General features: G+C 54.3%; 2 protein-coding genes and 1 long non-coding RNA gene across 5 annotated transcripts in view; 2 read left to right on the top strand and 1 right to left on the bottom strand.

The window, feature by feature from the left end:
• The window catches only part of TRPV4 (transient receptor potential cation channel subfamily V member 4), a 37,827-nt gene extending 2,837 nt beyond the window's left edge, over positions 1-34,990 (top strand). For both annotated transcript variants that reach the window (XM_087424085.1, XM_004429881.3), the window contains exons 2-16: positions 11,341-11,757; positions 16,135-16,307; positions 20,366-20,518; positions 21,295-21,435; positions 22,085-22,383; positions 23,806-23,985; positions 25,387-25,545; positions 25,780-25,872; positions 26,168-26,241; positions 26,964-27,129; positions 27,368-27,434; positions 29,746-30,062; positions 31,349-31,476; positions 33,451-33,572; positions 34,034-34,990. In XM_087424085.1, coding sequence (XP_087280211.1) covers positions 11,372-11,757; positions 16,135-16,307; positions 20,366-20,518; positions 21,295-21,435; positions 22,085-22,383; positions 23,806-23,985; positions 25,387-25,545; positions 25,780-25,872; positions 26,168-26,241; positions 26,964-27,129; positions 27,368-27,434; positions 29,746-30,062; positions 31,349-31,476; positions 33,451-33,572; positions 34,034-34,191 — 2,616 coding nt within the window. In that variant the 5' untranslated portion in view covers positions 11,341-11,371 and the 3' untranslated portion in view covers positions 34,192-34,990. The remainder of the gene's footprint in view (positions 1-11,340; positions 11,758-16,134; positions 16,308-20,365; positions 20,519-21,294; positions 21,436-22,084; positions 22,384-23,805; positions 23,986-25,386; positions 25,546-25,779; positions 25,873-26,167; positions 26,242-26,963; positions 27,130-27,367; positions 27,435-29,745; positions 30,063-31,348; positions 31,477-33,450; positions 33,573-34,033) is intronic.
• An 8,321-nt stretch (positions 34,991-43,311) lies between these two features.
• Positions 43,312-98,178, bottom strand: FAM222A (family with sequence similarity 222 member A). Of its 2 annotated transcripts, none has more exons than XM_004429880.3 (3): positions 97,847-98,178; positions 69,377-69,504; positions 43,312-45,777 (listed from the first exon to the last, which is right to left on the bottom strand). In XM_004429880.3, the coding sequence occupies exons 2-3, from the start codon at positions 69,456-69,458 to the stop codon at positions 44,537-44,539; spliced, it is 1,323 nt and encodes a 440-aa protein (XP_004429937.1). In that variant the 5' UTR covers positions 69,459-69,504; positions 97,847-98,178; the 3' UTR covers positions 43,312-44,536. The 2 variants fall into 2 exon arrangements, with proteins under 2 accessions (XP_004429937.1, XP_087280210.1); XM_087424084.1 differs by having other exon boundaries at positions 97,581-97,920.
• Positions 98,179-131,496: 33,318 nt separating this feature from the next.
• Positions 131,497-140,602, top strand: part of LOC147912455 (uncharacterized) — a 9,392-nt gene continuing 286 nt past the window's right edge. The window contains exons 1-4 of the long non-coding RNA XR_015549866.1: positions 131,497-131,690; positions 133,933-134,074; positions 135,578-135,834; positions 139,477-140,602. The exon at positions 139,477-140,602 is cut by the window's right edge and continues 286 nt beyond it. This is a non-coding gene — a long non-coding RNA (uncharacterized LOC147912455). The remainder of the gene's footprint in view (positions 131,691-133,932; positions 134,075-135,577; positions 135,835-139,476) is intronic.

Here is a 140,602-nt window from a genome sequence, read left to right as displayed (position 1 = left end):
CCAGCAGCGGAGAGCACGCACTTAACCGCTAAGCCACGGGGCCGGCCCTGAACGCATCATTTGAGAGGGCCTAGCCCTTTGAGCTCCTCTTCTGTTCCTGGGAGGGGGGATCCACATGGAGTGGGAGTCCCTACCCCCCACATGCCCCCAACCTGCTCTCTGCCTCAGTTTACCCCATTTGACTATGGGAAAGACGCTCCAGGCCCCTTTCCAAATCATGGGGACCCAGGGAACAGCTCCTCTTCTTGTGACACTCAGGATCCAGGGAGCCAAGAGAACGCTTTATGCCAGCAGGCCCTCTGGAATGCTCCACATCGCCGGTTTGGAGTGGAATTTACCTGTTAAAGATTAATTCAGATCTCTTGAGATACTTGTGGTCCTGGGCCCCGCAGCTGCTGCTCTGAATGCCGGGTGCAAGATTCTGTCTGGCTTTAGCCAAGCCTGGCTGCATTAGTAGTCATTATGATGGTAGTGAGCATTTACGGAGCACTTACTGTGTGCCGGGCCCTGAGCCAAACGCTCTTAGTACATTTGGATGCAAAACTACGATTCCACCCATTTTTGAGAGGGAGGAACTGAGGTCTGGGTAGTGAAGTCGCCTGCCCAGGGTCTCTTAGCTGGGAAAGGGCAGAGCTGGGATCTGGACTCCGTTTGTCTGATTCCCAGATCCGTGCCTGTAACTTCCAAGGTGGCCTGTCCCCATTGTCTGGACCCCGAGTCATGGGGAAGACACTCTGCAGTGTAAAGATAAGCTGAATTGCTCAGACAGACCTGGGCTTAACCTAGGCCTGTTGCTCCCTCACCAGGGAGCTCAGGCAAGTCACCTGGCCTCTCTGAGCCTCAGTTTCCTCATCTGTCAAATGGGGCTCTCAGTTCCCACTGCAGGGACCATCCAGGGCACACAGGTGGGGCTCTGAAGCACCATCTTCTTCCTCACTCTGTTCCCCGGCCTGTTCCAGGGCATGTTTTCCTCCCGCACATCCCTGGGGTGTGCTCTGAGAGCCCCTCTGTGCCAGGCAGGCAGGCAGAAGGGGGCAGGGGCAGATCCAGACTTGCCTTTGGACCGAGGACGGTGCCTTTTCAGCCATGAAATGTTTACAGGCATCAACTGAGCGCCAGGAGCCGTCAGTGTTTCCTACTTTGCTGATTTAATGCTTAAAAACTAGAGCCGGAGCCTGGCTACCTGGTTCCTCACTCTTTGGGCCTCAGTTTCCTCATCTGTAAAATGGGATATGATAGCTCCTGCTTCGTGGAGTGGGTGTAGACTGTCTCCAGCGCAACATGGACTGTTTAGCTTATAACCAACGTCTGCCACCCGATGTTCACTTCGATGGTGTCACAGCTTCCCTCCCACTGGAGGTGGGCGGGGGCAGGAGTCCCATTTGGCAGCTGAGGAAAGCGAGGCTCAGAGAGAGAAGCGGTTTACCCAGGGCCCGTGGCAGAGCTGGACCTGGAAGCCAGATCCAAGTGATTCTGGTCCCCTAGGGTCCCTGAAATCCCAGTGGCCAGCTCAGCTTCCTTCCTGGAAAGCCACCTTGGACTCACCTCTGTTGGAGTCTGACCCACCTCTGTTCACATCCCAGCTCTGCTGCTCCCTGCTGTGTGACCTCAGGAAGTGGCTTAACCTCTCTGTTCCTGGGGCTGCCACCCGGGGTTTGCTGGAAGTCAGAGCTCTGCCATCTCCAGGGGGATTCAGGTTATTCTGGCTGCCACTCCTGCCCCGGCCTGGATGCCCCCTGCCTTAGGTGTCCTTGTGTCCCGTGAGCTGGCACCCTGGAATGAGGAAGGGAGGCCAGGCCCTCACTTTCACTGTGACTCTGACTTCCTTCTTGCCTCTGAGCCCCTTCCTGGTCATTATCCTCCCCTTTCTGCGCTGAGTTCTGGCTGCTGCTGGCTGTGTGACCCCAGGGAGGTTACTCCACCTCTGTGAGCAGATTTCCTCATCGGTGAGGGAGGGTCACAGAGACCATTCCAGGGGCCTAGGGAGCCCTCCATCAACGCTCGTGGGTCTGCTCCAGATGAGGTCAGAGGGTGGGAAAGACCACAGAAGGAGGTGGGGGCTCGGGCACAGACAGGCGGGCCATTGACGAAATGGGAATACTCTTATTTATCCTGGGGTGGTGAGTAACGGCCACCCCTCCCGCCCACACGCCCTGCCAGCCCCCTGTACAAAGAGCTTCACAGTCTCACCGGGCGTCTGTTTTTCCCCAAGGGTGGAGTGGCCTGGCTTCTACCCGGCTGACCAGAAGGGCTGACCACCCTCTGGGACAGCTCCTTGTGTGTGTGTGTGTGTGTGTGTGTGTGTGTGTGTAAGGGGGCCCCGCTTCTTACACATGCCCTGGGCGGGCCCCACGGGCTCAGGGGAGACCCCAGCGGGCAAGGGGCTGACTGACCTCAGCTGGGGACCTGTTGGCCTGGTTCACGCCTGTGTCCCCTTAGCACAGAGGAGGGGCTCAGGAATACCTGCGGAGAGTGGATGAATGAAGGAAGGAAGGAAGGAATGATTGAACAGACCGATCAACAAGGCAGGGGCGTCGGAAGAGACCTGCTCAGATTCAGGCTGTGGCTCTGAGACCGAGTGGGCTTGGGCAAGTGTCCTGTCCTCGCTGAGCCTCAGTGTCCTCACCTGCACAATGGACTCACGGTAGCTGTTGCCTCACTGCGGGGTGTTGGGTCTCAGGTCAGAGAGTCCGGCACGTGTGAGGTGCTCTGTAATGATCTGTTCAAGGATGGGAGGGAGGGCGTTAGTGAGCCAGCTCGTGAGTTGGGTAGAGTTTCAGCTTTGGCGATCCGTCTGCCGTGTGGACAATGGATGACTGGGCTTGTCGTTTAGTCCTCGCATCTGTGTCCATGAGTTTGTGCATTGCTTCGTCGAGTCCATTCGTTCAGCAAGCGTATCTGGAGCTTGTGTCTGAGTGCCCATCACTCCACACGCAGTCCTTTGGGGCTGCACTTTATGAGGTTCAGACACCCACAATGACCAAGCACCCAGTGGCGGGGGCTGCGATCTGCTCCTTTTTAGAAACAAGGAAACTGAAGCTCAGAGAAGTGAACGGATCCTCCTGGGGTCACATAGCTACCAAGTGGCAACGCCAAGTTCAAACTCTCTGCCTGTGGCATCCCAGCTCCTCACCCCTGTGCCCGCCTGCCCTGGTGAGTTCCCTGGACATTTAGAAAGGCGGCCCCAGGGAGAGGGCATCTCAGACCCCAAAGGCATGGACTCAGGTGGGTTTAAAAGCCAATGGTTGGAATCCTAGCCACATTCCCTTCCTGCTGAGTTGTGACCTTGGCTGGGTCTCTCCGAGCCTCAGTTTGCTCATCTGTGAAATGGGGATAGCAACAGTGCCTATGTCAGATGGGAGATAGATGTGAAAGTACTCAGCGCACGGTAGGTGGTGGGTGAATGTCAGCCCCCCTCCATTCTCCCGGGACTTAATTTATTCATCTGGGAGTGGAGACAATAATAATAACTTCTAGAGTTATTAGTTAGATTACACAGAAGATGCTGTATGGAATGTACCAGTGAAGGCAGGCACTGCTGATGGTGGAATCTCAGGCAGTAGCCTCAGCTGTGATGCTAAGCAGTTAACCAGAGACAGCAGCCCACTGTTGACACAGGCTGGGGGGATGGGCTGGGGCAGAGAGAGGATCTCAAACTGGTTTACTGCCTTGGGCTCCCTTCCCCGGCTCCTGCCCAATTCATTCATTCCTCGGGTCTCTGTTCTCCTCTGACTTGGTAACCTCAGGACATTTGCACGTGGGAATGTGGTGGAGGGATGTATGTATGGGCGGGTTGGTGTCCTGTCCTCTCTGGGCCTCAGCCTCTCTGCTGGGAAACAGGGCAGTGTCTGACAGCCTCCCAGAGACGGAATCGAGGAGGAGGTGAGAAAACCCTTTAGGAAGGCAAGGTCTCCGAGCAGAGTCACGAGCCCTGGTCTTGGAGCCGGGAAGTCTGGATCCCAGCACCCGCTCGCCCTGCCCTCCTGGGGCCTCGTCTTTGCTGAGCACTTACTGTGTACCAGGTGCTGTGCTAAACTCTTGGATTGCCCCATTCAATCCTCACCCCAGCCCTTTGATATAGGGCTCTCATTTAATTTTTTAATGGAAAGCATGAATGTACAGTACAACTAGTAATTATACAGCGAATATGGGTTCACCCCTCCCAAGTGGCTGTAATGATTTCCCCCATTTTATAGAAGAGGAAACTGAGGCCCAGAGAGAAGAAGTGACTTGCTCACTGCCACCTAGCCAGTGAGTGGCAGGTGGGGAACAGAATATAGGCTGGGCGGTTCCTGAGGCTACAGAATCTTCTCTGGGGGTCTCTGTGCTGTGACCGTCCTCCAGGAGAGGGGCTGGGCCAGGGAGAAGGGGATCCTAAGGTTCTGAGGCCTCCCTCCTCCTGGACTGGAGCATCGTGATCCAAGCAGGGCTGAGTCTGAGGGGGTGGAATCCTGGGGCTGCGCTCTGCCAGGATGGGGTGAGGAGAGGGAAGAGGGCCCGGAGCCTCCTGGGACAGGGACATCATGTCCTTGAGCCGCTCGCTGCTCTGCGCCAGACCCTTTCCGCACGTTTAATCCTCATGACGTTCCTACATTGCACCGGGGAAACTGAGGATCAAGGCGGGAGAGCTGCTTGCCCAAGGTCGTTGAACCAGGAAGGGTGATTGAGATGTCATTCACATACCATACAACTACCCTTTCAAAGTGTAAAATTGAGTGGTTTTTTAGTGTATTCAGAGCTGTACAGACTTTACCACTATCTAGTTCCAGGACATTTTCATCACCCTAAAAAGGAACCCCATACCCGTTAACAATCATGGCCCCTCCAACCCCCCCAGCCCCTGGCAACCACTAATCTGCTTTCTGTCTCTATGGATTTGCCTATCCTGGACATTGCATGTAAATGGAATCACACAATACGTGGCCTTTTGTGCTGCACGGCGCATGCCCTTAAACTGTTCAACCACACTGCCTCCCGGTGGCCCCTGCCAGGGCTGAGGACCCTTGGATGGGAATGGGTGCCCGTGAGAGCTCGGACGGGTAGCTGTGTGCACTGTCAGGACCCCTCCAGCCAAGGGCTTGCGGAATGACCGAGTGACTGCTGTGGCCACGCTGGCCTTGCCCTCTGTGGGTCCCGGTGAGTCACCCTAGGCCTGCCCCGCCTGGGTGGTGCACACTTGAGGGGGGTGCCCTCCCCGGTAGGGGGGACCTGATGGGACACTGGGGCTCTGTCTGCCCTGGACAGGCGGCCACTGTGCAGCAAACAGGAAGCGGGCTGGGCTGAGACCTGCTAGGTAAACACAGGCTTGCTGGCGAAGGTGCCCGCCATGGCATGATGCCCCCCCACTGCTGCCGCCCACCAGGGGCCACGGAGCCTCAGGCAGCCTGGCAGGCAGCCGGTTTCACCAGGCCAAGCGGCTGCTCCGAGGTGGCTGCCAGGGTCCCAGGCTCTGGGCCCAGCCACTCCGCCCCCCTGGTAGTTATACCTTCCTTGGCCCTCCGTCTGTTTGTTCATCCATCTCTAATAATAATAATAGAATGATGCCGATGATGCTCACACCGGCCGTCCTTTACTGAGTGTCTGCTCTCTGCCAGGCACTGGGTCAGTGTTTTACACACTATCTCACTTAACCCCCACACCAGTCTCCTGGGGTAGGTGCTGTGATCACCACCATTTACAGGTGAGGAAACCGAGGCACAGGAAGGCCAGGTGACTTGCCCAGGGTCACACAGCTGCTGAGTCAGCTGCTGAGTTGGCCACCCTGCCCCCTCCTTCCAACTCAGCCTTCTCAAGTCCCCTGGTCCTTGTAAAGTACCCATTGAAGGCACAGGTCCTGGGGCCACACAGTTTCTAATCCTGCTTCCCCGTCTCAGGAGCTGAGCAACACTGGACGAGAGACTCCACCGCTCTGAGCCTCGGTTTCCTCACCTGGAAGGTGGAGGGTTGGATGGAGCTAGTCTTTCCTCTCCAGCACCAGCAAACCTCGGGCTCTCTGTCCTCCTAGTCCCTTTCTCAACCACACCACCTCTCCAAGACTGATCTGGACTGACAGGCGCTCGGAGTTGTGTTTATTCCAGGGCACCACAGGAATTGGGGACCCCACAGATTGGGCAAGGAGCCCCAAGATGGGGGGAGAAGAAAGTGCACTGGGTCTGTCTCAGAGCCCAAAACTTTCCCCCTGGTCTGCCCACCTTCTACCCACCCACGCATCCACCCATCCAATCACCCATCTCTTCTTCCCTCCCACCTTTCTTCTCCCAGCGCCTCAGGCCTCGCCATTCCTCAATGCCCCCTTAGAGGCATGCATTGCTCTAAGAGTGATGAACAAGGGAGCTGGTTTAGACTGCGGAGCTAGGATGGCTTTTCAGAAGTGGTGGTTAAGACGAGACCTGAAGACTGGGAGCCAGCCGGTGAAGGAGGAGTTCCAGGCAGAGGAGACAGCCCGGGCAAAGGCCTGGAGGAGGGAAACGCCATCTGTCTTCCCTCCTAGACTGTGAGCTCCCTGAGGTTCCACTCTTTCATGCTTCCCCGGGTGCCCTGCAAACATGTGGCACTCAACAGATGCCTGTTGGAGTGAATCAAGGGAGGGAGGGAGGGAACTGCTAGGAACCAGCTTCCTGGAATCCTTCTCCGTGGCGTGGAGCACCCTGCACGCCCAAACTTGCCCCCAGATTAAGCGGCTTTCCTGGGTCACTTAATCAGGAGGATGGGATTTGGCAAATATGTGCCAGGGTTTCCACGAGCTCAGGCAAAGCCCGGGGTTAACGGGATTGCGGTGAGGCTGGGCCCCTTCCTCCTCCCCCTGCGTGGGGGCAGGGCGAGGGAGCAGGAGACCTCCGCCCTTGTTGGATCTGGGGTTCTCGGAGAGAAGGCACCTGTCCTTCACTTAGTCATGCAATTTGCCGTTCATTGAGGGCTTCCTCTCTGCCAGGTGCCTGACGCAACTCCTTTCTCACAATGACCCAGTTAAGATCCCCACGGGGACAGGTGAGGGAAGGAGGCCCAGAGAGGCTAAGTACCTTGCTCAAGGTCACCCAGCCAATGAGTGGTGGGTCTGGGAGCCGACCCCCTGATCTGTCTAATGTCACAGTGATGACCTTCAGGCAGAGAGGAAGGCTCGGGGACCCTGGCTCAGCCCTGTATCTCCTCACCCTGCTCGGGACGCCCGCACCCCTTAACTCAGCCACTCCCGAGTCCTTCTGGTCTACACAGCTCTTCACACCACCAGACACGACTCTGCTTCTTGCTTTGTCTAGCAGTTTACTCTGTTTCAGGGATTTTTCTGTCTTGCTCACCTCCGTATCCCCAGTGCCTGGCACACAGTAGGTGCTCAATAAATACTTGTTGAATAAATGAATAGGTGAATGGTTTCTAATCCTGCCCCTTGGGCCCTGAGATTCAGATCCCCTCTCCGTCCATCCTGTCACAACTACCCTCTGTGCGCAGACTATAATCTGATATAGATACTCCAAAAAAGGGTTTGGATGCTTAAAACAAAACGTTTGAGAACCGCTGCTTTCAATGAACTCCATGGGGACACAGAGTGTGGGGATGTTCACAGGCACGCACAGACGTCCTGGGTGGGGCCCCTAAGGCGAGCCTGGTGCCTGCTGGGTGCTGCCTGCTGCAAAGGCATTCGCAGTGTGAGGTGAAGGGCCCGGGATGGCCTGCTCGCAGCGGGCACACACACGTGCATGCACACGGGGAAGGACGCAAATGAGCACACATGACATTCACACGCAGAGGAGACGCACGGGGCCTCAGCCTCTCTCTGCCTGCACTCCTCCTTCCCTCCCACGCCTGGCAGGGGTTTGGAATGTGTAATAACAGCCTACAGGGCAAATTAGAACTGGGAGGGAACTCTGGCCCCGACCACAGAGAACAGGGCAGCGTTTGGGGAGAGAATTGCCACAGAGCAGCAGAGCAGGCTGTGAGTGTGAGTGTGTGTGTGTATACGTGTGTGTGTGTACACGCCCACTGGTGTGCACGCATGCTTGGGTGGCGTGGTGTGAAGGAGTCCAGGGTTAGGATCCAGAGGCCTTCTTCATGGCCATTCGCTCCCTGAGTGGCCTGTCGCAGCCTCAGTTTCCTCAGCTGTAGAATGGGAGCAGGAGCCCAGCTTTGCTCGCCTGGCTCTGGGGGGTTAACCGAGGGAGAGGCTGGGAGGGGTGGGGGAATCTGAACCCGGGCCGTGACTGCCAGGCTGGAGGACTGCGACACGGGTGTGCATGGGAGGGGTGAGGAGGGCAGGGAAGGAGTCTGTACCATGATGGTGATGAGGACGATGACAGCATTTATCCAGTGCTGATTAGGTGCCCGAGAGACACTTGACCTGCCTTGTGTCATGCGGCCCTACAGGAACAGCCCTGCTGTTATTGCAACCCTCCTTATCCAGGAGGGAAACTGAGCCTTAGAATGATGAGCATGGGCTGGTAGTTTAGTAATAATCCTCACCTCCCAGGGCCATCATGCTGCTTGAACAAGATATTGTCAGGGCTCTGTGTGGCACTCAGGCCAGGCCCAGTCAACCGAGGGGTTAGGGTGATCCAGGCTCTACAGCCAACTGCCTGAATTTGAATCCTGGCTCTGTCGCTAACCTGCTGTGTGGCCTCAGGCAACTCACTTAACCTCTCGGGGCCTCAGTTTCCTCATCTGTAAAGTGGGAATGATCACAGTACCTACCTCCAGGGCAGAGTCTCTCAACCTCAGCACTATGGACGTTTGGGCTGGTTCCTTGTGGTGGGGACTGCCCTGCGCACTGTAGGATGTTTAGCAGCCTCCCTGGCCTTGACCCACTAGAGGCCAGTAGCCCTCTTTCTTCTGCACAGTGTGACAACCAAACATGTCCCCAGACATGGCCAAGTGTCCCTGGGGAGCAGAATGGCCGCCAGCTGGGAACCTCCGGCCTGGGGCTGCAGTGAGGACCTGGGGAGGGTACATGTGCGAGGCTCTGAGGCTGGTGCCTGGCAGAGTGAGGCGACAGGATGACGATGGTGATGGGGTTATTTCGTAATTATCATTTCATCATGATTAAATTGCTAATCGTGATCGCTGTGTGCCTCGCCCGAGGCTAACAGCAGTGAGTGAGTGGCTGAGAGGAGACCTGAAGCTGGGGTGATGACTTTAGAGCCCCTGTTGTGGAGCCCCTGAAACCCAGGATGCCGTCGGGTTGAGGTTCCTTGGAGGGGTGCAGGCATGGCAGAGGGTTGGAGGGGCCCTCGTGGCTGCTTCCTCTGGCCTTGGGAGCTCCCTGAGGGGGGTGTCCACTAGGCCCCACTCCAGCGGGGTGAGGGGTGCCTTGGGAAGGGGCACATTAATTAGGAGGGTGCTGATAGCAGAGGCATCTGCCCAACACCTCGTCTCCGTCTGACGCTGGGGTCCCCAGTGTGCCCGGGAAAGCCTGATCTTCCCCCTCAATGCCTGCACCCTAGTGGACGCCCCTCCTGCCTCAACATGCCCCCTGTCCCTGCAGAACAAGGCCCACACTCACGTGGCCACCTCCAGGGGCTGAGGGTCCAGGTCTCCCTCTCCCACCTGGCAGCTGGATGGGAACTAATGTCTCCTGAGGTCCTACTGGGTGCTGGCACTGAGTGGGCACTTCAAATTCCCGAGGCCACTGACATCTCCCAGGAACTCAAGGAGGGGGCGTGGGGAAACTGCGGCCCAGAGAGAGGAAGTGACTGGCCCAAGATTACACAGCTGCTAACTAACCAGGGCCAAGCTAGAACCATGCTCCTAGCCTGTTCTTCCCCCTTTGACTATAATCATCAACAGCCCCCCATTAAATCCCGGGGTCGGCACTGGACATGCCTGGTCTTGTTTCATTCTTCCTGCAAACCTGTGAAAAAGCTACTACAATTGTGCCCATTTTACAGACGAGGAAACTGAGGCTCAGGTGGCTAAAGTGACTTTCCCAAGGTCACATTGCATGTAAATAGCAGGGCTGGGGTTAGAAGCCACGCCTGAGTGACTCTAAAGTCCAGGCTCGCCCTCCCCACGGTATACAGAAGGGGCCAGTCCCCGGTGGGAACTCTGACATCTGTGTGCCCCGCTGTGCCCGCCAAGAGAGGCCTCTTGCCGTGCGCTCAACCTCTCTGGTCCAAGCCTTCCCTCCTGGCAGCCCCAGAACAAACAAGGTGGGACCGGTCTTTATTTGTTCCTCTGCTAATGTGTCGGGCAGGGACGGGGAGACACAGAAAAGAGAGCTTTTCAGACATCTCCCTGCAGCCAGGGCGGGATGGCGGGAGATCCAGGAAACTGGCCCTCGGTGCCCAGCTCCGCCCGGCCAGCACTGCGCTGCAGAGGGCAGAGGGTGACAGCCGGCCAGCGCGGCCTCGCCCCTCCGCACCCTTGCTCCAGCTACAGAGAGTCAGAGTCTGGGCCCAGAGCCTGAGAGACCTGGGCTCCAGTTCAGCTCTTCTCCCTGCAAGCTGTGTGACTGCCCCTCTCATAGCCCCTGTTTCCTCATCTGAGAGATGGGAACAGAGAACACCTTTGTCACGAGGTCGTTTGTCCGTGTGGCGCCCTTCTAGGTGCTGGGGACGCAGGAGTGAACAAGACAGCTGCGTTCCCTGCCTCCCGGTGCTCACAGCCCGGGGATTAACTAATCCGTGGACACATGGTTAGGGGGGCTTCCCAGAGGAAGGGACGATTGAGCCGGGAACACAGGGGTGGGAGTTAACCGAGCAAAGAGGGGAGGGAAGGGATCAGCCTTCGGCACTGGGGGGAGGTCAGCTGCAGTCTTGGAACCTTGGTTTCCTGTTCTGTAAAATGGGGATCGTGACGGTGCGGGCTACTGGCTGACGCGTACTTTCTGAGCACCTCCTGTGCCTGCAGCATGCATCCATTGGTTATGTTTTAGCGGGTGCTTCCTGTATGTCAGGCACTGCGCTGACCTCTGGAGTGCACGCTCTCCGCCTCGACATCCCCATTTCACAGGTGAGAAAACTGAGGCTGTGAGGCGTTGACTCGCCCAGCGTCACGCAGTTGCTACGTGTGGAGCCTGGATTTGAACGCTGCTCTGTGGGGCTCTGAAGCTGGTTGGGTTGGTCGGGCGTAAGCCCCAGTGTGCCTCTGAGGCCCGTCCTCCTCCAGCTGACGCCCCGGGTAGCTGGACCCGAGGCCGACTTGCCTGTCCAGGTCCCTGAAAGAGGCTCCTGTTGTAGCTCCTGCCTGGGGCTGGCAGCCAACCACATCTGGGAGTGGCCCCCCCACCCCTGTCATTACAACGGTGGCTTTGAAGCGGCTGGCAGCGGTGCTGTTTGTCTACGTGGGAGGGGGCTTCCTGGAGCCCCCACCACCAGCTGGACTCCGCCTGACTCCCCTCCCGTTCCCTCGTAGGCCCAGCAGTGCAGACGGGTCCGGGGTCAGCATGGCGGAACCCAGCGATGGCCCCTGCACAGGGCCCGGGGAGGTGGCGGAGCCTCCCAGCGATGAGAGTGGCCTCCCTGGTGGAGAGGCCTTCCCCCTCTCTTCGCTGGCCAACCTGTTTGAGGGGGAAGACGGCTCCCCCTCGCCCACACCGAATGATGCGGGTCGCCCTGCTGGCCCAGGCGATGGGCGACCGAACCTGCGCATGAAGTTCCAGGGCGCCTTCCGCAAGGGGGTGCCCAACCCCATTGACCTGCTAGAGTCCACCCTGTATGAGTCCTCGGTGGTGCCCGGGCCCAAGAAGGCACCCATGGACTCGCTCTTTGACTATGGCACCTATCGTCACCACCCCAGTGACAACAAGCGGTGGAGGAAGAAGGTCATAGAGTGAGTATTGCTGGCTGCCTGGCCAATGGTCTCCTCCTCTGTATTGAATCCATCCACCTGTCCATCTGTCCGTCCATCCATCCATCCATCCCTGCCTCCATCCATCCATCCATCTACTCATTCATCCATCCTTCTTTCCATCCATCCACCCGTCCATCCATCCATCCATCCACCCGTCCACCCGTCCATCCGTCCATCCATCCATCCATTCATCCACCGTCTACCCATCCACCCATTCACCCATCCACCCATCCAGCCATCCACCCATCCACCCTTCCACCCATCCACCCATCCACCCGTCCACCCGTCCATCCGTCCATCCATTCATCCATCCATCCATCCATCCATCCATCCATCCATTCATCCACCATCTACCCATCCACCCATTCACCCATCCACCCATCCAGCCATCCACCCATCCATCCATCCACCTACCCATCCACCCGTCCACCCGTCCGGCCCACCCGTCCATCCATCCGTCCATCCATCCATCCACCCGTCCAACCATCCACCCATCCATCCATCCATCCATCCATCCATCCATCCATCCATCCACCTGTCCACCCATCCACCCATCCATCCATCCATCCACCCATCCATCCATCCATCCACACATTCATCCATCCATTCACTCGTTCACCCATCCATCCACCCACTCGCTCACCCATCCATCCACCCATCCACCCATCCATCCATCCATCCACACATTCATCCATCCATTCACTCATTCATCCATTCACTCATTCATCCATCCATCCATTCACTCGTTCACCCATCTACCCATCCATCCAGGCATCCATCCATCCATCATCTACTCATTATTCATCCAGCTACCTATCTTTCCACCTGTCCATTCACTTGTCCAATCCATCCATCCACCATCCACTCATTCAAATAGCTATCTATCTGCCTATCCATCTGTCATCTATCTGTCCATCCATCCACCATACAACCAACCTTCTATTTATCCACCGTGACTCATCCAAACATCCGTCCATCCTCCCATCTACCCAGTGTTTCTATTCATCCAGCCAGTCAGCTGTCTGTCAAACTATTTATACTTTATTCATTCCTTTCATTTCTAATGTCTTCTCTCTTTTTTCCTTCCTTTCTTTCTCTCTCTCTGTCTCTCTCTCCGCCCCCGCTCCTTCCTTCCTTCCTTCTTATCACCAGTTCATTCACCCGGCTGTCTTTCCATCCATTTGTTCATTCACTCATTCATTTGCTCAGTCCCTCATCTTTATCCGTTTGCCTGTCCACTCATCCATCTATCCATCTACCTTCTTCTGCTGGCATCCCCCAGCTGCCCCTCCTGGGTCTTCTCCAAGCATCACCTTCATTTCTGAGCCTCCAGTGGCTTTCCAGGGACCTGGGAAGAGTTAAAGCTCCAGCTGAGGCATTCACCCTTTCTTTCCCACGAGCGAGGCCTGGCTGAAAGAGAGGAGAGTGGAGAGAGGCCCCTGGGGGGGTGGCCGTCTCAGTGATGCGTGCTATGCCCGGCTTAGCTGGGGACAGGGCGCCTCCAGCCCCCAGATCACCTTGTCTGGACCCCATCCTCCTGCCAGTGGGCATTTGTCTGGCATCTTCCTGTGGTTTGTGAGGCATTCTGCAAACCCAGGCCCCTAGAGTTCTGTGTCCAGCTTGACCCTGGTGGCTGTCACCTGTGGACTCCCTGCCTTATAAGGTCGAGTTCTCCCTCCCGGTCCTTCAGGGAGTCTGGGGACTTCCCGAAGCTTTTGGTAGTTTAGGGGAGGGCATGGTGCTTACAGTCTCACAGTCACCTCCGCTCCCAGCCTCTGCTCCCGTGGAACTAGTGCAGTTTATGATCCTTTCTCGGTCTGGGCCCTGCCGTTCCTAATGTGCCCTGAGTTGACCCAGACTTGGAAACCAGCCCCTTTCCTTGACTCTTTCCTTCATCAGCTACTCATCCGTTCATCCAGCTACCCACCTTACACCCATCCATCCACTTGTCCAGCCCATCCGTCCATCTTCACTCATTCAAATATCTATCCACCCATCTGTCCATCTGTCATCTGTCTGTCCAGGTATCCGCCCATGGAAACCCCTAAGAACCCCTCTCAGGCCTCTGTGTGTATCTGGAGGACAGTCTTGAAGTCTGGAGATGTCCTCTGGTCACCTGGTCCTCCTCTGTCCCCCTTGCTGATCACGGACTCATTTAGGCCCTTGAATGAAGCCCATTCACCATCTCTGCCCTTGCCTGGTCGGGAGCTGTCCCCTTTATTTATTCACTGAGTCACTGATTCGTTCAGTGAATGTTTCTCGAGCACCCACCACGTGCCAGGCAGTGGGGTTGGCTGTGGGGCTCCGGGGGTGAGCCAGACCAGATTCTGCCCCTGGTCAGTTTAGGCACTGAGAGGCCCTCACTGGCACCTTCAGTTTGGAGGCTGAGAGAGGTAATAAGCAAGTAAATAAGGACGTGAATCTACAATTCCAGTTGGGGGAGGTGCTGAGGTGGGAGAGAGGAGCTCATACAGGAAAGGTAGTCCAGGAGGGCTTCTTGGAGGAGCTGACATTTAAGCCTGAAGCTAAGGGATGAGAAGGAGCAGCCACACAGGATGAAGGTGGGGTGGAGGGTTGGAGGGGGGGTGTTCCCGGTGAAGGGAAGTGCACGTACAAGGGCCCGAGGCTGGAGAGGCTCGACGTGTCCAAGGAACGGGGCCTCGCAGTCGTCCACCCATGTCGTCCACCTGCTACTGGACAATCCACATATCCTCTGCTCAGAGATGGAAGCAGGCCCAGGGCAGTAAAGTGGCCCAGTGTCCCCATCCCTTCGAGGTCCTATCGGAAGCTGGTCACTCCGTGTCTCCCTTTCCCCTCCTTCAGACCCCTCCTTCAAGCCCTCATCCCCAGCCCTTCCCCAGACAGTCAGGGCTAATGGCTTTGGAGGGGCCGTGGAGGAACTGGGGTGTGGCTGAGTGCCTGAGGTCTTCAGAGACCCTGAAGGCTGCGTCGGTGAGGTCTGGGGGCGAGGGTGTTCTTCTCATTTTGTTTTTTGACTCCAAGGTCAGAGTTCAGGAGCAGGTATAATGGGGGCTGCCCAGGTGCCCTCCTCAGGGGCTGCACCAGTCTGTGCACCATCAGCAGAAGGGCACCTCTTTCGCCTTCCTGGCCCCCCCCCAGGAGGCCCTGCCCCACGGTGGAAAGTCTGAGGCCCGGGCAGAAGAAGGAGGGAGAGCGACTGTCCACTTCCCCTGGCGAGCCACCGGCTTTCTCTGCCCCTGTAGCCCCCGCCCACTGCCACAGCCTGCCCTGGCCTCAGTCCCCTGTCCCTGTGGCCCCGACTCCTCTCTGTCGTGGTTGCTCTTCCTCCCCTCCTCTCTCTCCTCCCTCCCAGTCTCTGCCTCTGTCTTTCTCCTCTCTATCCTCTTGTTCACGTAACAGATTCTTACTGCACCCCTATATGTGCCAGGGTCTGGGTGGGTGAGGACATGACAGAGAGGATTCCTGCCCTCATGGTGCCCCTGGGCTAGCGCTGCTCCCAGCTCTTTGTCTCTCAAAACCTAGCACACGGTAGGTGCCCAATTAATGTTTGTTGAATGACCGAATGAATGTCTGTTTTTTCCCTTACTTTCTCTCTCCATCGCTTCCCCTCCCCCAGAACTCTCTGTGTCGTGTCCTTTCTCCACCTGCCTCTGTAGCTCAGCATTTCTTCCACACACGTAAGGCTCTGGACACACAGTCAGCACTAAATAATACGAGCAATATTAGCTGACATTTATTGAGTGTTTACTATGTGGCAGGCCTTAAACTAAGCACCTATGTGCATGGGCTCATTTATCTCAAATGTTTATTGAAAGAATAAATCAATGAGTGAATGACTGAATAAATGAATGAGTTGCTTTATCTTTTAGTCTGGTGTTCCTCCTTTATTTTCTCACTATCTTTGTCTCTTTCAGTCTCTGGCTTAGTAAGTACTGGATAAGTGATAAATTGAAGGGTGGGTAGATGGATGGAGGGGTGGATGGATGGATAGATAGATGGATGGATGGATGAATGGATGGAGGGGTGGGTGGATGGATAGATGGGTGGGTGGGTGGGGGGATGTATGGATGAGTGGGTGGCTGGCTGGGTGGATGGATGGGCGGGTAGGTGGATGGTTGGGTGGGTGGGTGGGTGGGTAGGTGGATGGATGGTTAGGCGGGCTTGTGTGTTTCTTTCTGTCCATCTGTCTCTACCCAACACATAATAGGTACTAGGTAGAGTTTGTTGGATAAAACATTCCTTTGTGTCTCCAGCTGTCCCCTCCCTCTCAGTTTGGTCCGTCCCTAGGGCTCCTAGGGAGTCTTAGGGGCCCAGGGATGGTGAGGTGGCCAGGGGACAAGCCCTCCCATCACACTGCCTCCCGATTCCCTTCAGGAAGCAGCCTCAGAGCCCCAAAGCTCCCGCGCCCCAGCCGCCCCCCATCCTCAAAGTCTTCAACCGGCCCATCCTCTTTGACATCGTGTCCCGGGGCTCCACTGCCGACCTGGACGGGCTGCTCCCCTTCTTGCTGACCCACAAGAAGCGCCTGACTGACGAGGAGTTCCGGGGTGAGCCACCCAGGCAGGGGTAGCGGGCGGGCCAGTCAAGGGTGGGGGGAGGGCTGGCATTGGGGGCCCCCTTCCCCCTCAGCATCTTCCCTTGGGTCAGTGGGCTGCACTGGCCGGCAGGAGCACTGCACAAGGAGTCTGATCCTGTGTGTCCTTCACCACATTACTTAACTTCTCTGAGCCTTCACTACCTTCATTCATTCAGCCTTTATTTATGAAAAGGTTAGCATCATAGGTAAGCAAAGTCTACCCACATGGGTTCAAATCCCACCTCCACCACGTAAGGGATGTGTGGCCTCTCTGAGCTTCAATTTCCTCATCTATAAACTGGGGAGTGATAATAGCATAGTCCTGGCCTCTGCGGAGAGACAATTCCACTGTGCCGAGCACCAGGCAGATGGGGTCCTGGGTGCAGGGAGCAGGGCATTCCTGCTTCTGCATCCCGGGCTCTGCCCCACCCCCACTCAGCTTTCCAGCTTCCTTCCCTAGGCTGAAGTCCCAGTCACCACTGTCCCCGGGACTGCCCTCAGCCCAGAGAGCTCACTCTCCAGCCTTGTCCAGGCTCAAAACGCTCCCCTCTGTGCTGCCCCAGGCTTCCCTGTAAATCGGGCAAGTTGGCTTGTGAGCTCCTTGATGCAAGTCAGCCACCTGCTGGGTGCCAGGGTCCAGCTGAGCCATAATTAACTGGCCAAATGGCCCCACGAATGAGTATAAAATGTGAAGAATTGTGGCACCTGCTACAGAGGAGGGCCTGTCTCGGGAAGCCCGACTGCGTCTACAGCTCAGGGCTGATGAAGCTTCTCGGAGGCAGGGGCGCCTTTTTTTGACTTCAGGTACTTCGAGTAAATTAAATGCCACAGTAGGGTGGCCGAGCCTGCGGTATATTTTTCACGTAGACCTTATACCTTTATCAGCCAGATTCTTTGAACACTAGAACGATACAATGCAGTACCATTGTGTGTGTCAGAAGAGAATTACTGGATTTAGAAAAAATATCCACTCACGGTGCATGGCCAGACGATGTGGCCTCGTTTGGGGTACAGGTTTAGAGTTGTGGGAGGGTGGGGCTCCTCTCTGCCCTCGGAGGGGCTCCGTGATGGTGAGAATAATCTTGCTTGGAGGTAACCCACATTTAAGCCTGGCCCCTGTTCATAAGTGGGGAGCCTTGGAGTGGAGCGAACTCCTGTGAAGTGGGGGACTGGTGCCTGTGTCTTTAGCGGAGCAGAGCGGCGCCAGGCTGGACTTGCCAAGGATTCCATCTTCTCCTGAGGTCAGGACCGAAAAATGGGGGGCTCTTAGCCTAGGCTGAGAACCCCCAGGAGAGTAGGTCTCTGTGCATGAGCGCGGGTGAGGGAGGCTAAGATAGGCTTGGGGGCTCCCTGAAGTTGTAGAGAACAGCGCATGTGTAGAGAGAGATTTACTGGAAGACCCATTCTTTAAGCTTCCGGGCCTCTCGCTTGCTCTGGCCCCTCTAAGGCCCTGGTCCTAATTTTGAACTCATAATTGTTGTTTCATAAACAGGACCCCCAAATTGTGTAAGTCTCGGGTCCCACAAAACCTGGATCCACCCCTGCATGTTTTTCTAGCCAGAGGCTCATGAGCTCACCTGATTCTCAGGGGAGTCTGTGACCATCGCCCCCCCCCCCCCCCCCGGATCCCCACCCCACCTTTGACATTAGCTTAGGGCCCCCAGCTCCAGCAGCCCCCATGGGTAGAGCCACTTCGCCACCTGGTGGTCGAGTCCTGGAACTGCGTGTCCCTCCCCACTTCTGGGAGGACTGTGTTCTTGGCATCTCATCCCAGGACCCAGGCTGGCAGCAGCCCCACCCTGCTATAGCCTGGGTCTAGGGGTGCCGAACCCCAAATTCAGGGTCTAGTACCACGGCCCACACAAACCACCTGTGGTTTGGAATTTCCTGTGGTGCCCAGCTCACCCCTTTACGGAATGTTTATTAACCCAACAAATGGTTATTGGGTACCTACCAAGTGTCAGGAGCTGCGCTCAGCGTGGGGCAAACAATGGTGAGCGAAGCAGCAGTGACCCTGTCCTCAGGTTTCTCACAGTCTCCTGGTGAGACCGACATTGATCAAGCAATCACAGAAATAAATACACAGTTGCAAACTGTAATGTGTGTCAACAAGAGACTGTATCGGAAGAGTTGACCTCGTCAGGAAAGTCTGGGAGAGCTTCCTGGAGGAGTTGACACTTGAGCTGGGTCTGAATGGATTGCAGTTAACCAGGTGAAAAGAGGAGGAAGGACCAGGGAAGGGGTGTAGGGACAGCATGTGCAAAGGCCCTGTGGCTCACCATGATCAGGGTTGTGCTCTGAGGTGACCACTCCAGCTGCGAGTTGGAAAGTGGATTGAAGGAAATCAGAGAGGCTGAGAAAACCAGGCAGGTGTCTCGGGCATGCAAGAGAGATGGTGGCTAGGCCAGGGTGGTGATAGCAGAGATGGAGAGTGGTGGAGAGATTGGAGAAATAGGTAAAATCCATAGGACCTGCTGGAGGGTGGATGTAGGGGAGAAAGGAAGACAAGCACAAAGGTGACACAAAGGTTTTTAGCTGGCTGGGGACACCATCCTCTGAGAAGAGGACATATGCAGGCTGGGAGAGCTGAGAGTGGACAGAATCCCCAGGGGCCTTGGCCGGCATTGGGGCAGCTCCCCTCCCCCTTATGCAGATGGGGAACTGGAGTCCGTTATTCGTTCAAGAAATAGTTACCTGGTGTCTACTCTGAGCTGGGCGACAGGGGTGCAGCGGGAGGCAGCCTAGGACGAGGCTTGTCCAAGTCACCTCACTCCCGGGGGCGCTGGGGCTGGAATTCCGGTCTCCCCGAATCTTTCAAGTTCTCCCCACTGATTCCTGGCATCCAGAGAGAGGATCCTAAAGCAGCTCCCTTGGAATTGTAACTGTGACGGTGTTATCTCTTGCGGGCTCCTGTCCGCCTGGCGCGGGGCTCATCACTAACATCTATGGGCTCATCGATTTCCCTTTGTGGGCTCAATTTAGCTAGAAAGGAAACTGAAGCAGAGAAAAGATTGCACAGAAATTGGGGGCAAAGACAGGATTAGAGCCCCAAGGTGCCTGGTTCCAGAGCTGGCACCTCAGCCCACAGCTGCATCTCCTGCCCCGACTCAACTCCTGCATCCCTCACTCCCCACCCCACTCCTGCATCTCCCACCCCTGACCCCACTCCTGCACCTCCCGCCCCCAATTCTACCCTGCATCTCTCACTCTCAGTCCCACACCTGCATCGGGCCATTCCCGGTGCCACAGCACGATTTTGCCCTGTCCCTAATTCACAGGGGAGTTCTCCTTTCACTGACTTTCTCTTTTAAGATATAAATCAACTCATGGAACCATAAACATTAATACAAGGGAAAGAAAATTGCAAAGGAACATTAGCAAGTGTTAGCGGGCAGCGTCAGGGACCCATTAGTACCAAACGGAGATGGACTTCATGAGAGAGATTTGATGACGGGATGAACCCTTGCTCACGGCAGGCCTTCAGTGTTATTATTGCTGCATCCACGGAACCCCCAAGTCCTCTCCCTCCCCTCCTAAGGTAATTCACGTCCACCGTGGCAGGGAGTCCATGCTTTGGGGAACACTGTACCCCCTCTGCTCCCCTCTAGGGGCACTAGTTTAATTGCTTCATGGGAAAAGGATCTATGTTCAAACAGGTGGGCAAAGGCTGTCTGCTGTGTCTGGCTTTTAGAAGTTCATAGTCTCTGTTAGCCTATTAAAGGCTCTGAGAAATCCTGCCGTAAACATGGTTGGCTTTGTTAACCCATATTTGATTTTTTAAATTCTCTCCAAATATGCTTTGGTAGATAACAATCTCTCTGTAGACTGCAGCTTCCCACATTTTAAAGAACTGCCCGTCTGAATTCATGGGACCCTCTCAGTACCATGGAGGCAGACAGAGAATGGGCTCAGAGAGGAGGCGGGACACAGCCAGGCCCTCTGGCTCCCTGCCCAGTGCCCTGTCGCCCGCCGCCCAGCAGCTTGGGCCATGGGCCGAGCGCCCCTTATCCTGCACATCTGTGCCCGCAGAGCCGTCCACGGGGAAGACCTGCCTGCCCAAGGCTCTGCTGAACCTGAGCAACGGCCGCAACGACACGATCCCCGTCCTGCTGGACATCGCCGAGCGCACTGGCAACATGCGCGAGTTCATCAACTCGCCCTTCCGGGACATCTACTACCGAGGTGGGCCTGGGCCGGCGGCGGTGGGGGGGGGGGATGCGGGGGCGGGGGGCACCATCCTCTATCTCGCCCTCGAGGGCTTCAGTCTGGGCCCCAAGTGCCAGCTGTCCCCAGGAACCAACTGATGAATGAACGAATGAACCAATGAGGGAGGATAACTACCCCTTCCAACTTGGATATTCTGAGTTGCAGAATCAGAGGTTCCAAGATCCCCGGAGGCAGTGAGCCTAATGATCCGTGAACTTGGAATTCTGGACCTCAGATGGTGTGGTCCTGGATGCTCTAAGGCTTGATGATAATAGTGCTGTGAGCCAACAGCTCTGAGAGGCAGAGGTGTCCCGAGTCCCAGCTCGCGGGTCTAAATTCTGAGATCTGCGAACCAGACTTGACGGATCAGATTCCTGGCTATGCAGATTCAGTCTGTGGATCTTATATCCCGAGTCCAAAGTTCTGTGAGACCGTGATGCTGATGTTTCCTCCACGACTGAAGCCTCTTGTGAGTCTGAAAAGTTCCCAGATTGGGGATGCTACAAGTTGGATATCCTTTGAGCTTAAAATTCTGCTTCCATGATGCAGCAGACCCAGAACTTCAGGCTTCCGAGATTCTCCGTCTGGGGACTGTCTGCAGGTCCACCTGCTGCCCGTGGGTGGACGCGGCCACGGCTCTGGCCTCCGCTGCAGCCTCCACTCGGTTTCCACATTCTGCACCCGCCCCCTCCAGCCTGGTTGGGTCTCTGCCCTGCCGGAGCCCCGGGTGACTGTCCCCACCCCCTCCGCAGGTCAGACCGCCCTGCACATCGCCATCGAGCGCCGCTGCAAACACTACGTGGAGCTCCTCGTGGCCCAAGGAGCTGACGTCCACGCCCAGGCCCGGGGGCGCTTCTTCCAGCCCAAGGACGAGGGAGGGTACTTCTACTTTGGTGAGGAGGCGCCTGGTGGGGCTGGGGACACACAGAGGAGGAGCTGGGGGCTGGGGGCTGCATGGTGATGTCCACAGCCCTGACCCCTCCCCAAACGCCCAGGGCCATGCTGGCCACGGGCCCAGACGGCGCCCTGTACCCAGGCCACGCGTTGATCTTAGTCACTGAGGTCTTGCCCTTGAGGGACGGAGCATGACCCCACTTCCCTGAGCCTCGGCTTCCCAATCTGTACAATGGGGATCGTGAGCACCCTAGGGCTGTGAGGGGGTGTCAGCCCCACACCTGGTCGAGTGCATCCTTTAATCTGACTTAAACTGGGACGAGCGGTCAGATTGCCGGGACCAATGGTGCACTGCCGTGTCCCAGTCGGACCAGGGAAAGATTTTGAGTTTCACCCCTGCTTAAAGGCGCCTGTGATTTGGGGTTCAGGGACACAGTCCTTACAGGATCCCTCATAGCCTCCAGATCGATGGCTGTGCCCCGAGAGCCACACCCATCTCCCTGGCACCACCACAGAAATGTGTGATCGCCATGGGACACGTTCACGTGACCGCTGGCACTGCGTCCAACGGCGCGCTGTCTGTCCCCCGGGCGTCCGCAGGCAGAGCCCCCCGGGCCCTGCGCTGAGCCCCCTTCCCCCGGCCTGCAGGTGAGCTGCCCCTGTCACTGGCCGCCTGCACCAACCAGCCGCACATCGTCAACTACCTGACGGAGAACCCCCACAAGAAGGCAGACATGCGGCGGCAGGACTCGCGGGGCAACACCGTGCTGCACGCGCTGGTAGCCATCGCCGACAACACCCGCGAGAACACCAAGTTCGTCACCAAGATGTACGACCTGCTGCTGCTCAAGTGTGCCCGCCTCTTCCCCGACAGCAACCTGGAGGCCGTGCTCAACAACGACGGCCTCTCGCCCCTCATGATGGCCGCCAAGACGGGCAAGATTGGGGTGAGCACGGGGCCGGGGGCACAGCTGGCCCGCCCTCTGCACACACACACACACACACACACACACACAGAGGTGCCGCTGCTGGCGTTCGTTATTATTAATATGCACACCCACCTCCCATCATACCAACCCCAGGGTGCAGATGTCCCAGCTCAAGAACCTGCTATGGCTCCCTAGTGTTCAGCCAACCTACTCAACTTCATCCCAGAGCCTCTCTCCTCATCCCACCCCACTGGATGCTCACCTCCCTCCACTCCCACCAGCCAGGACAAGCCACTGATATAAAACTGAGTCCCAAGTTTCCAGCCCTGCCCTACTGCCATATACTCCACTATATGGGGTCCTGACTCAGCCCCTAACCTGCTGAGTGGCCCTGCAGCAGTTCCTTCCCCTGTCTGGGCCTCACAGCACAGGGCCTAGAACAGGGTCTCTCAGCCTGGCCACTATTGATGTTTGGGGCTGGGTGGTTCTGGGGTGGGGGCTGTCCTGTGCGTTGTAGGATGTTTAGCGGCATCCTGGCCTCCACCCACTAGATGCCAGTGGGACCCCCCAGCACGTGGGACACCAAAAATGTCTCCAGACATTGCCCAGTCGTCCCCTAGGGGGCACATCGCCCTGGCTGAGAACCAAAACTGGAGTGCTCTAGAGTCGGGAGCACGTGAGTCCAAGGCCTTGTCTGCCATCTCCCAGCCTGTCACCTCAGGCCTCTCCCCTCTCCTGTCTGTGCCTCAGTTTCCCCATCTGTAAAATGGGGATAATAATAGCGCCCCATGGTATCGTGTGGTTCTGACAACTAAATGAGATGATCCACTTCAAGCAAAGAACCCGGGATGGGTAGTAAGTCCTCAAGAAACAGTGGGGATTATTATTGCTCTATTGAAAATATAGCAAAAATTACTAAAATTGCAGTTTATACCAGAGTCCTGAGGCAGTGGAAAAGGCCTGGCTTTCAATGCTGGCTTTGCCCTGCTAACCTGTGTGGCCTCAGGCAATTCCCACCCCCTCTCTGTTCCTCAGTGTCTAAGCAAAGACAGTAGGAGTGGTATGGGCAGGACCGAGTATGATAATTATTACTAGAATTAACATATTAATAAGATTGACTAATTGCTGGTTTAATTACATAAAGAAGAGACTCATTACAGTTGAAATTTTCAAGGCTGGCCTGGTTCAGTCTGGCTCAGCTGTGTGGCCCCAGGGAACAGCCTTCTTGAGCTTCCATTGCTCATCTGTAAACCAAGACGGTAAGAGTAACAGTTAAACAGGAAAGGGTCCGGCACGCAGTCAATATTTCCCTCCTCTCCATCCCGCTCTCCCGGGAGGCACCATTTGCGGGGTTGCACCCTGCTCCGGGCCCCTCCGATGAGAGGGGCCGAGCAGTGGGCCTCCCCCCGGGAGCCCCTGACGGCCCCTCCTCCCGTGCAGATCTTCCAGCACATCATCCGTCGGGAGGTGACAGATGAGGACACGAGGCACCTGTCCCGCAAGTTCAAGGACTGGGCCTACGGGCCGGTGTACTCCTCGCTGTACGACCTCTCCTCCCTGGACACGTGCGGGGAAGAGGCCTCCGTGCTGGAGATCCTGGTGTACAACAGCAAGATCGAGGTGGGTGCCAGGGCAGGGAGGGGACCCAGGGAAGCGGGGGTGCAGCTGAGAGCAGGGAGGGGCCCTGGGTCTAGGAGGGGGAGCCCAGGCCTCTGGGGCCCAAAGCGGTGGATCTGTGGGCTAAGTGCAAAAGAGAGTGTGTATTAAGCGCCCAGAACGGCGTCTGGCACTGGGGGAAATTGGGGGACTGTAAGGGTCGGGCTTCAGGGGCAGGCAGGACTGGGTCGGGATCCTGGCTCTGTAACTTACCTGCTGTGTGACTCAGGACAAGTCACCCAACGTCTCTGAGTCTCCCCTCCATCTTTTGTGACATGGGGGTAAGGATAGAGCATGTTCCATAGGGTTGTTGGGAAGAGCAAATGAGTTCATTTTAGAACAGCCTGGCACAGAGTAAACATTACGTGTCAGCTATTATCGTTAGTAGTTGTTATATGAAGTTTTGAAAGCTCTTTTCTTCACTTAGCAGTTTTTGCGAACATGGTTCTACACCATTGAATATTCTCCTGCAATATCATTGCTGCATGTAAATGTGCCACATTCTAATTAACTGTTCCTCTATTCTTGGTCATTTGGGTTTGTGTCTGCATTTAACTGTCAGGAATAACACTGCAATAGCATCTTTCTGGCTACATTATTGCACAAATCCACGATTATAAAGAAACTCAAGTCATTAAAGGGACAGGATGCTATACAAATGGGGCAGAAAATGCTGGGGCCTGGCTGCAGACGGTCTCCCTTCCAGCCCAGCTCTGTGAGCCTGGACAGATGCCTTCCCTTGCTGGAGCTCACTTCCCTAATCTTTGAAATTAGTGACTGCTTTGATTTAGATTAGGGGTGGCTGGAGGTTTCACATTTCTGGTGCAGACTCTGATTGATTGGTAGTGTCTGCCTAGGGAATTGTGTAGAGAACTATTGTGCAGGGCTCCATTACTGATGTCTGCCCTGGGTTCAGAATTGGTAAATTGTGCTGAGTCAAGTGTTTTTGATCCTTGGGCTAAATTTCCCAATCCTACTTCCTGAGTCAGAATTTCTGAGGCTGGAGCGCAGGGATTTATATTTTTAGCAAGCTGCATGGGTGATTTTGCTGCCAGCAGCTCGGTACCATCCACAGATTGGAGTTTGGGGACCATGAGAATAGATGTTCTTTAAGGAGTCTCCCACTCTAGAATAGGCTGGAAAGGTAAGTTGGGGCAGAATCGGGCAGACTCAAATGCTGACCCAGAGTTTGGGGCTGATTCTGAATCCCCGTCCAGTTCCCTGTGAATCCTTGTGTGTCACTGAGGACTGGGTTAGGAGGAGAAAGCTCTCTAGGGGCAGAGGGAGAGGGAAGGCATACTGGAGTCAGCCTGCCCGGATGCCGCACATTGGGAAGGTGGCCCCCGACCACCCTGCCTCCCACAGAACCGCCACGAGATGCTAGCCGTGGAACCCATCAATGAACTCCTGCGAGACAAGTGGCGCAAGTTCGGGGCCGTCTCCTTCTACATCAATGTGGTCTCCTACCTGTGCGCCATGGTCATCTTTACGCTCACTGCCTACTACCAGCCGCTGGAGGGCACTGTGAGTGGCCGGAGCCGGGCAGGAACTGGGGCACAGCCGGGTCCTCCTGGGCCTCCTGTGCGAGGGACTGGAGAAGCTTAGGAACAGGACCGGGAGGTGCCCCCCAACACCCAGGGGGACGAGCGTGGGGGAGGAGGCTCCACAGGGTCTAGATGTTTGGGGTGTGGGGAACATCTGGATCTGGGGCCAGATGTCGGAGGGGCTGGGTGAGGACCTGTGTGCCCCCTGCCCCAGCCGCCATACCCTTACCGCACCACGGTGGACTACCTGAGGCTGGCCGGCGAGATCATCACGCTCTTCACCGGGGTCCTGTTCTTTTTCACCAACGTGAGTGCTCGGTCCCCAACCCCACCACCCTGCCCGGCCTCCTCCTCCTCTCCCTCCACCTCCTTTAGCTCCCCTCTCCTCCTCTCTTCCTTCTCCTCTCCTTCCTCCTTTTACGTCCCCCCTTCCACGTCCTTCCTCCGCCTCCTTCAGCTCCGTCTCTGTTTTTCCTCCTCTCCCAACAAAAGAGTCCATCCTCTTTTCTCTGTACCGCTCTGCCTCCCTCTCTTCTCTCCCTTCCTCTTTCCCCCTCTGCGCCCCTGGTGCACCCCCTCACGTGCCTCCTCCCCGCTTCCAGATCAAAGACTTGTTCATGAAGAAATGCCCTGGAGTGAATTCTCTCTTCATCGATGGCTCCTTCCAGCTACTCTAGTGAGTACAGGTCCCTGGGCTGGCAGCGTCTGGGTGAGGAAGGTGGGGTTGCATTGGGACATCCTCCAGATTAGGGGGCGGGGGGATGACTCTATGAGGAGTGAACTCACCCAGCCCCGGACAGCTATAGCCCGAAGTCAGGACAAGGCCAATGTCAAACAATAGAGTCTTCTGGCTAAAGCAAGATTCTGGTTGCTAGAAAGTTACCATACACACCATAGATAGAAATAATTTAACTGCTTCTGCTGGTGATTGATTGCTAATGTCTGCCTGGAGTGCCCTGGTGAGAAGAATCTTGAGGCTGTGGCTGTGTTTAGTGGGGAAGAGTGCTGTGCTTGATTAATGATGTCTGCCTAGGGCACAGGATGAGTTACTGCACGGGTGCTACATCTTTTTCCTTTCCCTTAGAGTTGGAGAACAATGAAATTCACTTAGCCACAAAATCTCCACCGAACACCACTGAATCTTTCTCCAGCAATTCCAAAGGGCATCACTTTGGGATCTTGTAGGGCCTCAGGGCCATGACACACACAGTAATTGCCAATTAATTGAGAGTTTTGGTTAACGGAATGCTGGGGACCCAGTGAATCCACTTTGTTTCCCTTCTGGGGGTCTAGAAGGCACTGGGATGTCCTGGAACCCTGGAGGGCTTGGGGGCATGTCTCCCCCTCCAGGGCCTCATCGTCCCCTCTGCCCCCTCTCCTGTCTCTGCTGCCCTGTAGCTTCATCTACTCTGTGCTGGTGATCGTCTCGGCAGCCCTCTACCTGGCAGGGATTGAGGCCTACCTGGCCGTCATGGTCTTTGCCTTGGTCCTGGGCTGGATGAACGCCCTTTACTTTACCCGCGGGCTGAAGCTGACGGGGACCTATAGCATCATGATCCAGAAGGTATGGGGCAGGGGACCCTCTGGACTGTGTCCTTGCGGGGAGCCACACACCCCACACGCACATCTTACGTGTGCAGACGGTGCCCTCGGACCTGAGGACGGGGGCCACTGTGGGGGTCGCAGCAGGGCCTGGACATCAGGGAGGGACAGGGTGGAGCTGGAAAGATTGGGGATGGAGGAGTTGGGAAAGCAAAAACCCTGTGTCAACTTTGCCTCCATAATCCCGCTGGGGTCTTTAGATCCTCTTCAAAGATCTTTTCCGCTTCCTGCTGGTCTACTTGCTCTTCATGATCGGCTATGCTTCAGGTGAGTTCGGGGTGCCCGGGAGAGGGGGGCAGGTGGGGTGCTGGCGGGGGCGGTGCAAGGACTGGACCAGCAGCCCTGGTGTGTGGAGGAAAATGACCAGCGTTTGTTGAGTTGTCACTGTGAGCCAGGCTCGGGGCTGAGTCCTTTCCCATCCCCGTCTCATTTAATCCTCCCAACAATCTGTACGGTAAGTGCCTTTATGATCCCTTTTACAGATAAGGAAACCGAGATTTAGAAAGGTTAAATAACGTACCCAAGTTCAAAAGCTAGGAAATGGTACAACTGGCATATTAGCTATTGGTGCAGAAGTAGCCACCCAAACTTAGTGGCTTAAAACCACCACCATTTGTTATTGCTCAAGGCCTACGGGTCAGCCGGGTAGTTGTGCTGACCCGGCCAGATTGGCTAATCTTGCTGGGCTCCTGTGTCTGGGGGCAGCTGCCGGCTGGCTAGTCTAGCTAGGATGGCCTCGGTGGGGTGATTTTGCCCTCTTACCCCTCGTCACTCACCCTCCAGTCGGCACACGTGGGCTTGTTCACATGGAGGCCTGAGGGTTCCCAGGATGCGAGCGGAAGTGTTCAAGGTTGCGGCCTGACACAGCATCACTCCTGCCTCACTCTATTGGCCAGAGCCAGTTTCCAGGCCAGCCTAATTCAAAGGGTGGGGAAATAGACGCTGCCCTTTGATGGAGGGCGCCGCAAGGCCACGTTGGGGGGCATGGATACAGGGAAGGGTGAATTTTAGTAATGACTCTACCAGCCCAGCTCTTTTTTAAAGCTCAGGACTGGCTCCCTCCAGTAGGCTTTCTCCATGGTGTCGTGAGGCCATGGATGTCAGTGGCACAGGTCATGGGGGAAGGACCAGGGATGAGGACACTGACCAAGCCACTGGGCTGGTCCCCAAGGGATGGGTGATCTGCCATCCAGTGCCCAGCGTCCAAAAGGGAGTGGCTAACTCGGGCTTCCCCAGGCCACATCCAAGTCTGTGGAGGTCTGTCTGGGGACCAGCATGGACACAGACGTCTGATGGTGGTGCTGTTTTAACCCAGATGGTGCTGAGTCTCTGCATGGGTTATTTTGGGGAAGTGAAACCATAGACATGGCTGGGGAGAGAGGGACAGGGTACAGGGAGAGGACTGGGAAGAACTGGACAGTGTCAAGGGCTCCACAGTGGTTTGGGATTCAGGTCAGGGGTCCAGCCCTACTGCAGTCCTAATTATAGAAACTGAGGCAGAAGCTTAGGGGTTAAAGTAGCAACTCAGTGGTCAGCTTGGTCCCAGGGCTTCTCTTGCTGGGGGCCACAAGGTCCCCCGTCTGGGGCTGACATAACACAAACATGACACACATGCTGCTGTTCCCCACTTTTGTGCCCATAGCAGACATTGCTAATGGATTGCAGAACAATTTTTCTGATGATTCCAGACAAGGTCTCAGAATCCTTCTCAGCACATGTTCCAGCAGCCAGTACACGACTGAATAGCATTGGCATATGAGTTGAAACCTGCTCACTGTAATCTCGGGTTGAAGGCACTATGACATTTCTATGCCCCACTATTGAAGGGGCTCAGCCTCCTCATGCTCCCCGCCCTGGCTGGTTCAGAGGCAGGTTGTTGCTGCTAAACTGTGTTGAGAAGGACTCTGAAGCTTCATCTGGGCTTAGCGGGAAGGGATGAGCGCCATGATCAGTTTGAGATATCTGGAGGGGGCGAGGGCGTAGCGAGCACAGCTTCTAGGACAGTCAGGACTGGTACCTGGTTCCAGCTTCCACCCTTCCTCTCTGAGCTGCTGTGGGCAGGGAAACAGGAGCATGAGAGAGAGTCTGCCCCGGGAACGCTGGGTCCCAGGTTCCCACGACCTCTAAGAATGATGGGCTGGGTTAGGGTTTCCCAGCTTTGGCGCAATTGATATTTGGGGCCAAAGAATTCTTTGTGGTGGGGGCTGTCCTGTACGTGGCGGGATGTTAAGCAGCATCCCTGGCCTCCACCCCCGAGGTGTCAGCAGCAACCCCCTCCAGTTGTGACAACCAAAGATGTCTAGACGTTGGCAAATGTCCCATGGGGGGAAAGTTGGCCAGGTTGAGGACCGCTGGACTAGATCCTGGGGACCTCTTCCTGTTAGCAAGTCTGTGGACAGAGCAAAGGCTTTGGATTCAGCAGGACCCGGGTTCGACCTCAGGCTTGGCTTACCTGCTGGGTAACCGTGGGCTGCTGCTCTCCCCTCGCCAAGCCTCGGCTTTCCCCTCCATCAAATGGGAATGATGCTCCCCACCTCCCAGCCTGGGCCCAGCACTCAGCGACTGTCACCTCCCACAGCCCTGGTCTCCCTCCTGAACCCTTGTGCCAACATGAAGGTGTGCAGCGAGGACCACACCAACTGCACGGTGCCCACCTACCCCTCGTGCCGCGACAGCGACACCTTCAGCACCTTCCTCCTGGACCTCTTCAAGCTGACCATCGGCATGGGCGACCTGGAGATGCTGAGCAGCACCAAGTACCCCGTGGTCTTCATCATCCTGCTCGTCACCTACATCATCCTCACCTTTGTGCTGCTCCTCAACATGCTCATCGCCCTCATGGGGGAGACGGTGGGCCAGGTCTCCAAGGAGAGCAAGCACATCTGGAAGCTGCAGGTGCGGCCCGGGACCCCCATCCCCACCCCGCTGGCCGCCCTTCTCCTTCCAAGATGCGGAGACCCGGCCCACCGCCCCCCTCGGCCTTCCGCTCTGTGCGAGCCACTGCAGCTCTTTCTGCCTCCACCTCCCTGTCTGTAAAACGGGCATCGAAGGCTGCTGCCTACTTCCCAGAGCTGCCTGGTGCGTTTCCAGGTGGCTTCTTGCCTGACCGCCAGCAGCGGTCTGATTCACCTGTGGGCCGGCTCACGGGACACAGTCGGCTTCACCCGGCCCCACCGAGTGGGCTCTGTTGGCACAGGAAATGCTCAGAGAGGGTCAGCATTGCCCCACCGTGGCCCAGAGACGAGGCTGGTGTGGGTGCAGGCGACCCCAGCATTCCCATCAGATGGGCTCTCACCAGCCCAGGCGTAGCTTCCTGAGCGTGCTCGGTCGTAGAGGAGAAGCCCATGTGGACGTGGGCCTGGGGGCACAGGGGGGCTGCTGCCTTTGCTTCCTAAAGGTTTCTGTGCAATCCCAGGAAGCAGAGGCCCTGGGGCTCACCACCCACCTGGGCCACGTGCAGGTCTCGAGCCTGATGGTTCACGATAAGCAGTGCCGTCACAAGGCGCAGGAACGCAGCACCCACGTTTCAGGGGAATGGTGCGCTGAGAAAAAACCCCAAGGTCGTCCTCCCAGGTCTGGGTCTCAGGGAAACATCTGGACCTGCTCTTAACCTTGATCCACACCGCTTACTTCCCTGGGCCTCAGTTTCCCCATTGGGCGTAACTCATAAGAGGCAAACTGGCAGCCCGTGGACTGGATTTGACCAGCAGATTTATTTTTTCTGCTTTACCATATTTTTAAAACATTTAATGCAAAATTTTAAAATTAAGAGATTTCTTGTAAAATTCCACATTTATGGTCTTTCTTGAAAAGTTGGAAGCCTGGCAAGACGGGCCCACATTCCTGCCTGGCAGCGCTCGGGTGGATGAGAGGGCAGGTGCTCCCAGGTTTGCCCCAGTTCCCACCCCTCCCTGGTGACTCCCAGCACCGAGTGGGGACTGCTGGGCATGTATCGGGGGCCTGGGCTGCGGCCTTCCTGCATCTGACTCTGCTTCACTCGTTTGTTCTCCTGCCAGGCCCCTGTGGGTGTGTGAGTTTACAAGCCTGTTTCCAGGGGCGATGGGAGCTGGAAAGCCTAGTTCTCTGCCCACCCTGGCCCGTCGCGCTGTTTCTGCTGTTAGGGCAGTAGGTGCTGGCTGGGGACCCCTCACTCATGGCCTGCCCCCCCCGCCTCCCCGCAGTGGGCCACCACCATCCTGGACATCGAGCGCTCCTTCCCAGTCTTCCTGAGGAAGGCCTTCCGCTCCGGCGAAATGGTGACTGTGGGCAAGAGCTCAGACGGCACGCCGGATCGCAGGTGGTGCTTCAGGTGAGGGGTGGAACCAGCCTGGGCGGATCGGGACTTCTTACTTTTTCTGCCCATTGCAACTTCCCGAGCCACCGAGGTCTCCGTGGACCTGATCGGAGTTCAGTTCTCCTGGGTGATCTTGGGCAAGTTGGTTCACTTCTCAGCCTTGGTTTCTTCATCTATGAAATGGGTCAATGACGGCACCACCCCCTGGGCAGCTGTGTGGATGAGGCGGGTCAGCACACTGGGCATTACTCCTCTGTCCCTTGGTGGGGGAAGCAGAGCCTTGGAGGGGGTGCTCATCAGAGGGCATTACCTCTATTGAAACAATGGGGTGGGCTTCGGGGCTTCAGCTGAAAGGGAAAACCGAGGAATCAGAGGCTTTCAGGACGTTCCCAGATGCACGGGGAATGCCAGCTGCGTGGGGGAACCCCTGGGCGAGTCTTTTAAGGTGGCTCATTCTTTGTAGAGTGGTTGCCAGCATGGAGCACAAGTGTCATGCCCGGAGGCAGCAAAGTCCGCTTCCCGGTCTGTGAAGTGTGGACCATAATAGCACCCATCGCATGGGCCGGCGGCTCAGTCCTGCTCAATTTGAATCCAAAGTTCAAATCCTGGCTCTGTAATTTATCAGCTTTGGGACCTTGGACGAGCAGTTTAACAAGCCTCGGTTTCCTCATCTGTAAAGTGGGAACAGTGAATGTATCTTCCTTGCTGGGTCCTGACACGTAGCCATTGCTCAAAAAGTGGAGGTTGAATGAAAATAACAACAAATAATTTTAAATCACTGGAGCAGGAAAGCTGCTGTCTTTTTTTTTTTTTTTTGAGGAAGAGTGGCCCTGTGCTAACATCTGTTGCCAATCTTCCTCTTTTATTTTTTCTTTTTTCTCCCCAAAGCCCCAGTACGTAGTTGTGTATCATAGTTGTAGAGTTGTAGCTCTTCTGTGTGGGACGCCACCTCAGTGTGGCTTGATGAGCGGCGCGTAGGTCCGCGCCCAGGATCCGAACCGGTAAACCCCAGGGCGCCGAAGTGGAACATGCAAACTTAACTGCTACATCACCGGGCTGGCCTCAAAAAAATAATTTTAAAAGGGAAAAATTATATTGAGCCAATTTGAGCCCAAGAGGCTGTAACCTGACTTTATGAAGGTGTCTGGATAATAAGAAGTGAGAGTATCAAGAAGGAGTGTGTCCGGGGCCTGGCCTGGTGTCTGGTAGTGGTTAAGTTTGTGTACTCCGCTTTGGCGGCCCAGGGTTTGTGGGTTTGGACCCTGGGCGCAGACCCACACCACTCATCAGCAGCCACGCTGTGGCAGCATCCCACATACAAAATAGAGGAAGATTGGCACAGATGTTAGCTCAGGGCCAATCTTCCTCACCAAAAACAAAAAACAAAAAAAAAAAACGAAGGAGGGTGTCCATCGCAGAGGAATGTATAAGCAAAATGTGGTAGATCCATACAATGGAATATTATTCAGCCATGAAAAGGAATGAAGCACTGATACCTGCTACAACATGGATGAACCTTGAAAACATTGTGCTGAGTGAAAGCAGCCAGACACAAAAGGCCACGTATTGTATGATTCCATTTATATGAAATGTCCAGAAAAGGTAAATTCACAAGGACAGAAAGTAGAACAGAGGCTACCAGGGGCTGGTGGGAGGGGGCATTGGGAGTTATTGCTTAATGGGTACAGAATTTCTGTTTGGAGTGATGAAGAAGTGTTGGAAATAGATAGTGGTGATGGTTGCACAATCTTGGGAATATATTTAATGCTGTTGAATTGTACACTTAAAAATGGTTAAAATAGCAATTTTATAATTGTAATAGACTGTATAATAGAAAATGTAAAATTTTATATTATATATATTTTCCAGAATTAAGAACAAAAAGGAGGATGTGCTGGGAGGCTGGAGCAGGGAGGCCGCCTGGGGGTGGGGAAGGGTGCCGTCTCAGTGGGGGCTCCCCTGACCCTCTCTCTGCTGTGGCACCGCCAGGGTGGACGAGGTGAACTGGTCTCACTGGAACCAGAACTTGGGCATCATTAACGAGGACCCGGGCAAGAATGAGAACTACCAGTATTACGGCTTCTCGCACACCGTGGGCCGCCTCCGGAGGGGTGAGTGGAGTGGGGGGGTAGAGGGGGAAGACTCAGGGGCACCAAGGGGGGGGCCCTGGTCTATCCTCATCACTAATTTGCTTTGAGCAGTCCTGTCCCCTTTCTGGGACTCAGTGTTCAAATCTGTGGAATGGGAGGCTGGGCTGCCTGCTGAGTTTCCTCTGCTGTTCATGAATGCTGGGGCACCCCACTCTGGCTCCCCTGAGAGTGTGAGACACAGTGGAGGGGATACATGGGCGCTCAGGCATTCCAACTCGGGCTCCAATTCTGACTCTTCCATTTACTGTGGGCTCCTGGGTGGACACCTTGACCTCTCTGAGCCCCAGTTTCCAGCTCTGTAAAATGGGGATAATAATATGTCCTCCTTTAGATCCCTGTGGAGTGCCTGGTCCACAGTAGGTGCTCAATATATGCATGTACCTTCTCCATTAACCCTCATCCCCCCCACGTGCTCGCTGCAGATCGCTGGTCCTCGGTGGTGCCCCGTGTGGTGGAACTGAACAAGAACTCGAGCCCGGACGAGGTGGTGGTGCCCCTGGACAACGTGGGGAACCCCAGCTGCGACGGCCACCAGCGGAGTTACCCCCCCAAGTGGAGGACCGATGACGCCCCCCTCTAGGGGCTGCATGCAGAGTCAGGGTCTCCGGCCTGCAGCCCAGCCACACCCCCTCCACCCGCCCGTTTCTTTTTTTCTTTTTAAGTTTTTTTGTGAGGGAGATCAGCCCTGAGCTAACATCCATGCCAATCCTCCTCTTTTTTTTTGGCTGAGGAAGACTGGCCCTGGGCTAACATCTGTGCCGATCTTCCTCCACTTTATATGGGACGCCACCACAGCATGGCCTGACAAGCGGTGCGTCGGTGCGCGCCTGGGATCTGAACCTGGGTCTCCGGCAGCGGAGCGCGCGCACTTAACCGCTAGGCCACGGGGCCTGCGGGGCCCCACCCGCCGGTTTCAGCGGCGCCCCCGGGCTGTCCCCAACACGCTCCTCTGACGCCCAGAGGTGAGGGCGGGGCGGAGATGCCCGGGAGGCCCCAGGACCCTCTGGTCCCCAGGCTGCCGCCCCCAGCTCCGCCTCCCCGCCGGCACCGGGCTCCCGGCCGCCTGTCTCACTCCCATGGAGTCGCTAAGCCAACGCCAGGGCTCTGCGCCGCGGGGCCCAGACCCGCCTCTCCATTATTTATTTGCCCTGCTCTCAGGAAAGCGGCGTGACCCCACCCCCGACGGGAACCTGGCGGAGGCCTCGGGGCCCCGTTCCAGGTGCGCTGCCGGCCAAGCCCTGAGCCCCCGCCTCCGCAGGGTGCCACAGCGTGGGGCTCTGCGGGGGGCCGGGGCCCTGGGGGGGGCACGCCTTCTGTGTGTTTTGTAGACGGTCTGAGATTTGTCGGTGCTCAATAAATGTTCATCCATTGATGGTGGAGACGGTGGGCACGATGGTGCTGGGAGTGGTAACAGGCTCGGGGGGACAGCAGGGAGACAGGAGAGCTAAGAAATGGCCGTTGTGGGGGGATGAGGGCAGTACTAATGACCAAGGGGGTGTTTAGGGTGGTGAGTGGGGGCTGGACTGGGGGTGGTGGTGGTGGCAGCCTGAGGGGCAGGTGTGAGTGGAGTGGCGATGGGGAAGGTAGAGATGAAGGGAAGGGGGGGGATAGTGATGCTGGTGGGGGGTAACGATGTGCCGGGGGTAGGCAGGCTGCTGGGTAGGGGCAGAGCAGGGGTGGAGATGACAGCTCTGGAGATGGCTGAGCCATCAAGCCTCAGCAGTGGGCTGATGGTGAAGATGAGGGTGGCCTTCGAGAGGACGGTGTGGTGACTGGAACGGTGATCGTGCCTGTGGAGCCCGGGGTGGGGAGGGGGCCCACGTGCCGGCGGGGCTGTGAACCGTGAGCTGGAGCGGAAGGCCCACCCGCTTCCCTTCCGAGGGCAGCCATTCACCCAGGTCCACCCCCCACTGCCCATCAAGCCCCGGGGCAGCTCCAAGCCTCCTGGCATGAGGAGGGAGCCCCACAGCACCCCCTCCTGCCGCTCGGCCCTGGAGCTGAGGAACCTGCAGCTAGCTGGGCGTCCCTCTGACCTCCCCAGTCGCCCGGTCCTGGCCCGGGCTGGAGTCTTAGGTCCCCTCTGAAGCTTCGGTTGAGAAAAGCATGGGGCTCTGCGGACCTGGCCAAAGCAGCTGCAGTGAGAAACGCACCGGGCGTGGGGTCTGCGGACCCAGTTTGCACCCTCTGCCAAACTGTGGCAATGGGTTATTTTGGGAACTTTGGTGGACTCACTTTACTTCTCCACGTCCCCATCTGTCGGAAGGATGAGAATCAAGGACAGGAAGGAGGTGAGTCTTTCCAGCTCTCTGAGAACGAGGGAGAACTAATTGTACTACCGTCAAGGGTGGCTGGAATCTCCAACCTTCCCAAGGTCCCGTTCTCTCCTCCCTCTACGTTGCGTCCCCGGGGGCTGATGGGCTCTCCTTGCGGTCCACGGATGGCCCCAGCTTTTCCCAGGGCTACATCCTCATTCCCATCCAACCCACACACAGAGTCCTCATCTAGCATTGTCAATGGGGTTCCAAGAGCCATTCTGCTTGGATGGACTTGGGTCACGTGTCATGCCTGAGCCAATCCCATGGGAGGGGTGGGATGCCCTCCCTGGCTGAGCCAAGCCTTCTGGGTAACTGGGTAGATCACAAACTCTGAGCCTCAGTGTCCTCATCTGTGAAATGGGGCACAGCCTTTGTAAAGATCACGTGATTCCCTGGGCTTTTCAAAGAAGAGAGGATTGTTTGTAGGGTTCATACAGTTATGTGTTTTGGGCAGCTACTAAGTGAACACTTACACTGGCTTAAAGAGAGAGGAATATTTATTGTTTCAGATAGCAGGAAGTCCCAAGTGAGGGAGGGCACTAAGGCTGGTTAACTCACAGCCTCTGTGATTCATTAAAGGATCTGTGTTTTTAATACCTTCTCAGTATTCGATAATATCTCTCTTTGAGAGAGAAAAGCCTGAGGTTCAGAACCTCTAGAAGCCAGAGCTAGAGCCAGGGGTGGCGCTAGCTTCCCAGAGACCACAGGGACCGAGCATGGGGAGGGGCAGGTCCTGAGAAAAGTTGGGATGTTGATACCTGTGCTAGACTGCCCCAGTGGCCCCGACTCCCCACTCTTCCCTTTATCTATGCCTTTGCGGTGTAACTTTATGGTGTTCTCCCACTGTGGGTAAAGGATAATTTCGCACCCCTGGCTTGACCACGGGTTTTAACCAATAGGATGTTAGCAGACACGCCAGGGCTAGCCCCAGGAGGAGGATGAGAGACATGTGGAGCAGAGCCATGTTGCCCCAGGCACGCCCAGCCGAGATCAGAGGAACCCCCAGATGCATGACAAATGTTTTTATACGCCCCTGAGCTTTGTGGTTTTTAAAGTGCAGGCATCAACTTAATGACCGATACAGGCGCTAGATGAAAGAGTAACTAGAACCCAGGCAGGCCACAAAAATGGGATGTCCACTGTACTCCATGTTATAGATGAGGAGACTGAGGGTCAGAGAGGTGGAGACTTGTGCCCAGGGCAGCTGGCTGGGAAGTGGTGGAGGTGGGATTTGAACCCAGGTTTCTGCCCTGAGAAGCCATTCTGACCCCTGATGGGTGAGAGGTGACGAGGCTAGGTCGCTTGCATAATGAAGACCCTGGCTGTCGCCTGCCCCTTTTGCTGAGCCCCCGAGACTGTCAGCTCCCATGTAGGACCCCCTCCCTTTGAACATACCCTAACTTTATTCCGACAAGGATTTCTTATTATGCGCGTGTCTGTGTATTTAATAATGACAAAGCACTTGTATGTCATATTTGACGGGAGGGCTTTTTTCATCCCAAGTTTAAAGCACTACTGGGAAATAATTAGTGCTACTGGAGTCAAAAACAATGGGACCCCATCAGAAAAGACAGTCTCAGGAACTCACGGATCTTAATTGAACAATTACCTCTTGTGCCTATGAATAGTTCATTATTACATGCCCTGTTATTATTAGCTGTTATTATTGTTTTAGATGAATGCTGGGGATTTTTTTTTTAATCAGAAGCTGTTTTCAACCACACTGTTCATCTCCCCCCCAAGCACGCTTGTGACATTTCTGAATGTAGCGATGTGGGGTCGGCAGTCAGTCTCCGCACCTCACCCAGAAACCTGGGTATGCTCACACTTTAGTTGGTTGGATGGGCCATTAAATACTCCAGGCCTCTGTTCATACTGTTATTAATTTCTCGCTCCCTGGTGAAAGCATTTGGATGAGAATCAAGCATCTCCGATCTTTTATTTTATAGGAATCCACAGTCACTGGGGACAATGGGGAGATCGTTGTCCATCCCAAGCTTTTTTTTTTTTAAAGATTTTATTTATTTATTTTTTTCCCCCCCAAAGCCCCAGTAGATAGTTGTATGTCATAGCTGCACATCCTTCTAGTTGCTGTATGTGGGACGCGGCCTCAGCATGGCCGGAGAAGCGGTGTGTCAGTGCGCGCCCGGGATCCGGACCCAGGCCGCCAGCAGTGGAGCGCACGCACTTAACCGCTAAGCCACGGGGCTGGCCCCATCCCAAGCTTTTGAGATAGAAACAAAAGGTGGTGGTGGTGGTGACAGCAGAGGACGGGATGGAGGGGACATTGGGCAGTGGAGAGAGACCCAAGCCCAGGGATGGAGGGCTGGAGGCTGGGTCAGGAGAGGCCAGGCCAGGAGTCTTTTGTTCTTGGAGGAAATCACCAAAAGGAGGAAACAGGGGAACACAGATAAGGCACCTACCACGTGCTAGGCGCTGGGCTCAGTGGTCGGCATTCATTATGGACTGGTATTGATGCCTCTCCAGAAGCAACTCTCTTCCTTATTCACATCACCTCATTTTGTTCAGAGTTCTCCACTCTGCTCTACATCCATGGGCTTCCCTGAGCCAACCACTGTGACTCTATTTCCCTTACTAGGTGTTGATACAGGAATAGCCATGGGAACCAGTTCTGACCCCAGAGACAAAAGGGGAAGTCTGCTGAAGGAGGGGGAATTCTGGGAAAATAAGAGAAATATAGGAAGACACTGTCTTCTCCTTTGCTGGGCACTGTCAGGTCTGGATGTGATGCCTGGAACTGCAGCAGCCATTTTGTGACCATGAAGGGGCTTGGTGGAACACAAAGATGAAAAGGATATGGGTCCTTGATGATACCATTGTGCTGCTGAATCAACCAACCCTGCGGCCACCCTACCTTAGGCCTTCTTATGATTGTCTGACAGAATACATTTTCTTTCTCATTTAAATTAGTTAGTCAAGATTTCCTATTATTCTGCCAAAATCATGCAGATACAAGAACAAATTTTCATCCCCATTTTACAGATGAAGAAAGTGAGACCCAATGAAGCAAACACACTTGCCTACAGACACACAGCAGGATTTGAACACTCTGTGTCAGGAGGAGAATCTTTCTGGGAGGTGGCAGGATTTTTTTCTTTTTTAACTTAGCGTCTTTGGCCTTTCCAAAGTGTGCGCACATTCCACTTCTCCACAGCAACAGGCTGTGGAGAAATCCGCCTTTGGCTGGTGCAGGGTGAGGCTGGGGATCCTGGAGATTGGCCAGCAGGGGGCGCTATAGTCACACCCAGGGGCCTCCTCAAGGAGACCCGAAGGAAACAGCCCCTAGCTGAGTTCCCCATTAGGCGTGCCCTGAAGCTGTAAGACTCAGAAATCCCCCCACTCACCCATAAGGACAATAGGCAGCCTACATCCACCTCTGGAGAGTCTAGGACCTAGTTGCTGTGTGCCCTCAGGCAAGTTGCCTCCCCTCTCTGAACCTCACTTTTCTCATTTTTAAAATAGGGGTACTCATCCCTTCTCAAATAAAGTCTTCCTCTCTCTCCCTGGGGGTCTTCCCCCTCCTTTGGGCCTAGTTTGACAAGGTGGATGAAGACCAGTTAGGATGTGGTGGCCCCAGAATTGAGGCCCAACGACTCTGGGTCAGGGTTGGATTCTAGTCCTTGCTCTGCCACAAACTCATTAGGAGTCTTTGTGTTGCAGTTGGGGAAACTGAGGCCCAGAGAGGAGAAGGGACTTACTCAGTTTCCCCAATTGCAAACAAGAAGTAGGACTCAGTGTTTCCTGAAGTCTGGTTCATTTCTTGGGATTGTAATAGAAACAAAATCTTAGGTGATCAAAAAAGTTAGGGAAATGGTGGGTTAAGGTGGAAAGGGTATCTTGCCTGCAGCACTTGTCAGAGCCTTTAATAGGCTAATACGATTTGCTGTCTCCACGGTGGGGGGTGAGGGATATGCAACTGTTTCTCACACTTTTAACCTGGAAACCCACTTTCCAAGGTAAAAATCAGCCAGACTAGGTGATGACAGAAATAATACACTTAACTTTGGGGGCATCTTTTAAGGAACAGGCTCTGTGCTGCCTGGGGGATTAGACCACCGTCTCTACGTTCAGCCCTGCCGGGTCGGTGCTTTGCAATATTAGTGTCGCTTTATAGCTGAGAAATAAGTGGCTCGGAGAGGGGCGATCGCTAGTGAATCACACATCCCCTGGTGCCATCCGAGTCATTCAGGTGCCACCACTCCCTCTGACAGCTGGGATTGAAGCTCAGTAGGCCACACAGGTCGCCCAGGGTGACACATGGAGCCAATGGGATGCTGAGGCCAGTTTGCCTGCCCCCGCCCCTCCCCTCCCCCTGCCGCTCTGGCGAGCTGGTGATGGGGGTGATTTAACCACAAAAGCTTGTGTCCCCCGGCCTCGCCCACCCCACTGGCCGGACCCCACCTTCCGGGCCAGCGCAGAGGGCTGGTGGGGACCGCGAGGGCCCTTTAAGAGTGCCGGGATGCGCAGGCGCAGTGCAGCGAGTGGAACCGGGCGCACGTGGAACCCACGTGGGGTGGGCGTGTGCGCGCAGCTGCGAGCTGACCTGCGGGGCTTCAGAGTTGCCGTTTCGAGGCAAAGCCAGGAGTCCAGCTTGTCTCAGCGTCCCCTCCCAGAAATGGGGGCGTGCCCTAAAGGCTGGGGTGTGAGTCAAGAAGACACGGGGCCACCTTGGAACCGTGTGTCCCCTACACGGGGCCTCCACTCAGATATTTGCCGAAGCCCAGACGCCCCTGTGGGGCCGCTCTGATGTCCCTGTACGATGCCGCGATCTTCTCGTAGTTATGCCAGTAACTGGTGACAGTAGTTGGGACTGTGTGCCAGCCACAGCGGCCACCAGAGTGGACAGCTCGCTCTGAGGGGTGTGAGCCGCAGACAGCTAAATGGAGGGGGGGATCCTCCTGCCCGAAGGAGAGACAGACGGAGAAAGGGTTGCAGCTCTGCTGGGGACTGCACGGGGTGGCAGGTTCCCCACTCTGCTCCTTCCCCCTGCGGGAAGTCCCTGCAGCCTGGGGGTGTGGGCCCAGAGGCTGGACCTTGGCTCTGGGGCCAAATAGGCCACATTTGGGGGTTGGCGGTGGTTTTATACCCTGTGCATAGCGCAGCAGTTAAAAGCTCGGACTCGGAGTCAGAACCCATGCTGTCCCCGCTGCTGCTCCGTTCTCCATCCTCAGCTGTGTGACTTTGGGCAATTGATTGCCCCTCTCTGGGCCTCACTAGCCTGGTCTGTGACATGGGAACGTGCACCTGTATCACGTGCACCTGTATCACGTGCACCTGTATCACGAGCACTGCACAGCTGTGAGGACTAAAGACCCTGTAGTGCCGAGCCTGGTGACCAGTCTGCCTACAGTAAGTGTGGGCTGTTGGTAATTGTAGCAATGACAGTAATGTTGTCATTGTCACCTGCGCTGCCCTCCAGTGTGCAATCAAAGGTGACTGTATAAATAAAGGACAGGGGTGCCGCGTGCCAGAGAGGCGACGCTGGAGGGCCCTTTGAGATCAGGTAGCTCTGCTCCCAGGGAGAAGGAACCCGCCAAAGCCCCCAGGGAGCTGGGGCCAGGACCAGTACCCCAGCCTGGCCTGGCCGGGCCACGTGCCCCCCCACCCTGCATGCAGACCCCCCCGCAGAGGAGGAGGAGGTTTCCCAGCATAGGAGGCGGCTCCTCAGCCACAGTCTCCAAATGTGAGGGACCTGGCCTGGCCCCAGTGTGGGTGGGGATCAGGGCTACCCAGACACTACGTGGGTGCTGAGGTGGTCCCAGTGGTGGCCCCTGGGACCAGCCCTAAACCTGGCTGTGGACCCTGCTGCCCCTGCCCCCTCCCCGGTACCCACACTGCGCCCTTGTCGCCTTGAATCCCAGCTCTGCTTCTGGCTGGGGACGGACTGCTCAGGGCCACTCAGAGAAGCAGTGGCGGGATTCGAACCCACATCTGGCTCACCGCAGAGGCTCGGCCTGCTGGCCTGGCCTGCCTCCAGGGGCCTCCCCGGTGCGTGCTGCCCGGGGCGGGCTGCAGTTATGTCTAGAGGGGGCCGGGGGAGAGGATGGAGCGTCGGGAGGCGGATGCCAGCACCCAGCTCCCTCTGACCATCGTGGGGCTGGTTCTCAGAGTCTCCGTGTCCTCATCTGGGAAACAGGATGACGGTGTTACATACGTGAGGGGGCTGCTAGGGGACTCGATTATGTGAGGTCAGAAAAGCGCTTGTCAGCTGCTGTTTGCCTCCGATTTATTATCACTGCCAGCGGCCTTCTCCGTAGCGCCGACTGGCCTAGCTCCTCGGACCCAGCAGGATCCCTGCCCCTGCTCCCCAGGGTGTGGGGTGATGTGTTTGGTTTGTTGACTGAGCTCAGAAGGGCCTGGTCCTGCCCTGGACACGGCCCCTTCCTCTCAGAGCCTGTTTCCTCGTCCGTGTGCTGCCAGGCCTGGGGGCCTGGCACGAGGGAGGTGGACGCCCCCACTGCAGGGTTGCGTCCAGGCATCCCCTCTGTCCCCTCTTCTGCCCCGGGCTTCACCATGCCAGGCACCGGATGGGGCTCCGTGCATGGGAGGGGCGGCCCATGTCAGACTGGGGGCTCCCCAGTTCCCCCCTGCCCAGATGTCAGGCTGGCAGGCCAGGGGAGAAGGTGAGGGCAGGACGTGAGGAAGAGTCCACGCCATGGACTTTCCACAGACCTGCCGCGTGACCTCAGGCAGGTCACTCCACATCTCTGAGCCTCAGTTTCTTCCTCTCAAACACCCGCTACCTTGCAAGGGGTGGCGAGGCTCCACCGAGATACAGTGTATGTGAAATGCCCAGCACCCAGCAAGGGCCTATAAATCTTCGCATCCTGGGGTGGGGGTGGGGCTCCTGCAAATCCCCAGGCACCAGGGCATGGGGCGGGTGCCTGCTGGCACTGGCCAGGGAGATGGCACTGCTCAGCCACTTTGGCCTGTCCCCAGCCACGCTGCCACCATGGAAGCTTAGAGTGTGCCAGGCCCAGAGGAAGAGCTGGGAAGGAATTTAGTGATGCGAGGGGACGCCGCCCCCCGACCACCTCCGCACAATTCGGGGACGAGGCAGCGGGGCCCGGGTTCCGTTCCATCTGGGCCACTCTATGGACAGATCGCCGCCCTGACCAGGTGGCTGACATGTTCACAGGGGAAGTGACAGTGTCCACGAAAGATGTACTCAGAAGAGCTGGAGGAGTAAATAAACCACGGAGGGCAAAGTGGCCGGGCACGGGAGGCGCCTGGAGGCTCCTGGCCGCTTCCTCGGCGCTCCAGCCCGCAGCCCGGGAGGAGTCACCCGCTTTACTCCTGCCGGGAGGAGGACGGAAAGAACCTACAAGAGCGACCGAGCAATCCCACAGCTGAGACACCATCTGTGTGTTTGCCTTTTTTTTTCTTTCTCTTCGTTTTTAAAACAATATAGTGCAGACTGCACTTCTCACAGTAGAATATAATGGTCAATTTTAGTATAAAAAAAAAACATTCTCAGAGATTTGTAAATGCACTTAGTGCTTGAACAGGCCTTGGAGAGAGATACAGTACCGCTTCCGGGGTGCCAGAGGGGCTGGGACTTGGGGAATTTGGGCCTTGGGGACTTAATGTGGGACCCCTGCCTGCCTTCCCCCGTACTGATGGTGTGGGGCGGGCCTTGAGGGTGGCTTGCAGGGAAGGAGTTAGATTGGGTCTCCCCATTAAAACCAGTAGGTTGCCCCCTCACTGGCTCCTAGGAGAACCCCTGAAGAAGGAAGGGTAGGGTCCCTGTGATGGGGTCTAAGGTGGCAGGCCCATTGTTAGCCCCTGTGGAGCCTTTGTGCGAATAGGAAAAGGGCGTCCCTTCCTCAAGATTCAGAAAATCGCCATAATAAATATACAAGTCTAGGATGCAAAGTCGTGTCTCCTTGGACGAGGTGCCCTTGTGCAGTGCACAGCCTGCGCAACTGTGCCCAGCAGCCCTGTAAGATGTACTAGAGGGAAGGGGAAAGGTGGTAGTCCAGGGTTTGGAGAATGGGGATGGGGGTGTGATTTTTCTGTGTTGGGATGGAATGGGGGGAGGGGAAGGAGAGTCTGGAGGAGGAGGACAGGGGGACCGCTGGTCCCTGGAGCCTCGATTAGAGTGGTCTTCACCTGGGTGGGCCAGTGGGGGACACCGTGGGCCCAGTGACTTCCTATAGGCCCTCTGTGCTCCTTTTCCAGGAGACTGGGGAGCTCGTGGGGGGAGGAGCTGTCTGACCCTGGGGGCTGCTCTGATTCCCCCGACTCTACACCATCACACTTCCTCCCGCATCCCGCCCTGGCCTGAGCCCCTCTCCTGGAGAGCCAGAAGGGACGATTCCTGTTTTTAAGTGGTTTCTCTCTCCCTGCCTCTGCCAGCTTGGAGGGAGGGAGGCGTGGACGTCAGCGGCTGCCCCGGGCCCTCCGCGTGTCCTGGGGCCGCCGATGGGGGGAGGGGCCTTGGTGAGCGAGGTCGCCTTGCCACTCCCGAGGCGGCCGCATGGCAGCAGCCAGCCCGGCTTCCCTGCGGGCGTCAGTGGGCACTGGGACGCAGGGCGGGGCTGGGTGCGCCTGCCTCCCCGCCCCGTCCGTCTGACCGCCGGGCAGGCCTTATCTGTAGACGGGCAGGCGGATGTGGGCGTGCTGGTGGTCGAGCAGCCGGGGCACGGCCACCGTCTCGTAGCCCTTGCCGAGCATCTGCTCCTTGATGCAGGGCGGCCGGATGTCGTTGATGAGATACTCCAGCGACTGGAGGCTGCTGCTCAGCACCGCCGTGTTGCACACGCTCTTGCTGGGCAGGCCCGCCAGCGCGTCCGCGGGGGGCGCCGCCAGCTCCCGGGCCGCCCCCGGCCCCAGCTCGGTGGCCGCCGCCGGGTTGTAGCAGTCGCTGGTGGGCGTCACCAGCACGCTGTTCCAGGGCGCGGCGAAGTACTGGCCCAGGGCGAAGCCGGCGGGCAGCCCCGCGCCGCAGGGGAGCGGCGACCCGCCGGGCCGCTCGAAGGCGCGCCCCCCGCAGGCCTCGGGGGACTTGCTGGCCGCCGCGCCCCCGCTGTAGGCCCGCAGGGGCTGGGGCGGCGGCGGGGGCGGCTTCTGCGGCCACAGCAGGTAATCCAGGCCGCCGTCCGCGTACCCTGCGGGCTTGGTGGCCCCGGCCAGCGCCAGCGCCGGGGTGCTTCCCTGGCCCAGCTCGGTGCCCTTGCGGCAGTCGGGCAGGCCGGCGGTGGCCGGGTAGGCCATGCTGGGGAAGCCGGGCCCCGGGCCGTGCTTGGCCGGGCTGGGGTGGGGGACGGCCACGCCCTGGCAGGCGGCGGGCGCGGCGCCCGGGGCCTGGCACTGCTGGTTGAGCTGGTAGAGGATGCTGTGGATGGAGGGCAGGTTGGAGGGCGGCAGGGGCAGGCCGCGGCCCGGCAGGGGGATGACGGAGGCGGCGGGGGCGGGCGCCTCGGGCGGCTTGGGGTAGGCCGGGGGCCCCAGGGCGCCGGGCGCGGGGTAGGGCGCGATGCCCACCTGCACGGCGGCCGGCGACAGCTTGGTCCGCTTGCCCTCGGCGCTCTTGAGCACGCCCTTGGCGGGCCCGGCGGGCGCGGCCACGCCGGAGGCCGAGACGGCGGCCTTGACGACGGCCAGCAGGCCCTGGTAGCCCGCGGCGTGCTGCGGGTAGGGGCTGTAGCGCTGGCCGCTGGTGTCATAGCCGTTGACCGTGCGGCTCAGGTGCTTGTGCTGGGGCACGCGGATGTTGGTGGGGAAGATCTTGATGGAGAGCGGGCTGTTAGCCACCTTCTCGGCGTAGGCGTCCAGCTCGGCCGGGCTCGGGTAGCGGGAGGAAGGCATGGAGCTGGCCGCCGTCTCGCCTGCGGGGACAAGCCAGGAGAGGGAAGCACAGGTGAGAGCCGACCCCGCGACACGGGGACACCTGGAGGCCACAGCCCCCTACTCCCCAGGACTCACCAGCCACCCTTCCCTCGCTCGTTTCTGCATTCATTCACTTGCTCCTTCCTTCATTCCCTCGCAATTGTCGAGGAGTAGAGGACATAAAGGAAACCGCACACACCATAAGCTGGCTGAACTTTCACAGACGGAACACACTCGACAACACCTGGGTCAAGGGACGGGACATTGCCTGTGCCTCGCAGTCACTAAACACCCGGGTTAGTGGCTCTCCTGCTCCGACAGCGTGGACTAGTTGTGCCGCTGTCTACATGGTCAGAGGGGCTCCTGCAGTGCGCACCCATTTGCATCGGGATCTATCACTTAAGGTCACGTTTCGGGAGTCATCCCGGTGGCCGTGTGTGGCAGTGGTTCGTTCTCTCTCATTGCTGTGTGGTGTTCGTGTCTACATCACAACTGACATCCTTGATCATTTCCAGTGAGGGGCTGATATGTGGCGCTACGGCCCCGGCGCTCGGATTCAGTGAGTTGTGTCGGGAATATGCCCAGAAGCGGAACTGCTGGGACACAGGGGAGGTGACGGTTCAGCTTCAGGAGAACATGCCCAAGGGTTTGCCGAAGAGACTGCCAAGCTGCCGTCCCCGAGGCAGAGCAGGAGTGCCGGGGGCTCCGACCCTAGTCTATGACGCTTTGTGGGGCCTGTCTTTCATTTGAACACCGCTCTGGGGGGTGTTCGTTCCTCCCACTGCTTCACTTTCCTCTTGGTGCCTCCCTTTCCTCCTCTGTAAAATGGGATGACGATGACACGCGACCTCAGGGATGGTTAAGTGCGTTGCTATGGGAAAGAGGCCGGCATGGGGGCTGGCGTGTGGGGAGGTGGGAAAGTGGGGGCCGTTGCTGTTGGCTTTCATCTCGGGGCTCATATTCCCTTCTTCCATCACTAGGCAGGTGAGGAGGAGGGGTTTTTCCTCCACTGGCTGCCCATCCCCTCCCTAAATCTGCCTATCACCTGCAGGACCAGCATGGTGGCCCCTGCCTTTTTTGTGAGCTGTCAGCATGTCAGCTGAAGGGTGCACTTTGTGTGACAGGCTAACTGTCCCCACTCTCACAACTGGCCCCTGTCCTGGGGAAGGTGGGTTGCTGTTGGGCAGACCCCCTTCTCCCATCCAAAGCCCCTCCCTGGTCCTGAGATGATCCTCAGTGCCACCAGGACCCTCCCTGGAGCAGGGGCCTTGTGTGACACAGATGGAAAGACTTGGCTTTGGAGCTGGCAGGCCTGGGTGGAGTCCTGCCTGATGGAGGGGCTGTGTGGCCCTGGGAAAGCTGTCTGGCCAAGCCTCAGTTTCCCCACCTGTGGAGTGGGGATAATGATCATGCTGGGTCTGCAGGGTGGCCTCGAGGAACGACTGTGCCAAGGGACCCAGCAGGGTTGAGGTGCACACTGGGTCCTGGGAGAGCATGACCTGTCTGCGCCCTCGGGCGAGGAGGACCCTACAAGGTCTCATGGAACACTGCCTTCCTTGCTGCCATGGGGGCACCCCTGGGGCCTCCCAGTGATTCCTGGGGGTCTTAGGAGGGGGCTTCACCACTCTGAGCCTCAGTTGCCTCATCTGTAAAATGGGGTTATGCTGTGGCTAACACTATGTCCCAGGGTGGCTATGAGGATTTAACGAGTCCTGTTGGCAGAAGCAGGTGCCTTCTAAGTGTGTTCATACCCTCCCCATCTGCCAGGGACACGGGCCTTCCCAGGAGAGGAATGGGTCGTGCACGGCTGGGCCTGGCACTGTGTCTGGGACAGAGTGCAGACCCCAGCCCCTTCCAGGCCTCCCCACCAATCAGAAGGCCACACTCCACATCTCATCCTTCCAGATGGGCTCTCGTGGGCTCATGGCCAATCTGAGCAAAATGCGTGCCGTGATGGGGAGGTGCAGGTGGCGTGGGGATGCGGGGAGCCTCACCCGGCGGGCTTCAGAGACAGCTTTCTGGAAGAAGGAGCCTCCCAGCTAAGGCGATGGTAGAGGGGGTGAGGAGTGGGGAGAGAAACGTATCTCAGGCAGAAGAAACTGCTCGGGCCAAAGTCCAGAGGCGAGGAAGCATGCCCCGGCTGGGAGGTGTAAATAACAGAGTAAGAGCAGAAGCCCAAGAGGAGAGGAGGAGGAGAGAAGACCAAGGGAGAGGGGGAAGGAGAGAGGGAGAGAGAGAGAGGCGACTCAGGGGGGCACCGGGCCAGAGCAGGCAGAGGTTCTCAGTAGCCCTGACCCCAGGGCACACTGCGATGTCTGGACACGACTTTGGTGGTCACAACTTGGAGAGGGGGTGCTCCTGGCACATAGTGGGCAGGGGCCAGGGATGCTACTCAGCATCCTACTATGCCCAGGACAGCCCCCACCACGAAGAACCGTCTGGCCTCAAGTGGCAGCAGTGCTGCCTGGAAGGAGCCCCACGTCAAGGCATCGGCAGCCGTGGGAGGATTTAAGGAGGTGGGGCAGGGCCAGGGGCAGGCATGTGTGTTAGAAAGGTCACTGCCCTCTGCCCTGAGGGGCAGCAGGCAGGGAAGAGGTGGGCCGCACCGAGTGCCACTCCACCCCTGCCGCCTAACCTGGGCCAGGCCGGTAAAGCCGACCCTGGGCCCCCATCCTGACCCTGCCTGGGGCAGCCCCTCCTAAGTGGCCTGAAATACACCCGGTGTGGAGAATGGAAATGTCACTTTGGCCAACGGGGGAATCTTTCTCCGAGATTGGATTTAAACTACATTATACAAGCAATTTCATGGGCACTTAGCGTCGCTCGGAGAGTCCCGCAAAAAAGGGACCAGCTCTTCATTTACCAGCCATAAATCAGCAGTTGCTATAATGAGCACAAAAATGTCACTTTTATGCAATTTTACAGATGAACAAAACTGGTGAAATTAACTGTGGTAACCTACTAGAGTCAGCAAAAGCGGCTGCCGGGAGAAAAAAAAATTATATCTGTATATATTTTTGTCCCTCTTAAACTCTCTTCCCAAGCAAGTTTCTGCCATTGTGGTGTGAAAACTCATTTGTCCTCACCATTATACTTTCATTTGGAGTTTATCTTGAGTATCCAATGAGCCACCAACTGTGAAAATGATTAAATCTACAAAATCTGTCTAATGGATGGAATAAATTAGGTGTTTAAAACCTTAAGGAGGAGGGAAGAAAAAGCAGTGCCTGTTACTAGTTCCCATTCATTGAAAGAAGAGGCCCGACGGGTCAGCAGGGCTCAGTGAGGGGGGGCTGCCCTCCAGCTTTTGTTGGAGCCGGTGGTGGCACCATAAGACAGGTGAATGCTTGGTATGTGCCAGGCTCCGTGCCGAAAGCTTTTCTCCTCTTGTTTGGAGCCCTAACAGCTCTGAGAGGTGGGAGGTGGTCCCCATTTTACAGATAAGAAAGCAGACAAGTTATGGCAGGCAGCCTCCAAGATCTGCCATGCCCCCCACCCCAGTGAGTCTCACTTCCTGGTATTCACGCCCCTGTGTGGTCCCCTCCCACTCCAAAGGGGGCCGACCCGTGTGACCTATAAGATACAGTGGAAGTGAAGGAGTGTGACTTCCGGGGCGAGCTCGTAAAAGGCACTGTGGCTTCCTCCTTGCTCATTCTGTCCTGGATCACTTGCTCTGGGGGAAGCAGCTGCCACGTGAGGACCCTGGAGCGGCCGCGGGGAGGCCCACGTGGAGATGAGCTGGGGCCTCCTGCCAACAGCCATGTGAGCCCTCTTGGAAGCAGGTCCTCCAGCCCTGGTCAAGCCTTCGGATGACTGCAGCCCCTGCCAACATCTGACTGCAAATTATAAGAGACACAGGGCAGAACTACCCAGCTAAGCCGCTCCTGAATTCCTGATCCACAGAAACCATGAGAGAGAATACATGATTAGTCATGTTTGAAGCCATTAGGTTTTGGAGTAACTTGTTACATAGCAATAGATAACTACCTCAGGCCCCCCTTTTACAGACGAGGAAACAGAAGCTCAGAGCTTCCCAAGACTGCACAACCGAGAGGGCAGAGCTGGGGTTGGGACCCGGTCTGTTTGCCTTCCAGGTCACCCTCACCCTACCCGCACCCCAAGGCAGGCCCCGGATGAAGCCAGTTGACTCAGGAGGCTCTATTTCTTTCTCCATAGAGTTAGGAGGAGGACAGTCCTGAGGAGGGACCGTAAAATCAGCCTAGAGGCTCAGAGAGGCAGGAGGTGACCCGTCAGAGGCCACACGGCCCGGCAGCTCTCCCTCCTGCCAGCTGGAGGCCCTGAGCAGGTGTTGCCTGGATGTGTGCTCAGTGCTCCTCGGTGTACTGAATGTGAATGCCTTCAGGTGGGCGTGGGCCTGCAGGTCACCAGGGTCCCTTGTCTCAGACCTGGCCTGGTCACCATGCTGCTGTGGCCCCCGTGAGCCTTCCAGTCTGCAGCCCCCACTTTACGCCTTGTTCCTGGAGGGCTTTCTCCTGAGCCACCCTGGGTGCCTCAAACTCAGCTTTTCCCATCAGAGTACAGTGGCCGTGACTTGGGGCCTCTGGCCACTCAGGCCCCTGATCCCAGCTTGGTGAAGGCTCCAGACCCTCCCCTGGAGGTGGGCCCAGCTGCCAGTGTTCAGTGCAGTGGCACAGCCCTGCAAATGTCATGACACAGAAGGCCTCACGTGAGGAACCAGCTGAGCTAGTTGTCTGCAGCGGGCTTCTAAGCAGTGGCAGCATGCACAGGATTAATGTGGGGCAGGGGTTCTGTGGCCCCATGGATCCATTGGGGAACCCCAGGGCCTGCCTTAGATGCTACTCCCGCCCTGCCTCCCCTGATTCCCTCAGCGCCTGGGCGTCATCACTGCGTGTACCATGGCAGAGTCTGAATACCATGGGCTTGTCCTGCTCCCTCACCGGACATGGGCTCCCTGAGCTGGCTCGTTCACAGCTGCGTCCCTACTGTCTACAGGACACATGGTAGGTGCTCAGGAACGTTGTCTTGAATGAATGAGGAGGCTGTGGCCAGACAGACCCGTCCAGCCTGGGCTCCCCTGTTCACTGCCAGTCAGGACACTCGTCCTGGGAGGCATGAAGCCAGAGAGACAGCCCCGGGGAGAAACGCCTTTCGGAAGCCTCCCTCCAGCCCCGCCTCCACCAGATGGTTCCCGAGCCCCTCCTATGCACAGGCCCTGTCCTGGGCCTTGGAGACGCAGCAGCAGTCAGAGCAAACCGAGTCCCTGCCCTCAGGGAGCTGACGACATAGTCGGGGGTCAACAATACATAACGTGCCAGGCAGCAGCAAGCCCCATGAGCAGGAATAAAGCAGGTGTAGTGGATTTAAAACACGTCCACTAATTCTCTGACACTCCTCCCACAAATGTGGAGTCTAACTTTCCTTCACTTGAACATGAACTAGCTAAGCGACTCGATTCTGCTGAATACGATGGAGCAGAAGTGGCGCTGTGTGACCCTCATGGCTGGATTGTAGAAGGCAATATGGCTTCCGCCTGGAATCCAGGTATGTCTGTGTGTGTGTGTGTGTGTGTGTGTGTGTCTGTCTGTCTGTCTGTCTGTCTCTGTCCATCCCTGGGACCCGCCCATGTTCTGGGCTTGGCCATGTGTGGGTCTTTCGGCCGATAGCTGGCATTAGCCACCCGATGTGTGAGGAGCAGGTCTTCAGAAGATTCCAGCGCCAGCCTGGGTCTTCCAGCAGACCCCTCCCCCACCCCTGCCCTGCACGACACCATGGAGCAGAGACACTGTCTGTATTCCCGAGTATACTAAACGGCTGTTTGACACCACCGAGTTTTGGGGAAATTTGTCACGCAGCCATAGTGACCGGGACAGTGGGATATGAGGGGCCGAGAGTGACGGGGTGGAGGGGCGCCTGGTTTGGACACGGTGGGCAGTGAAGGAGCGAGCCACGTGGGTGTCACTGAAAGCGGTCTCGGCAGCAGGGACAGCAAGTGCAAAGGCTGAGGGCGGTGGACGGGCGCGTCCGGGGAAGCAGAGGCCGCGAGGGAGAGTCGTAGAAGATGGACTGGAGAGGCGGGGGGCGCACGGTGCAGACAGGCTGGGCTCGGGGGCCGCTGTGAGGACCTGGGCAACTCCACACTGGACGGTTGGGAGCAGAGGAGAGACATGACCTGATGTAGGTTTCACAAGACCCCTCAGGCTCCTGGTGGAAAACAGGGCAGGAAAAGGGGCATCAGGAAATAGTCCTGGGAGTAGCTGGACTGTCCTGTGAGACAGAGCATCCAGGAGGCACCCAGCAGAAATATGCCTAGCTGGGCATTAAAACTTAGGTTCTAGAAGGCTCTGATGATGTGGGGAAACGTGTATGGTACAGGTACGTGGAAAGAGGTTACAGAGGGGCTGTACCACACGAGCCTTGGTCTCCCCCCTTCCTTCTTGAAGGGGATTGAACCAAGACTTGAAGGAAAAAGCCCAGATGCCAGCAGTGGCCCAGCCTGGGAAGGGGCATTTTTCTTCTCCGTGCTTTTCTGTCATTGCCAGTGGCCGGCCGCGACCACGTGTTGCTGTCGGGTGGGGGACAGGCGCGTGGCTCCCATTCCTCTCAGGGTCCAGCCCTTGACCTCTGCGTCATGCAGCCCGCTTTGCGTCCTCCACGTCCATTGGCCTTGAGCAGCCCGAGGTGCTCCCTCCTGGGCAGACAGGGTGGTTGGCAGCCTTTTGAGAAGGCGCCACCTTGCAGGGGGGCGAATGCAGGCTGAGTCACAAAAGCCTCAGTTCAAGTCCCGGCTCTGCCACATACTGTGTGGCCTCGGGCAGGCTACTGCCCCTCTCTGAGCCTGTCTTCTCTTGTGTAAAATGGGGACAATGCTACTGCTGCTCCCGTGACCTTGGAGAGTTTTTGTGAGGACTGTAAAGGGTGCTACCCTCAGTGGGTGCCACGGTTGGTGGTGGTGATGAATTCACTAAAGCCCCCTTCACCACCCCCAAGCCCCCACCTCCCTCTCTCAGTAAAACCCTCCAATGAGCCCCTGTTTGTGTGAAGTCTCAGCTGTTCAGGGTGGCATTCGAGGCCCGGCCACCTGGCCCTGACCTTCCTCTGCAGTCCTCCCTCCCCACAGGCCCCTGGATGCGTGCACGGTGTCCCCGGGCGTCCCCTCACATGCCAACAGCCACCCACTGCTGAGCGTTGCCTCTGGGCCAGGCATTGTGCCAAACACGCAGGGAGGGCCTTGTCCCTCTGCAGTCCCCATGGCAGCCTCGGGAGGTGGGCCCTGGGTTTCAGAAGAGGAGGTGGGACAGTCAAGGAACAGGGTGTCAAGTAGGGGTTGCACTTGCAAATCTCCATGTGTTTTTGCTGACCTCTGGTGGACAGATGGGCTGGGAATGAGCCAGAAGGCCCAGGCAGGGCAGGGACTGAGGAGGGCCGGAAGGCGTGTCCTGCCCAGAGATGTTCGCTTTTGAAACAATAGTCAAACACAGAGCAGGGCAAATCACACACCTGGTGGGTGGATGTGGCTCATGGGCCATCAGTTTGAGTCCTCTGATGGCAGAGAAGGATCTGTGAGCCAGGATTTGAGCCCTGGTCACCTGTCCCCTGGGCCCCAGCTCTCAATCATTGGGCACCACGGACACGGTGGCTCAGGCTGGTCTCTCGAGCTGACGTGCCTTCCTCGCTAACCAAAATCCCCCTGGGCCTTCAGAGTCCAGCTTAAAGGATGCCTCCCTGTGCTGACGGCCTGGACACCCTGCTCTTCTGGTCTGTGTCAGTCTGTCTCCTCCACCCCACACCCCGGTGGAAGGTGCCCCACCTTCGGGTCCCCCCAGTACCTGATCCAGAGTGGGGAATCTGGGGACAGACACACAGTGCCTGCCGCAGAGTGGTGCCTGATTCATGTGCTGGAGGAATGAAGTAACAGGTGTCACTTACACCCCCTGGTCTGCGGGCTTTGACCCTCCAGGTCTCAGCCGGGATGCGCCCCCATCCGGGCAGCCTTCCGCGACATGCCGTCCCTGGACGCGCATGCTGTAGCTGTCTGCTGACCTGATTTGGAGGCCTTGAGGGCAGCCCCGCTCTTTCTCAGCACCCCGATGCGCGCGGAACCACAGCAGGTGCTCAGGAGCATCGCATGAACGACGGCGCAGAGCCCGGCACATCCCATTCTGAGGCCTTCGAGAGGCTGCAGGGCAGCTGCCAGACAGAACCGGGAGCCCAGTGTGCAGAAACAAAGGCGCCCACCCTGTGAACTGAGCCCCTCCTGCCCCTGCTCCGCCCGCCCTGGCCCCGTGAAAGCCTTGTCGGGAAACTGAAAAGGCTGGCTACAAGAGCCGGGCGAGCGCCGCTGCCATTAAGTGCATGTTATGGGCCTTTTACAGGTGCGTTAAATAGACGTGGTTATTAACGAGTATATTAAGCCAATTAAAAGCAGCCCTTTGAGTGGGTTTAATGTTGCTACAGGGAGACGTGAGAGCAGGACGGCAGGGGCCTTTCGGAAGCTGTGAGGAGGGGGAGAGTGGGTGGCGGGGTGGGGGCTCTACTGTAGAGACCACAGAGAGGGGAGGAGCTCAGACCTGGGCTGGAGTCAGGCTGCGGCGGTCTGACACCCAGCTTTGCCACTTGCTGTGGGTGACGTTGGGCAGCCACTTAACGTGCATCTGTTTCTCGTCTGTAAGGGGATGAAGGGGTGGACACGTCCCGGGTCGTTGAAGTCAGTGCCTTACTCTGCACGGCAGGGCACGTGGTCCTCGCTCATCGCGGGGGCAGGTGGAGGTGGGGACGGAGGTGGACGGGGCAGGGGCAGGACGCCAGCCCAGAATTCCTGCTCCCACACTCCGGGGTTCTCTGTGGGCCCTCCGGCATCCGCAGTGGATATACGCCAGTCCCTCCAGGTACTGTCCAGACAAACGCAGGTTTCCACGGGTCCACTGGACATGCGCCTGGGGAACTTGTTCCCTCAGGGACCTCAGATTTTTTGACTGTAAGATGGAGCTAACTGTGGCTTTCCCATAGGAGGGGTGGGAGAATTAAAGATGTGCCAAGCACATGGTAGGTGTTTGGCAAATGCCGTTCTTTCTCATGCTGTCACAAGTTTTGCCTACTGCCTCTTCCCTTAACGCTCAGGAAGTCACAGTGGGCATTATCTGTGTTGAAATGGTGGGGAGGAGAGGAGTCCAGGACAGAAGGGGTCCCTGGACACAGGGCCTGGCCCCAGCCCACGGGGAGGAGCAGCCCACATCTGCATTCCCCTTCGCTGCTGACACTCTGCCCTTGGAGGTGGCAGCCTCCTGAATGCTCAATTAACGTGACACTAATTAGCTGGTGGCACCGGCTGAATCCCTAATGAGGCTGCCCAGGAGGGGGTGGGGGGAGGCGGCTGGGCCAGGGTATATGCAGCTGTTCTCCGGCCTCCGCTGGGAGAGATGTGAGGAGGGGCAGGGTGGTTGCCAACCACCCTGACCTGTCCCCAGCCCACTGACCTGGATGGCAGCCTGAGGGCATCTGAGTTCAGACCTGGGTGTGAATCCAGGTGCCCCAGGACCAGCTGGGGGACCTCAGGGAAGTGATGACAGCTCTCTGGCCTCCATTTCCCCTAAGGGGACAGAGTGAAGATTCAATGAAAGGATGCATGTCAGAAGGTTTGGTACATAGTGGGTGCTCAGAAAAGGCTGGCTGCCTGCCTTCTAGCTCTTTCTGGGCCAGACTGGGCCATGCAGGGCAGTGGTTATAACTGGGCACTGCACAAGGATCCTCTCTTATTCTCTAACCATGTGTATGCACGCACCCATGTAAGCTCACACACACACACGCTCAGAAACTTAGGGGCACACGTGTGAGCCACAGGTGCCCGGACATTCAAGGACGTCCTGCGCATGCAGAGACTGGCAGCTGCTCGCAGGCACACACATGTATCCACACACGCCTTCCACACCTCTGGAGCCCTGGCTGGAGCCCTGGCGTGGCCGAGGGTCCCTGTGGGGGGGCTGGGAGTACTTCCGTCCCTCTCCAGCCTGACTTTCCTGCCCCTCACCTGCACCTCAGTTTCCCTTTCCTGCTCTCTGACCAGGCTCTATCTTCGGGAGCCCACTCCCCACTCTCTCCCTGTACCCAGGTCCCTGGCTCTGTCTATGTCCCCGTCTCGACTGCTGCCTTGCTGCCTGTCTCTGTCTTCGTAGTGGCTGTCTTTGCCCTTGGAGCTGCTGTCTCATCTCTCCCTCCTTTTGGCCATGTGTGTACCTACTCCTGTCTGCCTCCATCCACGTCCACGTTGGTCTGACTCATCCACCCCTTCGCTCCTCACTCCAGTCTCCGTGTCCAGAACTCAGTCTCGGCCTCGCCCCTTCCACCCACCCCCAGCTCCCTGCCCATCCCTGCTGCTATCTTTCTGCAGCCACATCCGTGGCTCTCTCTTCTGGACACTGGTCCATTATAAGTGCTGCAGACACCCTCTCTCAATTTTTGGCTTGTCCTGACTTTTTTTAATGGGGTATTTTGCTGAGCCACAGTTATTAATTTTAATGTGGCCCAACCTGTTGTTTGCTTTATTTGTGCTTTTTTTCCTCTCAGTTTGCAAATCTTTCCTATCCTGAAGATGATACTCTCTGTCATTTTCTTCAAAGAATGGTATGATTTTGCTTTCTGTGGTAGTAGGTTTTCAGTCAGCCTGGAAGTCCTTTTTGTGTATGGTGTGAGGTAGGGCTCCAGTGTCATTTATTCCACGTGGATAACCACTTGTCCCAGCACTGCATATCTGTCCCCAGTGATCTGCAAGGTCTGCTTTGTCCCAGATTGAGCTCACATGTGCATCGACCCATTTCTAGGTGCTTGGCTCCATCCCCTGCTCGCCTCTGTCCCTGTGCTGATCCTACCATCTCGGCCTAAAGCCCTGGCAGTACTAGCCCCTGCCCCACCCTCACACGTCTTTGTCAAAAGCGCCTTGGCTATTCTTGGCCCTTTGTTCCTTATCAATGTCAGACTCAGCTCTTCAGGTTACACACACACACAAATGGTCAGGATGTAGGGATCGAATTGAATTGAATTTTTTCCATATTGAATTTGTCCATGCATGTTACCCATGTCTAAGTTTATATAGATCTTTAAAAAATATCGTTGAATAAACTTATAGACAATCCCTAGATAGATACAAGCTACCAAAACTGACTTAAGAAGAAATAGAAAATCTGAATAGACCTGTAACAAGTAGAGATTGAATTAGTAATCAAAACACTACCCACAAAGCAAAGCCCAGGCCTAGATGGTGAATTCTACCAAAGATTTAAAGAATTAACACTAATTTTTCACAAACTCTTCTAAAAAAGAGGATAGGAAGGAATGCTTGCAAACTAATTCTGTGAGGCTAGTATTACTCTGATACCAAAACCAGACAAAGACACCACAAAATAACTATAATATCCCTTATGAATATACACGCAAAAGTCAACAAAATACTAGCAAACTCAATCTAGCAACTTATAAAAAGCATTATACACCATGACCAAGTCGGACTTATCACAGGAATGCAGGTTAACATCCAAAACTCAATGTAATACATGATATTGATAGAATAAAGGATATCTACCACATGATGATCTCAGTAGACACAGAAATTGGATTATCTGACATCCAAGGTCCCTTTGTGATAAAAACACTCAACAAACTAGGATAGAAGAGAATTTCCTTAACCTGATAAAGAATATCTAGGAAAAATTTGCAGCTAACATCATATTTAATGGTAAAAGACTGAACGCTTTCCCCATAAAATCAGAAAAACAGATGTCCACACTTGCCACTTCTATTCAACATTGTACTGAAGATTCCAGCCAGGGTAATTAGACAAAAAGAAATAAAAGGCATTCACACTAAATAACAAAAAGTAAAACTATCTGTATTCATAAATGACATAATCTTGCACGCAGAAAATCCTATGAAATCCATTCAAAAACTGTTAGAATAAACAAGTTCAGCAAGGTTGCAGGATACAAGATCAATATACAAAAACCAATTGTGAACAATCCAAAATGAAATTAAGAAAACAATTCCATATATAACAGCATCAAAAAGAACAAAATACTTAGAAGTAAATTTAACAAAAGAAGAGCCAAACTTAGAATCTGAAAACTACACAACATCGTTGAAAGAAACTAAAGAAGGTTTAAATAAATAAAAAGACATCTCATGTTTATGGATTGTAAGATGAAATACCGAGATGGCAATGCTCCCTAAATTGATCTACAGATCCAGCACGATCTCTGTCAGAATCCCAACTGGCTTCCTTGCACAAATTGACAAGCTGAGACCAAAATTCACGGGACCCAGAAGAGTCAAAATGATCTTGAAAAAAAAGGACAAAGTTGGAGGACTCACATTTTCTGATTTCACTATTTACTACAAAGCTACAGTAATCAAGACAGTGTGGTAGTGGCATAAGGACAGACATACAGGTCAACAGAATAGAAGTGAGAATCCAGAAATAAACCCTCACGTTTACAGTCAGGTGATTTTTGCCAAGGGTGCCAAAATAAGTCAATAGAGAAAGATTGGTCCCTTCAACAAATGTTGCTGGGACCAGATGACCACATGCAAAAGAATGAAGCTGGACCCATACACAAAAATTAAGTCAAAATGGGTCATAAACCTGAACATAAGAGCTAAAACTAGAAAACTCTTAGAAAAAAACATAGGAGTAAATTTTCATGACCTAGGGTTAAGCAAAGACTTCTTAGATTCAACACCAAAACTACTAGCGTCAAAAGAAATTTTGACTTCATCAAAATTAAAACCTTTTGTGCTTCAAAGAACACCATCAGGAAAGTGAACAAGACAACCCTAGAAAATATGTGCGAACCATGTATCTGATAAGGGACTGGTATCTAGAATATATAAAGAACTTTTACAACTTAATAATAAAAAGACAACCCAATTAAAAAATGAGCAAAAGAGCAGAATAAAGATTTCTTAAGAAGATATACAAATGGCCAATAAGCACATGAAAAGATGCTCAACATCCTTAGCCATTAGAGAAATGCAAATCAAAACCACGAGATACCACTTCATATCCACTAGGATGGCTGTAATCAAAAAGAAAGATGATAAGCGTTGGTGAGGATGTGGAGAAACTGGACCCTCACACACTGCTGGTGGGAATGTAAAATGACACAGCTGCTTTGGAACAGTCTGGCAGGTCCTAAAAAAATTAAGCACAGAGTTACTATGTGACCCAGCAACTCCCCTCCTAGGTATATATGCAAGAGAAATGAAAACACATGTCCACACAAAACCTTGTACATGCATGTTCATAGCAGCATTCTTCATAAGAGCCCAAAATGTAGAAACAATCCAAATGTCCATCAGCTGATAAATGGTAAATAAAACATGGCATATCCATACAATGGAATATTACTTGGCAATAACAAGGCATGAAGTACTGACACATGATACTACGTGGATGAACCTTGAAAACATTATACTAAATGAGAAAAGCCAGACACAAAAGGACACATATTGTATGATTCCATTTATATGTAAGAAATGTCCAGAATAGGTCTATCTCTAGAGACAGAAAGTAGTCTCATGGTTGCCTAGGGCTGTGAGCAAATGGGGAGTGACTACTCATGGATATGGAGTTTCTTTGTGGGGTGATGAGAAAATGTTCTGTAATTTGATGGTGGTGATGGTTACACAACTCTGTGAATTTATACTAAAAAAAAGTATTGACTAGTATTGAAAAGTATTGACTTGAATGGGTGAATTGTACAGCATGTGAATTGTATGGTATGTCTTACCATACACAGAAAGCTACCAACAAAATTGTAATAGTATCTTTTTGTAAAATGGATTTACCAACTCTTTGCTGTTGGTGTAGAGCAGGAACCAGCAAACTACTGCACGGGGGCCAAACCCGGCCTGCTGTTTGCTTCTGTAAATAAAGTTTTATTGGAACACAGCCCCGCCCATTCATTTCCATGCGTAGTTTTCACGCTGTAATGCAGCAGAGGCAAGGAGTTGCAATCAAGACTGTAGAGTCTGCAGGGCCGAAAGTATCAGCTCTTTACAGAAAGTTTGCCAACTTCTGCTGTAGAGGAATACAATTGTGTTTGTGTGTTGGTCTTACATCCGCAGTCTTGCTGAATTCTTATGCTCTTGGGGTTTCTATACAGATAGTTTTACTTCTTTCTAATCCTTAGCACTTATGATTGATTTTCCTTGGCTTGCTGGGCTGGCTAGGACCTCTGTACAGGGTGGAAAGGCAGGGATTTGGATTTTATCAACCTCGGGTTGGTTTGCTGTGGATTGTGGTTGGATACCCTAATAGATGAAGGAAGTTGCTTGCCTTCCTAGTTTCCTAAGAGCTTATAGAAGGGGGCTCACTCCGTCCGGCCCTCTCTCGGCCCTTCGTCTCTGAGCCTCTGTCCTCTCCCAGGCTCGGGTCCCATGGCAGGGGCAGCCTTGGACCTTCCTCCATCCCCCAGGCTGCACTCAGCAATAGCTACGTAATTGAATCTGCTGTGTGGCCAGAGGTTTGTTTTTAATTTTATTGGAATTTTAAATTGCTTTGTTTCTTCCGTATTTTATTAGTGTCAGTGGAAGCAGCTGCACCTGCAGGAATGCTCGAGGGGCTGTGGCTCCAGCCTTTCGGGGTCAGGGTTGTTGGGGGAGGGTGGGGGGAAGGGTGGGAGTTGAGATAAGAGCAGCTCCCTGATCTTCTTAGGTTAGCAAGCCCTTCGAAGCGTCTCATCCATGATGAGAGAGAGAGGCCAAGGAATCTCTTGTTCCCTTGTGGGTATGGGTGTGGGGGCAAGTAAAGTAAAGTGCTACCAGGCCCTGGGGGGTTCTCTCCTTCTGTTCTTATCCCCACGTCACAGTGGGGGAAACTGAGGCCCATAGAGGGCCGGTCACTCACTTGCCCAAGCGCACACACATCCAGGGCACAGCCAGGATTTGAGCCCCGGACTATCTTGGTCCCAAAGCCTGTGCCCTGGGGGCTCATGGGGAGGAGGGCAGGGTGGGCACGCTACCTTCACCTATAGAGCAGCAGCCTGAGGCACGGAGAGGCTGCGTTGCTTCCCCCAGGTTCAGCAGAGCGAGGGTAGAAGCTGCTGTCAGTCTCCTGGGCAACTGTCCCAGCTCCCCGCCCCCTGGCCAAGCCCCCACGGTGCCTCTCTGGGGTGCGCTGCACAGCCTGTACTTTTAGTGGAGCGTGACTCAAAGTTTATGTATCAGCACCATGATGAGAAAATCAAATATTTATTAGCGGGGAAGGCCCTGAGCAGCTGAGAAAAACAGGCTTCCGTCCCAGGGGTGGGCAGGTCCTGTTTGGGACTCAGGGACTCTGGCCAGCTGGGAGTAGCCCAAGATCTTGGGCCTGAGATAGAGGAGGGGGAATGGAGTTGCCCTCCCTCCACACCTTTTTTCCTTTCTTTTGTTGCAGATCACTTTCTCCAGTCACCTGGAACAGGCCACAACAGCCAGCCGCCCGGGCTCCTGGACACATGGCCACCCGTGCCCTTGGCTCCACTGCCTGCCTGACCTCAGGTCCCGGGGAGGTGAACTGCAGCCATTTCCGGTTCACTGGCCATGTTCTGGGTGTATGTGATGGCCAGTCCTCGTCACAGCCCTGTGTAGTCAGGCTGCTCTGAGCCCACTTTCCAGGAAGAGGAGGGAGGGGGTCTCAGACCGGGCCACGTCTTCCCCTTACTGGGCTCTTGACATATCGTTGCAGATGGTCAGAGCTGGATGGCTTCTTAGCTCCACCTGATCTGACCCCTTCCTTTACAGAAGGAGAGCAGAGGCCCAAAGAGGTCGATCAGCTTGTCCAAGGTCATGCTGCACACGGCCCAGTGGAGACCTTTCTTCCTTGGTGAGAAACCAGCAGATCATGAGGTCTGGTCACAGAGCTGAGGGCCAGCCCTTCCTGTCTTGGGTCTGCCTGGGGGCAACAGGGACCAGAGGGTCGGTTCAGGGCCTCATCACCCAAGAGTCACGCACAGGAGGAAAGGGCAGGAGCCTCCTCTGCCAAGTGTCCAGGCCTTGACCGCAGCAGGGCACCCGATTCAATTTGCTTATCTCCCTCCCTTCCTGCCTCCCTGTTTCCTGTGCTCTTTAATTACAGGCAGAGTCAGTGTCTTTTCCAGTAAGTGCAGAGATGTCAAAGGGTTTGAGTGGGCAGGGGAAGCAGGACATCCTTGGTGGCCTTCCACACACTCTAGTTCTGGCCTTGGAATGGGAAGGAACAATCAGTCCAAGTCATTGGGCCAAGCCCCTGCCTCTAGCCAGCTGCTCAGTAAACAATCAAAGGTTAAAACGCACAGACCCTCTGAGCCAACAAGTCCACCCAGGAAGAATTTTTTTGCACAGATACAAACACAGATGTACAAAGATGTTCATCACAGCACTGTTCAGAATCACAGGAGACTAGAAACAACCTAAATGTCCACCAACGGGGGTAAACGTGTTACCATTCTTTAACCATGGGACAGAATACAATGCAGCTGTTAGAAAGAATGAGGGCATTCTTTCAGTCAGATGGGGAATAATCTCCAAGATATATTGGTAAGAAAAAAAAAGGAAAAAAGGCACAGAGCTGAGAAGAGTGTAGGGGTGTGAATGTTTATGTAAAGGGTATTTACTGCCCCTCAGGAGGGGATTTAAGAAATTGCTAACGCTGGTTCCTCTGGGAAGGAGAGTTATTTTTCACTGTACATTCTTATGCTTTCTGAATTGTGTGCCATGGACAATCTGTTCAGTGAAGTACTTAATTTTATAAAAGAGAATGCGATGTTCCTCCTGGAGGTCACGTAAAGGAGTGAAGAGGACTGTGCATGAAGAACATTTTTCCTTGAAACCAAAGCCCTTTCCAAATTACCTTCATTGTTCTATTTTTGATAACACAGACAAATATTTCTCTAATAGATAATGAAAGAAAACCATCAGAGGACCTTGAGTTGTGAGGATGTTGATATAACATTTTAGGTCCCCTTTTCCTTTCTGGAAATACTCTGAAAGCAACATGGTATAAAAATACAAATTCCATTTTTGGCAAAACCAGGAGACAGCTAAACCCCTAAAGAAAAAAAGCAGGTGTATAGGCTGCCCAAAGCAACACAGATCAAGTGGAGCTGAGGGAGGAAGCAGAGAGATGTCACAGCTGTCTATTTCAGAAAGCGCCAGCAGTGTACACCCCCCAAATGTGAGGGACACACCTGAGGTACAAAATCTAAACCTCTTCTTTGCAGCAGTGAAACCAGAGGTGCATTGGCTGGCTAGAACACAGATCACAGAGGGAAACACTTTTCAAAGCAATTAAAGCACAAAATGACTGAACTAAGATCAAACATCAGTCATATCAATAAATGAAAATGGGCTAAGCTCTCCCATTAAAATTTTTTTAAAAACGCATTCAGATTGGATCACAAAGCTTAATCCAACTCTATAGTATATGACTCACATCTAAACAAAATAATTCAGAAAGGTTGAAATAAAAGGATTGGGAAAGGTTTCAATAAAAATGAGAATTAAAAAAGCAGAGATTACCATCTTAATAGATGAAATTCAATCTGCCCCAAAGTATTAAATATGGCAAAGAAGGATGCAATTCACTATGAAGATTTAAGGTGTTAATATCTATGTGTTAAATAACATTGCATCACCACTCATAAGGCCAGAGCTATAGGTGCTACAAGAAGAAAGAGACTGGAACATATTAGCGGTAGGTATCTAAACCCACCTGGTTCTGAGGAGCAAAGGAGGTGGGGCTAAATAAGAAATCCTGCAGACACACCATATTTGTAGGAACCTGTTTGTCTCTGAGGCAACTGGAGGGAAACAGCTGGGCTGGGAAAAACTCACCTCCTCCAAAGGCTAGCAATCAAAACTGAACCAGCATAGGACCCAATCCAAATACGTAAGAAAAATGAAGGAAAGGCAAAATGTAAATAAAGTAATGGTTGGCAAAAAATTCTTCCCATCAGAAAAGTGTGGTCACAGATGAGATGAAGATTATGGCCAACGATTTCATTGGTGAAGGAAAAAACGTAGTAATTGTTTCTATAAAGCAAAAACACAAAGTGGATATACAAGAGTAGGGGGAAAAACTCATCATAAAAGTAAAAGAGGAAATGGAGTAAGCACAAGGCAAAAAAAGAAGACACAGAAAACACAGGAAGAAAAGTGAGCAAAATGAAAAGCAAGTAAGGAGTTAGAAAGGCTTGACCAGAAGAGGGAACACAGGGAAGACGGGTGAAAGACAGCCAGTCTGTGCTTAACTGGAGCCCCCAAAGAAGGAACCTGAAATAATACAAGCCTTGGATCTGCCTGTCGAAAGGGCACGGTACTGTGTTCCAGGAGAAACAGACATGAACGGTCAACCCCAAGACACATGCTAGTCAGGTGATGACATGAAAGATATGGAAAGATCAAAATGAAATATAAAGGAGGGAAAATCGGGCTTCAACTTCTCCACGGCAACATTCAACGTTAGAAGAGAAGAGAACGAGGTCTATAAAAATCTTCAAGGAAACAAAGTAACCCAGGGATGATTTTTCACTTATTCAAGTAGAAAGGCGATGGACAGACCGTTCTGAACGTGCAGGAACTCCAGGAGTGTTGCTCACAGGAGGCCTTAAGCCACAGACTCGAGGGCCAACTTCGGATGATGGGAAAGTAAGGCCACAGGACTGGTGGTGAGCACTGACCCTGTTTATCCAGGAGGCTGAGATGGAAACAGCTGTGGGACTTTGGTGATGTAACCAGATGCTGACATGACAAGCCCGGGGAATAGAGTCATGGTATTGCTAATGACAGGAGGGAGCAGAAGAGGGGAGAGATGGATGGTGGTGTAAGTTCACGATGTTCTCATCTTCAGTGGCTGGGGTCAAAAGGTACCATTTAAAGCTGATGTCAGGTAACAGAGGTTTAAAAGTGAACTCCCAGAAGATGCTGCAGAGAGAAAAAGGAAGTGCGCTGATTTTATCATTTTGTTCATCTTAGGGAATGTAATAGATACTGTTCCAAAGAAATAGAGAACTAGGGTATTATTTAAAGTTAAAAACACCAACCTTCCTTATGATTACAGACGTCTGTCATATCAATAAATGAAAATGGGCTAAGCTCTCCCATTAAAATATTCTGTAAAAGGCATTCAGATTGGATCACAAAGCTTAATCCAACTCTATAGTATATGAGTCATGTCTAAACAAAGCAATTCAGAAAGGTTGAAATAAAAGAATTGGGAAAAGTTTCAAGAAAAATGTGAATTAAAAAAGCAGAGATTACCATCTTAATAGATAAAATTGAATCTGCCCCAAAAGTATTAAATATGGCAAAGAAGGATGCAATTCACTCTGAAGATTTAAGGTGTTAATATCTATGTGTTAAATAACATTGCATCACCACTCATAAGGCCAAAGCTATAGGTGCTACAAGAAGAAATAGACTGGAACACATTAGCAGTAGACATCTAATTCATTTCTCTGTCCATGACAGGTACGGTATAGAAGACCTAACTAACATAATTAATGGGGTAGATATAATTGGTATCCACCAAAGTCTGAGTCCTGAAAACAGAGCCACATCTTCTTTTTGCATCCCCATTAAAAAGTCACAAAACTCACCAAAATGACCATAGAATATATCGCAAAGAAAATCTCACTAAAGTCCAAAAAAGCAGAAATCATAGACAGCATTCTCTGAATATAATGCAATAAAACTAGAAATAACAAAATGCGAAAGCACCTATTATCTGGGTGGATAGGTCGAACTCAGCTTTAGGTCAAAGAAAAAAATCAAAGCCAAAATTAGAAAATATCTAGAAAATAATGATGATAAAAATACTACATATTAGAATCTATAGGATATAGCTAAAGCAGTGCTCAGAGAATTCATAGCCTTAATTTTTTTTTTCTGTTTATCAGTATAAAGATTTAAGTCTCTAACTCAAGAAATTAAAAAAAAAAGCAGGAGGAGAATTTTAATAAAGATGAACGCATAAATGAATGAATTAGAAACCAGAAAAGGGTAATTACTAATAAATCGTAAAGATGGATCTTTGGGAAAGGGGGATCAATAACCTCATTAGCTAAATAACCTAATCAAAAAATGGGGGGGGAGCACAAAATATACAATATGAGAAATAAAGGTGAAATAATCATTTAAAAGAATTTAAGTTATTTTGTGCAACTTCATGCAAATAAATTTGCAAACCTAGATAAAATGGACACTTTTCTAGAGAAACGTAATTTACCAAACTCATTCAAGAAGCAGAATGATGAAAACAGATCAATTATTACAGAAGAGATAGAGAACATTATTTAAGAGCTACCCACCCGCCCCAGGTAAATGCAATAGCTCAGACTGTCTCATGAAGGATCAACCAATCTTTAAAGAACGGATAATCCACTTCTACTGAGACTGTTACAAAGCACAGAGAAAGAAGGAAAGCCTCCACTGTCTTTATGAAGCAAGGGTAACACCAATAGCGAAACCCAACAAAAATTGTGCCAAAAAAAAAAAAACGACTAATCTCGCTGATGAAATTGGAAGCAAAACTAAATAAAATAGCAAATCCAATCTTGCAGTATATTATAATGAAATATTCACTGTAACCAAGTGGGATTCAACCAGGAATGCAAGGATAGTTCAACATTAAGAACTCTATATCATTATCCATATTAATAGGTCAAAGGAAAAACGATATGATCATCTTCATCGACACTGAAAAGTCATTTGGTAAAGTTCAACTTCCATTCTTGATTTGTAAAGTTCTTAATAAAACAGGAATAGATGGACACTTATTTAAACTAATGAAAAATCTGCCCTCCAAACCAGCATTTTGTGTAATGGGGAAATCCTAGAAGCTTCACATTAAAGTGAGGGACAAAATCAAGAATGTCTGTTACCACCACTATTATTTTTCCTTGTTCTAGGGACAGTAGCCAACACTATTAAATAAGACAAAGAAATTAAGGTATAAAACTTCCAAAGTAGGAGGTAAAATGATCATTTGCAAATGATATGATAGTATAACTGGAAAACCTAAGAGACTAAATTGGAAAACCATTACAAACAATAAAAGAATTCAGTGAGGTGGCAGGAGTTAATAGCTTTTATATAAACAATCTCCATTTATGGAAGAAAAGACTAGTCAAAAAAGGTTAACTATCCAGAAGTAAACTTAAAAAAATGTGCCAGATCTAAATGAAGCAAATATTAACACATTCCCAAGGGTCACAAAAGGAAGTCTGAAGAAAGGGAAAGTTACACATCAGGTTCTCGGAGGGAAAGACATCATCATAAAAATGTCATTTCTTCCTAAACTATATTTATAAATTTCATGCAATCTCAGTAAAAACACACATAGGACTTTTGTTCTTACCCAGATAAGTTGATTCTATGGTTCAGACAGAAAAACAAACAGAACAGCCAAGGAAATTCTGCGTGGGGAAATGATGATTAACAAGGAAGAAGCACCGGCAAATACTAAAAGGTGTTTACACACACTACAACATGGATGGATCTTGAAAACATGACGCTAAGTGAAAGAAGCCAGTCACGAAAGGCCACGTACTGAATGATTCCCTTCTTATAAAAGTCTAGAACGGAGGAATCTATAGAGACAGAAGCAGGTAGGGGGATAAGGGCGTGACTGCTAATGGGTAAGGGGTTTCTTCCTGAAGTGATAAAAATGCTCTATAATTGACTGTGGTGATGGTTGCAAAATTTTGTAAATATACCAAAAACCATGGAATTGCACACTTCAAATGGGTGGATTGTGTAGTGTGTGAATTATATCTCAATAAAGCTGTTAAAATTTTTAAAAATGTATTCTAACTCTACAACAATTAAAACAGTATTGCACAGACACTTGAATATACTTGGAGCCACACCTCACATTTCACACCAGATAAATTACAGAACAATCAGAGATCATATATTTTAAAAGTTAAACCATAAAAGAACTAGAAGCAACCTTAGGGAGCTGGTTCGTTTGTTTCTTTAAATAACCTCAGTCTGAGGAAGGACATTCTAAGTATGATACAAAATCCAAAGACCATAAAAGGAAATACAAATTTCACAGAGAAAATCTCCCCATGGCACAATCAAAGAAAAATGACAAATTGGGGAAAACATCTGCGATTCATGACAGACAGAGAGCTACTTCCATCATATACAAAGAGCTCCTACAAATCAATAAAGACAAGAACCCGATTGGAAAAAAGGACCAAGGAGACGCATAGATAAGTCAGTCAGACCATGTCTATCAAAATTACAAGTGCACATACCTTTGATCTAGAATTTCCACTTCTAGAAATTTATCCTATAGTTCTGTTCACACCTTTGGGACACATACACAGTTGTTATTGCTGCATTGCTTGTAATGGCAACAGGTTGGGTATGGTTCTACTTAGGGGACTGGTCAAATAAATTATGGATCATCCTTGCTATGGAAAACTATAGGGCAAAAGAATGAGGAGGCTCTTTAGCTGTTGACATACAGGACGTATTGCTGAGTGAGAAAGTGAGGTGCAGGACAGTGTGTACACACGTATTTGCTGGGATGTGCGTAAAACATTTCCTGGGAGGACACACAGGGAGCTGACAACACGGCTGCCTCTGACAGGAGACCGGGCTGGGCAACAGTGGGGAGAGAGACGCTTTTGCCTGTACGCCCCTTTATTCCTCTTGAATACTGGACCACAAGAATGTATTACCATGTCTAAAGCCAAATCCATATTAAAAAAGAAAAAAAGCAACAGTGTAAGCAGAATGGTAAATGTCAACTGATGCTGTGCTACAAGACAGAGGCGATAGGGAGGGGTGGGGACTGTGGTGAACTGGAGATGGGTGTCCCCTTTAAAGAGGCTATAGTTCAGTTCCAACCAACAGCTGCAGTATGGGAACACAGGCCTACTTACTAGATCCTCTGATTTTTTTTCAAGAGACACTAGAAATCCAGAGTTTTATACAAATCTCCCTGTTTTTAAATGTTTCTAAATACTTTAGATGTTTTAAAAACCCTACGGTGGTCAAAAATAATCAGATCAGAGGGTTTGGGATTCCTGTCCTAGGTGGTCAAGGAGGACAGACCCTTGGAGGTCACCAAGTCCAGCTCCCTAATTTGACACATTGAAAGAGGAAGGCCCAGAGAGGGAAAGGACATGCCCGAGATCACACAGCGAATCAGGCCCCGAGCTGGGATCCCATTCAGGACCATTTGCTTCCGCCGTTATCCTGCTTTCTGCTAATGCAGGAAAATGATGGTGAGTGAGACATGGCTCATGGTGGGGGGTACAGTGCTGGTAGTGGTCAAGAAGGCTGCTGGGAAGAAGGTCACGCCCAGTGGGAGTCGGCTGGACAAAGGGAGTGGGTGCCATGGTGGGGGAGGGTCCCCAGGGAGGCCGCACAGCGTGGGCAAAGGCCTAGAAGAACTCGGAGAGTTCAAGACAAGGTCGTGGTGGGTGGACATGCTGGAGGGTGGATGGCATTCCCTGCCTGGTGGGAAAAGCGTGGTGTGTCCAGGAACAGAGAGAAAGTCCCCATGGGCTCAGAGTGGGCAGAGGGAGGGGAGGGCTGACGGGGAGGGGCCGGGGAGGCATGCAGGGTATATGCAGGGCAAGGGTGCCCACTCACACTTGCGCAGCTCCAGGCTCTTGCTCGGGCAGGCCAGGTGTTGGCCCGGTGGGTTCTGGGTCCTCTGCAGACAGGCCAGCATGGCTGAGCTGGGGGCCCACGGTGGGGCGCGCTCTGCGGCGGGATCCCTGTGAGGAAGGAGATGAGGTGCTCGTCACATGGGGCTGTGCCACGCCCCCTCCCACTTCCCCAGCTGCAAGTCGCTGCCAGCAGCCTCCCTCCCCGCTATCCTGCAGAACATTGGAGACTTTAAAGCAGACACCCTTTCTCCCTTATTTGACAGATGCGGAGATCAAGGCCCAGAAACATCAAGAGGCTCATCTGTGGCCTCACAGGAAAGAAGAGAATCCAGGTCTTTTGAGTGGTAGACTTCCCCTGTGACCAGACATGCCCTGGCCCTGCTCAGCATGCAGGTCACCTCCTTCAAGGGGCTTCCCTGACGCCCCCAGCCTGGTCAGATCCTCACCCCCGCCGTGTTCCCTCAGCAGGCTGTCTTTCCTGCAGTGGTGGCCTCCAGCTCTCTTGTAACCAACTGTGAACAGATCTGCAGCGCCCCCTTCAGCCTTGAGCTCATCCAGGGCCAAGACCTCATTGGGTCATCTTTGGAACTGACACGGAGGCTGCCCAGAAACTGCCAGTAGGCGAATGGGTTCCAGTTTATTGAAGTGCTGGTCTGCCCCTGGCCTGGGGCGTTCTCACAGCACCTCTGGAGGGGAGATGTCCAGGATGCCAGCCCTGGGAGAACAAGGGGTGCTCCCATCCTGACCCGTGCTGAGCCTTAAGCCCTGAGTCCAAGCCCCAAGGGTCACCGGGGCTCCCTGAGTGAGCTCCCTACCCCAAACGGAGAGGGCAGGGCCACGGAAGGCAGCTCTGCCCTGCCAGGCGGGGCAGAGGTCTCCCATGGGTGGCAGCTCAGATGCGGCTCCAGACAGGTCCACATTTGCTTGCTCACCGGAGTCAGATGCCCAGCGTTCGTTCACAGGGAAACTCACATTTCCATCTTCACAAAACCCACCTTCCCAGAACCCAGGGCCCCTGAGGAGCCTGATGACACAGGCCAGGCCTGCTCTGGAGGCCCCTGGGAGAGAGTGGGAGGTTCCCAGCCAGGCCCCTCCCTCCCTCTTCCCGGTAAGGAGAAGGCAGCCCAGATGTGAGTTCAACCCTGGACACCCCCGATGTCCACCCAGCCGGGCACCCCTTCCCCACCACCTCCTGACCCCACCCTACCCCAGCCCCAAGTCCTGAGCAGCCAGGCTGGGCCAGCTCCATCCTCGGGCTGGTTTTAAGACAGAAGGAGCAGACAGAGGAGGGGGTGTGTGTTTAAGGGGAAGAAAGGGAAGTTATTTAATACTAAACAGGTGTCTGGAGCCCTAAATTCTGCTCTTTCTTCTAATAATGAAGTATTCATGAGGAAAAGCCTTTTTTCACTACTTTCTTAAGATACTAATTTCACAACAAGCTCCTTGTTACAGCGCAATTATTCCAATCTTGTATTTCCCGAGACGGGTGCAGCCTCCTGTCTGTCCTGGCCTCTCGGTAAATGAGAGACAGTCGCGTAACCACCTTTCATTATGCTCTATTTTACTCTCAGCAAAGGTACCCTGAAAGAAATGATTTACCCTGAAAGGGACTTTTATTCAGTTTCGAAACCAATTTTCTCCTATTACTGTCTCAAAAAAAAAAAAAAAAAAAGAGAGAGTAGGGGATGGATGGGGGAGGGGAGTGGTTCTCATCCCCCTCCCCCCAACTCGCCAGCCTTAACGCAGCCATGCAATAAAAGCTGCAGTATCCACTTCCCGGCTTTGATTTCTGGTAATTTTAAAATACGCCATTACAATCAGGCAGAAATTATACAGTTTAAAAAGGGAATGAAGTGGCGCTTATGGCGGGGATGGAAGCCCTTGACTGTGGAGTGAGGCGCCGCTCCTTGGGGACGGGGGACGTGAGCGGCGGTGGCAGCAGGGCTCGCTGGGGCTCTGTAGGACACACCTGCACACGTGGGCACACTCTGCCCTGCTTGGACACCCGGGGACAGGCGGACACGCCGCCCCCCATGCTCGGCATCTGCGTGCCCGTGCATGCTCACCACATACGTTCTCCTGCAGGTGGGCACACCACCGTCACACCCTTGCTCACAGCGTGTGACACGCCCTCTGGCCCCCTCTCACCCACGTGAAGGCAGTGTACGGGGACACACGATCGTGTGCACACCTGGAAGGTAAGAAGAGGCCTGCAGCCGCCCCGACAGCCGGGCCTCTCTCCCTCGCTCCAGCCCAGGGCAGCGTCCACCTCTCACGGCTCTGACGCAGGGGTTGGGGGACAGCGGGGAGAGCCGGGGAAGGCCGGCCGGCTGCAGGGCCCAAGCCTCTCCCTGCACAGATGGGAGGCCCAAGCCTGAGGGAAGCAGCACCCTGCCCAGGGCCACCCAGCAGGCAGGGGCTGGGTGAGCCTGCCCTCACCACTGGGCTGCACTGCTGCCCACAGGCCACGGCCGCACTGGGCCAGGAAGAAGGGAGCCAGTGACCTGGTGCCCTGAGACCTGGGCGGGAAGCCTGGAACCTCCTCCATCCCTAGTGCCTGCTGTGTGACCCCAGGGGAGCTACTGCCCCTCTCTGGCCTTGTAAAAGCAGCTCCATGATCCCTCCCAGGTCACGTTTCTCCAGCGTCCTGGCCATGCCCAGCCCCACCATGGGAGGTCCTCCCCAACTCTGGCCTTTCACCGGTGCCGGGGCCCAGAAGCCCTGCCTCTCTCCAGGCCCCCACAACACCCCAGGGCCCATATACCCTCAGATGTGTTGCAGGTGGAAAGCGCAGGCTGGGGGCTGCAGTGGTTATGGGGTGAGGGGCAGGCTGCTTTTCCTGGGGCCTCTCCTGACCCCATCAACCGCCCTCCCAGTGGGGCTCCTGTTTTCAGAGTGCTCTGATGGTGGACGCACGGGCAGCTCTGGGACCCAAGAGAGGTCACCCGCCCCAGCTCAGGGGGCCACAGAGGACTCCCCGAGGAGACGTTATCCACGTTAAGGCCTCAACTCAGCTTTTCTGGTGCAACCGCCTGATCTTTTATGTCATCCCTCGTTTCTGGAGGACCAGCAGGCAGGGCCCTGCAGCCTCAGAGACTGTCTTCACTTGGAGAGCAGGGACTTCTCTCTCTGCACCCCTAATCCCCCTAACTCGCTGCCCATTCTCCCAGGAACCCTGTGCCCTGCTGCTGGGACAGGTGGGGGTCCAGTGTGTGAGGGGGGCAGGAGCCAGCCCAGCACGAGGATGCGTGGACTGCCACCTCCAGTTTCTGTATCGTCCTGTTATCTACAAACACGACCAAGTCAGACCCCTCTCCTTGGCCTTAAAACTCTCTGGCCTCAGAATAGAGCCCAACACTCTTTGCCTGGCCCTCACGACCCCCACGACCTGCCCCCCTCCCACCCCCATCTCTCCTAGCCCTCTCTCCAAACCTTTATCTGTGCTGGGCCCTGATCCATTTCAACTCAGACTCGGGCTCAGCTCTCCCCTCCTCTGGGCATCCCCCCTCACAGCCCTCATCACACAGATCGTAATCGCCAGTGTTCATGTTTGTCTCTCTCCACTGGACTGTGAGTTTCTCATGGGCAAGGACCATGTCTTATTTGTCTCTCTCTCCCCAGTGCCTGGCAAAGAGTAATCATTTAATAAATAGGTGTTGAATGAATGGCTGAATTGGTTATTGTCAGATGAAGTGACCGAGGCCCAGAGAAGCCAAGCGTCCTGCCCAAGGTCACACAGCAAGCTGGAGACAGGACTGGAGCAAGTGCCTAGAACACTCATGATCTTCCCATGACCCCACCCTGCCCCCTCTCTGCTTGGCACTTTCCCATCTGCAGAAAGCCAGCCCCTCGGGGGCCCCCTCCACCCCAACTCATTACTCCCCCAGCCAGGGACCATCCTGGGAGAGTTGCTCATTTTGAAACCCTATCTGCAAATCAGGCTGTTTATAAGCCCAAGGTCTTTTGTGACTTTAATAATAAAAAAGGGAGGAGGAAGGGGGAAATGTCACAAGCCTCAATGATTAGAATGCTTTGGCACCGGCCCTGACATGGGGGCTGATAAGACACCTTATCTCTGAGGCACCCCTAGGAAAGGTCCCCTCCACCAGATAACGCCCCCAGCTGTCGATATGCCCTTTCATAGCTGAGGATTTAGATAAAGGAAATGTGACAGGGGAGGGGAAGGAAAGGAAGGAACTTTCCAAGTCCGAGGAGGAATTGAGTCTGTGCTGCTCGTCTTGGCAGAACAATGTGTAGGAGAAGGACATCTAAAAGCTGTCTTTATTTTTATCAAAAGAACAAGGAATTGGGGCCTTTGGCCCTGCCTGCCTTTTGTCATTTCTCCCTGCCTGTCTGGCTGCAGAGGGCGTTAGGGGGCTCCCCCAGGCCAGTGGGAGGGGGGAGCTCGAACATACAATGCACACCTTAGTACTAATAATAGCACACACATTTACTGAATGCCCCCCTGTGCCACGCCCCATGTGCACCCTGTCCTATGCCCCCTGCAACCTCCCAGCAGCCTCTGTGGAGAGTTCTGCTTTTAGCCCCATTTCACAGATTAGGAAATGGTCACAGAGAGGGGAAGTGATCTGCACAAGGTCACAGAGCTTTTAGGTGGCAGAGCCCCAGGGTGTCAACCCCAGCCAGGGCCTGTACCCCTAGCCTCACACCATAGGGCACCCACCCCTGGCTCCATCGTGGTGAGGGCCCATCAGCCCTCAGCTCCCTGTCAGCTGGGCAGGAAGGAGCAGAAGTGAAGGTCTGCTTCTCTCCAATGCCGGAGTCTACTTTGATTCTATTCCGGGAGGGGCTGCGATCACAGAGAGGCAGAGGAGAGGAGGGGGAGGAGGAGGAGGGGTTCCTAGGAGGCCACTTATTCATCCTATAAACATTCATGGAGGACAACACTGAGGCCTCTGTCGGGCAGCACAATACTCAGATGAATAAAGCCCAGGCCCTAGCTCTTTGGGGAATGGCTTTGAGGTGGCTGTCATTTACCCACCTATTCACTCACTCACTCACTCATTCATTTACTCAGGCAAGCAGGCAGCAAACACTCCCTGAGCATTTTTTGGGGGCCAGCCCCATGCCATGTGCTGGAGTTTGGAAATCGGTAAGAATGTCCTGCCAAAAGGGAACATCCGACGAGACTGACTTCCCACTGCAAATCCAGCCCCTTAGAAATGCACTTTCCTGGCCTCTCCCTCCGGCCTCTGAGATCTCCCTGAAGCAGCAGGTGGGCGGAACATTCTCTCGTGCATCCCGTAGGTCAGTAGTCAGCCCCTCGTCATGGCAGAATGCAAGGACGTACCTGGGCTCCACAGCAAGGCGACGCTGTGACCCCGTGAAGGCCATGGGCTGTGCCACTTCCAGCCCCGTCCTTCTCTCCCTGCTCTGTGGCTCTACTCAAGGCCAAAGACTGGCTGGGGTTTGGAGGGGAAGGTCACGCCAGGCCCTTCCTGGCATCCAATAGGACTAGGAGTTCAGAGAGGAGGGCTGGCCCTGGTGGCCTCAGGGTGGCCCCTGCCAGGCGGGGCCAAACACCGGGGTTCTGAGTGGCTGAGTGACCTTGCGGAAGTCACGGTCCCTCTCTGAGCCTCAGTTTCCGTCACTGAATTGACAGGGAGTGGCCCTTCCAGCTTGGACATGAGGGGATGTTTTGATTTGGTTTTCAAACACAATCCAGTGCAGTGTGTCCAGCTGTGTACAGGACACAGGGCTAGGTCCTCGGCCTGCTGACACTCAAAAGGCGTTCTAGTGCAGTCCGTCCTTGAGGGATTTACAATCTTGAGTGGGAACGAGACAGGAAGCTGGAAGAACCCAGCAGTTCATGTAAAGCGCTGAGTGGACCATTAGGAGACACCTGCTATTCCCTGGGGAGGGGCAGGAGTCCCCTCCCCCCCACGGTTCTCACCTCCATCCCCCTTGCTGTACTTGCAGCCTCCTTCTCCTCCACCCTGTCCTGGCTCTAGAGCCTGTCCCCAAATGCAGGGAAGAATCTGAAGTGGTGGCGGGAGGCCCAGGGCCTGGGGAGGGGCATGAGCACTGGACAAGGAGCCTGGGAGAGCTGGGGTCAGATCCTGGCTGTGTGGGTCACAGCCCCCTGAGTGGGTCACTTCTCTGTATTGGTCCCCACCACCTGGAGCTGGGCCAGCACAAAGCCTCAGAAAGCTCAGTACCCCCTAAACAGCGAGGGACAGGATTTGCCTGCCCTTGGCAGGACAGAAGGACGGAGGGACCCTTGCCCAGGAGTGCCACGGGCAATCTGGGTGCACAGCCCTCCCCCACGACAGAAGGATCCACTGTCTCTCTTTCTTCCCCTCCTGTCTCTATCCCTGTCCCTCACTCCATCTGCCTCCTTGTCCTGGTGTTTCCTTTCTCCTTTCCTGCTGTCTCCTTTCTCACTCTCTTCCTGACCCCACTCTCCCCTACCACCACCCCCCCACTCTCTCTGCAAGGCAGCCAGAATAGAAGCCCACCACTTCCCCCTCCAGCCGCTCCCTCCCCCATCCTTGTTCTGAGCCCGAGGCCTTCCAGGGGACCCTGTTAATAATTAAATGTTAATCTAAAAAGCAATTTGAGCTGCGGCTAGGCAGATCTGGTTAGAGATTACATTAGCATGGAGGAGGCGAGGGTAATTTTCTTTAACCCCTCTCCTGATCTCTCAAGCCCGGGAATCTTCCAGTCACACTGGCACTGCTGATTAAACCGGCGCAGGGCTTGGCTGTGGATGAGGGGCCTGTGAAAAGTGATTATTTCCCACTGCATTTGGGCCTCAGCACCAGAAGGGGATTTTCACTCTTTTTTTAAGGTGAGGATGGGGGGCCACTGCCCCCTTCAACAGGAGGCCTCATCTACTGCCAAGGATTGGCGCTGCAGCCATCCTACCCCCACAGGCCAGAGGTCTCTGGAAAAAGCAAGTCCGCCACGGAGCATACCTGGCTCCCTCTGTTCCCAGGACAGAGACGCCACACCTCTCCACTCAGTCCTCACAGACTGTTCCTAGCACCTTGTCTGGGCCTGGCGCTGAGCAGGGCACCGGAGCCACAGATGCTGCTAGTTCTGGGCTGCAGGGGAGACCAAAAAGTGAACCCACAATTACGAACTCTAGATGGCAGGAGGCAGGGTCCCGAGGCGGGCATCCCTCAAGACATGCCTCTCACCGCCACAGGGCAGGTCTTTGCCCACCCCTTCTGCTTGTATGCCCTTCCCACATCTCTACCCCTTGAAATTCTACTCGGCTTTCAACCGGAGCCCAGGTTCCGCAAGGGCTTCTCAGAGACATAAAGGTGCTTGATAAATGTTTGATGACTAATCGGATGAATGGAGAGCCCCGTGTGGCTCTCCCTGATCTCTCCCTCCGCGGGTTCACGGTGCTACGACCAGTGCTGGTGTATAGTAAGTCCTCAGGAAACCGTCCCCTGAAGGCAGGATGGGCGAGAGGCCGGCCCAGGGAGTCGGGGCAAGGCGGGGGTCGGGAAGTGTCCGACGGAGACACAGGGCTGCCCTCTGGGAGTGGGCGGCTGTCCCGGGGCCCTTCAGCACCACGGCCAGCTCCCAGCAAGGCGCCCTGGCGAAAGGGGCGGGGCCGAGCGGGAGCGTGGTGACGTCAGTCGCCATGGGACCCACTCACCGTTAACTGCCCTGGGCAGCACTCGAAACTCTGGAGGCGACATGACAATTTAAGCACCTACTGTGTGCCAGGCCCTGTGTTAGATGCTGAGGCAGTGACAGACCCTTAAGGGAGGGGGGCGTCGGAGGGGCAATTACAAGGCAGGGTGATAAGTGGTAGCCATGATGGGGCCACCTTACCTAGCCTGGGGGTGTCAAGACGGAAGGGGGCTGCCTCTGAGAAGGGTGACAGTATTGTATCCCGGGCTTCGGAGCCAGATGCCTTAGCTTTGTCCCTTAACTAACTCCCAGCATTATCCTTTAGCTCTGTGGCCTTGGGCAAATCCTTTCTTGTCTCTGAGCCTCAGTTTCCTCGTCTGAAAAAGAGGTTAATTCCTTGCCACGCATTAGCACAAATAAAGTGCTAGGGCCATAGCGGTAACGCGCTAAGTGGTAGGCGTTATTTGCAGCGGTTATGATGATTATCAACAAGTGGGCAGGAAATAGCCACGTGAAGGCAGCAGCAGGAGGGGGTCCCAAGCAGAGGACCGCACAGGCAAGCGTATAGAGACCTGAAAGAAACTGGTGAGTGTGTAGAACTTGAAGCAGCTCCAGGTTGCTGGGAAGGAACCCTCTTGGTGAGTAATCGAGAGCACCCCATCTGTGCGAGGCCAGGCAGGGTCACCAGGACAGAGGGGACAGGGCAGGGACCCCCAACCTCAAGGCAGAAGATCTGTTTCCTGTGGACCAGTGCTGGTTCAGGGCAGGGAAAGGCTAAGAGAAGGTGCTGGGTGGACGGGTGGCTCATATGAAGGCTCGAAAGCTGCCCCCTCCAGTGATGGGGCGAGGGGGCAGTCGTTACCACTGGCAACAGACCTGGCTGGCCCTCTCCCACAGCCAAGGTGCCCCCACCAGGGGCAGTACTTAGGGAGTGAATGGGGGGCTCATTCTTATGCAAATGAGCCTTCCAGAAGACCTAGCTGGGGGAGCAAAGCCCCCAAATCTCAGCTTCCCTGAGAGCCAGGTCCCAAGGTGGGAAGTCTGGGGCTGGCCTGATTGTACAAGTCATTAGAAGCTTCCCCTCTCCTAGTTCCGGCCTTGGCTCTTTAATGACAGCAACCGGGGTGGGGGAGGGGTGCGGGGGGTGATGCCAGGAATCAATACTGAAGTCATCAGTGCTAATGGGGGCTGCTATAATGGGGGCTAGGGAGCTCAGTGGAAAGGCCTCAACCTCATATTTTTGGAGGAGGTGACAGAACCTTCCTGGAGGAGCAACACATAAGCAAAGACCAAAAGGACAGTGGGCCTTACCAGATGATTCGGGGATAATGGGTCTGGAGGAGGGAACATTGCGTGCAAAGCGCAAAGGTGAGACCCAGCGTGGAGCTGGGAGGGGCTGGGTGCTCCCAGCCATCCTCTGGCCTACTCTCCCTGCCCCCCTCCTCGGTTCCTGCACCCACAGTTCAGGGTTAACTCCGCAGCGGAGAAGGAGAAAATCTAATAATCAGAGCAATAATCGAAGCTAGTTTTTATTTTTAGCGTTCCCCATGGGCTCAGCACTTTACGACATCACCTCATTTAACCCACCCCACGCTCAGCAGAAAGAGACGATTACCAAGGTTGGTGCACCTGGGAGGAAACCGAGCCCGAGGCGGAAGGGGCTGTCCAGGGCCATGGGCCGGTTGGTGGAGGGGGCAGGAGAGCCCAGCAGAAGACGGGGGCCTGGGCCAGCAGGCTTGAGGATTAGACCCGTGGGGAGAGGAGGAAGAGGAGAAGACTGGGCCCCAGGCAGGAATAGCTAGGAGCGCTCAGGAGACAGAAGCCGAGGTGGGGAGGGTGCAGGGGAGTGGATAAAAGTGGCTGGTGAAGGCTGGTCTTGACTTTTAGCCTGAAGCCAAGGCTAACAGATGCTTCTGGGGGTCAGGCTGGCATAGAAATGAGTGGAGGCTTCCAGGTAGGGGCGGGGAAACAGGACAGGACACTGAGGCCCAGCAACAGCGCTAACATATATATATATATTAACCCCCAAGAGCCAAACCCCACTCATGCGTGGGCCAGGGCTCCGGGTCACGCTTGGCTGTGAGCTGGGCTGCGGGGTGCAGGGTCTCTGAGCCCTTTTCTGGTGAATGAGCTCCCTCTGTGTCATCTGGCCGCAGGGCACCGTGATTTTAGAGCTGGGGTGCAGGGGCCAGACTACCTGGGTTCAAACCCCAGCTCTGCCACAGCCTGGCTCTGTGACTGTGTCTGTCTCCGGGGAGTTTGGTTTTTCTTCTTTGTGCTTCTCTGTATTTCTGATTTTCCTACAGTGAACCTGCATCACTTCTGTTTTTTTAAAATAACTTTTCGAAAGGGATTTCAACCACTGACGCCCTGGAGACGAGGAGCTGGGCGCACTGTAAATTCACTGACATGACGGGGGCAGCTGCTCAGGGAGGAGGCGGTGGTGGCCAGGGAAGGTGGGGATGGCTGGGGAGAGGGGCAGAGAACGGGAAGGCCCAGAGGCTTCGAAATCCAGGAGCTGAGGGAAGCAGTGAGCTTTCTGGGGAGCCAGAGCTGGTCTAGCCACCCTGCAGCAGGTCCTGTCAGGGACTCTTCTACAACAGACCCCTACTCCGACCACACGCCCTGTCACCTCCTGGCCTCCACATGGGCCCCTTCACCATATTGTCCACCCCACAGCGGCCAGGTTGAGCTTTTCCACGTGGAACTCACTTCCTTCCCCACTCAGAACTCCTCCACTGGCTTCCATAGCATTTCTAACAACATCCTCTGAGGCCCTGTGTGAACCTCTTCCCCACTCCTTCCCCACACTGTCCCTCTCCCCTTGCTCACCCTGGTCCTCTAATAGGCCAACCTTGCTCTCACCCCAGGGCCTTTGCACTTACAGTTTTGCCTCTACCTAATACTCTACACCAATGCTCTCCAATAGAAATATAATTATAAATTTTCTAGTACCCATGGGAAATTATGTTTAATAATATATTTTATTTAATCCAATACATCCAAAATAGTATTATTTCAATATGTAATCAATATTCAAAAATTACTAATATAAATACTAAGACTTTGACATCTGGGGTGGATTTTACACTTACAGGACATCTCAGTTCAGACTGGGTAGCTCTCCATGCCAGCTCCGTCTCCTTATTTATGCCTCAACTCAAATATCACCTCCTCCAAGAGGCCCTCCTTGATCACCCCGTCTAAATCAGCAACGCTCTGCCCTGGCCACTGTCCCATCACCACTGTAGTTCCTTCATTGTCATTACCACTCTGAAATTATCTTATTGATAAATGGTTTAGCATTTGTCTCTACTGGAGCACGGACTCTGCTGTCTTGGCACACTGGCACACACAGTAGGTGCTTTGGGTCGGCAGGTAGTAGAGGATGAGGATGGGGGTGGCAGCCTGGGGCGCTTGTCCACCTACCTCATTCCCAACTCTACTCTCAGTGACAAGCGGCAGAGGCCTGTGTGTGTGTGTGTGTGTGTGTGTGTGTATGCACATGCGTGGGGGACGTGCACACACACACATAAAGACGCCCCCAGCTCTCCCCGCCGCTTCTGAAAAGCAGGCCCAGAAGATGGGCCTCCTTTCAAAATCAGCCCGGTGCAGAAAAACGGCTGTGACAGCACAAAGCCGAGATTGAATCAGCGACGGGCCCGACTGCCTGGTGACGGTTACAAATGATCTGATGTGGAAAAGACGGGATCAGATGTGTGCAGAACAACGGCTGCTCCGAGCCCCCACATGCCAGACAATGGGCTGCTGGGCGGGCGGGCGGGCAGGTGGCTCCCAGAGGCCGAGGCCAGAACGTGCCGATCAGCTTGGGGCCCAGGATGCTCTCTGCATGAAGTGGGCCCTTCCTTGGGGCCAGGCCCTGGGCTCGGCCATGTCCATGCACCAGCTCACTCACATAAGCCCTGCCTGACCGGGAGGGTCATTCATGCAGGGTGAACTCAGACACTCCCCAGCACCTGGGAAGAATGTCCCCATCATGAGACCAAGTGCTTAGCTCTGGGCAGCTGGATGATGGCTGAATTTTTCTTCATCAGACTTGTCATTTCCAAATACCAAAAGATGAATATTACTTTTGTAATGGGGGAGGAAACAGAACCTTCTCTCTACTTCTTGCACCCCACCAGCCCCTAACTTCTGCTCTCTGAGCCTCAGAGGGGTGAGCAGGAGGGAGCCATGCCCGCTGCCACTCATAGCTCCACGACAGCCACTGGAACTGGCTCCTACCCTACTCCCAAGGGGCAGGGCGGGGGTCTGAACCTGAGTGTGAGACTCCCAGGCTCTCAACCACCTGGTACTGAATGTCATCTTACTGTAACCCTCTTCACAGCCCTGTGCGAGGCGACTGGGTCCAGAGAGACTGCGTGGCTTGCCCAGGGGTGCACAGCAGTGAGGCAGCCGAGCCTGGGGCCTCGCAGACCCATCTCTAGTCTCTTCGTACTCCAAGGTCAGGCACATAGTAGATGCCCTGAGTGGTCGGCATGACTATAGGCCAGGAGGCTGATGCCAAAGGGGCGTCCTGAGGCCAGTGAAGTTAGCCCTCTCCCACCACCCCCAGGACGGCGTCCCACTCGTCCTCACTCTCCAGACCTGCGAGGCACTGCCCCCTTCGGCCCCTGACCAGCAGCATCCAGGAACGGCCAAACAGCACCACAGCTGAAGCACAAACCCAGGACTGCTGGGTTCAAATCCAGGCTCTGCCACTTACCAGCAGGACTCTCTTAAGTCACTGAGACCCCTGAGGCCTCAGTTTCTCCACCTAAAAACTGGGGCTAGACTCTGCAGCTTCCTCACTGGCCGTGGTGAGGACCAAGCCTGATGACGTGTATATTGAGCGTAGCCACTCGCTCAACGGCAGGGACCACTCTCACTGCTGCCCTCTTAGCTCCTTGAAATCTACTGTCCACTGGGTGCCCGCTGTGCCACCACGTTCACCCTTAGCTTTCACCATCCTAGGCCAGAGGTGACAGCTAGGGGCTTAGAGAGGTGAAGGGATTGGTCCGTGGTCACGCAGAGCAGGAGGAGGGGACTGGGGAGGCATCTGCAGCCCTGGATCTCCAAGACCTTTCAAACCCCAACTCCCTGCAGCACAGTCTATCCTTCAGCTCCCAGGGACAAGCCCCGAATACGCCCAGGTGAGAGCGGGGAGAGGGGCCGGCTCCATTCGCCAAACCTTGCCTGGGCACCTGCTGTGTGCCAGCCTGCAGGGACCTGGAGAAGGATCAGACGCACCAGGGATGACGAGGCACGTGCCCTGAAACTCCAACCCCAGGTCAGAGGAGCTTCGAGGGAGCCCAGAGAAGAGGGGTCGCTCCCAGGGGGAGCAGCTTCCTGGAAGAGGGAGCATCTGGACCTGCTGACTGCATGCTCTGGGGGCGTGGGCAGTGCCTGGCACAGAGCCCAAAGGCACCCAACCGGGGCCCAGTGAGTCTGATGAGCCAGGCCCCGTAGGGTCAACTGAACAGTACGGGGTGGGGGATGAGAGCATTCCGGTGGAGGAACCCCACCCCACGGGCAGATGCCAGAGGTAGAACTTTGTAATCATTCACTCACTGAATCCTGCTAACCTCCCCAAGGTAGGGACTATTATTATCCCAACCTTCCAGGACGGGAAACTGAGGCACAGAAAGTGACCCTGGCAGGTCAGGGATTGGAACCTATATCCATTTGGCTCCATGACATCACCACCCCACCCACAGCCCCTTGGCATGTTGGCATGAGGGAGCATGCAGGGCAGGGGCGGCAGTTGGGGTGGGGTGTGCGAGAGAAGACGGGACACAGGCTGGAGCGGCTAAGGTGGGAAAGGGGCCTTGAAGGCCAGGCTGAGGTCTTGGCATACCACCCACAGACAAGACGGAGCCACGGAGCAGGCGTGGTGGTTACAGAGAGGACTCTAGAGCTGGTCTACCAGCTCTGGGGTTCAAACCCAGCTCTTCCATTGGCCAGCTGTGCAGCCTTGGGCAGTTCCCCATCTGAAGAAAGGGGTTCAGATCAATGATGCTGAACTTTGGCACACAATGAAATTCACGTGTTTATTACACTGCAAAAAAGAACAGAAACTGGAAGCTGGTGGACTGAGACAGTGCCATCAGGTTCAGGAACGACCTAGTCGCTGGGCCCAGGGCGGTGGGCACAGCCTGGCACACCCCAGCCCAGCCCGCCAGGTGGGTGCCAGGCCTGGGGAGGTGGCGGCGGTGGTGTCTCGGAGCCTCGCTGGGGCATGCGCCAGCATGTGCGTGCACGCGGCTGTGTGTGTTGCTGCAGCAGCTTCTATGCAAACATGTTAATTTGTTTTCATTTTGTGTTTTTTTTCCCCTCGCAGGATAATTGGGTGAGTTTGAAGTCTTGGCGAGGCTGCTGATTATAGCTATTTGGGTGGTGCCCTCGCGGGGCTCGGGCCCTGCCTCCTGCCTCTGGCAGTGAAGGCAGCATCTGGGGGCGTCTCAAGGGGTGTGTGGAGCTGCTGCTGGGTTCCGGGGGCTCTTGCTGGCTGGGGATGGGGAAGCTGAGACATACTGGGCCCCCCATCATACCCTCCGCCCAGACAATACCACAGCCCTGGAGAGTGCAAATCCCGCCCACAAACATCTTTTCTTTGCCCTGTGTGCTGCAGTTAAAAAAACTGTGACATGGTTGCCAATATTAAAAAGAAAAGAAAAACTAAAATTCCACCTAAAATTCTCATTGTCTGGTTTCTCTTGGAAAAAAAAACAAAAACAAAAACATGGCAGCTCTGGAACCACTGAGCCCACATTCCCACGAGGCAAGTGGCAGCTGCCTTGTTCACTGCGTCACCTGGGTGGCCCCTGCGGACACCTGAGTTTTCCACCCTGGAGAAGGGCCCGGGTTTTGGGGTCCCATGGTCCGAGGCTCCGCCCTCAGAAGCTGTCTGCCTCCCTGGGCCTCCTGTCCCATCTGTACAACCCCGCCTTGCCTCGGGAGGACTCAAAGGAGATGGCCGAGATTTCAGGTGCATAGGAGGGCTCGGAGGTGTTCATCCCCTTCGGGAGAGGAGGGAGAGCTGGGGTGGGAGCTTCCTGCCCCTCAGGTGTCCTGCACTTCACCCCATCCCAGGACAGGCAGCCTTGTCACTGATCCGTATCTGTTTCTCCCGCTAGGCGGGGACCAGGTCCCTGAGGGCCGGGGCTGCATGTCTGTTTCAGACTTCACTGAAGACCTACTATGCGCCACACTGTGGAAAGAGCTGGGAGAGAGGTGAAAAGGCTTGGGGCTCTTGTCCGAGACCCAGTGGAGGGACTCCAAGCCCCCACTGGACAGGGGGCATTTAGGGAAGAGGTGAGTGGAGAGAACGCATGTGTGTGCACACATGAGTGTGTGTGTTGGGGAAGGGGACAACAAAGGCGCTCCCAGTGGCGCCCTGGCGTGAGAGGAGGCACAGAGTGGGGAACAGCCTGGTGGGTGCCAGCTGGTCCCAGGTTGCTAGAATACGCTGTGGGAAGCCAGGAAGCCAAGCGGCCTTTGGGGGCTTCCTGTGGTCGGTTCTGGGCCTCTCATCGGGCTGGGCTCCCAGAAGGGCCTTGGTCGGTGTCTGCAATGGACAGCTGCCCAATGGGCCAGGGGGCGGGCAGGAAGAGACTAAGGGCTGGGCCTTCGGGAAAACAACCTTCCTTGTGTTCTGGACTCCTTGGGACCCTTGACAAGTCACTCCAGTTATCTGAGCCTCAGCCTGCTTCCCTGTAAAATGGGGCTGCAGCAGGGACCCAACGAGACAATCCCTGCAACATGCATATGCTCCTAAGAGTTACTCCACAGCCCTGCCACCCGGCCACTGCCTGAGCTTGTCCTCTCACCTTTACCAGAGTCTTGGCACGACATCCTCCAGTGCTCCTGGGAGTGGACTCTATTTCATTCCCATTTTTAAGCTAACGAGATCAAGGCTCAGAGAAGGTTTAATGGGTAGGGCAGCCCTCAGCAGGGTCCTGTGTGTGGTCTCCACTTAAGCTGCAGCCACTAGCCCAGAGCCTGGCCAGGACGGAGGGATGGAATGGACGCCTGGGGCCCACCCAGGGAACACAGCTGGCCAGCAGCTTCCTGAGGCTACACAGGCAACTGAGGCAGGGACCTCAAGTTGCAGCCCTGGGTCCTGGGACCCGAGACCAGCAGAGCACAAAGGGCGACTCCGTGGAAAGCAAAGGCTTTGAAGTCGGCCAAATCCTGGTTCCATAACCAGCTGCATGAGGATAGTGAGTTACCGGTTCTCTCTGAGCCTCAGTGTCTTCATCCGTAACATGGGACCACTGCCCTTTACCTGGAGGTTGGTGGAGTGCCCAGCCCAGGGCTAGCACATAGTAGGCCCACAGCAAACCAGGTTAATGGCCACCTGTGGCTCCAGAGCAGCCAGAGGCCCCCAGAAAACAAGAGGAAGGCAAATAATGGTGGAAGGAGAGAATGGCAGCAGGGGAGAAGATGACAGGCACCCTGGCCAGTCCCCTGGGGGTGGCAGCAGACCTCTGTGGAGGGCTCGGGCCTCCCTGGTCACACAGGGAGGCAGCTGGCAGCACCTCCTCCCCCACTGAGCACCACACAAAGGGGCCTCTATTCCCTGCTCCGAGCATTTATCCCTGGCCGGCTGGGCTGCACCGCCCTCTCCCCATTCCACTGGCTGCCCCGCCTGGCCCAAGCCTACCCAAGCCCACACAAAGGCCGGTGTGTCCCTGCTGAGCCAGCCTGGCCTCAGAAGACCCCGTACACAGGGAGCTCGAGAGCTCCAAGGGTCCTGGGGGGGGTTCGCAGTGGGTGGCAAGGCCGATGGGGAGGGGGCTAGGAAGGCATGAAAGAGACTTTGGAGTGGATGAACTTGAATCTGGCTCCAGCTTCCCCACCTCCTAGCTACGTAACCTTAGGTCAGTTTGGACCTCGGTTTTCTCACCTGTACAATGGAGACAATGATGATCACATGCCCGACTTTCTGGGCTGTGAAGGGTTCAGCTAGGCAATGTGGGGCCTGGGATGCAATCAGCGCCCAGCACCTCAGAGCCAGATTAGGGGCAACTGGGGAAGGAGTGGCGGGCAGGGGTTTCCTAGAACTTGGCCAAGCATCAGCCCTACCCTGGGAGCCTGGAGGCCAGCACCCTGGGCAGGGGGAGGGGATGGCAGCCCCTTGTGGACCACTCCACCCTGCACTCCCCAGCCAGCAAGGTTCTGGTGTATTGGCGCTGACCCCCAGGCCAACGTCTGAGCCCCCTACTGCCCCTGGCCCATCTGCACGCAGTGGGGTGACAGCAGCTGCTGTTCATGAAACACCTCCTGTGTGCTGGGACTTTACCTGCATCACCTCCTTTCAACTCCACGGCTACTCTGGGATGGCGCAGGAGGATGGCACAATGGTTACGGCTCTGGAGCCAGCAACCCGGGTCCCAATCCCGGCTCCTTCGCTCCCAGCGGTGGGACTCTGACCTCACGCTCCCTGATGCTGAGAAGGGCCGCCTGCCCTCAAAGGGTCTGTGCAACAACCAAATGGGAAAAAGCCTGCTCGAGGCCCTCAGCCGGGAGCCCGGCCCCAGCAAGCTTGAAACCCTGACCACTGGGCTATTACCCCAACTCACAGACGGGGAAACTGAGGCCCCGCTGGCAAGTGGAGCAGTGCAGGCGTGCAGGAGGCGGGCAATAAAGCCAGCGAATCATTCTAGGAGATGGATGCAGGATTCAAAGCCGAGTCTGGTGGACTCTGAGCCCCTCTTTCTCCCTGAGGATTTTGCAAACATATTTTAGCAGTTTTTTCTTGTTGCACAGATGTCCTCATTCCGTGGGCCTGCTGAGGGTGGGGCAGGAGACCTGGGCCTGGAGCCTGACCCATCTCCCTGGCTGACCCCCAGGAGCCCTCACCCTGCCATACAAAGTCCCCCTTTCTCCCTCCCACCCGCTCGGGGCGGCCAAGTGAACAGCGGAATACAAGTAATTAAGCCGGCGCGCACCATCCGGGCGCCCGGGAACACTGTGGAGTTCCCCTTTTATGTTTATAGCAATTGTATGAAAATGTGCAACACGGAGCAGCAGCAGCTGACAAATGAGACGAAACAGACAGGATTCCGGGCCGGCTTTCTTCCGGGCCTGATTGGCATTAATTGTGAGCGTTTACAAAGCACAGCTCGGTGCCTGACATTTGCTTCAAGCGAGCGTTTCCTTCTAATAGTTTTAATGATTACAACGGGAGCTGGTGATCACCGCCAGGCGGGGCTGGGCGGCCTGGTGGCAGGCCTGGGCTCCTGCCAGGGGTCTGGCCAGCTTGTACTGCTCAGGTCCCAGGGGTCTCACTTTCCCCTGCCACCTGTTGCGGGAGGGCTGCACGGAGGACCAGGCCTTGGGCACCGGGACCTCCGCCTGGGGCCTGGCTGCTGGCACACGCCACGCTACCTGCTTATAACGTTGACCGGGAAACCCACAGGCACGATGTGCCTGGGCGCGGACCCGGGGAGAGGTAGGGGAGAGGGGAGGTACGGAAGAGCAGTGGGACTCTGCTGGCCTGGCTCTGAGGCTTGAGGGCCTCAGTTTCCTCATCTTACAACGGGGGTGGGAAGGCCCCACAAACGCCAGCTGCTATTTCCTTGCCGTGTGACCTTGGCCAAATCCCTTCCCCACTCTGGCCTATCCTTCACCTATAATGTGAGGGGCGGGGACTTAGTCAGCTGGAGTCGCATGGATCAGTTCCAGGCCCAGCTCTGGCCCCCTTCCAGCCGCATGACCTTGCGAGAGTCCCTTGATCTCTCTGAGCCTCCGTTTCCCTCATTAGCAGAACGGAGTTCATGATCCCCACGAGTTGCAGAGTGGTTTCTAGACTCCAATAGAAAGGGTGTAAAAACCCTGAATTTCTGACAAGCCAAGTGTCCCTCCCCGGAGAGTCCTCCAAGTACCTCACTCACTCATTCACTCACTCGCTCACTCATTCATTCAGCAAACATCACGTATCCTGATCAGGAACCTGGGGAGACATCAGTGAGCCAAGCAAAGGTCCTCCCCAGGGAAGAGAGACGGCAGACAGATACAGCAGCTCTTCATATGCAAGATCCCGTCGCTTCTTATCCTCATTCTACAGAGGAAAACACAGGCACGGAGAGGGAGAACCGAGTCTGAAGTCACCAACTGGGACGAGGTGGCCCAGCCATCAATCCCTGGCAGAGGGGGTCCTCCTCAGAACCCCGACGACCAGCCCACTCAGGCCCTGGGTGGGAGCCCTTTCTGAGGGCGTGGGGAGGGTTCACTCCTTGGGTGAGGCACATCTGCCAGGCCGGGCACCATGGCAGGAGGCCTGGACCACTGGGAAGAAGGGAGCCTGTGAGGCCTGGGCAGCCCCATCCTTCTGGACTAGAAATGGGAGAGGAAGTACCTCATCTGCGGGCCCCACAACACCGCTCATTCCCGCATTTCCATCAACACCGTGCGGCACCCACTCCATGCCACATCCTGCTCTAGAGCCATGCAAACAGCATCCGCAAGCTGCCTGGGAAAGGCCGCCAGGTACTCGGACAGCTGCATGGCACGTGCAAAGGCCCGGAGCTGCAAAAGAATCCAGTGGGTTCAGGAACTGCTGGCAGTTTGCAGAGGCCGTACCTCCTCTCAGCAGTCAGGCCCCAGGGGGCCCTCTCACCCCTGCCCCACCTGGCCCCGACTTTGCCAGGCCCACCTGCTGGAAGCCCCCAGGATGGGTCCCAGCTCCGAGCTTGGCTTCAGCTAGAAAAACTTTGGCAACTGTTTCTTTGGAGTCAGTCTGGGGGGTGGGGCAGGGAGAAAATATTTTTTTAAATGGGGATTTTTTTTTCCTTTTGCATATGGTGGCACAGATGGGCCCATGATCCATAAAAACTGTTTGCAATTAAACTCCCACTTTGCATGGCTGGATTTGTCAGTCGTCTGAACCGCAAGCGTGGGGCTCCACACTGACAGGGAGCTGGGACTCGAGGCAGGGTGGGGCCAGATTCGGCAGGATGGGCGGAGGCCAGGAACCTGCTCTGGGCTTGAGGCCCGATGGGGTGTCAGGACAGCCATGCCAGCTCCCCCTCCGGGCATCCCCAGCCCTCGCCAGGAGTCGGAGTGTGGCCAGGCAGCTGGGGTGGGGCTTGGCAGAGCTTCCCTGCCCACCAGAGACTTGGCCAGTGCTGGGTGCCCTGGCTGCAGGGGCAATGAGGGTGGAGAGAGTGGGGCTGATCACCACTCGGCCCCTGCCAGAAACCGGGGCTGGGACAGGCAGGAGGGTGGTGGGGCACTGCGAGCCATAATGGGGGTCCAGCAGGCAGAGGGCAGTGGCAGGTTCAAGGCTGAGGAGCCAGGACTTCTGGCCCAGTCGGCAGAAAGATCTAGAGTGGAGCCACAAAGAGCTGCCAGGGGCCCGAACTGGCTCCTTCCTCATCCCCAGGGGAACTGGCCCAGCCTCCTTATGCCTCTTCGAAGCAGGTGGGGAAATCAAGGCAGGCACTGAGAATATCGCAAGGGCCTGGGCGTCCCTTGACAAACCAACAGACTCTCTGCATTTGGAAGCCTTTTCAGAGGGCTTCTAGAATGGGGGCGAGGGGCCTGCTCCCCTTCACCACTCCTGGCCTCAAACGCCAGCCTGCCACCCTAGCTGCCACCCTGGGACGCTTGCTTGTTTGGGTTAACAAATGCATCATTTGGCTTTGGGAAATCCTGAGATCGCTAATAATTGTTCCCTGATGAAAAGAAATAAGGCCCTGATAGTCCTTCCCCCCGCCCCCTCCACGCTGGGAAAGAAAAGTCATAAAAATAGCTTGTTATCTTACCTATTGAGGCTCCGACTGGATGTTACTGCTAATTGGGTATAACATCCTTGTCTTGTTCTCTGAGAAGCTAAATCAAGAAAGCGCCACTGCTGCGAACTAATTATATCTCGGGCCTGCAGCTTGCGGCTTGTCTCTCCCTTTATTGAGTTAAAAAATGGTCGCGAACCTTCATCTTTTATCCCCGCGAGCACTGGGTCCAGGCTGCCTGCCAGGCACGGCCGGCTGCCCTGCGGGAAGGTCTAGGAGGGGTCTTGGGGACTGGCAGCAGGGCTGGGAGTGCTGGGAGGGAAGCCCCTGCCCCAGGAACCTGCCCGGCTCCCTCCCCCGGCCCCCACCCCCAGGTCTGGTGCTCAACTTTTCCTGGAGGGAGGGACTCTGGCCTCTGTCCTTGCAGCGGGGCCTATGCGGAGGTCAGGAGCATTTCAGCCCAGCAAGCTTTCATTCATTTATTCATTCAACAAACATTTCTTGGATGCCTACCTACTATGTCCCAGGCACTGTTCTCTGCTAAAGCTTCCAGTGGACCAGAGGTAGCCCCCAGCACCCGCTGACCTCAGCCTGGGTTCATGGAGATGTTGAATAAATACACTTAGACGGGGACTGGATCATTTCTCTGCTCAAAGAGCTGCCATAGTTCCCTGCTATTGGAGGGCAAAGTCCAAACGCCAAGACCACCCCTGCTCCCTCCACAGCCCCCTCTCTCCACAGTCCAGCCACATACTAGTCCCTCAATCTAAACACTCTTGCCTGCCTGCCTCTGAGCTGCTTCTCATGCTGTTCCCTCCACCTCAAAGGGCCCCCTTCCCTTTCCTAGACAGCTCAGCCCTGCCTGTCAGAAGCCCACCAGGCTTTAAGGCCTTGGCCTTTAATGACACCTCCTCCAGGAAGGCTGCCCTCTCTGCCCCAGGCTGTGGACTTCGAGACCTGGGTTTGAATGCTAGCTCAGCCACTCAGTGAGGGCATGACTCTACTCTGCTCAACAGCTCTGAGCCTTGGTTTTCTCACCTCTAAAATGGGTTAAGACCTCTTCCTAGAGGTGCTGAGAGGCACGCTACAGGTGATCTGTAGAATGATGAATGAGAGGGTGCCCATGACGACCTAGCTCTCACGAAGAGCTCAGTAAACACTGTTATCATCCAGACTGAATGCATCCAGAATCCGCCCGGAGCAGCCGCACTGCAAGGATGGGGACTTGGGTCTCTCTGGGAGATGGAGGAAGGTAATGGACTCCACACCTCAACGGCTCTCATGGCTGAAGAATAACCCATAACCTCAGAGAAGATCCCCCAGAAATCCTTCACTCTGGTACCCTGGTCCTCTGAACCACACAAAGACGGGCGAGAGGGACCCCTGAGCTCATCAAGGCCAGGCAGGCAAGTGGGCTTCAGCTCAAGCCCTGCTGATTGATTGGTGCTGCCTGCCAAGAGCCCTGGAAAGAATCCAAGGTCAGGGGAAGAACTCAGCAGGGGAAGAGGGCGGCAATTGATTGGTGATGTCTGTCAAGGGCACAGCAGTGTAAGATAAGCCAGGCCTGCCAGGGACTTGCCATCCTTGACATTCTACAGAGGACGCACCTGAGGCCGGGCTGGGGTGGGGTGACTTGCTCAGGGTCATGTGGCTCAAAAAGGCAACAGATGGCCCAGAACTGGGTCCCCTCAGCTCCTACCCAAGGATCCTCTCGTGACAGTCCCACCCTGCCCAGCGGCCTCACAGGCAGAGGACAAGCAAAAGCTTGCATGGATAACAAAAGAGATTCTATTGACCTGCCATGTAGCCCCAGGCTGTCGCTTCACCTTGCTGAGCCTCAGTTTCTTCATTTACACAACAAGGATAAAAACACCCTTCCCAGAACCATAGGAGCATTAAATGAGGCAACAAAATGCCAAAGGAGGGAGCTCAGTCTGGCACACAGCAGACGCCAACAGTGTCCTGTGATTCCATAATAGGCAAAGGTGTTTAGAAGTCCCCAAAGCCAGCAATCAAAAGTGCCGCCTCCTCCAGGGAGCCCTCCCTGGCTACCCCAGGTGGAACAGTTTCCACCTCTGACTTCCTAGCGTGCTTTGAGAGACTGGGGGCCCCAGGGGGCATGGGCCACACCTGGCTTGTTCACTGCTGCATCCCCCCGCTCCTGGTACAGTGCCTGCACACTGTGAATTCCCGTATTGTGGCGATTAACCCACTGTCCTGTGATGGTGTGTCGGAGGCTTCAGCACCTTTCAAGGCAACCAGGCTTATTCATCTTTGCATCCCCAGCCCCTGGCAGGGAGCCTGGCACGGAGCAGTGAATCTCTCTGAATGAACGGATAAATAAAGAGCAAAAATAGCAGTTCCTGTTTACTGCCCGCTTGCTATCAGTTCCTGCCAAGCCTCACAGCTGCCTTCCAAGTGGACGCCTGGCCCATCTGACAGATAAGGAGACTGAGGTCACGCAGATGCTGAGGGGCAGGGCCAAGCCCCACATTCAGGCCTGGAGCCTGCAGGCCAGGAGGCCCTGCCACCTCTGCCTCCCCCCGTGCCAAGCGCAGGCCTGGACCCTGCGGGCAGCTGCCCCTGCCTTGGCAGTGAATCCTGGAGCAGCCAGCTGGCGGCTGGACCTCCCTCCTCCTCCTCCTCCTCCGAGGGAGGTGCCCCTCTCCACAGACTCTGGGTCATTAAGTTCTGCGTCATTAAGTCCCCATCCCCAGGAGCCTGTTCACAGCCAGCCTGGGCCTTACCCCCTGACCTCCCAGGCCTTTGTCCCCTCTGCCCTCTGCACAATGGCAGGGGCTCCCAGGGCTCCAAACAGCTGCTGTGGCTGGGATGCTGATTTGCTGCGGGGCCAGGACGACTGGCTGGGGCCTGTGCCTGAGCCCACCCAGCTCTGAAGGGCTCAGCGGAGCCCACCCGAGCACTCCGCGCACTCATGCTCATCCCACCCAAAAGCGTGTGAGAAAACTGCTATTACTCCCTTGAACAGATGAGGAAAGTGGGGCCCAGAGAGGTAGAGTGACTTGCCTGAGGACACACAGCCAGTGAGAGTGCAGGAGCTGAGGTTCCATCCCAATCTGCGACTCCCAAGCCCCTGCAAAGGTTGTCGGATTAACCTTAGGGCCCCCAAGGGCCCCCAGATCATATGGCACCCCTCCTCCCGGACACCTGCACTGGCTTCTGCCTGCTCTTCCTCTGGACACGCTGGGTCCTTAGCTCAGCTCTCGAGGCCCTGCACACCCTCCTTTTACCTCTGCTCTTATAAGCTCCCCTTGCCCTTCCTGGTCATGCCCCTTGGTTCTCAAACTCCCTCTGCCAGCGACATCCCCATTCACTCCATGTTGGGCAGATCCACCCAGTCCTCAGGGCCCAGAGTACAGGCCCCCTCCATCAGGAGGCCCTCGCCTACCAGCCGCAGTTCTTCCCTCCCCAGCGTCTCTCCTCCAGCCCTGCTCCGGCTCTGTCCGGCATCTGAATTAGTTGCAGACTCATCTTACCCCCATGGAGGCTGTGGGCCATCTGACCCCTTAGAGCTCTCCACCCAGACAGTAGCCAGCAGGTGCCCTCGCCCAGGCTGAGGCCGGTGTTCACTGAGTGGAACCACAAGGCGATGGGGGAGGGGGGAGCTGGAACCCAGGCTTGCCCTTTCACCCTCTTCTCACTGCCCACACTGCACCCCCACTTCTGGCCATCAACAGACCTCAGACTTCCGCCACTTCCTGGCTGTGTGACCCTGGGCAGTGATGTAACCTCTCTGTGCCTGTTTCCTCCTTGGTATGGGAGTAGTGACAGCACCCACATTTCTTAGGCTATGACATAAACTCTGGGAGGTACCAGGCAGGTGACCGCCACCCAGGAATGGTTACCGTTATCATCTCCATCTGCACCCCACTCGAGTGGCCAGCACATGAATTTGGGGGTAGGAGAGACTCAGGTTCCCACCACTTAATGGGTGTGTGATTCTGGGCAGGCGGCTCATTCCCCAGGGCCTCCATTTCTCCATCTCTGAAATGGTACTAACTCCGCCCACAGCAATGCAACATCTCTGCGACCTGTCTTTTGTTCGAGGCACGCAGTAGGCTCTCAGATATTTCTCAACTAACGAATCAACGGTCCAGGTGGAAGGAATCCATCCTTCCAGCCTCCCCAACCCCCAGCCTCCAGAATCCCCCTCCCCACCCCCAGCCCTTGCAGACTAAAATAGTCATTAGGCAGATTTCAAAAGATGTCAGTAGCTTATAATTATAGTCGACATCCTTCTGAGATAAAAGTGATTACCTTGGATGCAAATCACTTAGCAACCAATCAGGGCGGCGGGCGGCGCCCGCGGAGGTGACCGGCCGGCGCGCCCTCCTCCGCAGCCCGCCCCGCACCGGCGGAGAAAGCGCACAATAGCTCTTGACACGCAAATGGGTTAACACAATAAAGGCGGCTCCGGCCGCCGCCGGGGGAGCGCGGCAATTCCCGGCCCGCGGGAGCTAATAAAGCGGCCCTTTTGTGCGCGCCTCCTGGCTCTCACCCCCGCGCCGAGCCCAGAGGAATCGCCGCCTGATTGAATTACGGTGCATGAATGTGAGCTCCTCCGCTCGCTTCCTCCGGTTGGTGAAGGCGGAGGGGGCGGGGGCGGGGGCAGGGGGCCCCCTGGCCAGGCCCCAGCTTCCCAGGAGCTCGGACGGATGCAACGTGTGCTCACCACGTGGGGTGCCCTGGGTAGGTGGGTGGGAGACCCAGGGAGGCAGCTGGAAGGGTGGGGTTCTGTGAGCTGCCCGGAGGTCTTTGATCTTTGGCTCCAAGAGGGACTGGGAGAGCCATTCAAGGCCCTGTTCTAAGGATGAGGCTAATAGTGGCCACGAGAATGTGCGTTTATGGAGTGCTTACTGTATGCCTCGGTCTGTGCTAAGACCTCATTGAATCCTCACCAGGATCCCGGACAGTGGGTGGTATTATCAGCGACTTCTCGCAGATGACGAAACGAAGGCTCAGAGAGGCAAAGCTACTCACCCAAGGTCACACAGCCAACATGTGTGAACCCACTCCACAGCCTGGCTCTTAATCATGAGCCACCGCCCACCACTGGGGCTTAAGCTGCCCAGCCCAGCACGGGCCCAGAGCAACTGTGAGGCTCAGAAGGCATAGGGGAGGGGCGAGCTTACATGGAATTAGACAAGTGATAAGGATTACTGGGGGTAGGGAGCTAACCCTGAGAGAGGGGACTGCCCAGAGAACTGAGAAGGCCCCCCCCACTCTGACCAGAAGGGATGTCCAGGTCACCGTCCCCATCCAGGGAGCCCTAACTGGATCCTCTCCCCTGCTTAAACCTCCCCCATCCACCTAAACCTCCAGGACACAGTCCCCCCCCCCACCCGGGGCCACCCCTGCTGCTCATTCAGCACACCCCAGCACTCACAGGCCCCTACATGGCCACTCCCACTGCCCAGAACTCTCTTTCCACCCCTCTGCCTGGTGAATCCCTATTTGTCCTTTCTGAGAGTCACATGGCACCCCTCCTGGAGGGCCCTTCCCGACCCTCTGGCTGGGTCAAGGGCCCCCTCTACATCCTTGCCTCCCCACCAGCTGAGTGCCCTCCAAGAGGGTCCCCGGGATGGCTGGGGGCAGCCTCACAGCCCTTCCCCGAGTGAACCCAGAGGGGCAGACGACAAGGAGCCCAGGGCTGGCTCCTTCAACCTTTCCTGGCCGGCGGGTTTCATACCTTCCTTCCCTCAGTGCTGGAGGAAGGGGTCCAGGGGGTGAGGGGAGCAGGCTGACCACAAGGCCAGGACCAAAGTTGCTGCTCCGCTCAACACTGTCCTGTAGGTGATGGGAAAGCAGGATTGAGACCCAGGTTTCAGTGTGGCAAGGCACTCAGCGAGGACAGACTCCCTCCATAGCCAACAGCCCCTGACTTGCAGGGACCCTGTCCAACAAGTGGAGGTAGCTCCCCTCCATCCATGGAAGGGGGTGGGAAGCCCTGGGGACTCTGGAGCCACGGCAGTTCAGAGCCAAACCTCTGCGGCTGCCTGGCTGAGCACCTGTAGCCTGTCACGTCCTCTGTTTGAGCCTCAGTTTCTTCATCTGTAAAATGGCCCCAGCACATGAGCCACTGCAAGGAGTCACGGAGATCCAATGAAATGCCTGGCACGTAGAGAGATGCTGGGTAAGCTGGCACTCCCTCCTTCTCGGCGCTCGGTGCTACTGCCAAGCCCAGGGAAGGAAACAGAAGGAAATGCCCAATTCTGACAGCCTTTCCCTCCGCCTTGGCTGTGGAAGTGTAAATACTCCACGGAGGACCTCCAACTGCCTGTGTTTGTGGATCTCTGGCGCGCACCCTGAGTTTGTTTCTAAACTGGGAAGCTTCGAGAGGCAGCGCAAACAGCCCTTCTGCCCACCTCTCCCACTTTCCCCCCATCTGCTGTTGCTCCTCTGTCCTTGGAAGTCTGTGTGTTTAACGACACCATTTCAGCTGGAAATATCATCTCCCTGCCAAACCCCCAAAAGCGGCTCCACTGATATTTATTGACCTGTTAATCTAGCTAGAGAGCCCAGTAAGAGAACAGAACAAATGCTGGCTGCAGAGAGACCGGGGCCTGGCTTCTCCTAATGACCCCTCCACACTCCTCTCTGCTCTCACCCCACGCAGCTGAAGCAATGACACATCCTCCAACCTTCTCCTAGAAACGTGATCACAGCAGTTTCACCCCATCCGACACTGGCAGCACTTGCTGGAAGCAACTTAGCAGAGGAATCCAAGAGCCAGGAGCAGGATGCTGGCTGGGGGTTCTCTGGGCTTTCACAGGGCACAGGGCCAGTGCTGGAGTGTGGTGGAGGAGAGAGGGCTGGTGCCCGACCCCCATCAAAGCTGGCCCCTGGCAGAGACGCGCTTTATTCAGACCTTGGCACTGATGGGCCTGACTTGCCCTCCATTCATTTAATGAGCACCAACTGTGCATGTCAAAATCATCTTCAACACCAAAAGCGGAGCGGGGCAATCAGGACTGCAGGCTCGGCCAAGGCCCCTCATCTTGGTGTTGAAAGCAGAGGACCCCTGGACCTGAGTGGCAGCAGCAGCAACTCCTTTGCGCCTTCCCTGGCTGGGGGTGGGGCACCCACATTTTCCTGAGCAGAAGTAGCCTGTTTTAAGGCAGGGGGCCCACATCTCTCTGGGGACCCTGGGAACTTCAGCCTGCTGGCTGGGCATACCGTGGGATTCAGGGAGGTCTCCTCCATCACATTCCTTTTGAAAGCAGAAAGTTTCTCTGTTTGGGATTCCTGAGCCCCCAGGCACTGCCAGGCTGCACGGGCAAAGCTGAACACCTGTCCCTGGGGGGAGGAGCATCAGCAGGGACAGCTGGCACTGCCTCCCTCCCCCACCTCACGGGGCGCTGGGGATTTAGGTCAGAGGACTGCAGTTGGGGGTGGGGGGAGTCTACCTACACCCCTCCACTACCCAAAGGCATCCAGCCCCGCCCCTGGTTACCATGGCCCCGCCCCCTTCGGCCTTGGGTCAAGGCAAGTCGCGTCTCCACGGCAACCCCAGTGACGTCAGAGGCCTGGCAGTGACGTCACGCCGCGGCCCCACTGGGGAACCCTCTCTCCCTGCGAGTTTTTTGTAGGAACGCGGGCTGTAAGGGGGCCCTGCTACGGTCTAGCCTCAGAGGGCATAATCCTCAAAGGCAGCCACCTGCCTGGCCGGGACTCCACAATCCCTTCTGAGCTGATGTCCCTTTAAGATCTCAGAGACTACTTAGGAGAACCTCGAGCTGTCCCATCCCGGGTGCCCCTCCAACCCCTTCAAAACATAAGAGTTCTTGGGGAATTTTCAGATGATAGAGCTGCTACCTTTGTCTGTTGGCTGTAGGGGTGGGGTGACCTTTCCTCTTTGGCATCCGCCCCGCCCAGGGCTCCGCAGAGTGTCCACAAAGGGCCCCCAATCTCCACTCCGGCCGGTCCAGACAAGTTGTGTGTGGGAGGGAAAGGGGCAGTCAAGAGGCACCTCTGCTTCAGGATCCGCAACAGCTCAAGGCCCTTTTATTTCCAATCCGGGCTGCCCCGACGCCAGGGGGTGCCCCCAGCTGCAGCCCGGAACCCCACCCCGCGGAACTCACCGGATGAGCCAGGCCGCCGAAGGGCACCAGGTCTCAGCGGCGACGACTCTGCGCTCGCCGGGTGGCAGCCATGCAGAGGTGGCAGAGGCTGCCTGAGGAAGTCCCCCTTGGGGGCCGATGCCACTCTCCAGGTAGGAAGGAACGCTGTCGGTAAGGGCGATCCAGGCGCCGGCCCGCGCTGTCCGAAGTCGGGAGTGGGGGGTCTCTCTGCTCAGCGGGGGTCGTGCCCGCCCGGGACCTGGGCCGCGCGGGCGCTCAGGCGGTGCATCCTCGCCAGGGTCTGTGCTCACCGCGTCCGGCGGGCGGCGCTGCGCCTCCCCTCGGGGTCCCGCTCAGGGCTGCAGCTCGGCCCGCGCTGCTCCCCGGGGCGCCCTCTGCGCCCGCGCCAGGAGCCCGGTGGCTGCGGCCCCTCTCGCCGGCCCCAGCTGCAGCCTGGCTTTGTTGCTTCCTCTTGCTCGACCGCCTGCCCGCGGCTTGCAGCCTCCTGGTCCGCCCGAGGGTGGGGAGGTCGTCTCCTCCGGGGTTGCACGCACCTGCGGCGGCCTCGGCTCCTCGCCGGGCATGCACCGGCCCCCGCAGGTTGCAAAGAGTGGCGGCGAGAATGCACCGGCCCCTCCTCCTCTTGCTCCGAGCCCCGGGTGTGGGGGGAGGGGAAGGCGGAGAGCAGCGGCAGCCGCGGCGGCGGCAGCGGGCGGCGGAGCCTCGGATGCAGCCCCGGGGGCCTCGGCGCCGAGAAATAACCGGTCCGGGTGGCGCAGGGCCAACGTGGGGACGGCCCGGAGGACGGTGCACCGTGCGTGCGAGCTCGCGAGCTGCAGCAGGGGCGGCGCGCGCCGGGCTCTCACGCGCCCATGGCCCCGGGCGGCGCGCGAGGGCTCCCGGTGCCTCCGCCTCGCGCCGCCTGGCGCGCGCCGGCGCCTCGCCTCGCCTCGCCTCGCCTCAGGCCCGGGTGCCGCGCGCCGCGCCCCGCAGGCGGCGGGCCCGGCTCTTCACCTCCCCCGGCAGGCGCGCGCAGCCTCTCCGCGGAGCCGCCGGCCTGGCCGTCCTGCCCGCTGCTCCGCTCCGGCCCGACTGACAGGCGCGAGCGCCGGCAGCGGCTGCAGCGTCTCGCCCCCCGCCCGCCCCCTGCGGTCCGGCCCAATCAGCGGCGGCCGAGAGGCGGTTACCAGGGTGACGCGGCGCCGCGTCCTGCGGGGGGCGGGGCCGGGGGCCACCACGCGCGCTTTTCGCGGCAAAATTCAAAGGCCGGCAGGGCGGCTCTCCAACCCTCTCCCCCAAGCTGGGGCGAGGCGGGATCTGCCTCTCGAGGACTGCAACTCCCGGCATGCAGCGCGCCGCCGCCAGGCGGAGGGGGCCCTGACTGGGGGCGCAGGGCATGCTGGTACTTGTAGTCCCTTTGTCGGGAAGCAGGAGTGAAAAAACCAGTATCATTTATTGAGCACATATTTGGGACAAGGCATTGTGCTAACTGCATTATCTGCATTGTTTCATTTAATCTTGGAAAAAAACCCTTTGAGGAATTTGTTAAAAATGATGAAAACAGGAGCCAGCCCTCATGGCCTGGTGGTTAAATTTCAGCGCTCACTGCTTGCGAGGCTCGGTTTGCTTCCCAGTGGTGGAACCACGCCACCTGTCAGTTGCCATGCTGTGGCGGTGGCTCACATAGAAGAACTAGAATGACTTACAACTAAGACATACCACCATGTACTGAGGCTTTGGGGAGGAAAAAAAAAAGAGGAAGATTGGCAACAGATGTTAGCTCAGGGCAAATCTTTAAAAAAAAATAATGAAACTAATAACAGAAGCTAACATATAAGGAAGTGCTTTAATCCTCAGGACAACCCTGTGAGGTAGGTGTTATTATCACCTCCATTTTACAGATGAGAAAACTGATATGGTAGGTACTATTATTATACTCCCAACTTAAAGGGGAAATTGAGGTTAAGAGATGTAAGGTGACATTCTGTCCTGTTTTGCCCCCAGGCATATTTTTGGCAGAGACTGGATTTTGGCATCACAGTTGAGATCTGTGGAGCACTAACTATATACCCAGGCAGGTGCTGAGCTCTTTGAAAGCTCCATCTCATGGAATCCACACCACATACATGGGAGGCAGGCATTGGTATTCTCCCCCACTTAACAGATGGGGAAACTGAGGCAGAGTATCACCTGGGGTCCAAATTTCAAATCCATCAAACTATGCTGCACCTTGCCTTTTACTTTCTAAGCAGCTTCACAGGTTCTCATTTGGTCTGCCTGATAGCCCGTGGGTGGCCGTTTAGCAGTCCCATTTCACAGCTGGAGAAACTGAGTGCTGGGAGGGACAGTTCCCTCAGGTGCTGTGCGTCCATCACACAGCAAGTTGGGCAGCCAGTTTTCCAGGTAAGACCTCAGGATCCCTACAGAAATGCAAAGCAGCAGCCAGAACTCAGGCTCAGGCTATGTCCCTGTGATCCTCAGAGTCCCATGGAACCTGGGGGGCATTCCAGCTCTGTCCTTGCTAGCTGTTGGCCTTGGACATTTATCTTCGTGGCTCTGTGCCCAGTTTCTTGTCTGGGTATCATAATTCTTACCTTACAGAGTTGTGGTGAGTTATTCCGTGGAAAAGGCTCAGAACACAGCAAGTGCTCAGTAAGTGCCAGCTACGGTCATCCAGAGGTAGAGGGCTTTGGAGACCCTGGTGAATGTACTCGGACCCGATTATAGCTGGGCCCTAGCCTACGTCACCGCTACCCAGAGCCCGGGAGAGGCGCCCGCGGGGAGCCCCAGGGCCGGCCCAAGTAGGCCACCCGCCGCCTTATCTAGGGCAGGAGCTGGCCCTGTTTCACGCCGCCGAGCGGCCGCCAAGCGCGCCATTTCCAGCAGCTGCCGGCCTCGGCGCGCCGCTCTGTTTGTCCCCGGCCGCCCCACCCAACCCCCGGGAGTTGGGGTGGGGGTAGGGATTTACCTGGAAACTTGATCCGGCCGCCAGCTGCTTCGGCTCGGGGTCAGCCGCCTGAGCTGCCAGTGACGTCAGGGCGGGTTGCCGGGGCGACGCGCTGGAGGCACCCGGGGCGTGGACAGGTGGGGAGAATGCGTGGCCGAACTCCTGCCAGGCGCAGGGCGAGGGACAGCGACAACCAAAACCCTGGGGAGAAAGAGAGGGCGGGAAGGGGTGAAGAAGGCACCGGGGCCACACCACCACCTCTCCAAAGTTTGGGACTTTTTTCCCTTGTAGGATACAGTGACTTGACACCTACTATGTGCCGGCCTCCTGCGCAGTGCTATTTATATCACATATTTCTACCTCCTTTTACCCTCACAGCAACCCTGTGAGGTCTATTCGGTTATTATCCACATCTCACACACGAGGGAGGCCACGTGACTTGCACAAGGTCACGCAGTGACAGACTGGGGTTAGAAACACCAGAGCCTCTGACCTTGATGTATTGCACCCTGTGCCAGCCACTAATTGACTGGGTATGACCTTGAGGGCAAGTTTCTCCTCGTCTCTGGACCTCAGTTTCCTCTGCTGTAAAATGAGGGTGGGGCTCATAACCCGGCCCTGCCAATCAGACTCTATGGAGCTGGCATAACCCCGCCCCCTCAGTATCTCCGCGTGATTCCAACGTGCAGCCCGGGGGCTGGAAGGTCTCCGAAGGTCTGTGAGCCGTGCTAATGGCGGGATTTCAGGCCGCAGCACGCTCGGAGGTAGCTGCATAGGTGAAGAGCTCAGTCCTCCACCTGCCGCTCACACCCCCCCAGCCAGGTGAACGCCCCCCATAGATGCTCAGCCTTGGGCCTTCACTTATGCCCACCCCCCATTAATAGTGCCCACCACCCCACACCACCACTCCTCACATGCCCACCTCCCTGAGGTCAGGCCCACATGCCAGTGCCCCCCAGCCCCCAGCCTCTGTCCAGCCTGCCCTTGCTCTTGGTCATGTCCGGTAACTGCATTATGTGAATGTGGTCAGTGTCAGGATATATTTGCCACGGTCCACAGAACCACCAGGCGGGCCAGCTCCTGAACGCTGGCTCCAGCCTGGGGTCCAAGAGGCCCCGAGGGGGCTGGGGGGCAGAGAGCACCTCATTCCTCACTGCCCCTGTATGCCCCCTACATACCAGCCTGGCGGAAATACCTGCACATCCTCCCACATGTCTCTCTAGCCTCCAGGTCTTTGCCCATGCTGTTCCCTCTACCTAGAATATTCTTCCTGCAGGTAGTTAACTCTTGCTTCTCCTTCAGATTTCACCTAGGGTGCTGCCACCTCCTCTGGGAAGCCTTCCCTGACTACCATCCTCCAGGCTGGAGTGCTTCCGCCTTCACAGAGGTACCTAGTCTGTGTTACAATGGCCCGCTTATTTGTCAGTCTTCCCCACCAACCTGAGGGCTCTGTGAGGGCAGGGGCTGCATGCGAACTGCTTTATCCCTAGCACAGGCCTGGCAATAAAGGTTTGTTAAATTAATCTCCGAGTGAATGAACATGGCCCAGCTTTTTGTTTTGTTTTCTTGTAGGCGGGGGCAGGGAGAGGAGGAGGGAGTGGGATCAGACTGACTGAGTTTGAATCCTGACTCTTCAGATTACTAGCCATGTGACTCATCTGCTCTGTGCCTCAGTTTCCCCCATCTGTAAAACGGGTTTAATTGCCACATAGGCAGCGCTCAAGGGGCCTGGAACGTGGAACTTTCCCTCCCACCCCTCCACGTATATAAGGTTAATCGTGCCCTCACTCGCTGAGGCCTGATCATGCCCCCTTCAACTCTGCTCATTCATTCATCATTTCCTAAGGACCTGCCCTGCACCAGCCACTGGGGATTCAGTGGTGACCCAGACACAGTCCGTGGTCTCATGGAATTCAAGTTTCGTGGGGGCCAGAGAAGGCAGCTAGCAGTTAGCATCCAACAGGGAGGGAAAAGCACAGAGCAGGCCCCTGACCCAGCCAGTGGGCTGGTGATGGTGGGGAGGCTGATGGCTGCCCTCATGAGTAGGAAGTAGCCAAGGGGGGAGGTGAGGGAAGAGCGCTCCTGGCAGAGGGAACTGCCAGTGCAAAGGCTTCTTGTCCCCAGTGAGGGAGCTGTGACTGTCGCTAGAGTGAAGGTGGGTCAGGGGCCGAGCTGGGGCTGGGGAAGGAGGCCAGGAGGCAGAGACTGAGGCCTTATGCTGGTGGGGGAGCAGGCCTGCCCCAGCCTCCCTCCCCAGCCCCCATCGCCTCACCTGCCCTGGTTGCTGTAATCTAGGCCAGAGCCTGGAGGGAGCTGAGCCCCCATCGGTGCACACCACGTAGGCTTTCCAGAGATAATTTAATCAGAGCTATTAATAAGCAGGAAAGAAAGAGCTCTTTACGCTCCTCCTGGAGAAAAGGGGAAAGAAGCAGCACGTGTAACCTTGTTATTCACCCGGCCCTGCCCCCCCCCCCCCCCGCCCCGTACCTGGAGCTTCTCTCTGGGGCACAGCTAGGGGGATGGGGTAAGGAGGCCAGAGGAGGGGGCTGAGGAGCCCCAGGTGCCTCCGGGACTGGCCCCTGCTAAGCTCCCTGACCACACCCCACCCTCACTCCCGTCTAGCCACTTTGGCCTCCTCTTGGTTGCTTGAAGGTGCCAAACCGTTTCCCACCTCAAGACCTTTCCACAAGCTGCTCCCTCTGCCCGGAACACTCTTCCTTCTGCTCTTTGCACAGCTAGGTCCTTATCGTACTTTACGACTAGCTCAAATGTCACCTCCTCAGAGAAGCCCTCCCTGACTACCCCATCTGCCGTTATTCTCCCCAGAGCGCCTCCTTTTTGCTTTTTGCTTCCCAGCACTTATTACTGTCAGCAATTCCCCAAGCACATATGGGTTGACTGGGTTTATTTTCTGTCTCCCTGTCCAGATTGTCAGCTCTGGGAGAGAGCTGGGGACACTGCAGTGTTCCCAGCACCTTGCATTGTCAACGGACACATAGGAGGTTTGATGTCAATATTTGTTGATGGAGTTGGGGAGGGTTCAAGGGGTCTGGGTTGTTGGGACAGGAACTATGAGGTGGTGGGGGTCCCTTCCACCTAGGAGACCCCTCAGAGAATCTGGGAACCAATAAATGCCCCCCTGGTTTCACCCCTGGGGGTCAGGAGGCCCAGAAAGGGGAAGGCAGTTGCCCAAAGTCATGCAGTAAGTTTGGACCAGAGGTGGGACTTGAACCCAGAGCCCTTTGGGGTCACACAGTTCCCTATGAGTCTCATCTCCAACCCCAACTCTGTGTTGAGTAGGATTCTGAGGCTGCACCCAGGCTCAGAAGGGAAAGAGTGGCTGTGCGGCCATGGAATAGTGATGTCTGCTAGAGTCTGGGGTTGGCTGTTGGGGAACTAGCAGCATGGGGCTATGCCTATGCGTGGAGTTTGAAAGAGCCCTGGACTGGGAGTCAGGACGCTTTGATCAGCATCCCCATCTTATCACGTGACCCCCTAGGCAAGTCAGCCAACTTCCCTGGGCCTCAGTTTCCTCATCTGAAAATTGGGACCATCTACCCCAGCCCTGCCTATCTCAAGGACTATAATGAGAAAATAGGTATAACATTTCCAAAAGCCTAATGGGATCTACAAATATAATCAATGATTATGATTGTAAAATATAGCAACAAGAATAAGCATCACATCCGTCTAGTGAGGCCCCACTATGGACCAGGCACTACCCCTGGTGCTTCATATACGGGAAGAGGAACCACTGACCCGTGTGACAGATGTGGACCCTGAGGCTGGGGTCAGTGGCCTTGCTGATGGTGGCATCAAGCTCCTGAGTGGGTGGGACTAGAATTTGAACCCTGCTGGGTCTCTCTGCCGTAGAGGGTTTCTGACTTAGCTGGAGGCCTTAACAAAGAGGACAGAGTGACTAGAAGTGGGGGTGGTCCCCCCAAGGTCGTCGCTGCTCTCTGGCCAGCTGGGCCTGGTTCTCCCAGGCTCTGAGTGGCAGGGAGACTTCCAGGGGATTAAACCCAGCCCGGCCCGCCTCCCCTCTGGCCTGGAAAGGCCAGCAGGCCCTCCCCAGCCCGCCTGGCAGATCTCCTTTTGTACCAAAAGTTATTGACTTATCAAGGTTAAAATACATTCAGCGCAGGCCAATAAAACAGGGATACCACCTCATCCCGGCTGTCATGTGCAGCCTGGTTTTCATGGCAACGGGCCCTCTTCTGCACATGAAACGGCTCAGTTGTGCAAAGTTCAGGCGTTACATAAACAGGGAGTTAACAACAGCGGCAGAAATCAATGTCTGCCCAGGCATGGCCTGGGGAGATAGCATTGATTGGTCCCTTCGTTGTCGGCGATAGGCCGGGTCCCTGCTTCCTGCCCGGTCGCCTTGGGCTCCCTCCTGCGGCCCCAGGCCCTGGCTCAGACCCAGAGAGCTCCAAGAAGCTGCCTCCGCCCTTGCCCCAGAGCCCCTTTCTGGCCGGGATCCAGCAGGGAGGGGATCTGCTAAGCTGTCTGCAGCCGTTTTGTAAACCATTATTGCTCAGAGACGCCATTCCATTGCCTTAAAATATGTTCGTGCCATTGTTAATGGAGAAAGCATCCCTTTGCCTTTTAAGCCATCCTTGTGACAAGGAGCAATCCCACTGTCTCTATGTTTAGCCATAAAACACCCATACATCAAGATGTGCCCCCATTGGGTCAGATAGACCAGAATATGAAACCAAATTGGCTGTGCAACCTTGGCTAAGTCACTTCACCTTTCTGAGCCTCTGCTTGCTGTTTTCTAAAATGGCAAGAATAACAGCACCAACTTCATGGATGTAGGGAGGAAGAAATGAGGGGACACGTGTGAAGCCGCTAGCTTAGGTCCTGCATCAGGAAGCTAATCCTCTGTGTCTCTCTTCTATTACGGATCCAGCAGCCACCCTGATGGAGCAGAAAAGAGCAGGGAACTAGGAAGAGATATGTGGGTTCAAATCCCAGCTCCACCACTAGCTGTGTGACCTCAGGGAAGTCACTTTACCACTCTGAACCTTGGCATTCATTCCTTTATATAAAATTGGGAAAGTGCCTTTGCAAGAGCAAGGGAAGAATGAAATGAGCTCAACCATGTGGATGTTCTAAGCAGACAGAAGGTGCCTAGTAAAAATTTATTAAATCAGATCCTTCCTCCAGTGTTCCAATGTCAGACCTACCCACCTGCACAAAATGGAAAATCTCATGGGCTTTCTCTTAGGGAAGGGAGGATTCAAGAGGAAAGAGTTGTCTGCTCCATTTACTGGAAGGTTCTTAAGGACAGGGGCCTGGTCTTGTTCATCTTTGTATGGTCAAGGCTTGGTACAGAGCCCAGGTATACAGTAAGAGCTCAATACATGTTTGTGGAACAAAGTTAAACTCCTCTGGAGAGCTGGCTAGGCCGCCTCTGATCTGGCATGGGGTAGCAGGGAGACAAGGGGACCGCTGGGATGATCCAGGATGGTTGGAGGGGCTTCCAGACACATTGGGTATGGCAGAGACAGCTGCTCACCCCTGAAATTCATACCCCGTTCCACGGGATGGAGTGGACATGGGAAGCAGAGCCCAGTGTGGGTACGTAGCTGGGGACCACATTTCCAGACCCGGCTGTATGAGTAGCTTTTGCCAATGAAATGTGAGCAAGCATGATGTCAGAAGTGGATGTACCCTTTCTATACAAGTTTTCTGTTCTGCCCCAAGGCAGACAGTCGACCCTTCTAGGGCAGGGTAGGGCAAAAGGATGGATGGAGCCTGGGCCCCTAAATCACTTGTGGAGGAAAGTTGCCCACCTGTTGACCAACCCCAGACTTTGAACTGTTATGCGAGGAATGAAGTTCTGAATTACCCCACTAAGGTGCCGGGGTCTATTTGTTACAGCAGCTGTGTTGCCATTGCATATTCACAGGGGTTCCCAGAAAGGACTCAGAACCCCCCACAGCATGCCCGTCTCTGAGTCATGGAATTTTGCAGAGCTGAGAGGATGCCCGTATTTAATAAAGCAAGTACAGTAAAATATTAACGGTAGCATCAGGTAGTGGATATTTCAGTGTTCGCTGGAAATGTCTTTCAACTTTGCTGTATGTTCAAAATGTTTCATAATCAAATGACTGAAAAAAATATCTATTCTTATATTTTCAAAATTTTTCTAGGAATCTTAGGGTGTTAGGAAGATGCATCAGGGACCACTACTTGGTGGTGGAGGCGGGCAGGGGGAGATGGAAGAGATGGAGCTCTGGGGTCCACACTCCACGCCCACCTTGCCAACTTTAACTGGAGCACGTTCAGTCTCATCTCTTTTTCCTATTGGAGCTCGGCGTGCGATTTAATTTGAAAAATAGTTTCCGCTATTCCAACCATAAAGGTTTGAAAATCGCTGAATTCAATCCTCTCATGTTGCAGATGGGGAAACTGAGGTCCAGATAGGGGAAGGGACTTGCTCCATGTCACACAGTGAGCCAGTGGCTGGGCAGGAATTCAAACCCAGGTCTCTTGGCCCCCAGGGCAGAGTTTTCTCTGTGGCTTTCTGGAAGTTCACTGGGGTCTCCACCCTGGGGGCTGCTGGGAGGGAGGGAGAGCGGGTCAGGCACCAGGCAGGGCTCTCCCACACCCTGCACCCACCAGCCAGAGCCCTCTGCCTTTGGCTGTCTTGTATGTTGAGTTCCAGAGGGTTCTGCAGGTGGGAAGTGGCTGTCTGGGAGGTGATGTGAGGATCCTGGAGGTGATGTCACTGGGGCCAAGAGTTTCCTAGAGCAGGACCCTCCCCCTCCATCCCAGCACCACCCCGTTCTCTCTAGCTGGGCTGGGAAGATGGATGGGAGGAGGCAGGGCTGGGACAGACCACTCGGGAATGATGGATTTGGGCCCCGACCAGAATCCCCCAGGGTCATCCAGGGCCATGAGCAGAGGTAAGAGGTCACCCAGCCAGGGCAGGTGGATTAGCAAAGGACAGGGACAGTGAATCAGCTTAGGGGTCCGAGGGCTGGCGAGGGGAGAGGTGGTGTGTACCCTCAGCCTGGACCTCCTCTAGCACTGGCTGTGTCGTTCATTCATTCACTCATTCCACGACTCCAGTGTGCCAGGGCCTGGGCTGCGCACTGGAGAGTCCAGGATAAACGGGCACCACTCCTGCAGGGAGAGTGGCAGGTGGGAAATGAACAATGCCACCGCACCCCACCCCTAGCAAACAACCAGCCACGTGACCTTGGGCAGGTCCCATCGCCCCTCTGAGCTTCAGTTCCCCACCTGGAAAATGAGGATAATTGCAGGTCCAACCGGATAATGGATGTGACGCATTTGGCACAGAGCTTGGCATGGAGAAAGGTAGCTCTCTTCCCCAGACTCCAATTAAAAGAGAAGAGAAGGGTCCACTACCCCATCCGGACTGTTTGCCCTAAGAAAGGGGCATGGGTTCACATCTTGACCCCACTTAGTAGCTGTGTGACTTTGAGCCAAACCACTTCCCCTCTCTGGGCCTTGCTTTTCTCCACTGTAAAATAAGCATAATGACAATAGGAACTGCCTAAGCCGTTGGTGATGAGGTTTCAACGAGTTAATATATGAAAGCATTTAGAACAGTGCCCGCCCACAGCTAACGCTCAAGTGAGTGTTAACCTTTGCTGTGAGTGATCTGATGGACTCAGAGTCCATTGCAGCAATAATAACACTGTTGGTGAATATTGACCTAGTACAGAGGACGGCTTGCTCAACCAGTCTGGTGCCTCTGTGTCAACTCTGACCCACCCAGATGGCATGCCTGGAGCCCTGGCTTGGATTGGTTTTGCGATCCCATCTGGGTTCAATGAGAACAGTGCTGCAATGGATTAGTGATGCCTGCCATGGCAAGGGAGGGGAGGGTGGCAGGACGCATGCCATCAATTAGCCATTCTTGATGCTGGCCCAAGCCCTCCCCTTGTACGGAGGGGGAAACTAAGGCTCAGAGAAGGAACAAAGACTTGGTCGACGCCACACAGGCAGTCACAGACAGGGCTCCTGCACCCGCCTCCTCGATTCCTTGCTGGGCCCTGGTCTATGTCATTTCATCCTGTGGAGAAAAGTTATTATTTCTCCATTACATTTCCCAGCCTGTTTTCTGGAAGGGAGTTAATTGATTTAAACTTTTCCAGGATGAGCCTCCCTCCTCCTCCCCTCCCCTGGGCCCCCAATTCTATTATCGCTCTGCCTCTCGGAAATGAGTAGGTGGCATCTGTGAGGACAGAAGTTTCTAGGCAGGGCCTCTGAGCCGGTGTGGAGAGTGCGGACCTTGCTCAAGGCTGGGTCTTCAGGGGACCTCCACGTTTAGTGACAATAACTGCGGGGACTCAAGTGTGTGGTGTTCATTATCCTTATAGCAGCTTCCACTTATGCTGAGTGCTAGGCGTGGCTCAGAGCATTTACTGGATCTTCACGTCCATTCAATTTACAGAAAGGGAAACTGAGGCACAGGGGTGGTCCCAGAGCTGGGATTCAAACCCAAGACCACCTGGCCCCGAATTCTTTGTTCTTTACTATTCATGATCACTGCTTCCTCAGCTCTGTCAAAACCTGGTCACCCCAAATGACCCCAACCTTTTCAGATTCTCACCTCAGACCTATGAGCTTGGCTGAGGGGTGATCATTGATTGACACTTCGTTTGATGGATGAGGAAACTGAGGCCAAGGGGAAGGAGTGAGTGATTCTGAGCCACCCAACAAGTGGGGCCAAGGCTCTGTCCTTTGTCAGAAGAAACAGGACAAGAGAGGCTCAGAGCAGGGCTGGCCGTGGCAGCCCTCCTGGCCGATTCATCTTCCAAGCTGAAATATTTATTTATGCACCCCATTTAATCAGGATATGCCGTAATTAGCGGCGGATTTGTGCCTCCTGCCCATGGTATTATTTATTTCGAGTTCCGGGCGGCCACTTCCCCAGGCCGAATGTGCACTGGGCCTGGATTTCAATCAGACGGGGCCACGGCACAGCTGTCCCGGGGGACCTCTCGGTGGTGATGCCCCCCTCGGAGTGATAAATGAGCCCACAGACAGCAGCAATGCTGCCCAGCTGCTCTGGGGGGCTGGCGAGCATGGGGTGGGGAAGGGGGTGTCTTCACCAATCCCAGGATCCTGTCACCAAGGAACTCCCCCTCCCCCAGTGCCAGACAGTAGCCTGGCATTCTCCAACCCCAGAAGGAAACACAAAAAAGATGGCACCATACAGGCCCCACTGCAGTCCTGCTTCTAGAATCCTAGTGCTGGAAGGAACTTGGAACGGCCGCCTGTCCCTGTTCCTATTGCTCCCTGGGGACACGTTTATATCTCAGCATCCCTCAGCCTTGACCATGGGGGACACACTCTTCTGCTCACAGCCCCCAGGGCTGGGAAGTTCCTTCTGCTGTCTAACTTCAGGCAAAGTAAAAGCATTTGCAACTCCGTCCATTCGGTGATCACACGAATGACACCCTCTGTCGCTGTCTAGAAGGAGGCAGAAGACACAGGAAGGGCGAGGAGTGTGAGCAGGGGCTGGCTTTGGATCCTGGAGGGAATGGAACAGAAAGAAAGCTAACCTTTACCGAGGCCTCCTCTGTACTAAGGCCTTTATCTGTGTTTGGGGAAGTTTCTTAACCTCTCGGTGCCTCTATTTGCTCAACTGTAAAATGGGGGTGATAGAGAGAGTGACCTCCTGAGATTTCCGTGAGCCTTGGAAGAGTTAATACACACAGAGCCCCTAAAAAGTACCTGACACACAGTAGGTGCTCAATAATTGTGCACTGTTATTATTTGGTGGTTAATTCTTACAGTAACCTGGCAAGTCAGATCCACACCATTTTACAGATGAGGAAACTGAGGCCAGTATCTTGCCCACAAGATGGGCCTCATCATCCTCATTTTCCAGACAAGGGACTGAGGCCCCCAGGTAGCCCTTGGGGGCTCCCTACCCCCAGAATGGCCAGGGCTCTGTGGGCAGTCCCCTCCCCTCCCTGGGAAGACGCCTCTGGAAAGCGGGGGCGTAGGTACTGACCTCACTGGGTGCTTTAGGACTCAAGCGAGGGCGTCCACGGGAGGGCCCCAGCATGGGCCTGGCAGGAGGGGGGCTCAGTCCAGTGTTTGAAGCCCCTTCTCTGTCCACAGAGGAGCCAGGTCCTGGCGTCGGCTCAGAAGAGCTCCAGATGAGTGTTTCAGGGGTCGTGAAACGATCATAGCAAAGCTGGCACAGCTCCTGGGGGGCCACTGCCAATTAGGCCAGACGCCCACAGGGGGATCCCATTGTCCCTGGCCTAGTTGGGACAGGGCTTGTGGCTGAGCCTTCCGCAGGGACCACCGCTTCCAGGCCACCTGCCCTAATGAGGTCAGTGAGAGATGCAGCTGTAACAGGTCAGGGGGGCTTCACCTGGGTCTCATTTTGCAGATGAGGAAACTGAGGCTCAGCAAGAAGAGGTGACTTGTTGAGGGCTCAGGCTGTAAACCCTGGAGGCTTTGGGAGGGCTGATAAATAGCTCCCCCACGCCCGCATCCACCAAGATGGTCCGGATCTAAGGTGTCTTTGCTGTGCAGCCTTGGGCCAGCTACTCAACCTCTCTGAGCCTCCCTTGCCTCAGGTACCATAATAAGAATAATATCTCCCTGGGGATGGTGGTGGGGCCACAGTGGGTGTGAGGATCCTGGGATGCTGGACACATATAGAGCTCAGAGGATCCTGACCTTGAAACAGGACAAAGGAGTGTTGTGGGGGAGGGTTCCTTCTGTGTCTACACCCTCTGCCTTCTCACCTTTCCCAGGCTATTCCCTCTGCCTGAAATGCCCTTGTTGGCCCCCTTTCCCAGGCTGACTTCTACTCATTATGTAGGCCCCAGTTCAATTGTCACCTCCACTGGAATGCTCTGGCTGACCCTCCTCCACATATGGGTTGCGTTCCGCCTCTGCGCTCCCCAGCCTCGCCCTCATCACACTGGGCTGTATCACCTGCCCCCCGACTCTGAGCTCTGCGGGCCGGGACCCTGATCAGCTGGTTTGCACTGCAGCCCTGGTGCCCGGCATGGGGCATGGCACGTGGGAGGTGCTAATATATGATTTGTTCAGTGACACTCACTCACTGAGTGGGTGAATGATGGAACCAGTGAACGGAATTCACAGGCACGCTGCCATGGTCTGAATGTTTGCGTCCTCCCCAAATTCACGGGTTGAAAACCTAATGCCCACCGCGATGTATCTGGAGGTGGGGCCTTTGAAAGTCTCTGCCCTCGTGAATGGGATTAATGCTCTTATCAAAGAGGCCCCAGAGAGCTCCCTAGCCCCTTGGGCTACGTGAAGATACATCGAGAAGTCTAAGGTGTCTTTGCTGTGCGGCCTTGGGCCAGCTACTCAACCTCTCTGAGCCTCTCCTCGGGTGGTGGCTTGTGGCCCCTGTGACTTCACAGAAAACATAAACCAAAGCCCACCTCCCCACTGAGGCCTCGAAGACCTGAGGGCAGAAGGGGAAGTCATTTTGGGGAGAGTGGGAGCCGGACAAAGAAAAGAAGCCCCCTGTAGAGACCACCACTGATTATGAGTGGAAGAGGGCCCTTAGCCCACCATGCTGGTACCCTGATCTGGGACTTCCAGCCTCCAGAACCGTGAGCAGTGAATTTCTGTTGTTTATTAGCTGCCCAGTCTCGGGTATTTTGTTACAGCAGCCCAAACGGACTGAGACACGCGCCCACCTCTCCCGGCTCTCCAACCCTTGTCCTTTGCAGGGAACCAGCTGGCAATGCTAGACTTGCATCCCTCGTAACAGGATCTGCCCAGATGTAAAGCCAGCGTCTCAGCTCTGGGAGCTCATCTGCTTTCTCCGGAATGGCCGGGTCGGGTGGGTATTGCTGGGGAGACACCAGCCTTGAGCTGCCCACGCTTGGCGCCTACAGGAGCAGCAGAAGAGCCTGATCGGGGTCATCCAGGCCTGGGTTCGAATCCCAGTTGTGCCACAGTCTAGCTGGGTGACTGCAGGTAAATGCCTTCATCACCCTGAGCTGTAGTTTTCCCGTCTACGAAATGGACTTGCCGCCATCCTGAGGCTGCTGTGCGCGCTCAGGGAGGCCCTGTGATGGAGCAGGGGGCAACAAGCAGACAATAGTCTGTCCCACATCCCGGCCTCCTCATCCAAGGGAGGGCCCAGGCCCCAGCTCCCAGTGTGTGAGCTTGAAGGACCCTCATCATCTGCCAATCCCAGCCCTCCTTCCCCTTCTACACTGATGCCACGCTCTCCCCCTGGAAATTTCCACTGCGACAAGAGCCAAAAGTATCCACCGTCATTTACTGAGCGCCTACTACGTGCCAGACACACATATTCGTGCCTGAGTGCCCCCATTTTACAGATGAGGAAACTGAGGCTCAGAGAGGGAGGCCAGGGGTTCAAGGGCGTGCAGCTGGGAAGTGCTGGACACGGGGCTTGAACTCACATCCCCCAGGCCCTGGAAACAGCCTCTCCTCGGGTGGTGGCTTGTGGCCCCTGTGACTTCACAGAAAACATAAACCAAAGCCCACCTCCCCACTGAGGCCCCGAAGACCTGAGGGCAGAAAGGGAAGTCATTTTGGGGAGAGTGGGAGCCGGACAAAGAAAAGAAGCCCCCTGTAGAGACCACCACTGATTATGATTATTGCTGTCTGATTAATAATACTAACCCTCATTTTGAGCTTTTATCACATACGATGCCCACTGAGGCCTCCCAGCTTAGGACAGGTTCAAAATCTGTGATGATCCCTATTTTACACAAGGGGAAACTGAGACTCAGAGAGGTAAGGTGATTTTCTGGAAGTCACCCAGCTCGGAAGTGGCAGTGCTATGATCTGAACCTCAGTAATGCCAAAACTTATGCTGCTTGTCCAGAGGCCTTGCACAGGGTGGCACTGGAAACGTTTGTTGATTGACTGACTGATGGACTGAAAGGATGAATGACTGAAGGAATGATTTAATGAATGAATGGCCAACTCTAGGATGCCTATTGGAAGCTGGTGGGGGCTGGAGAGGAGGCTCCAAGTCCAATCCAGGCCCTCCAGGCCTGCCTCCTGGCCTCCCACAGGGCCTTCTATCTTTTGCCTCATGGGGGTGGGGGCGGGTGGCCATCCGGTGGGGCAGAGCAGGGGCAGGGCCTGGACTCCCCAGCCTCTGTTCTGCCCCTGAATGCTCACACTCTTTGTGACTTATTGTTTAACTTCACAAGCCTCTTGGCTTTTAGGAGGGTTATTTATAAAGCTCCTGGCTTTGATCCGCAGCATAAAAAAGCAAACTTCTGTGTCTGAAAATGTCACCGGGGATTAGGGGAGCCTTTGAAGTCCCCTCCCTGCCGGCAGCACCGCCCAGCTTCCCCTCCAAAGGGCCTCCAAGCCTGGGAGCCCTGGCCAGGGCTCCTCTGGGGTGGAAGTGGCCCCTGTCCTGATGAGTGACAGGTAGGGTCCCCTCCCCTGGAGCACTCCTCCCAGCTGGGCACTCTGCCCAGTGCCAGGCAGGACTGGGCCTCCCTGGTCTCCAGATGTTGGCAACATCTGTCTCTCACGTTTATGGACAGCCAGAGGCTGCTACCCCGCATCCCTGAGCCCAGCAGTAGGGACTGTGGGGGTTTTAAAAAATGGATTATTATTACTGGCTTATTGGGGGGGAGGGGGGCAGGGGATGCAAATAGGCAGACAGGGTAGAAAGAACCACTCTTGGCGAGGCAGGGGGCTACCCCCTTCCTCCTAGCCCTGGGTCTAAACCTTCCACCTGCCAGGTAGGGAGGGACCCCTCATTTGTTTCTTCCCTTCTATTCAGTCAGGTGACAGCTGCAGGGTTTAGGCTAGCTCACAGAGGAGGGTGGAGAGAGGGACCAAGGAGACGGCCCAGAGAAGCATCAGTGTTTCCTGCTCCCCGCCTGGGTCCCCAGCAGCGTGAGGCCAGAGGGATGACCAGGATGACCTTGCCTGGCTCCGTTCAAACATTCACAGTGGCCTGAACGCTTCTAGGATGTTTTCCCTCTCCCTCTCTCTGCATCTTGCGGGACCGCCAAACATCTCAGTAGCCAACAGCAGGCGCGGAGGTGAGGCCCCAGCTCGCCCCTCTCTGAGCTGTGTGACCTTGGGCAAGCCCTTGCCCTCTCTGGCCGCTCTTCCCCTATTTCCAAAACGGAGACCCTCACACCACGCAGGGTTATGTGGGGATTAAATGAAGTTGTTCCCGGGGGGCATGTGGGATGCTTGGTAGCCCTGGAAGGAGCCAGTGGTCCCTCCTGCCTCCTTCTCCGGACCCTGCTTCCTTTCTCAGGACTGAGGTGCAGAGGAGGCAAAGCTGGGGCCCCAGAGGAGAGAGGCCTCAGCCAAGGCCCCCTGCCTGGCCCTCTGCCCAGCTTTTTCCGGGACCCAAGGCCTGGCCTCAGCTAGTGGCGGAGGGGGCCACCTGACCATCCACAGCACTGGGCTCACTGCCACCACCTTTACCTACACCTTCTAAAGGTCACCAAGGAGGGATGCCGTTCTTCCCTGCACGGGGGACAGGCAAGATGATGGCAGTGGGTGTGTGCAGGGTAGGGGGTGGGTGTGTGGGTGGAGGCAGCCCCGTGAGCAGGAATGTGACCAGGAATGGGAGGAGGGGGAACTGGTGAACGCATACACAAACTGTGGTCCACTTACAGCATGGAGGCCCGCTCGGTGACAGAAAACAACAGACTCCTGACGTAAGCAACGACACGCACGAATCTCCAAAATAATTCTATATTTGCACCTGCTCTGCCATCCGACTGCAAAGCTTCCCCCCTCCCTGCCCCCATCCCCTTTACCTGCTAAACTCCCCCTCATCCTTCAGAGCTCGATTCAAAAGACTACACACTGTATGATTTCATGTGCATGAAATTCTAGAAAAGGCAAAACTACGGTCATGCATCACATAACAACGTTTCGGTCAACGACGGACCGCACATACAACAGTGGTCCCATAAGATTAGTACCATGTAGCCTGGATGTGTAGTAGGCTGTACCATCTAGGTTTGTGCATGATGTTCGCACAGCGACTAAATCGCCTAACGACGCATTTCTCAGAATGTATCCCGTCTTTAGGTGACACATGACTATCTAGTGACAGAAAGCAGGTAGGTGGTGGCCCGGGGGCCAAAGTATGGGGGGTGGCAATTGACCACAAAGGGACACGAGGGAAATTTTGGAGGTGAGGAAAATGTTCTATATCTTGATTGTGGTGTTGTTTACATGATTGTATACATTTGTACACAAACTGTACACATTTGCATACACTTTTATCCTCAAACTGCACACTTAAAATCAGTGAATTTTGTTGCATGTAAATTATACTTCAATAAGGCTAAAAAAATAAAGTAAAAAACCCATATGTAAATAGAAAACAATTCCTCATGACGGAAGAATATAAGATTAAAAAGTAGACAAGTAAAACTCTCTCCTACCTTCGTGTCTCATCCCCAGAAGCAACAATGCATGCATTCAGTCGTTCATTCACTCACTCACTTATTCACTCAGTGAATATTTATTGACGATGTGCTATGCACCACCATAGCTACTTTTAGCAGTCGTGTGTGTGTGACTTTCTAGAAGCATTTTCTCGATATGCTTTGCTTTTAGGAGAATGTGAACACCCAACTGTCTGTTTTGCACATTTCTTCCCTCCCAACAGCCCAGACTCAGGAGAGCTCCGCGGAGCGCATTTACCTCTCCCTCATGCTTTTAAAAGGCTGCACGGGAGTCCGCTGAATGGATGAACCAAATTTACTAAATTTGGTTCTTACCTTACTTTGGTAGGCTCTGCGTTTCATTTTTATCACCCATCCCGCTATGGTGAGCATCCTTGTACACACAGGTGGGCTTATCCCCAGGGTCGAAATTCCTGTGGGTGGAAGGATCTTTATATTTCAAAACTTGATCAAATTCAAAATTTAAATCTCTCAAGTTAGCCCTCTGCTTGACACTTAGACATGTTCCCACTCCTCTCAGAAAACGGACCCGAATCCCCACTCACGCCGACAAGCGGCACGGTCCCGCCTCTATCAATTTCTCTGGGTCCACCTCACTCTTCTCCAGCCACACTGACCTCTTTCCTACCAGAGGGCCTTTGCACCTGCTACGCCATCCACCTGCAAAGCTTCCTCCCTTCCCCCGTCCCCTTCACCTGGCTAACTTCCCCCTTTGTTCTTCGGAGTTCATCCTACAGGAAGCACTACTTCCTCCAGGGAGCCTTCACTGATTGCTCTGATGGGGCATGTCTCTTTCACAGCTTTCAGAGATCCTGTTCCTGACTCTGTTGCTTTCCCTCAGAGCACTGATCTCCGTTTGTAAAGAAATTTGTTTTTCGGGTATCCTGTGAGCCTGTCTCCTCACTAGTCTGGGAGCTCCACAGGGCAGAGATGGAGTCTTGGGTTGGACCCAGGGACAGGGATTGGCATGCAAGTGATTGCTAAAGGAAGTGATCCCATGAGAGATGAGTAAGGGCGTGAGGAAAGCAGGACAGAGAAGGGGAGGAAGCCAAGCAGGTGCAACTTCAGAGAAAGCCCCATGGAAGGTGGCTTCAGCCTGAGCCCACACAGGAGCTCGGGAGTGTGAATTACACCATGGAGTCATCCTGACCTGAGGCAAGGGGGCCGGACTTCCGCCCTCACTGTCAGCCATTGACTAAGAACCGCCTCAGATACCCTCCCTGACTCTGGGCATGTGGCGGCCAGGTGGCTCCAGTGGCCTGAGAAGAGTTCCTTGGAGGAGTCACAAATGTAGGCATATGAAAGAGAAGCACACAGACGCTGGGGGAGGGGCACAGAGAACTGGTCGGGGGACCGTCAGGGATCTGAGCGGGGCGTGGACTGTACCCACTGCAGATGAAGTCTGTTTTCTTCATAACCCCACGAGCCCAGCACAGTGCTTGGCACCGAGCGTGCACTCAGGAAAGACCTGGTGAGTAAGTGGATGAATACACGCATGAAAGTGAGTGTAGGAAGGGCATGCCAGCAGAAGGAATTGCATCAGCAAAGGCTCAGAAGTGGAACTAGGCAGGAGCACGTGTACCAATCCAGCGAGAGCCAATCGTCACATTTTCAGGAATTTTGGGAGCCAGCTGTGAAACATGATATTCTGACACCAACTGGTGCGCTGCCATTTAATCCAGTTCTGACGTTTAACCACCTGGGGTGAGCATCAGACTCCGCAGGTTAAGGGGCACCATCCCCAACAGGAGTGCCCTCACTTCAGACGACAGCTGCGAGTTCAGGGGTCCCTACACTTATGACCAACTGGCTACAAATTCAGGGGTTCCCATGACCCCCTCAGTTCTGACAATTGGCTAGAACAGATCATAGAACTCAGGAAAGCACTACATGTATGATTATGGTTTTATTATAAAGAATGAAATCAGGACCAGCCAAATGAAGAGATGCATAGGACGAGGTCTAGGGGATCCCGAGCTCAGAGCTTCCATGCCCTCTCCCGTGGAATCCGGGCACGTCACTGTCCTGGCACGTCAATGTGTTCACCAGCCAGGAAGCTGTCCTGAGCTCCAGCGTCCACAGTTTTTATTGGGGGGGGGGTCTCATCACACAGGTGTGATTGATTGAATCATTGACCACATGACTGCACTCAATCTCCAGGCTTCTTCTCTGCATGGAGGTTGGCCTGGGGGTGTGGAGGGGTCAAAGCCCCAACCTTCTAATCACATGGTTGGTCTTTCTGGTGACCAGCCCCCATCCTGAGTCACCTCATCTCGTAGCATAAACTCAGGCGTGATCCGTGATCCAAGGGGCTCAGGAATAACAAAGACACTCCTATTACTCCAGAAATTCCAAGAAATTCCAAGAATGGAGAGTCTTCCTCCCAGGAACCAGGACAGAGGCCAGTTAGATTCTTTATTACACCATACACAGTGACTGTTGAAATTTCAATTATATAAACTTACAGCTAAATAAATCATAGGATACCAGTAATAAATACTCAAAACTCGTCATTTCTTCATGTTTTACTACATTTTGCTATTATGCTCTTGAGGTTATTTCCTTCTATTGTATTTACATGGTGGAAATGCCATATAATGGGATCTGCACATCTCTCCCCAACTCCACATCCACCCACGTGTTGGTAAGTTTGAAACCTGAGTATTTACTCCATGGAAATTGGCAAGCGCCACAAATTGGGGATTAATTTATAGTGTTGTTGATGATCTAAACTTAGAAAGTCATGGATAAAATGTTAATAACACACATTAGACTTAAAAGTGTGTTGTGTGTATATCCATTACATGTGAATAGCACAGAAATTGCAGGAAATTTTCTTCCAATATTCAAAAACCGTTAAGCAATTCAGCAAAGAAAATGCTTGCCTCACTGACAAATGAGTGAAGTTCTGACATACATCTTCATTGTTTCATTTCAGCTTACCCATTAACACTCGAATGAAAACGTCAACCAATATTCACGCCTGAACTACCCTTGTTCACCAATTCCAACCATAGGTTGGCTATGATACCAGAGTTTGGCAAAAACCAATGAAAGCATTTTATGTGAGTCAATCGGCTCTATGGAATTTACAACAAAGACTATTGTATATTTTACTATTATTTTTAAATTGCGGACCACAGGTCAATATCAATACAATAGGTACCAATAAAGGTTATAATTATGCACACACACGCACATATAACACATACGCTTTTTTTATCCCAGAGAGCTGGGACTAAGCCACTTCGATTGGGCAGGTTGGATGCAGTGGAAGGGACAATATGCCTGAGGAGCTCACGTTGGAGACAAGGCCTGATTCTGAGAGTGCAGGAGCCTGAATGCCGAGCTCAGAGAGGGAGACAACCTGCTCTGTCACACAGCCAGGAAGTGGCAGAGCTGAGCTAATCCGAGGGTTGTGGTGGGGCCTCCCCTTCTGTCCTGGGTGCTCTGCTCCCTGCTCCCTGACAAGGCTCCAGCTCACTTATCTTAGGGGCAAACCTGGGGTCGTTTGGGTGTGGGAAGTTCACCCAGCCCAGCCCCGGAATCCCACAAGCAGAGCCGTTCGTCAGGTCTCTGAGTGCCAATTAGTGGGGCACGGGCCTGATTAGTCATTGTGGCACGGCAGATTTGGGAGAACTAATCAGGCTGGAGGTGGTGGCAGGGAGGGGGAGGATGGGAAGGGCAGGGGAGAGGGGAACGCGGGTGCTGAGTGCTGGAGGCCTCTGGTGATCGGTCCTTACATGTGGCCATCGGCCTGCCTGGAGAGGAGCAGCCATTGCTCCTGGCAGATGCCAGTGGTGGGGGATACTCTACGGGACCAGGAGGGCCTGCCCACCCTTCCCTAGAAAGATAGTACCGGTTTTTAGATCAATGTGGCACGGAAAATGACCACAGACGGGGCCCTGCCTCCCACGCCTGGGATTGCGGAGGTTAAAGGGGAGTGGGGGATGGGGGCTAGGTGAGGTGGGAGGGGGCAGTCCAGGGCAGCTGAGCAGAGTGGACAGGGTCCCAACCCCTCCTCGTTGGCCCCGGCTTGCCTGGGAGAACGTCAGGAACTGTCTCCCACCTGCCGAGGCTGGGCTGGCTCTTCCCGGCACACGGGCCCCCTGGGACCCCACTCGAAAGTGTCATTTTAGAAGCTGGGTAGAGCTCAGCTCATATCGATGTGCTCGCCTTTTAAAATGTGTTTCCACCAGAATTGCAGGGAGCCCATCTAGGGGCTTTGCTGGAACTAGAAAAAGGCACCCCGTCTGGGCAGACCAATTAGAAGCAAGGACCCCTTTGGGTACAATAATTACCAAAAGGCTACACTTCCTCCAGGCTATCGAAGGCCCTTGGTACAAGCCTCAGCTAGTGGAACTCGAGCTGCATTTCGGATGCATTTCACTCCCCATCGCACTCCCTGAACCAGAGGCCCCTGGGCAGGGCACAGCCCGAACAACTGTACCCTACAGCCTTGTTCCTATCCTCGGACCTCTGAGGACCGCCTGGGTCCCCTGCGACACTCTGGAAAGAGCATGGGCTCCAGAATCAGCCAGCACTGGGTCCAAGTGCCAGCACTGCCTCGAGCTCTGTATGTGCCCTCCCACGCCACTCTCTGGGCCTCAGTTTCCTCATCTCCCAAATGGGGATGATAACAGCTCTCCCCTCCCAGGGCTCAGGGCTGACTGAAGGAGGGACAGGTGCAGCTGTGTGGGGCCCCTCATAAGCACTCACTACCCCCGGGGGCCTTTATTCCCCGCAGCAGCCCAGATCCCAGGCTGCACCCTCCTGAGAACCAGGTCTGCCCATCTCCCTCCCTGTGGCAGAGGAAGAAGCCGGGCTGAGGCCCGATGACCAGCGTGGCTGGCAGATGGCCTGAGGACTGGGCCTGGAGTCTGGGGCCGGGGCAGCACAGGACGGGAGACCAGACCCAGCCCTCTCAGCAGTGGTCCTTGGCTTTTGGGGGTCGTGGACCCCTTTGGGCATTTGATAAAAGCTATAGACTTTCTACCCAGAAAAATGCATTATTATTATTATTATTATTTCAGGGGTTCATGAACACAGTAAAACCTACCCATAGACCCCAAAGAACTCTTGCCTTAGAAGCAGCAGGCTCTGCTCCCCCTCCCCAGGGGGCCATCTGGGCACTGGATTCTTCCACCGCGCCGAGAGAGAAGAAGGAAGGAAGGAAACTGGCGTCTGCTTAGTGGACTTTACGTGTATTAGCTCATCTAAGGCCCTTGGCAGCCCCGTGGTGTGGTCACTATTCCCAATTACAGACGAGGAGACTGAGACTCAGAGAGGCTGAGAGACGTGTCCAAGATCACACGGCAAGTGAGAGAGCCAGGACTTGAGTCTTGGTTGTCTGATTTCAAAGATATTCTACTAGACTAGGCTGAGGCCTTTTCCTGGTGGACAAATGCCTTTGCAGGGAGAAAGAAGGGAGTCGCAGGCCTGGTTTTTCTAGGCTGATCTCGAATGCCAGGGAATGTCAGCTGCTCTGTGCTCGACTCCTCGCACACCCTCCCCTTTCTCCCGTGGATGCCAGAGTCCTATTTACTGCCGCTGCTGCCAGAAGACGTTCATCCTCCAGACTCTAGATTATCCAGGCTTTGTCCCTGGATCAAGTCAGATCAAATTATCCTTTTCCCAGGAGACCTGCCCACCCAGGGCCACAATGTGATGGAGCCCTTTGTGGTCGCTAAGGGTTTACCCGAGAAAGAATCACACATGGAATGTCTCTGTGCAAAACCGCTATCAAGAAACTGATCCATAATGTTGTCCATGGTCATTCCAGGTCATATAGATTCTAGAATGGCCCAGGGGACACATCCCTTTCAGTATTCAGACCTGAGAAAAGTCTCTCTTTCTGTACAACCCATAGTTTTACTTCCCTTAAACTTCGTTTTTGGTAGACAATGAGAACTAGGAAAACTAACTTGTTTGCCTTTTGCCACGGCTGCTAGGAAGCTCAGGTTCAGGGGTAGATTTCAACTGCTACCTTACCCCAGGTTTTCTGATGTAATTTGTTTCCTCACATACTGTCAGGAAAAAACACCTTCTCCAAACAAGGTGCCTTTTAAACAATTTCTAAGAGAATACGTTGACCTAATAATTGTCTTGCAAGACTGTGGAAAATAGAGAGAGGGTAGTCAGAGAATGGAGACTTTTTTTGTGCATATTCCCTGCACCCCCATCCAATGGCATAGGCCTCCCTGCTGGCTCACTCTCTCTGATGTTAGAGCCTGGCTACCTCTCTGCTCACAACCCTCTTTATACCAGGCTCTTGTATTTTATTTCTAGTCTTAATGGCATAATTTTAACTAGGAAGGTTTTTTTTTTTAATGGCAACTACCTTAAATCATTTTTTGGAAGCAACACAGCTGTAAAAAACACGACCTATCTTTAAATGCGCACACACACACCCACGAATGCACACAGACACATGTATACACATCTGTTCTGAAGACCTCTCTAGTCTTTGCTTCCTGGGACTCTGGTTTGTCTATGTTCTGCCCTCCCTCACCTGGAGCATTCTAGAACTTGGTGCTCAATTAAAAGATAGGTCCTGCAGTGTTGCTTCCCTCTTCCCCAGGTCCCTGAAGATCTCAATCATTTTCCCACTGGCCTGGTGGGGCCCAACAAAGGGAATCAGAGGTGGTTATGGGCCTGCAGGCTCAGGGCCATCATGGGAAATCCAGGGAGTAAAGACACCTAAATCTCAGCTCCAATTCCAGCTCCATTATTTTTTCCTGCTAGGGGACTTTGTCTAAGTTTCTTGACTTCTCTGATCTTCAGTTTCTGTCTTTGAACAATGAGGAGAAATAATAATATACTGTTAGGAAGATGAAAGAACATGTAAAGTACCTGGCCTACAGCCAGGACATTAATAAATGGTCACCACTTTCACTGCCTTCATCAGCAGTGAGCAATTATCTCAAGCCCTAAGTCTGGAAACTTGTGGGTGACTAGAAGTGAGGAATTCTTAGTACTAACAAAGAGAAATACCAAAACCAAAAGTCAACATCTGTCAGTCCATTCACTTACCAGTCTATCCATCCATCCGGCCAGCCAGCCAGCCAGCCATCCACCCACCTTCCAACCCAAACACCCATTCATTTATCTATCCATCTACTACCAACCCACCCATTCATCCATCCACTTAACAACCTGCTCATCCATCCATCCATCCATCCATCCATCCATCCATCCATCTACCTTCCAACCCATTCATCCAAACATTTATCCATCCATCCAACCATCCATCCATCCATCCATCCATCCACCCACCCATCCACCTACCAACCATGAATCCTTCTATCTCTTCATCTATCCATGTATCCATCTTACCTACCCATCCATCCATCTGTCCATCCTTTCATTATCCATCTTTCCACCTAGCCAACTCCTTTCCCTAGCACCTTTTCAGTGCTAATTTCTAGAGATAAAGAGGAGAATAAAACATAAGCTTTGCTCTTAAGAACTTCTGGTCTCCAGGGAAAGACAAGATACATAATTAGATTATTTTCTCATGTGTGTCTTCCCCTCTCCACCCCAGGGTGTCAGGAAAAGAAATGTGGGAAATGTTGCCTATAAGATACCCCTCTGGGTGATTCACCCGCTCACAGTATTAGCACATTAAAAGATCTGACAAGTCCTGCAGTCAAGATCTCTTTTCACCCACTATTACCCCAAATGACTTGCCTCTAGAACCCATTTTAAGAGGATTGCCTGTTAAAATCCCATGGAATGAGATTGTCTCAGAACAGATTTTGGGAAACGGTGATAACCAAGGAAGAAAGAACCAAGTGTCATTTAAAAAGCACACAGCGGTACTGGATTATGACCCAAAGTATAAAATAAATCCATGAGTCCATACTGATATAAATAAATGGCTGAACAAATAAACAAAAGGGATAATATACAAATCTCCTGCACAGAAGAATTCCAAATAATTGATGAAACTACTGTGCCCTCAAGGAGGGGAACATAACTCCCCATTCCTTGCGTGTGGGCTGCACATGGTGACGTTTTTCTAAAGGGGATTGTGTGGAAAGGGGGAGAAAGTAACTCCACAGTGGAGAAGCCCAACAAATGCTACCCCAGCCACATGATCAAGGTTAAGATCAACGGCGAAAGGACAAACGCATAGTACGTTCCCTTGATGGGATGTGATGAGAGTGACACTTTACCTCTGTAGTCCTCCTCCCAAAATACACAATCTCAGTCTAATTATGAGAAAGACACTAGACAAATCCCAATTGAGTTACATTCTACAAAATACCTGACCGCTGCTCCTCAGAACCGTCAAGGTCATCAAAACACGGACAGTATGAGAAACTGTCACAGCCAAGAGGAGCCTAAGAAGAAGTGACGACTAAATGTAATGTGGTGTCCCGGATGGGATCCTGAAACAGAAAAAGGACCTTAGGTAAAAATTAAAGAAATGTGAAGACAGAATGGACTTTAGTCAATAATAACGAATTAGGGCCAGCCCCGTGGCTTAGCGGTTGAGTGCCCGCACTCTGCTGCTAGTGGCCCGGGTTCGGATCCCGGCTGCGCACCAATGCACTGCTTCTCTGGCCATGCTGAGGCCGCATCCCACATACAGCAACTAGAAGGATGTGCAACTATGACATACAACTATCTACTGGGGCTTTGGGGAAAAAAAGGAGGAGGATTGGCAATAGATGTTAGCTCAGAGCCAGTCTTCCTCAGCAAAAAGAGGAGGGTTAGCATGGATGTTAGCTCAGGGCTGATCTTCCTCACACAAACAAACAAAAAAATATATATATATAATAATGAATGAATATTGGTTCATTAATCGTAACAAACGTACCATACAAATGTCAGATGTCAATAGCAGGGGAAACTGGCTGCAGGGTATATGGGAACAGTCTACTATCCACATAATTTTTCTGTAGGTCTAAAATTGTTCTGAGATAAAAAATTATCATAGGGGCCGGCCCCATGGCTTAGCGGTTAAGTGCGTGTGCTCTGCTGCTGGCAGCCCGGGTTCGGATCCAGGGCGCGCACCGATGCACCGCTTCTCTGGCCATGCTGGGCCGGCGTCCCACATACAGCAACTGGAAGGATGTGCAGCTATGACATACAACTATCTACTGGGGCTTTGGGGGAAAAACAAATAAATAAATTAATTAATTAAAAAAAATTATCTTAATCAGTAAACAGACAAACGAGTAAATAAAACTTCAAAAGAGCAAAGAACAGGGTTTGGGGGACAGCATGGGGGAGGCCACACGTCCTGGTTTGGAAGCAGAGATCTGAAATCAGACAAGTCTGGGTTCTGTACCTTACTCACTGCGTGACCTTGAGCAAGTTGCTTAATCTTCCTGAGCTTCAGTTTCTCCATCTGTGAAATGGGGCTTTAAAAATGCCTGCTATTAGTTGATTTGGATGAAAAGAGGGAATGCATGTAAGTGTTAGGCACCAATAAACACCCTGGGACTGTTAGATTTATTATATTCCGATTTTTGGCAGGGTAAGTGGAGGATTTTGGAAGGCCGCAGGGAGTAGGGCATTGGCACCCAGCCTTTGGAGAACTGGTAGAATGTGGATGGGTCTGGGAGTGAGGGGTCAGCTTCCCCCAAAGCGGAGAGGTCCCTCCTTCTATCCTTAACTCCTACTCTTTGGTTTCAGAGTAGGGCTAACGGGCCTGGGAGGAGATAGAGACCTCACAGATAGGCTCCCGCTTCCCACTCCAGTGATGGCCCTGGCTTGCTCTCCGCCTGCCAGGGTCTCCAGGCTAAGTAATCGCTAATTCCTCCCTGATGAAGCACCTGTATCTGTAAGCAAATGAGCTGGCAGGTGGTGGCCCGGATAAAATATGACCTGCTCAGCAGGGGATTTGCTTACCAGTTGGAGGCAGCCCGTCCCGCTGCCTGCGGCCCGGAGGCCTTCCGGATAAAGCATAAATCACCGGTGCCCACAGGGCAGGAGACAGCCGGAGGAGTGAATGCCCCTCTGCTCAGTTCCCGGCCGCAGGCCTCTGCACATTTTCTCAGTGGCTCGTGGAAAAGAACCAGGACTGGGAATCAGGAGACAGGGGAGTTCATCCTGGCTCCACCATAAATTAGCTCTGGAGCCTTAGGCAAGTCACATTCCCCCTCTGGGCCTTAGTTCTCAACTCTCTCAAATAAGACAAATTGTTCCTCTTTCCCTCATGGGTTTGCTACAAAGACCATAGGAGAAACTGTATGGAAACACACAATATTTGTTATAATCTTGATTAGTACTATGCTGTTACTATGTTGAAAGTCCCAGTAGCAGAGCTCAGGGGCTGGTAACTTTCTGGTGGGCTGGTAGCTTTAGGGAATTACCTTCAAGGCTATAGTATCTATTGGCAGAAAACGGATCAAAGACTTTTCCAAGGAGGCAACGTGACATATGGAAAAGCACAGGTTCTGGAGGCATCAGAACTTGGTTTGAATCCTACAGCTGCCACTTGTTAGCTGAAGGGACGTGGGCAAGTCGCCTTTCCCCTCTGAGCCTCAGTTAGCTCATCTGTAAAGTGGAGTGAAGAACATCATCTTTTACGTTGTGGTTATGAGGTTTAAACGAGATTACATTCCAGAGCACCTGACACATAAGTAGCTGCCAGATGAAGTTCAGTTCTTCGAGGCTGAACCAGGTTTATAAATCAGATTTCCTAAATTTCTACTCGGCTCTTTGCTGAGACCTCAGAAAGCCTTGGAGGAATCTCCAGGCCTCTGTGAGCTGAATCACTGCCCCCACCCCCAGTCCCCCGCCAGGAGACTTCTGCAACCTGGACGTGGAAGAAGACCCCTTGGGAAGTGCTCCAGCCCAGGGGCTGCGGGGACTGCATGATGAAGACAGAGCCGTTTGCTAATACCATGTGGCTGCTGTGACAGTCTGTTAATGCCATTTACAACGTGCTGTAATTATGTCTCACACAGGCTGGCGGCCCAGCCAGCAGGAACGTTCCCTGGGAGGGGCCTCGGAAAGATTCCTTTAGCAGGGTGGGGGGCTGGGCTTTCTCAGGAGGCTGGAGACTAGGGGGTTGGAAGCCATTGTGAAGGAGGAAGAATTCCTCCCCTTGCACAGCCCTACCTGGCTGCCTGGGGCACCTTAGGAAGAGTTCACCCCTGCTCTGACCAGTGGTTGTCACCCTGAATTGCTGTGGAACTTTGGGCAAGCAATGGGTCCTCTTTGGGCCACAGCATCCCCTTCTGCAAAATAAGGATGTGGGGAAAGATGAGAGAGATGTACTAGAGCAGCAGTTGTTAATGTTTTCTGTAGCACGTCTCTAGAAAAATGCACATACTCACATCCAATCACAATGTAGCCAGCATTTTCAGGACGCTCACAGGCCACTGAAGCCCATCGTATTTAAGTCCATCATAGAGCTCCAAGGACCCCAGGTCAAGAATCTAAGTCTAGATCATTTCATGGACCTGCTCCCAAAATGTCTCAGTCTATTTCTCCATCCGGGTTCTGGGGTTGCTGTCTGCTGGATGTCGCTCTCATGTCGTTTGGGACATAGGTGTTCATGACAGTTAGCTGCTCACTCTGGATTGGGCTCCTTATCACAAAGTGCCCAGGTTTGCCTCTTAAGGCTTTCTGTCCTGAATTTAATGGGCCAGCTAATTTCTACAGTGCTGCCCAAACTCTGACATTCTAGGATCCTTGCTAGTTGGGGATGTTCAATATCCTTGAGGTTTGGTAAAAAGAGCTCAGCTTTGGAATCAGACATGTCTGAGTGAGAATTACTCCACACTTTCTTACTGGCAAACCTGAGCCTCAGTTTCCCCTTCTGGGAAGTGGGTTGACATGACGGTTAAACGCATCAATGCCCCTCAGGTGGCTAGCACAGAGTAAGCATCCCACACGCACCAGTTTTTCTGCCACCACCCCCACCAGCACGCTGAACTCAGGCCCTCCTCTCCCTCTCCTGGAGGGAGCTGAGAAGGAGTCTTGGGGAAAAGCTCTCGGGAATGGAGAAGGCTATTTCCAAGTCATTAGTCCCCCAGCGTCGGGCTGCAGGATGGATTTTGATCAAGAGCAGGGTGACATTTGGCAAAAGTTGCTGATGAGGGATTGAATGATTAATCGTCATGACAACCGGGCTGGAGTAATGACAGGGATGCGATGGCGCCCGAGTTAAACACAAAGCGGCCCCGCAAGCCGGGGCGGTAAATTACTAGGCATGTCACCGCTGCGCTTTTGGAGAAAGCGGCCGTGCGTTCCTAATGAGAGGTTAACTGTGTCCCCAAAGTAATTACAGCCGATTGAAGAGGTGGCTGGTAATTAGAGGATTAGCGATGATGAGGCTCACCTGCATGGTTGCCATGGTGATGAAGGGTGGGTGGGGTATCAAGGCAAGGAGGGTCCAAGGAGGGTCCAAGGAGGGTCCCAGAGGCCTCTAGTTGTGCCAGCCTTGGTGTCCACCACTGACGGGACAGGCCCTGGGGAACCGGTGGGCAAGCCCCGAGGTTCTGCCTCTGGTGGCTGAGCCTCAGTCTTCCCATCTGTAACATGAGGGCTTGAACCCATTTGAGAACATGGCATATCAAAGCTGGAATTCTGGAACGTGCTGACTGAGTCAATTGACATCTCTTGGAATCCAAATGGTCTTTAATTCACCACCCTCCTCCCAAGCTTGGTATTGCTGGGACCCAGGAAATCACACACAAATTCCACTTCTTGGCTGAGTGACTCAAGTCAAGGTTCTGAGCACGAGCCTCAGTTTCCTCACCTCTAAGATGGGAAGAATAATAATGGTTCCTACTTCCCAGGGTTGTTGGGAGAATAGAGTGAAATCACACCTGCAGAGCACAGTGCCCAGCAACTGCGAGAGTTCTAAAAATGTCACTGGCTATGATCGCCTTTACAATCACCTCTCTCTCCATTGTCCTGGGGTAGCCGGGGACAGGGAGGGGACAGGGACCTCAATCTTCTGTTGGGGAATGGGCTGAGCCCTCTCACAAGAGAGAGAACAGGAATTCCCAGGGAAGGAAGTAGGCGCCCACTTTTTGCTCACTTGCTGTGCACCTTGGTCAAGTCCCTTTACCTCTCTGAGCCTCTGATTCCTGCCTGCCTGACTGCTCTGTTGGCAGAAAGAAATGAAACGCTGGATTTGTGGAGCACTTACTATAAGCCAGACCCTCACTATGTACTTTCTAACTATAATTTAACTTGATTCACCACATAACCCATAAAATAAATTATTTTGCCCATTTTCGAAAGGAGAAAACCAAGGCTGGGAGAGGTGAAGTGACTAGCCCAGAGGCACACAGCTGGAGCGTGAGAGCCAAAATTTGAACCCAAGGCAGCCCAAATTTCTCACGCTATCTACTCTATGAGGAGGCCTCTAGGTCCCAAGGAGAAGCCACGCCCACCACCTCCACTAAGGGGCTGGGCACCCAGCGGTGGGCGGGGCTTCGAGAGTACTCCCTGTGATTGGCCAGGGTTGTTATGACATCACGGGGGCGGGGCCGTCGCTACTGACGTGCGTTTCGGCGGGTGCCCTGGCTGCCGGTGGGGTCCGCGCGCCCCAGGGTCTGGTTTGCGATGCTAGGGGCTGGGGAGGGGACCGCAAAGACCCCAAACCGGTCCCCGGCTCAGCTGCTGGCGACGCCTGGCGTGCGGGCGCAGGCCTCGGTGAACCGCCGAGCGCAGTAGCTTAATTATTCCATCCATAAATGATAAGCCCTGTTCATTTCTGAGGCCTTCATGACGAATTTATGGCCTTATTTAATGTGCTCGCTGCCCGACCTTCCCCGGGATCGCAGGGACACGGGGGGCCCTTTCTGGAGCGCGCAGCGGCCATTCTTGGTACCGCAACCGCTGTGCCACGCGTCCCCTCCTGTCACCCTCTCCCCTCCCCTCCCCAGAGCAATCGAGGCCTCAGGTCGGCTGCCTGTTGCAGTTTGCAAACTCACTTTTCCCCTCTTTGCTTCTTTGAGGTGGTACTGGAGCTTAAGCTAAGGGCAGCGGCTCTGGAGTCAGCAAAGGCCCGGGTTGGAGTCCCCCGTCTGCTTCTTTCGAGCTGGATGACCTTAAGCATGTGTGTGTCTCTGCCTCGTCTTCCTGGTTGTGAGGGTCAAATGAGATAAAACAGATGGGAAATGCTTAGCATGCAGTAACTGCTCAATATATGGTGTGGTTATTGCTACTTTGGGGTTTCCACATCCAATTTTATTTATTTATTTTTGGGGAGCCACTGCTTGGGGCCTGGTGACCTGGGATGGGCCACACCTTGAAGTAGAAGGACACCCGGGCTCAGCCACCGGGCCAGCTTCTGCTCTGAGCAGAGAAGGCTGCAGAAAATGCTGGCTGCATGGGCCTGACCTTGAGCAGCCGGGAGACTGGGTTCCCACCTCAGTCTCACCTCCACCTCTGGGCTGCCCTTGGTGACTCGAGCCCCTCCCTCAGTTTCCTCATCTGTCACAGCACTGCTGGCATAGTGCTCATAGTTACTGTGGGCCAGAGGTCCCAGCAGAATCAAAGAATGGCAGCGTCACCTTTTTTGGCCAATTTCTGGAACCTCCACAAGGCCCTCCAGCCTGACTGGCTGACAGGCTCTGAGTGAGGGATGGATGCAACTCACAGAACCACAGGACTTCAGGGCTGGCAGGGAGCTCCAAGGGCACCTCCTCCAGCCTCACGCTTCACAGATGTGGATGCTTATAACGTGGCTGCCATATATTGAGTGCTTACAGTATACCAGGTACCCATCTATTGTCTCATTCAGTCCTCACCACAACCAAGGATGGGCCAGATATGACTTACCCCATTTTACAAAGGAGAAAAACAGAGGCCCAGAGAAGTACAGGGACTCAGGCAAGGTGACACAGCACCATCCGCCTCAGGTCCCCCTTCCCGTGTGGCTGGTCCATGTGTGTTTGCATGTTTGTGCATATGCATGCATTCTCGTGTATGTGCATATCTGTGTGAAGGTGCTGACATAAGGATGAGGGTCCACGCACATGTGAGCAGGCGCAGGCTGTATCTGTGCATATCATCCATGGGGCACATCTCCCAACTCCCTGTCCAGTGCTCTTTCGCCCCTACTCCATGCCTTTCAGCTAAGAGCTGCTGGAGGTGGGAACCTTTCAGCTTGGGGCATCTGGCTTCCCACAGTCTTAGGGAATGAACTTTAGTTTGCATGCTCATTTGCATGACAGTGCAGCCACTCCCTCAGCGGGGCCCAGCCTGGCCAGGGAACATTCCACCCCCTCCCCTGTCTATATCTCCACCATTAGCCGTCCATCGGAGGTCAGTTTCTGTGAGGTCATTTCTATTGCCCCACATTGTGTAGATCAGGAAAGTGAGGCTTAGAACTGCTGAGCCAGGGCCCTGCTGCCAGCAAGTGCAGAGCCAAGGTCTGATTCTTGATTGGGGATGCCAAATCCAGCGGTCTTTCCCCAATCCCACGGTGCCTGCAGGCTTGAGGTGCACATGGAGGAGTGGGCAGCCAGGAGGGGCTTCCGGGAGAAGAGGCCGTGGAGCCCCAAGCCCAGGAGCGGTGAGGAAGCAGAGATGGGGGAGGGCAGGGGCAGAGGGGCTGTATGTGTGTGTGTGTGCATGTGTGCGTGTGTTATAAGTACAGGGGTGTGGAAGGGTGTGTTTAATCATCCTTCAACAAAATGATTCAGAGCCTATTCTGTGAGAGGCACATAAACAACAATAACAATAATGACATAGCAAACACATATCTCCTGCTTATGGTGCACCAGGCAAGTGAGTTCCAGTAACTCGTTTAATCCTCACAACAACCCTATGAGAAAGTAACATTATCGTTCCCATTTTACATAAGAGAGGAAATTGAAGAACAGAGAGGTGAAGTAACCTACTCAAGGTCACACAGCTTGTAAGTGGCAGAGCTGGGATTCAAACCCAGGCCATCTGGGCCCATGATGTGTGGTTCCAACCATACCACTCTCAAGTTGGGGGGCCTTGGCAAGCTGTTGTGCTGCTCCCAGCATGGAAGGACACGCGATGATGTATGTGTGTGTCTTCGTCAGCTCAGGCTGCCATGTCAGTGTAGAGGCTGGGAAGTCCGAGATCAGGGTGCTAGCCAATTCAGTTCCTAGTGAGGGCTGTCTTGCTGGCTTGTAGACAGCTGCCTTCCTGCTGTGGGCTTTCCTCCGTTCATGTGCATGGAGACAGATAGATCTCCCTCTCTGGTATCTCTTCTAATAAGGGCACTAATCCCCACATGAGGGCCCCACCCTCATGACCTCATTTAACTTCCCATTAAATTACCTCATTTAATTACCTCCCAAAGGCACCATCTCCAAATACTGTCACATTAGGGGTTAGAGCCTCAAGCGTGCATGTCAGTGCACGCATTTCATGTAGGTGCATGTTCGTGTCAAGGTGCCCATGGGTAGATAAGGATGTGGATGTATGTACATGTGAAAGCGTGTGCATGTAGGCACATGTGCCTGCACATATGTACATCTGATGCGTGTGCATGGGTCTAGAAGAGGTCAGGAAAACTCAGCCCTGGTCAGCCCTTCTGCCAACTGGTCCAAGAGCCCCATGAAAGCCAGGGTCACACAAAGTAGGCTAGAGTGGGTTTTGGGGTAGCTAGGACCTAAGAGCTAGTGCTCCCTGGATTGGGGAGAGGGGACTCCCCAGCTGCTCATGCCTGTTGCCCTGGCTTCCAGAAGACATTAATAATAGATCGGCAAATTCCAAATGTAAATAGGGCAATCAGGCCTGAAAACACAGACATTCATCACCCAGATACAAATTACGCTGCTGGCCCTGATGTAATTACTGGAGTTCAGCTTGATGCATTGAGCCACCTCCACCCTGCACCCCTGCATGTCGCTTTGTGCTGGTGTTCTTCCCTGAGGAGGCTCCCCCCACTGACCCCACAGGGTCTCTCTGGCCACAGCCAAAGGTCTCCAGCTGTCTTAAGCAGCCACGAAGATAGAAGACCCATGAGATCCTTGTGCTTTGGCAGAGCTCTGAAAGTCATGGGGTAGATGCCAGACAACAAATCTGCTCCAGTTCTGGCTCCAGTTTTGAAATGATTTGCTGTGTGACCCTGGGAAAGTCACTCGCTCTTTCTGAGTCTCAGTTTCCTCTTCTACCCAAAGGAGCTAACAATACAATGTGGTGTTAGAACTTTGGGCTTTGTAGTCAAAAGGACTTGGATTTGAATCCCAATGCTACTGCTCTTGAGTTGAGAGATCTTGGGCAAGTTTCTTCCCCACTCTGAGCCTCAACTCCTTCATCTGTAAAGTGGGTATAATAAAGCCTATCTCATGGGATTATTTTGAGGAAAGAATGAAATAATATTTTTTCTTTTAATTGGTGAATTTAACTCATGCATATTTATTGTGATTATACTGTAATATCATATATAAAATATATCATCAATATATAAATATATCAAAAAGTCTATATCCATATATATAGTGACTATATAATATGTGATTATATGGCTGGACTCTTTCTTGCCACATTTGTGTTTCCTATTTATCAGGTTTACTTATGTTTCCCATGGCTGTTGTATTAGTTATCTGTTTCTCAAAAACTTACTGGCTTACTGCAATAACCATTTAGTATCTCATAGTTTCTGTGCATCAGGAAACTGGGAATGACTTAGCTGGGTGGTTCTGGCTTGGTGTATCTCATGAGATTGCAGCCATGATATCAGCCAGGGCTGCAGTCTCATCTGAAGGCTTGATTGGCCTGGAGGTTCCACTCCCCAAGTGGCCCCTCAGTTCCTCCCCACGTGGATCTCCCTGTAGGGCTGCTGGAGTGTCCTCATGATATGGCAGCTGGCTTCCCGCGCAGCAAGTGACCTCGGAAAGCAAGGCAGAGGCTGCCATGTCTTTAATGACCGAGCCTTGGAAGTCACAAGCTGTCACTTCTGCACTGTTGGTTACACAGGTGAGTCTCCTCATGTGGGAGAGGACTACGTAACAAGTGAATACCTGGAGGCAGGAATCATTGGGGGCCAACTTAAAGCCTGGCTACCACAGCTGTCTTATGTTGGATTGAATGATAATGTATGTAAAGCTCTTAGCCCAAGAACTGGGAGAAATTCATTTATCCCCACGACTCCAATGCCCAGCACGGTGCCTGGCACAGACTAGGCATCAACAACAAGGAGATGGCAAGAAAAGGACTGTGGTAGAATCTGGTCCCCTCTCCCCAAAGCCATTTCCTAGAGGCCAGTGGGCCAGTAGCGACTTGCAAGCCCGCATCCTCTTTCCTTGCCGCTGCCCAGGCCTCAGCTCAGGATGGGCTGAGCCCTGGAAGGCCAGGAGCTCCTGTCTTCTCTGAGGCAGAGAGAAGTGTCTAGACCAAACGCAGTTTCCAGGCCTGGCTCGTCCCAACTTTACATTGATCAGTAATTAAACGCAGCCTCCAATTACCATAACGTTTGGCCAGGCACCAAGCTCACGTGAAACCTTGCAATAAACATCTGCTTTATAAATTGCCTCTCGGTGCAGCGCACCAGTGGAGTTCTTGGGGGTTGACGAGAGAGAAAATCAGAGAGCTGGGAAGGGGAGGAGAGGTTAGGGAGGGAGAGAGACAAAAGGAGAGGTGGGAGGGAGGGAAGAGGAGGAGGAGAAGGAGAAAGGGGAGAGGCCGTCCTGAGACGTAGTGGGACGTGAAGGACCGATCATCCTCCGTGAGCCCTCCCCACCCTCCAAGATGGAGGTCCAGGATTTAAGCAAGAGCTGGGGAATCCTTCTCTTGAGATGTCATCAAGAGCTGCACACGGATCTAATGCAAATTACTTTTCTGTTGCATTTTATTTTTCTAAAACCTATAGCATCCCACTTGCCTGTCATTTACATTTAGAGGGAGAAACATAAAGATTTATTTGTTATACCAGCAGCCGGGTGGGGGTGAGATATTCCCCCGGGGCTGCAGAGGAAGGAGGAGGTCAATGTTTTCTTCCCATGGGCCTGGAGCCCACCCCTCCCACCACACACACTGTTCCTGAGCCAGAAATGGGCCCGTGTGCCCCACTCTGCCCCCTTCAGGGGCTTGCTGAGACAGGCCATAAGGAAAGAGGAACCCCTCGGGTTGGGATGTCCGACGAAACTGGGCCGAAGTCTGGCTCAGCTCACGTGAGACTTTGGGCAACTGGCTTTGCCTCTCTGGGCCTCTGTTTCTGCATCTGTGAAATGGTCATAAAACGACTGTTGGAAGCTTGGGGAGGATGAAGGGAGTTGTGGAGGCAGAGTAGCAGAGTGGGTAGGGCAGGAGCTCTGAAGCCAGATAGGTCTGCTACTCGGGCCGGACATTCTGCCTCTTGAGCCTCAAGTTCCTCTCCTGAAAATGGGAAGAGTATGACGTCACAGAGGCGCTGTGAGGGTGACACCGGGTGTGCTGCACAGTAGCCACTTTAACACCAGCTGTTGTTGTTGTTGTTGTCAGGTACACAGAGAATGCTCAATGGATCCAGATTTTCCTCTGTTCCAGCGAGCTAGGACCCCACCACCCCCAGGCTCTCTGGGCTCCCCTCCCCTGCCTTTTCTCCACCCCGCTGTCCCCACTCCTTGGAGGGCTGTGCTCCGCCCCTCACGATGCACAGGAAGACGATTGATCTGCCGTGCTGCCGGCCACTGGTACCACCGTGGCTCTCTAGCCTGCCCGTATGTGCACCCAGCACTGGAGGGGGTCGAGAACTTCTGGTGAGTGGAGCTGGGGTAAAGAGGCGGACTGGCTGAGGCCAAACTGCCCGCCTGGGGAACCCCACCACCACCCAGGGCGGCTGAGATGAAATAAGCTATCACTTGTGTCGCGCGCTTAGCTATTCGTGTTAATATCATTATTGTGATCTGAAACCCTCCGGGAGGTGGCGGGGGGACCCTCTCCCTAATTCCGTCCAACTCTGGTCAGGTAAGATGCCAGGTGAGATGAGTGCAGAAGGTCAGCCTAGTGCCTGGGCTACGGTAAATATTTGATGAATGAATGAATGAGTGAATGGAGCCTGTCTTCCGTCTGGTGCTGGCGTGCCTGTTAACAATGTTCATTGCTCAGGAACCCCGTCTCACTGTGAATCCTTTCCTGACACAGGCAGCTCATTGCTGAGAGGGCAGCCTGGCCCCTCTCCTGACAGCTCCGTGCTCTGGAATATGTGCCATACTGAGCTCAGACTCACTCCCCTAAAACTGCTCTAGGGACCTCTGCCCCCGCAGTGCAGCTCTGAGGTCACGCTCCAGAAAACCCTGCATCACAGAGAAGCAGTGCCAGTAAGCTTTGTAACAGCCTGCTCTGCCATCTCAGGATGTTTGTCAGTGAAACCGACATAGCTGAAGTTTTATTCCAGCGAAGCTATCAGCCCAAGGCAGCACACAGGTGCTCCAGTGAGTGGGAATGTGGCAGAATAGTAACGAGCTCCCCCGTGCCAGGTGTCGAGCTCTATCTAAATGCTTTCGCAGGTAGCGACTCATCCACTACTCCCAACCCTCCGATGAGGTAGGCGCTAGGAAAATGAGACTCAGAGAGGTGAAGTGACTTGCCCCAGGTCCCACAGCTGCTGAGTATCGGGTCAGGGATCTGAACCCAGACTGTCTTGCTCCAGAGTCTGGGCACCTAAACCTTACATGTTTAGTGTTTATGCTGCGACATTTACCTGTGAATCAGGATTTTCCTGATACTGGGCAACCAAAACCAAATACAGAAATCATTTGGATGCAAAGTTGATGCAAGACAGCGGCTGTCATCCCTAACTCCTGATTTCAAATGTTGATGTCTGTCAAAGCAGCTTCGTTGTTCTTCCTAACTGGTTTTATGAATAAATATATTATATCATTTAACACTCTCTGGTTGCAAATGACAGAACACCCAACTGGCTGGAGTATAATGGCTCATGCAACAAAACACTCCAGGGGTGGGGCTGGCTTCAGGCACAGTGTGATTCAGGGGCTCTCGCCATTTCACCAGAGCTCACGTTTTTGCCATCTCTCGGCTCTGCCTTTCACAGTATTAGCTTCATTCTTAGACTCCGAGGGTGGACTCTCTGTAGCTCTAGGCTTAGCCCATGCCCACCCCAGGCTCAAATCCGGGAGAAAAAGAACCTTATCTCCCTCTATGGTTTGCATAGAAGCCACAAGCCTGACTGGCCCACATTGGTCACAGTCTGGTCCCTGAACCTTTCCCTGTTGTCAGGGGATGTCTTAGGCATTGGGTCCATGCCCACCTCTGGTGTGGTGGTGGGGGGCTGAGAGTGGAGGATGGACAATCCCTCCAAAGGAAGGCCAGCCTGGTGGTGTAGTAGTTAAGTGCACGCGCTCCACTGCGGCAGCCCGGGGTTTGCAGTTTCGGATCCCTGACGCAGACCTATGCACTGCTCATCAAGCCATGCTGTGGCGGCGTCCCATATAAAGTAGAGGAAGATGGGCACAGATGTTAGCCCAGGGCCAGTCTTCCTCAGCAACAACAGGAGGATTGGCAACGGATGTTAGCTCAGGGCTGATCTTCCTCACCGAAAAAAAAAAAAAAGGAGAAAGGGTGCAGGACGGCCAGAAGGCTGCAAACATCCCCTGGGTGTAAATGTCACACTTTGAATGCTACTAAAATGTTCCCGTCGCTGTTTTACACACACTGGGTTTCCACCTAAGATTCTGTGTGTCGGTGAATTACGTTCCTAAACACTGTTTAAGGATCCCTGGACTACAACATTTTAGATGGCCTCATAGGGTCTGTCACAGGGAAGGGCATTAATTCCCCCACTGGGACGGCATGTGAGGTTTTGCCATCTCTCTTGATGGGATAATAGTAACGATAAAGCTGCTGTTCACTGCATGCTTGCTCTGTACGTCCTATTAGTATCCAATATTGCTGGAGGAAGCTGAACTCAGAGAGGTTAAGTGACTTGCCTAACATCACTCAGCTGGTAAAGGGACTATTCAAAACAAGATCCAAGTCTGCCTGACACCAAAGCCAATATTTTCTTGTTTAAAAAATTTGTATTATATTTTTATATTTACAGACATAATAGTTGTTAGTTGTAAAATACTCAAATAGGGGCCGGCCCGGTGGCGCAGCAGTTAAGTGCGCACGCTCCGCTTCGGCGGCCCAGGGTTTGCAGGTTCGGATCCCGGGCGCGCACCGACGCACCGCTTGCCAAGCCATGCTGTGATGGCATCTCACATATAAAGTGGAGGAAGACGGGCACGGATGTTAGCCCAGGGCCAGTCTTCCTCAGCAAAAAAGAGGAGGCTTGGCATCGGATGTTAGCTCAGGGCTAGTCCTCCTCACCAAAAAAAAAATACAAAAAAAACCCCTCAAATAATAGAAAAGGATATAAAGGAAAAAATTAAAGTCTCCCATCTGTAAGCTGAACAGTTGTAAAGGTTTTAAACATTTAAAATTATAAAAGTCAGGGGCGGGCCTTGTGGCATAGTGATTAAGTTTGGTGCACTCTGCTTCGGAAGCCCGGGTTCTCAGGTTCAGATTGCAGGCGTGGACCTATACCACTCGTCAGCCATGCTGTGGTGGTGACCCACATATAAAGTGGAGGAAGATTGGCATGGATTTTAGCTCAGGACCAATCTTCCTCAGCAAAAAAAAAGAAAAAATTATAAAAGTCACATTGCACACAGTAAAAAGTAAGTTAACTTGCACAAAACTGAATGAGATGAAAATCAAAAGAGTTTATGAAAATGAAAATCAAAATGAAACCAACTCCCAGTTCTTCAGTCTCGCTTCCCAGAGAGAACCACAGTGAATAGATTTTTGTGTCACAAAAGTTACACAAAATACTTTTAATGCACATCAGGCACATATGTGCTTTCTTTTACATAAATGGTAGCACGTTGTAAATCGTCCTATAATTGGCTTTTTCCACTCAGTAATGTCTCATATACTTTCTTTCTTATTGGCTCACATAGAGCTATCTCATTCTTTTTCCTAGCTGCATAGTACTCTGCTTAAATGGCTGTATTATAATTTACATTTAACCAGTCCCCTATTGATGGACACTTAGGTTATTCCCAGTTTCATGCTTTTTTTAAAGGTTGCCATGATCCTCCCTATACTTTTCTCTTTGCTCATTTGGATGCACAGAGTTGGTTTCTATGCCATAACCACCTGCTAAGCTGCCCTTGGCTGCATGGCCATATTCCTTCTGCCAGGTCTGTCTTCCTCACCAACCTCTGCTTTGAGAAGGTCCGTGGGCGAGCTCTGACCACATAAGGGAGCTTGAAGGGGCCTCCCCTCCTCATGTTCCAGCCACTGTCTGCTCTGTCTCCTCTCAAGGCCCAGCTCAGAGCTCTCAGCGTCTCTCCATGATGAGACAATTTACATTTTCTGTTATTTTTCTTTTTCAGCACAAAAGGGGCACTTGAAGTGAAATATCTCTTGCCACAGCGTTAACAAGGATTCATAAAAATGAACTGTTCACCTCGTCTGTTGGCAGGCGGTTATGAAAAATCAATAGCACACGGAGGAACCCTGCGCCTCGTGTCTGACGTCTGTTTAGTGGTGTGGACACGGCGGGAGCCGCCTGGCCTCCTCAGGCATGCCACTGGGAGCCTGGTGCGTCCACACGCATGGGCCCCCTGAGCCCGGATGACAGCCCAGGTCAAAGGTCAATGCAGAAGACCCATCATTTGGGGCAGAAAAAGCTGTCTGGCCCTACCCTCGACTGCTTTCTTCCCCATACCACCCTGAGAGTGTGGCTCAACTCCGCATCTTCTGGGAAACCCTTCCAGACTGATGTGTTCACTCATTCACTCACCAAACACAGACGGAGGCCCCTTCTACGTGGCAGGCTGTGCTGGGCACACAGACGGCTCCACGTGGTCTATTGCTGCCTATGTGGAGAAGACAGACAGGCAAACAGGAACTCATCACGGAGACAGGTGAAGTGTGCTTTAGCGGAGGACACTCAGGGACTCTTGGGGCCTGGAGGGGGCCCCTGACCCAGCTTAAACAGTGGGGCACTCAGAGGAGGCTCCCTAGAGGGCCCGTGTCTGTGCTCAGAGCCCAGAGAGCATGGGGGTCAGCTAGACGGAGCAGGAGGAAGGCCAGGCTGAGCAGAAGGAAGAGCACGTGCAAAGGCCCAGAGGCAAGAGGAGAGAGGGCTGGTGGGTCTGGGGGCATCAGAAGCTTGGTCTGACTGGAGCACATGGTCAGAGAGGCGATGGGATGGGAAGGTGGGCAGCGGCCGGCCACAGAGGGCCCTGCAGACCCCACTGAGGAATGGGGATCAAATGGGGGCTGACACCTCTGCTGGCGGTATTTGGAGGTGAGTTATTTCTCTTGAAAATTATCCCTGATTTCTTAATTTTTCTATAAAGAACATAATGTTACCTCTGTAATAAGAATTTTAAAATAATAAAAAAAATTATTGCAGAAGGAACAAAGGAGAAGGAGGAGACGCAGTAATAGCAGTGATCGTGGTCGCAATAGACGTAGCAGTATTGATTATAGTGACAACAGTGGCAACAGTGG

This window comes from Ceratotherium simum, chromosome 35 (genome assembly GCF_057802395.1).
Source record: "Ceratotherium simum simum isolate JZ-2026a chromosome 35, ASM5780239v1, whole genome shotgun sequence".
Lineage (NCBI taxonomy): Eukaryota > Metazoa > Chordata > Mammalia > Perissodactyla > Rhinocerotidae > Ceratotherium > Ceratotherium simum.
Note: the sequence above shows the minus strand (reverse complement) of the source record. Positions and strands in the feature narration are given on the sequence as shown.

What these genes read in the sequence shown, in the direction of transcription:
- FAM222A (XM_087424084.1), bottom strand. Translation starts at nt 97,627, where the DNA reads ATGCCAAAGAGGAAAGGTCACCCCACCCCTACAGCCAACAGACAAAG. An exon ending in CCTACAGCCAACAGACAAAG is followed by an intron (nt 69,505 to 97,580) that starts GTAGCAGCTCTA and finishes CCTTCCTCACAG; the next exon opens with GGATCCCGCCGCAGAGCGCG. An exon ending in GAGCCTGGAGCTGCGCAAGT is followed by an intron (nt 45,778 to 69,376) that starts GTGAGTGGGCAC and finishes TTGTCCCCGCAG; the next exon opens with GCGAGACGGCGGCCAGCTCC.